Source organism: Narcine bancroftii, chromosome 3 (assembly GCF_036971445.1).
Source record: "Narcine bancroftii isolate sNarBan1 chromosome 3, sNarBan1.hap1, whole genome shotgun sequence".
NCBI lineage: Eukaryota > Metazoa > Chordata > Chondrichthyes > Torpediniformes > Narcinidae > Narcine > Narcine bancroftii.
Genome location: NC_091471.1, coordinates 269,419,774 through 269,552,421, shown reverse-complemented (window position 1 = coordinate 269,552,421; position 132,648 = coordinate 269,419,774). Strand labels below are relative to the sequence as shown.

Below are 132,648 nucleotides of genomic sequence, written 5' to 3'. Positions count from 1 at the left end.
TAGCATAGCAGTTAGCGCAATGCTGTCATAGTGGCAGCAACCAGGGGTTTGAATCTTATACTGTCTGTAGGGAGTTTGCACGTTCTCCCCGTGCCTGTGTGGGTTTCCTCCAGGTGCTCCAGTTTCCTCCCACCCTCCAAAACGCATTGGGGGTTGTAGGTCATTTAGGTGTAATTGAGCAGCATGGGCTTGTGGGCCGAATGGACCTGTTACCATACTGTATGTCTATATTTATTTTTAAATATTTAGACTGCAGATGGTTGTGAATATGGCTCAGATCATCACATATAAGTCCCCCCACCCCTCCCCTCAACAACTCATGCTGGCTTGGAAAAGCAGCCAGTAAAGCAGTCTCATCCCATCTGAACCACATTCTATTCAAACCCCTCCCCCCTGAAGTCAAGGAAAATATTCTTGTTCACACACTAAAACCTTTGAGAGTAGTTTCTTTCCAGCCATTATCTGAATCCTGAATGCAACTCAAATTAGTAAAATTATGCTGCCTTTGCTTCATACAACATTACCTCTCTCTGTAACCTACACTTTATACTGTGCCTTGGTATACTATGTATGAGATGTCCTATTGGCCTTTTCACAAAACATCCTCTCTCACTGCATCATGGTATAGGTGTGTAGTGCTCGTCGAAAGAACCAAAGACTTGTTGATCCAAACCAAGGCTTTTATTAGCAAAAGACAGGAGCTCTTCACAGATGGCCGACCAGTCCGGAATGATCCGACCTGGCTAGGGACACAACCCTTTAAGGCCCAGACAGTAGGCGTGGCTTAGCTCTCAGCTAATCGCTGTAAGCACAGTCTAGATACTGTAACTATATACACTATATAGATTGGTGATAGATCTGTACTATGACAAGGTGGTAATAAACTTGAATGAAGTTGCAGAGAAGAGGGAGGTGAGGAAGGGAACTTTTGAGAAAGGGTAGCGATCAAGAGAGACTGAATCCCATAACTGCTGATGGTGCTGGCTGAGGGAATGGTGAAGGCTTTGTTCATTACAATTGATCTGTCTGGTTGAGGTGAAGTAACAGAAGAAGATAAGGAGAAAGTAAAATGGTCCTGGAATCCTGAAACTAAAACAAAACTTCAGATGTTGGATATCTGAAATAAAATCATGAATGTGGCAAACATGGAGTTAACCCTTTGGAATTTGGCCATTTTTAAACCTTTCATAATATACTGTATACATGGACTGGGTCCATGGATAAACTACAGTACGAACACCTGTACGAACCTGCATAAAACCTGCATAAAACCAGTCCCAGAAAATGGGAGAATATGCACCTGTTGGTAGTCCTTAAAAACAGGGACACGGAGTCCAAAGGGTTAAAGATGGAACCTGAGCAAACATTGAAAAGTTGGAGGGACACAGCTGGCCAGTCAGTATCTATGGAGCGAAATGGACAGCCAGGGTCTGAGATTGCAACCTTTTTTTGAAACATGGTTCTCATTGTTTGCTCAAACATAGAGTTCAAATTACAGACAGAAGACTTTTCATCAAAATCAGCTTGTTCTGATACAAAATGGAAAAGCTGTTTATCTTCAACTGTTGAACTCAATGTTGACTCTTGAGAATGTAGCAAGATGGAAGACAAAATGTATAAAATGAGCTTATGTTGGGTTTTCTTGGACAAGTCAGGGACCAAAGGTAGGGTTGTCAAAATGGGAGCGAGATGGTGACTGGCAATGGGAGGCTCAAGACCATCAATCATTTGGAGAGGGACTAGTTCCACAGATTAGCCACCCAATCTATGTTTCATTTCTTCTTTGCCTTAGAGATCAAGTGATGATTGCTGATCCAGTCTGAGTAAATTTGCAGTTTCACTTTGAAATATATATATATTTAAGTCCTTAAATGGTGAGAAAGGAAGAGGTAGGAAAAGCAAGCATTGGAACTCTTGTGGTTTCATGGGAAGTACCTTGAGAATCGATGAATGAGGTGTTTGTGACGATGACAGAGTGAACTAGTGAATGGAGCTCAGAATCTAATGCAAACTTCCCTCCCAGCCATGGACTTCATCTATATCACCCACTGCCTAACATACTGAAGGACCTATTAGGGAGAAGGCTGAAGGTTATGAAAACTTGCACTGACGGGATCCTTAATGAACCCCATAACAGTGACCTTGGTTGGACCTTTTCTTTCCATTGCAATACTATGCTCTGTAAATTGTACTCTTTTCTTGGCTGCCTGAATGTTTGAGGGAACCTGTAAGATGAGCCCTTCTCACTGCAGAAGAACCGTTCTCACTGTATGAAGTATTTTGTGAAAAATAAACTTAATTATTGGTTAATCACTGAAACCGGACATCATGGAGAGAAAGGGAATGACAAGGAAATATCATCAGGGGTTGTGCAATCTGAATATAGGGGTCTGCCTCTGGAAATCGTAACCTTTGCTAGTTGAAGGGGTCAGTCCAGATATTGAGCCTTTGGTCTGGAAAAGAAGGCATAGGGGGCTTCATCAGGAGGCCATAATGATGAAGATCGCTGGCAAATTCATAGTGATGGACCCAGGAAATGCTGGTAAGAATATAGAAAATTATGGAAGATCAATTTTCCTACCATAAGGTGGGAATCTACCCCAGATTGCAATAACATCTGTAATTCCTGAGACGACTGAAGCAGGCAAGGCTACCAACTGCCATTAAGTCAACATTCTTAAGAAGCTCCATCAAGAGCATCTGGGCCGGCTGCATCCCACTGTGTTATGGTTACTACAGAGAAATGGATTGGAGGTCAATCCACAGGACCATAAGAGTGGCAGAGATGATTACTCAGCCAATCGCTGTAAGCACAGTCCTCCCCATTGATGTAATCTACCGGGATTGACGTCTGAAGAGGGCACACAAGTTCATTGAGGACCTCTTCCATCCTGCACAGCATCTTACAGCTGCTCCCATCAGGAAATTAATACAGGAGTATCAGAGCCAGCACCACCAGGCTGAGGAACAGCTTCTTCAAAACAGGCAGTTTTGAATAACCAAAGAAACTGCTCACACTGACCATCTGAGAATCCCATATTCATGAAACAAAATCTATTTATTTATTTGTATAGATGAAATTCTTGTCCTGCATATGTATTGTTTGTTTGTATGTGTGTTATGTCTGGTTGTATTTTGCATTGAGAATTGGAGAACGCGATTTCAGGTTGTACTTGAGCAATCAGATGACAAAAAAATTGACTTGACTTGAGCTGCTTCAGAGACAGCAGATGTGGACATCATGGTGTGCAGATAATTTGTGACTGGAAGTACCAAGTCAAATTTCTAATAGGTGTAAGTTGACCCAAAAATCACCATCTCATCTGGTAAGATGAGAATGTCTTCAGATCTATAGCACTGCAAGAACAAAACAGAACTAGGCAATTACATTTCTGAGCGAATGGTTTCAATAGCTTATTTTGTGGTAAATAAATGACTAAACATGTTGGGCCAAGCTGCTTCACAAACGTGTCATTAAACAAAATGTTGATGCTGAGCTGTAAGTGGAGAAATTGGGGGAGAGAACCATGAGTGTGGTCAAAGAGATAATCTCTAAGGAATATCTCAAAGGAGTTGGAGGGAGGTTTTGAGATTGAATTTTAGAGTAAAGCATCTTGGCATCTGAAGGCATACCCATTATTGTTTGTTCATGTGCCTTGCCATTTGGCGTGGACAATCATGTCTCTCCATCGATCAGGGTCTCTGACCTTCTGAATTGTAATTGTTGCCTCCCCTGCTTCTAACCATGATGTTAATCCATCTATCATTTTCATTCGCTGTTGGCCCCTGCTTATTTTTCCTTCCAGCTTTCCAGTTGTAACTAAGTGTTCTAATTATACCCATTTTAGATTGAATAAAACAAAAAATCTTGGCAGTCTCCAACCAGACAGCATTAATATTGACCTCCAATTTCAGTTAACTCCTTCCCCCAGTCGCTCTCTCTCAATATCCCTGTCTCCTTTCCTGGAGTTCCCACCCCCTTCACTTCCTTCTCCTAACGGAAAGGTACCATTTTTAGTCCTCTGCCCTCTCCCCCTCCCTCCTACTCTTCTACCCTCACATGTATATCAACCTCTTAACTGTTAGCCCATGCTTCGACCCTTACCCCTTCCTTTCCTCTTCTCCTCCCCCTACTCCCCAACCTCTTTATTCCTGATGATGGGCTCAGGCCTGAAACATTCGTTATCTTTTACTTTATATGGATGCTGCATGACCTACTGAGTTTCTCCAGCCTATTGAGCATTGTTATTATACATAGTGATTGATGTTGGGATAAGCAAAGAATCCAAAAACAGAAGTGATATCTCAGTAGGTTATATGGCTATAAAAGGTAGAGGGGTAATGTCAGAAAACAATTTAGAAACTTAAATGAGAATTTTAAAACAAAGTGTTATATTGTAAGGAATAGTTTATTGAGGTCTAGTTTTGGACCAAGGGTTGATCGGTATCACTGGACAACAAAGATTTTCTTCCTGAACATTTTTGGGTGTATTTTATGGATTTTAGGCTGCTGATCATGAGAATCGCCTTGAAATGATCCTATCATGTGCTGTGTTTTTTAGATAGAACCTATTTTTGTGATTTCCTGTCTTATTTGTAGTCTACTAGTATATTGCCCACCACACAAGCTGTTTTGGTCATCCAAGCATGCCTGGTCATGCACTCAGTGCAGGCACTTTGCAAATGTTGTCTTAGGCCTTGGCATACTACAGAGCAGCAAACTACATCCAGCTGATTGACCACATGCTTCAAGCATCTAAAACCATGAAGTGGAATATGCCATTGAAAATTCATTGCACTTGCACTTGGACTTCTTCCCTGCTGATCTTGATAAGGTCAGTGATGAACATGGTAGAATGTTTCAACAGGTCATTGTGACCATGGAAAATGGTCCATGGTCACAACGACCATATCAGGGCAACTAGAATCCATCAATGCTGGCCAACTCTTGTTGGATACTGACACGAGAGACATCAGATGCTGAGAGCAAATGAAAATTAGCAGCAAAATATTTTTAGGTCAGTAGAACTAACACGATGTGTCAGCATCTTTATGCAATTAAGCATGTTAATTTAAATAAGTTAATTTAATGTTTCTCCAACTTCCTACCTGATATTGCAAATCTGTAATGATCTTTGTGTTCAGCTTGAGAGTGTCTATCATAATCCCCATTTTTTTCCAGGAAGCAAAGCTTTTGAAAAAAAAAAAATTGTCCTGTGTAATTACAAGTCATTTTGCTCTATGTGGCACCATTCAAACCTCTTGTGCAAAATCTACCTACCATTTTATGCTTCAAATCATTTCTTAAACATGTATTCCCTTTTCAGGATGACATACCTCAGTGATTCCCTACGGTAGCTAGTTCTACATTTTCCTTAATCTGCCGGGTTTGTCCCAGATTCCCTGCATCATATCTTGGATAAGCTGTTTGGCTAACCTACATAACATCCTGCAAAGGATTGTGAGTAAATTATGAACTCTATTTTCCACTCCATTGCAATCGATAGGGGTCTGAAATCTTTTCTTCCCAAATAAAATTGATAACTTATATGAATGGCTACTGATTTGGCTCTTTCCTGTAAATGGAAAAACTCTCTGTGTCTGTTTTTCATAATATTAAAGATTGCTTCCCTTCCACCATTATCAACTTGGAGCTCACCCGCATATCCGCCATAACTTGCACATCTACCTTGGCCCCCCTCTGCCCTCATGTGCTACAAGGACAGGATTCTCCTTGTCCTCACCTACCACCCCACCAGCCTCTGCATCCAATGTATCATCCTCCGCCATTTCCGCCACACAATATGTGATCCCACCACTAAACACATCTCTTTTCCTCCCCTCCAACCTTCTACAAGGACCACTCCCTCCCTGATTCCCACATCCACTCATTCCTTCCCACCAATCCCCCCCTTGGCGCCTACCCTCTGTGACTGCTGGAGGTGCTCTATGTGCACCAATACCTCCTCCATCACCTCCATTTGGAGTTCTAAACAGTTCTTCCAAGTGAATCAACACTTCACGTGAATATGGAGGGGTCGTCTACTGCATCAGATGCTCCTGTTGTGATCTCCTCTATATTGGAGAAACTAGACGCAGAATAGGAAATCACTTTGATGAGCACCTTGGCTATGTCCACTGGAATAGCATGGATCTCCCAGTGGCCACCCATTTCTATTCCCTATTCCATTCCCTTGCCGACATGTCTGTCCATGGGATCATGTACTGAGACCAGCCGCAAATTGGAGGAACAACACCTTGTATTCCATTTGACCGCCCTCTAACCGGATAACATTAACATCTGCTTCTCCGGTTTCTATTAGCTGCCCTCCCCTATCTATCCCTCCATCATTTTCCCTCAGCTCTACCTCTCTACCCTTTCCCCTCTGCTTCCTTTCCTGTCTCCTCTGCATTCAAAGCCAAACCCCCTCTCAGTTCTCACCTTTCCTCTCTCCTGTCTTCCTATCCATATCCCATTAACAGTTTTTGTCTATTGTTCAGTACTCTGCCCCTGCCTTTTCTTCCCTTCTCCCCAGACTTTTAATTCAGATGGCTGCCTGCTTTTTACTCATACCTTCAAGAAACGCTCATGCCAAAAATCTCAGTTATATATCTTTACGTCCTATGAATGAATTTCTCCACCATTTCTGTATTTTTATTACTTCTAACCACTCTCACTGAATCACTCTTGCTTACAAAGACAATAAGTACTGCCAAAAGGTGCTATTGTTAATGAGGATGACCAGTATTAAATGCAGTGGTTCTCAACCTTTTTCTTTCCACTCACATCTGTGATGAGGAAGAGGTTGCTTAAGGTAGGATGTGGGTAGGAAGAATAAGTTAGAAAACCAATGTTTTAATCGTACCTGATTCACTCGTTATGTGCACGGTTTCATAACTCCAAAGGAAATGGGCCATTGACAATTTTTCTCAAGTAAAATATTTCAGTAACAATTGGATCTAGAGCAGTGATTGTCAACCTTCCCTTCCCATTCACATCGCACCTTAAGCAATCCCTTACTAATGACAGAACACCAATGGCAGAGGGATTAATTAAAGTGATATGTGAGTGGAAAGAAAAAGATTGAGAACCACTTGTTAATGTCATACATAAGTACAATGTAAGCACTGACATTCTTACTTACAGCAGTCAAATCAGGTAAAAAATAGTCTAAATTGAATTACCACAATGTGCCAAGATAGAAAAAGAGAAAATAAATATTAAAGGATAGATAAATAAATATTCACATTTGCAGATAATGCAAGAAAATAAAAGTGGGATTTCGGTAGTTCCAACAGGTATCAGAGACACAAAGGAGATGGCAGATGCCGGTATCTGAAGCTAAACACAATCTGCTTGGGGAACTCAGTGGGTCAAGCAACATCTGTGGAAGAAAAGCAATGGTTGATGTTTTGGGCTGGAACCTTTCATGAAGACTGAGAATGTAGAAGAGAGAAAACAAAGAGGAGAGGGTGGGAAGAGTATGACATGATCCCATCTCCCTACATAGACAGAAAACTGAGGTCCTCCATCAGCCAGCTCCCCACCATGACTACCAGCCCCCCCATATCTCCATCGGGCACACAAAACTCAAAACGGTCAACCAGTTTACCTATCTCGGCTGCACCATTTCATCAGATGCAAGGATCGACAACGAGTTAGACAACAGACTCGCCAAGGCAAATAGTGCCTTTGGAAGACTACACAAAAGAGTCTGGAAAAACAACCAACTGAAAAACCTCACAAACATTAGCATATACAAAGCCATTGTCATACCCACACTCCTGTTCGGCTCCGAATCATGGGTCCTCTACCGGCATCACCTACGGCTCCTAGAACGCTTCCACCAGCGTTGTCTCCGCTCCATCCTCAACATTCATTGGAGCGACTTCATCACCAGCATCGAAGTACTCGAGATGGCAGAGGCCGACAGCATCGAATCCGCGCTGCTGAAGATCCAACTGTGCTGGGTAGGTCACGTCTCCAGAATGGAGGACCATCGCCTTCCCAAGATCGTGTTATATGGCGAGCTCTCCACTGGCCACCAAAACAGAGGTGCACCAAAGAAGAAGTACAAGGATTGCCTAAAGAAATCTCTTCATGCCTGCACATTGACCACCGCCAGTGGGCTGATATCGCCTCAAACCGTGCATCTTACCGCCTCACAGTTCGGCGGGCAGCAACCTCCTTTGAAGAAGACCGCAGAGCTCACCTCACTGACAAAAGACAAAGGAGGAAAAACCCAACACCCAACCCCAACCCACCAATTTTCCCTTGCTACCGTTGCAACCGTGTCTGCCTGTCCCGCATTGGACTTGTCAGCCACAAATGAGCCTGGACATGGACATTACCCCTCCATTAATCTTCGTCCGCGAAGCCAAGCCAAAGAAAGAAACATAGACGGACATTAAACATCCCACTTTTCAAAGAAAAATAGGGAAGTCATTCCTGAAGTTCTGGCCAATAGTTATCCCCCACTTTAACATCACCAAAAGGTTATCTGGATATCTCCTGGTTTATTTTTGTGTTTGCAGTTTGCAATTTGCAGCTGCATTTTCTACATTACCATAGTGATGGTGCATCAGTGGTAGTTTGTAGCTGTAGGACAATGAGGAGTGTGAATGGTGCAATGAAAAAGCAAGATTTTCATTAACCGTTACTGCACATCCCTGGATGTAAGGCGTGAATTTTAAAATAATAAATAAATTACAGCTGAATGACAATTAATGTTTATTCACTGCTAAAGCTCTCTTCTTCTTTCTCTTTGGCTTGGCTTCGCGGACGAAGATTTATGGAGGGGGTAAAAAGTCCACGTCAGCTGCAGGCTCGTTTGTGGCTGACAAGTCCGATGCGGGACAGGCACTGCTCGGCACTTGCAGCAAATGGTAACCAGGTTCTGTTTATCTTGTCGCTCATTTTGCTTTAAGAATGCAGCAGGTGGCTTTCTAAATGTTCATATGGACAAGTGGCAAATCCTCTCAGCAGACCGCGCAGGTCCGTGGCGTGGCATTGATGGCAGCAAATTTTGATAAGTTAATGTGACTTTGAATATGCAAGCATTTCTATTACCAATGTTTCAGAAGCTGAAAATTGATGGATCTTCTCTGAATGCTTTTGCCCAATGCTAATAAAAGGCAGGAGACCCCCCCCCCCCCCCCCAAAAACAGAACTAAAATATAAACCTATGACGTCTATGGATTTTCCTTAATATCACAAGTTCTGCCCAAATAAAACTTGGTGCAATTAGCCTGTGGACACGGAATATCAATTACTGTGAGATTTTGACCACTGAAATCAATGGTAATTACCTAACAAAACCACTCCTATGAGTCTTGTTCTTCGTTTGAATTTCAGTCATGGGAATCTTTTTTATATATATATATAACCTAATATTGAAAATAAGGAAATAAACTTTATTAATATTTAACAAGTCAACTGTGGTCACTGTTTCTAACTAATATACATGAACTGCATTTGCTGTGATCCATCTGGACCAAACTGCTTCAAACCAGTTGTCTAATTGAAACACTGCCAGACATTGTTAAGGGAACATCTCTAAATATTCTGTTACAACTGATATGCAAAAACACCAGACACATACCAATGATTAACAGAGAAACACAAAAGCTGAAGATGCTAAAATCTTGAGCGAAGGAAGAATTGCACGGTCCAGAAAGCTTGATAAAGGGGTTCTAACTCAACAGGTTGATTACCCCTGGTTGCTAACTGACCCACTGGGTTCCTCCAGCATCCCCTTGTTTATGTTCAATGATTGTTGGTTGGACACTGTAGATACTTTGGTATCATATTCCAAATATAACTTCATATTTTAATATGAATAAGACTGCAGGTTTCTTATTTATTGGCAACACTGCATCAGTAATGAATTGGAGATAAAATAGACATTTGATGAACAGCAAAGACTGCATTGAAAAGCTGATGAGCACAGAAGTGCTCGACGAACTCAGCAGGTCTCGGAGCATCTATAGGAGGTAAAGCTATATAACTGACATTTTGGACCTTCTTACTTATGTTTAAATATTGTATTGATGAAACTGTCATTTATAGCAGTTTTGCACCTAAAATGTACAATACCGCTCCTGTAAAACAACATATTTTCTCTTACATGTTCATGACTATAAACCTGTTTCAAGGTGTAAAGAAGGGCTCAGGCCCAAAACGTCAGATTATATATCTTTACTTCCTATGGACGCTGTCAGACCTGCTGAGTTCCTCCAGCGTTTCTGTTTTAGCTACAATCGCAGTATCTGTAGACTTTTGTGTTTCACTTGAACAGCTGATAAAGTCATTTTAGTTGGGAAACGAGAAAATTAAATCTATTGAATTTTCTTCCAATGAAAGCAGAGTCATTTTTCCTGAAAAAATGTACTCATCGAAGGAAGGTAACCTTATTATTATGTCCACAAAATTCATCAAAGTCATTCACAGCTGCAATAACAGCACACAAAATGCTGGAAGATCTCAGCTAGTCTTGTGGTGTCCATAGGAAGGAAAGATATTTTATCCACGATTCAGGCTTGAGCCCATCCTCAAGGGATAAGTAAAGAGCAGGAAGGCATCAGAATAAAGATAAAAGATTGACCCAGGGGAGGAGTCCAGACCAACAAAAGGTGTTAACTGGATAAGAGGAGAGGTGAGAATTGATTTTGGCTCTGTAAACGGAGGGGAAAGGAAAAAGAGAGAGAGTGCAAAAGAGAGAAGAGAGAGAGAGAGAGAGAGAGAGAGAGAGAGAGAGCTAGGGGAAACGCAACAAAGAAGGGATGGGAGTTTAACAGAAACTGCAAGTCAATGTTAATGCCATCCAGTCAGATGGTGCCCAGATAGAAGATTAGGTGTTGTTCCTTCAATTTGCAGATGGTCTCTGTCTGGCAGTGCAGGAGAACATGGACAAACATGTCAGCAAGGGAATGGGATGGTGAATTGAAATGGATGGCACTGGGAAATCCATGTAATTACAGTGAACAGAGCTGAGGTGCTCCACAAAAAGATCTCCCAGTCTGCATCCCGACTCTGCAACCACAATGGGAGCACCGGATGCAGTAGATGGCTCCTGTAGATTCACTTGGAAGGACTGTTTGGGGCTCCGAATAGTGGTGAGGTAGAACGTGTGGGCCAGTTTTCAATCTTTATTCTGTCGCTTTTCTGTTGTTTGCATATTCAGAAAACAAGAGAGACACCAATGCTGGAAAACTGAAGCAGTGCACAAAATGCTGGAGGAACTCAGTGGATCAGGCAGCATCCACAGAAGGCAATAGACAGTCGCCGTGGCAGGACAAAACCCTTGAATATGACTGGAAAGAAAGAGGGCACAAGCCCAAATAAAAGGGTATGAGCTGACAGGCGATAATTGAATAAAGGTGGGAGGGGGAAGAAGATGGAAGAATTGTGAAAAAGTAAGCTGGGACATGATTGGAGGAAGAGGCAGAAGGCTAAGGAAGAGGCACTCTGATAGGACAGTTATTTGTCGAATGAATGGAAGGTGGTGTGGTAGTGGGGAGCTGGAGGAAAGGCATAGGTGATGGAAGAGGCAGGAGAAGGAGAAAGAGAGAGAAAAGATAAGCAGGAATGCAGCCAGAGGGTCCTGGGAAAGCACTCCTGGGGAGTGGGAGAAATTGATGCTGATCGATTGGAGAATGAAGATAAAGTGTTATTCTTTGAATTTGCATGTCCTCCTACTTTGATGAAGGGCTCAAGCCTGAAACATCAGTTCTGTATCTTTGCCTTTGCCACATAAAGGACACTGTTTGTCCTGTTGAGCTTCTCCAGCATTTTGTGTTTTTACTGGACTCAACTGGCAGTTGACATTTGGGGCCTCAAACAATCTTTCCAAGTGAGGCAATTCTTCACCTGTGAATCTATAGGAGTCATTTATTGCAATTAAAAGTACAATTAATAAGAAAGTTGTGTACAGTGGCCAATCAGATGACCAGGTAATTATCCTGTCAATCAATCTTGCAGCTAGGAATGAAACACGAAAGTCTGCAGACACTGTGATTTTAGTACAAGCACACTGAAATGGTGGTCTTGTAGCATACATAGGAGGTAAAGATATATTACCAATGTTTCAGGCCTGAGCCCTTCTTCAAGGAATATGCAAACAACAGAAAAGCGACAGAATAAAGATTGAAAACTGGCCCACACGTTCTCCCTCACCACCATTCGGAGCCCCAAACAGTCCTTCCAAGTGAATCTACAGGAGCCATCTACTGCATCCGGTGCTCCCATTTCTCTTTCCAGTTATATTCAAGGGTTTTGTCCTGCCACGGCGACTGTCTATTGCCTTCTGTGGAGGCTGCCTGATCCACTGAGTTCCTCCAGCATTTTGCGCCCTGCTTCAGTTTTCCAGCATTGGTGTCTCTCTTGTTTTCTGAAGGAACTCAGCATTCGAGCAGCATCTGTGGATACAAAGGGATAGCTGACGTCTCAGTTCGTATTTGCTCCGGTCCTATCTGATGCTGCTCAACCCACAAATTGTTTTTTTTTGCTTCAGATTCCAGCATCTGCAGATGCTTGTATCCCTGTTATTGATCAGCTCCCTTGGAGACCTGGCATTAAATTCCCATATTATTCCCATATGTCTCTGAGACATGTGAACAATTCCAGTAGGCTGCAGACAATTTTACCTCATTAACTCATTAACCTGAGGAAGTTATTAACTGAAGATATACAGTTCACGTCTTGGCTTTGTGTGCCCAGAGGGATAATGGCTGTCTCATCAGAGAAAGTAAATGATGGGAACATCGAGTGCCTCTATGTACTTGCCTTGAAATTGATGTAGTGAAGATTCACAAGATTGATGCCAGGTTTGAGAGTCTCATCTGCCAAAGTGAGATCAAGTTGAACATCCACTCAGTGGAATTCAGAAAAATGAATGGTGGCCACATTGAATCTTAGATCATGTGAAGGTCCTGCAAAGGTTGACACTCTGTGTAATGAGGCTGGGTAGGCTAGAACTAGGGACATACTTTCAGGTTGAGGGGTCATTCTCTTCAGATGAAGATGCAAAATTTGCAAAGTAAAAGGTTCTGCAGAAACTTGCAAATCATTTGGAATTCTCCATCCAAAGGGCCATGCTTGCTCAACCACTGAGAGTATTCGAGGACAACACAGAAGGATATTTTGAAAATGAATGGATCAGGTGGGAAAGTGGGACTAAGATTTCAGCTACAATCTAACTGAATGGCAGAACAGCCTTGAATGGTCTAAGGTCCACTTCTTCTTTAATTTCATGTATGAGACCTCTCAGCAGGGCCAATGGAAGATTAGTGAATGAGCAAAGGAGCAAGAGAAGGAGGGCTTTGGAGATTTTAAATATGGGAGCAGATCTTGCTCAGTATGTTTTTATTGGTTGCCTTTATCTTTTACAGCTCCTGGTGTTGTTAAAGATTCGCTGGTTCAGGAAGACAGCGGTGACCAGGCCCAAGTACATTTCATGAGGTAATTCAATGTACTCAGATCAAAGAAAACTGCATGGTTATGGCAAAAGAGCAGAGGAGTGGAGCTAATTTGTTGGCTGTTCCAAAACTGAGCAAAGGTTTGGTTTAAATGCCCTCCCCTTCCTTTAATACTTTAAACTCTTGGAGTTCTACATTCACAAGTTTCACTTTGACTTTTTCTTTCTCCTAACCAATTTTGACCTGGAATTCTGGCTTGGCATTGTGTCTTCTGTGTTTTGGAAATGCAAAGTTGTATCTTTATGCCACTTGGGAGATTGAATCTTCTCAATTTTGCCTTGCTAGATGCCTCAATATGAATAGATTTATTTCTGCTGAGTTTCATTGATCTCCTTTTGATATCATGTGGTGAGGTGATTTTTTTTGACCTTCCCCTCAGTTTCATCATTGCGGTTTTGTGAAGGTAAAAAAAAATGACATTGCTCAAGACCTGCTTAAAAGTGGGGGGGGGGGGGGTGTGAAAATAAAACAAAACAAAAAACAATGTTGACTTTCTGTTCACAGCAGTAACTTGCAAAAGTCAGTTATCTTCTTGGTTTCTGATGTACTTGAGGAACCGTTGTTTTATACATTTAAACAAAAAAATATCTGTCTCTAATGACCCTGTAGCATCTGAGAATCAGCTTCTGTCTTTTGTCACCCATCAGTTTTCCAATTTCAGTGCGGTCTGACGGTGGCCCATTAGAAAATGCAGTGAGGATGGGTTGCTTTATCCTCTCTTTCACCTGCGTCAGGGAGATATGGTCTGATCCAGCATGAGGAGTGAGGCCAACCAGCCCTTCAGTTGATGAAGCAGGTTGACTATCTGAAACCTCCTTAGGCACTCCATTATGCCCATTGATCTTGCTGCCCTCTGATAGATACTGATCCCTTGGGTCCATCAATCCCTCTGTGAGCTTTCTGGCCCCACTCTGCTGCTCCTTTCCTTCATCATTTCCAAATCAGATTCAATTCTTCATTTTAAAAATATATTTATTGAGTTTAATTTAAAAAAATACACACATATTTATCTAATACATGGGATGAAATATAAGAAATGATAGATAATTTGTACTTCTCAAATAATATCTTAAACATACATAGTATAAATTGTGTGTACCCCTCTTAATCAAACCCATTTTCAAAACATTTCAAAAGAAAAACAGAGCAAAAAAGAAAAGCTCCCCCCCCCTCGTTAATTGAACCCCTCCCTCTAAACAAGCTTGCATATCTAATATACATAGGAAATGAAAGACAATATTCGGAAACCAGACAACGTTGTTCAGGAGCATCCAAAAGCCCTAATTCGTTAAATTACGATAATATTTCAAGAACAGGCCCCATGTCTTGTAAAAATTCACCTTTACATCTTTAGCATTCTATCTGATTTTTTTTCTAAACTTACGAAGGACATGTTCTCCTGCAACAATTGAGAATGAGTAGGTGGAGCACACCCTTTCCATTTCATCAGAATTTCCCCTCTAGCTATCAGTGAGGTAAAAGCTAAAATTTGCTTCTGAAGTCAATAGTATTTCCTCTTTAGAAAAACCAAATAGAGCAATTAAGGGACAAGGTTCTAATTTGACCGTAAAAATGATTGATAAAGTTTGAAAGTAATTTTTCCAAAAATGTTCTAAACTAGAGCAAGACCAGAACATATATATCAATGAGCCTCAAAAAATTTACATTTATCACATCATGGATCAATACCAGAATAGAAGCGAGATAGTTTAACTTTTGAAATATGTGCTCTCTGCACCACTTTGAATTGCAACAAACGATGTCTTGCACAGAATGAGGATTCATTAATCAAATTCAGAGCAATGACCCAGTCCTCATCTGGGAGTGACAAATCCAAGTCATGCTCCCAATCACTCTTGATCTTAGCTAGCGAAGCTCTACTCAAATCCATCAAATCACTATAAATAATTCCATTCTTTTGAACTTCTGATGGCAATGAGTCAAAGCCTTAAGGAAGATTTGGTCTTTGTACCAACTTGGTAATGGTAATTTGTTGGTTATTTTATCAGACCAATAATGCAGATACTGGACCATTTAACTCCAATGAATCGAGTTCACATTCTGGCATGGCAATTAATTTTGGATTAACAAAAATCTACCATTATTCAAAAATACCTACTGGATTGATGTAAAACTCCATCTGGTTCACTGTCCCTGCAAGGCCAGGTTGATTTTTAACTCCCGAATCATTCCTTTGTAACCCTCATGCCCTTCTGAAATGACATCTTAAGCCACTCATTTAAAGGGCTTTAGAAATGGGGAACCACTGGTGGCTTTGTTGGTGATGTTTACATCCTGTGAATGAATAAAAACGACCATCAAAATGGATCTCTCAATTCCATTCACTCATATGGATCTAGTTTCAAATTTATGTCACTGAGAAGGGCGTGCGTAAACAGACACCCACTACCACCACAGACACTCTACTTCCCCCACTGTAAGTCACTGCCAGCTTTCTACCCAGCTGACGTTCGTTTGTCGGAACCTATCAGGAAATATTCCATCAAAGCCTGACTGCTGCTAATTAGCACTTGCAGTTTGTGAAATGAAAAAACTGATCTTTCATCTCTTGGCACAGGAATTCACACTGTGACACTGTGCATTGGAGAGTAGGTGTGGGTGGGTGGGAATCCACATTAATTCAGTGTTGCAAATGTACCTGATAGGACTTTCCTATCCTTCTCAAGAGCTGTGCATCCTTTGTGATATTATATTCATTTAAGATTCCCTGCTGTGAAAGCTATTAATGAAAAATGTCTTCCTTTCTCCCTTAGAAAGACCAGAACAAGAAGTCTGTGGCTAAGAAGGGAAGGGAGGAAAAGGGGTGAGCTGTAGTGATAGGGCATTCCATAGTTAGGGGAAAGATAAGTGGTTCTGTGGAAAAGATTGAATATGGTATGTTGCCTCTCTGGTGCCAGGGTCAGCAATCTCTCAGATTGAGTTCATGGAGGGAAGGTGAGCAGCCAAATGTTGTGGTCCATGTAGGGACTGATGACGTGGGTCGGAAGGATGAGGAGGTCCTGTATGGAGAGTTCAAGGAGTCAAGGGACAGGACCTCCAGGATTGCGGTCTCAGGATTGCTACCCGTGTCACGTGCTAGTGAGGTTAGAAATAGGAAGATTATGCAGCCTAATATGGTGCAGGAGGAAGGGCTTCAGGTTTCTGGATCACTGGGCTCTCTTCCAGGGAAGATGGGACCTGTTCCAATGGAATGGTTTGCACCTGAACTGGAGGGGGATTAATATCCTTGCGGGAAGTTTTGCTAGTGCAAGGGGAATGGGAACCACAGTATCAGAGGAGATAGGGGAGTGGAGGGGGAAGAAATGAAGTGAAGATTGCATGTAACGTCAAAAGTCAAAGGGTTGCACGTGATGGCAATTTTCTCAGGTGCCTCTGTTTCAATGCAAGAAATATTGTAGGAAAGCCAGATGAGTTTAGAGCATGGATTGGCTCGTGGAATTATGATATTGTGGCCATCAGTGAAACTTGGCTGCAGGAGGGGCAGGTCTGGCAGGTCAATGTTTCGGATTTGCATGGTTTCAGAGTGGGGTGAATGAAAGGGGGAGGAGTGGCATTGCTCATGAGGGTAAATATCACAGCTGTGCCCAGGAAGGACAGATCAGAGGGTTCATCTACTGAGGCTATTTGGGTGGACCTGAGGAATGGGAAAGATATGACCACACTCCTGGGGATGTATTATGGACCACCAAATAGTTAATGAGAATTTAACTTTCCAATTATTGACTGGGACTCCCATACTGTAAAAAGGCTGGATAACTGTGAGTTTGTCAAATATGTTCAGGAAAGTTTTCTAAATCAATATATACGAGGTACCAACTGGAGAGAGTGCAAAACTGGATCTCCTATTAGGACGAGACAGGGCAGGTGACAGAAGTATGTGCAGGGGAACATTTTGGGTCCAGTGGTCATAATGCCATTAGTTTTTAAAAAATGGCGGCACTGCCGGAGCTGCTGTAATGGCAGCATTATCAATGGTACAGACTCTTGGAGAGTGGGGAGTGGAGACACAGAGCTCCCGCGGGGTCCAATCACCAGGTTTGACTGCCACCGTCTCAGTACAAACTTTAAACAGCCCGTTAAAGGAGCTGGTGGCTTTATTTAAAATCCTGAAACCATGTGGACTTGTCCCAAGATGCCTATGATTGGTAGCAGCCATGAGGGGTTGTAGACTCCAGGGCAACAGAGGACTGGCATGGGCACCGAAAACTAGGAAGACCACCTCCTATTGGAGAAGGGGGAACAGTGACCATGGTGGCAGTGAGCAACTCCGCGGCTGAGGAATACACAGGAGGTGGGCTGTTCATGACTTGAGGCGAGGAGCCCACGCAGGCTGCAGACAAAGGATTCACACTAGGCTGCGGACTGCAGGAGACTACCTGGAGACTGGCTGAAGGGGAACCAGGATGCGACAGAGTGCCAAGGGTCCTGAAGGATTCCTTATTGTGTCGGAGGTTTGGATCTGGAGCTAATGATTGGGATTGGAGTGTGCGTGGCTGGAGGCGAATCCATGGACATTTGGTGACTCTGCTGGGGGGGGGGGGGTGGGTACTCTCTTTTGCTTCTGTTTTTCTGACTGTAAAAGGCATTGCCAATTTCTGCTAATGGTGAATCTGTCTGTCTTATGGCAGACTAAAGGAAATTTGTGTAATATTGCTCTGTTTTTATTGCATAACAATAAAAGCAACCTTGAATCTTGAAGCCCCATATGTTCTGAAAAGTGCAAAGAAATTAGAGCACCCAGAGGAAATCCATGCAGACACAGGGAGAGTGTACAAACTCCTTACAGACAGCCATGGATTTGAACCCCATCGATGTGACAAAACATTGCATCATACTGTGTTAATATCTAACTAATATTAGATAATGAATTATCAAATGAAAACACAGAGATGCTAGAGGTAAAGATATATAACCAACATTTCCTTACAGAAGGGCTCAGGGCTGAAACGTCAGTGAGTAGATTTAGGACAGAGATGAAGAAAAATAGTTTTTCCCAGAGAGTAGTGAATGTTTGGAATTCTCTAACCAGGGAAGTGGTTGAGGCTGCTTCATTAAACATATTTAAAATTCGGTTAGATAAATTTTTACATGATAGAGGAATTAGGGGATATGGGGAGAAGGCAGGTAGGTGGAGTTAGGTCATAAATTAGATCAGCCATGATCGTACTGAATGGCGGAGCAGGCTCGATGGGCCATTTTTGGCCTACTCCTGTTCCTACTTCCTATGTTCCTATGATATATCTTAACCTCATGTGAATGCTGAGTTTCTCCAGCATTTCTGTGTACTGCAGAAAACTACTTTCTCCTGATAATTTACCGTGTGTCTGATACATAATCATCTGCACCAACTAAAAATAAATTATTACACTGTGTCAATTCATCCATTTAGTCCCAGAACTCAAAATGTGTCATTCACCAATATATTTGTTGTATCTAGTTACTTGTATAATTGCTTAAATTTATTTGCAGGATGCATTCGATCAATATCTTCTTCAAACATTTGGCTGGAGTGCCATTCGTCTTATATCTGAGACACACAAACCACTGTGTGGCCTTTTCAAAGAGAAGGTTTGTTTTCCCTTCATATTTCTTTCGAGGGCAGAAGGACGTGATTTGCTCCACTGTTTGACGTGAGTTATCCCATTCATAGCCAGAGGATTACTTGATTTGCCATAGTCCATTTCCCATTTTACTCCTATCCCTGGAGTCAGGTGAAAAGCAGGGAGCTTCATCTTCAGTGCTCCTTGTTTTGGACAATGTTTAAAGGTTTTTTTTTTCAAGGTTTTTTTTCAAGGTTTAAAAAAAAAAATTAGACATACTGTACAGTAACAGGCCCTTTTGGCCCACGAGGCTGAGCTGCCCAATTGCACCCAAATGACCTACAACCCCTGTACGTTTTGAAAGGTGGGAGGAAACCAGAGCACCCAGAGAAAACCCATGTAGACATGGAGAGAACATGCGAACTCCTTACAAACCACGCCGGATTCAAACCCCCGCTGACACTGAAACAGCGTTGCGTGAACCACTACACTAATGGTTTCTTGAAACAATGTAGGGGTTGTGAGGTCAAAGAGATTCTCATGGATTGGTCAGCAAAGGCCATTGATGATTTCTCTATGAGGTGAAACATATTAATGGATGGGAAGAAGGTTAAGATTTAACAGCACCAGAAACTATTGGGATTGGTATTGACCTTGTGACTGTCCACAGAGCCAAGTTGAGCTGCATGAAACGAAACTGTTCAGCTTCCCCGCATTTTAAAGTTGGAGTAACAGAGTTCTACAGCATGGAAACAGGCTCTTTGGCCCAACTCATCCACCCTGATTATCTAATCTCATTGACCTCCATTAGGACTAAAACTTTCTAATCCTTTCCCATCTATGGGCTGGTCTAAGTGTCCTTTGAACATATCAATTGTCTCTGACTCTACTACCTGCTCTGACGGCTCCTTCCATATTTCCACCATCCTCAGTGAAAAAGATGCACTTATGAAAAATTTGGCCTCAGCTTAACTCTATGCCCTTATGTTTTAGACTGTTCAACCCTGGAAAAAAAAACAATTACTATTTACATTATCTATGGCCCTCATGAATAATCCTCTGCCTCCTGCCCTCTAAGGAAAAAAGTCCCATCCTACATAACCTGAAATTTAAGCCAAGAGTCCTGGTGATATTTTCCTGAATTTTTTCTGCTCTCCTTCCAGCTTCATCTTTCCTTTTGCGTGACTAATACTGTGCACAATACTTTGTGTGGTCCCATCTATCTCTTGAACAGTTGAACGATAACATCCCTGCTTCTGTACTCCATGCCTTGACCAATGAAGGCAAGCATGACCATTGTTTCTTCGCCACTCTGACCACCTGTGCCACCACCTTCATCGAGCGATTCACTTGTACCCCAAAGTCTTTTTGTTCTACAGCTCTCCACAAGGTTGAACAATCACTGTGCAAGTCTGCTTTAGTTTAACACATTGTTATGAGCCCAGAGGACCCTGAAGCCCAGCAGCAATAGAAATTCACCAAGACAAATAGTTACTGAAATAAAAGTTCCTTTTAATTATCTTTAAACATGAAAACAGGATCAAACTTTAACTTATTACTATTAACTTAACCTAACTTAACCCCTCTCTAATTCTAAGCTCACGTATATGTAATGTGTGTGTAAGTTCAGAAAAGTTCTTTGATTCACAGCCCAATCTCACTTCTCACTCCTTCAAGTTCACTGGTTGCAGGAAATTCTATACTGTGCACAGAATTAACATCTATGAATCTTCACCAGGCTCTGGTGCTTGAAAGGTAAATGGTTACCACTCAGGAAGGTTCTTGTCGGTTTTCAGAGATTTGTTGCTCGTTGGATGCCCACAACTTATTCATTCTGATCAGCCACTTCAGTGTCTTGCTGAAGAAACTTGCCCCATCAGGCTTTCCCAGATGATAACCTTTTCTTTTAGGCACCACAGAGTTCCTTTTTGTTTCTCTTATTTCAAGTGAAACATTATGCAGCCAGCCATCTCCTCTTGTATGGACCATAAAGCTTTTGATCAGGCTGAACTAAGAATTCACAACCCATCTTCAAAATGGGGGTATTCCACAAGCTTTCCAGCTTGTCCTGTTCCAGTCCCACCTGCTGCTGCTGAACTGTAGAACTCAATTTTCTCTCTCTCTCTCTCTCACTCAGAGAAAACCACACGACCCTCTTAGAAGAGCATTCTACACTCAGACAGACTGTGGCACCGGACCTAATCTTCTGAGTTCTTTCATCTGTTGCTTTCCAAAACAATAATCCATTACTCCACAGCATGTCCAATTAACAGCTACTTATGAAGTACTTATAGGCCTTCTTCAAAGTGTTTGGTTTGCAAAGGCACTCGGAGCATGAACTCTTTGGCTTGAGCGGACCTCTGGCATTTCAAATGAGATCTGTTTTGAAGTGTTTGTATATGACCTATACTAAAAAACCTGCCACAATTTATCTCCTTTAAAACATATCTATATACAATATAAAATAACATAATCTGTCACAACATCAAAGTGCAAAACCTTGCACTTGTCCAAGTTAAATTCCTTCTTCCACTCCCTGGCTCATTTTTCCAGATCTAGAACATGTTGTAATGAGTTTGTCATGATCCAGTCCATCTATGGCACCCTAATGGGATGACATGTATGTCAGTTGTTATGGAGATTGGAAGCTTTGAATTCTGAGTCAGCTGAGTAACTTGACAAATACTAATATTGATGAGAAGCAGTTACCAACTGGCTAATGCAGCAGAAATTGATTGGTTTCTGGGTGGTGGACTCATGAGGAAAACTCTTGCTGCCCTCTGTTGGTCAGAGAATAAATAGTCGAGGTGAGACAAAGCTGAAGAGTGTACATGAATTAATAGATCAGTGGTTCTGAACCATTTTCTTTCCACTCACATAGGATGCCACACAGTTCTGCGGTTAGTATGAGTGGAAAGAAAAAGGTTGAGAACCACTGTAATAAATGGAATATCTGCTTGTGCAGGTGACACAAAGATTGGTCGGGATGTGGACTAGGATGTGCAGAGGGCTATCAAAGAATGCTGCAACAGGATATAGATTGTTACAAATATGGGCAGGGAAATGGCAGATGAAGTTTAATGTGGTCATCTGTGAAGTGTTGCACTTCAGGAGGTTACATGCAAGGGGAATATCTAATGGCAAGACTCTTAAAAGCTTTGACATATAGCGGGATCTAGGGCTTCGTGTCCATAGCTCCTTGAAAGGGACACATAAGTTGATTTAGGTGTACAGCATTTTTGCCTTCACTGGGCAGGGGCATGAATACAGGAGGAGGGAAGTTATGTTGCAGCTCTATAAAACCTTTGGAGTATTGTGTGTGATTCTAGTCTCCCCATTACAGGAAGGATTTTAAATGTTTAAAATTAATTTGTCTTTCTTTTTAAAATATTTTTACTGATGTTTACATTTTGCACAATTGAACAGTACAGTTATATATTCAAGAGAATAAAAAGAACCTTATAATTCAGAACCCCTGTCACTAAGCAAGGTTAAAAGCTGAGACGTAGAAATCAACACCCTGGAGATGGACAGTGCAGCACCAAAGCCTCAGAACAACCCCACATCTTTTGAAAGTTAATATTTGATTCTTTAATGGCAGATCTAAATTTTTCTAAACTTAAACAAGATATGATATCCCCTAAGCATTGTTTTTCCATTTAATCAAAATTGCATGTCTGGCCATCAATGAAGTAAAAAATAAAATTTGATTTTGAGTCGGACTCTGTAAAACATCATCATCTTGAAATAATCAGAATTGAGCAATTGCAGGGCAAGGTTCTAATGTGAACTTGAGAATCACCAATAATGTTTGCAAAATTTTTCTAAACTAGGGCAAGTCCAGAACATGTGAACCAAAGAAGCATCACCAATTTTACATTTGTCACATAGAGGAATTATATCTGAATAAAAACAAGACAATTTAACTTTAGACATATGTGCTCTATGGACCACTTTAAATTGCAACAGTGTTGTGCACAAAAGGAGTTTGTATTAGTAGAAAACCCACACAGACACAGGGAGGATGTACAAACTCCTTCCAGACGGCAGGGGATTCAAACCCTGTTTGCTGATGTGGTAAAGGTGTTGTGCTAACCACTTTGGTAATCATGCCGCCCTTTAAATGGCCTGTTAAAGGAGATGAACGTGTTTGTAAGTAAAATCTACCAACCGTGCAATCTGTGCCCTAGAAGGCGGCACCTGTGGTCTGCAGTGACCATGAGGGGTTGCACACCCCAAGAAGCAGCAGGGGAGAATAAGCAGGAGAAGCAGAGGAATCCACCCTACAGGATGGTGATCATGGCCAGTGAGGGGATCAGCAGCTGAGGGACCCACACAGGCTATGACGACCTATGGTCAGAAGACCGACACATACTGTGGGATACTTGAAACTGGCTCATGGGAACCAGGTATTGGAACCGGAATTTGAGAGTGCTTAAGGCAAAAAGGGTTTCCAAAGGGCCTTGGATGTTGGAGGTTTGGATCTGGTGCTCGGGTCCAATGAATCGAACAATAGCCTGAATAGCTGCAGAGGCTGTGGAATCGCTGAAGGTGAATCCATTGACACTCAATGTCTCTGAAGGGACTCTCTTTTGCTTCTCTTTCTTCTGTGGTTAGGGGCTCTGAGCTCATGTCAACTCTTTGTTACAGTTTTAATGCATTACTGCATGACAATAAAAGGAACCTTGAATCTAGAGGTTATGAGTTCATACACCATTCTTGAAAATAAGAATTAAATCTTAATTTGATTGAGTTCCACATTGCCAGTGGCTATCCTTTCAATCATGTTCGAAAGCTCATGTGCTGGACAGAGAGAACCAAAGGATAGATAATACTGCGTGAAGAATAGAAGCCTGGAAATTCTTTCCCAATTTGTAGTGTTCATCAACATGATAGTTTCTGAGTCTAAAATTGAGTTCCAATAAGAGGAAGCGCTGGAGGAACTCAACAGGTCTCGTAGCGTCCATAGGAGGGAAAGAGAAATAGTTGACATTTTTGGCCCTAACATTTCTTTGAGTAAAAAGCAGGCAGGCACCTGAATTAAAAAAACTGGGGGGAAAAAAATGGACATGGGGAGGAGAACAGACCAATAGAAAAAAAGTGTTAATTGGATATGGATGGGACACAGGAGAGAGAGGAAAAGTGAGAATTGACAGTGGGAAGGGGCGGGGGGTTGTTTTTGGCTCTGTGGAAGCAAAGCTGGGGGGAAAGAAGACAGGGAAAAGGGAAGAGAGCGACAGCTAAAGGAAAGGAGACATAGGGAAAAATGGGGTGGGGGGGGAGGAGGGGAGTGTGGCTAATGGAAACCAGGGAAGTCAATGTTAATGCCAATTGGTTGGAGGGTTCCCAGACAGAATATGAGGTGATGTTCCTCTAACTTTCAAGCAGTCTTAGTGCAGACTGTTGGCAAGAGAATGGTGCAGGGAATTGAAATGGGTGGCCACCTGGAGATATTTTGTGTTTCACTTCCAGAGAAGTTTGCAGTTCTCTGTGTGTAGCTTTATATTATCTGTATCATAACTTCTAAAAATAAAGATTATGAAGGAGCCACCTTATTAGTTTTTTATCTTTCAAACAGTAATTTTCATTTTCCAGATAGTGTACCTTGTTACCGAAATACTACTTTAAAAGGTAACTAGTTCTGAAGTGATTTAGAAAGCAACTCATTGAAATTGATAAATACTAATTACACTTGGTAAATTCAGTTTATTACTGAACAATATTTGAAGAAGGACAATTTATGCATCATTATTAAGTTACTGAATCATGTTTAAAACCATGATTCCATTTCGGATCATCCACTGGAAATGGAAAAATTAGTTTACACAGTACTGGAAATGTTGGATAACTTCCCTGCAGTTTCCAAGGTTACTGTTGATATACAGAGAAATTTGTGGAAATTGCATGCGAATGTACTGTAAATGGCAGTAACAGTAAAAGAGTGCTAAATCTCGTAACAATGCAGCCTTCCTATTCACTCAGGATTTATATGAGGCATTTTCGCACTGATACCAACATTGTCACAATTAATTTGATGCCCTTTGTGGGACTGCTCCCCATCTGGCCTACAACAAGGAACAAATATGGGATGGTGTGTTTTTTTAAACCAAAAGGAACCTTGCTAAAGAACTCAGAAAGGCATGGCCTGATGCCGATGTGACCACAAAGGAAAGAGGTGTTATTTAAATTGATAGAAGGGATACAAATAAATGTTTTTATTGGTAAAAACTAAGTATATGCTTCAATGATGTTGTAATGTTCCATGTGCCAATAATGAGGCTACGATAAAAGGGGTGGGTGGGGAGGGGGAAATGATGTACCCCAAAATTATATGCTGGGAATTTTTAAAAATTAAAATTTGTTTTGCAGACTAAGGCAGCATTTATTGTACATCTCTTACTGCCTTTCAGAAAGCTGCGTTCTTTAACCACTGCAAATTTTGAGGTGCGGTTTCATCCACAATGTTATTAGGGAGGGAGTTCGAAGATCTTGACCCAACAGTGGTAGAGGAACCATGAAATATTTCCAAGTCAGGATGGAATGTGGCTTGGATGGTAACCTGCAGGTGATGATATTTACATCCTTTTGTTCCTTGTATCTTTTTAGCTGGTAGAGGAAGGTGCTGTTTAAGGAGCCTTGGTGAGTTTCACATTTAAATTTTTTTTTAGAGATACATTATGGTAAGAGGCCCTTCTGGCCCATGAGTACATGCTTCTTAAATACACCAATGAACACAGATCATGTACATTTTTTGAGGGTGGGAGGAAACAGAGTACCCAGAGGAAACTCACGCACACTTAGAGAGAACATACAATCTCCTTATAAACAGTGTCAGATTCGAACCTGGATTGATGGCGCTGTAATGGCATTGCGCTAACTGCTGTGCTAACCGTGCTACCCCAAAGTTGTTGCCGTGCATCCTGTCGATGGTACAAACTGCTGCTAGTATGTGCCCCAGTGGCAGAATGAGAGAATAGTTGTGGATGAAGTGCCTCTCAATGGGACCTATTAGAACAAGTAAAATCCACAGCAAAGAAAAAACAACTGAAGAATAAAGGCGCTGGAAAGCCACTCAGATCAAGGACAATTAAGGATGGGAAATATGTATTGGGTTTGCCAGTGACCTCTGAACCATGAAAATGGAATTAAAATATAAAGTGAATGGGTAATGTGTAGAAGTCACTCAGGTATGCACTAATTAAATACAGAGATTATGGTGATTCCACCATCCTACTTCTAAAAGGACTTCCATGACTCTCAACAGTTTGGAAATTCTAAAAGACAACATGAAAGTCTACTAATAAATGAAAATATTTTCACAAACCAGTGGTTAAGAAAGGCCAGAGAATATTTAAAACAGTATATTTAACCTATTTAAAGATACATTTTGAACGGGATGGCACAGTTAGTGTAGCAGTTTGCCACCAGGGTTCGAATACGGCACTATAGGGAAGGAGTTCTCCCCGTGTCTGGTTGGATTTTCTCCAAGTGCTCTGGTTTCCTCCCACCCTTCAAAACGACCAGGGATTTTAGGTCAATTGGGTGTAATTAGGCGGCATGGGCTCGTGGGCTGAAAGGGCCTGTTACCGTACTGAATGTCAAAATTAAAACAATTTTAAAAATATATATTATCAAGATAAATCAATAGATTTTAAATGTCAGTTTCTCTCTGATGAATGGAGTTGTAGTGATCTTGTTGGGAAGGGCACAATTACGTTGACAATGAAATTTGTCCTCAGCAGGAGATTTTCAATAGTCATAGAAGAAATGGGAACAGACCCAAGGAGTCAGGGCAACTATCAAACAATCCTGCACTAATCCCATTTTATTTCCCTCCTGTCCTCTTCAAAACCCACAGGTTCACAGAGCAATGGTGAAATCTCTACACAGACAGCAGTGTTCTACCATTGGATTTCTAATCATCTGTTCTGCTCAATCATGGCATTCTCCATGGGGGAGGATATTCTGAATCTAATGTATGTTATGAACCATGAGCACTCTGTGCCATATTGTTCATGATGCATCCAACTGGATTCCCAGTGTATGAAGATTAACAGATGAAGTTCTGTGGTTGAGCTATAAATAGTGGATATTTTCATTTTTATTGATGTTTTCCTTGCCTACTCTGGATCTGGAATCATGTATGGGCCAAAAAGGGTTACAGGAGTTAGGGTTACAGTGTCCATTTAGGGTTACAGGGTCCATTTAGGGTTACAGGAGTCCATTTAGGGTTACAGGGTCCATTTAGGGTTACAGGGTTCATTTAGGGTTACAGGGCCCATTTAGGGTTACAGGGTCCATTTAGGGTTACAGGGTTCATTTAGGGTTACAGGGCCCATTTAGGGTTATAGGAGTCTATTTAGGGTTACAGGAATCCATTTTGGGTTACAGGGTCCATTTAGGGTTACAGGGCCCATTTTGGGTTACAGGAGTCTATTTAGGGTTACAGAGCCCATTTAGGGTTACAGTGTCCATTTTGGGTTACAGTGTCCATTTTGGGTTACAGGAGTCCATTTAGGGTTACAGGAATCCATTTCAGGTTACAGGATCCATTTAGGGTTACAGGGTCCATTTTGGGTTACAGGAGAACATTTAGGGTTACAGGGTCCATTTAGGATTACAGGAGTGAATTTAGGGTTACAGGGTCCATTTAGGGTTAGAGGAGTCCATTTTCCTTTCTGAAGGACATTAATGGACCAGATACACTTCTATGATTATCCAATTGTTCCTTGATCATTATTTCTGATGCCAGGTTTAAAAAAAAATCCTTATTATTCATTTCCAAGATCAAATATTAGATTCAGACAGTTGAATAACCATTTGGAACCCTCAGATTCATTTGGTTACTCATCCAGATTCAAAAACCTCAACCACCCTCCCAGGGGCACCAATGAAGTCCTGAGTAAACTCAAATGCCCAAGGATGATTGAAATTAGTTTCCACTCTTTTCTGTCTGGCTTTGAGTCCAGGATATAAGTATTCACAGGAACAAGGCAGAGGGAATCAGTCTATCTCCTGCTCAGCACATTTTTAGCTTACTGAAGCTAAAGAGAATAATGTGTATTTATCTTGTGCAAGTAGAAACTGTAAAATAGGCAAGCGTTCATTGTGCAGCAAAATACTCTAAAATACTAGGAATAATCATCTTGTTTGGAAGATGAATATTTTATTTACAGCAGATTACTGTCCATCCCAAATTGCCCCTTAGTTGTTAACATAATGAAAAGTCACCCAGATTGGTGACTTTAGCATTACCTACTGCTTGGTCCAAGTTCAAGTTCAGATAATTGCTTTCAGCCCTTCGCATGTTCTCTTCCCCGCGGAACCCGCTGGTCCACCTTCCTGTTCCCATCCACCACCTCAACTAGGTTGGACCAACAGTTAATTTAGGGGAGAGATAGCTTAATCATCTAAGCCAGATGGGACCTGGGGAAGGTAGGCAGCTATTAGAGGGAAAAAATAGTGTCCAATGAGTGTGAGGTGTTCAGAGTGAGAAGGTTCCTGTATGGTTAAGAAGAGGAAATTGAGGCTTTGATCAGGATGCATGCCAGGTTTAAGAAATTGTTATTGTGAATCCTTGAAGGTTTATAGAGGAACTTGGAGTCATCTTAAGAAAGCAGAGTTAAAGGCAAAAAAGGGATATCTTGTGACCTTGTCCAGCAGAATTAAAGAGAATTCTGAAACCTTTTATAAGTTTATTAGAAGAAAGAAGTTAGCAAGGTAGATTTTCCCAGAGACTGAAAGGGAGGTCCTTTTGTTTAGCCAGGAGATAAGTGTGGTGCCCCGAGATGTTGCTTTGTACAACACCTGCTTTCGGTTTTGAGAAGCAATCCTGAGCTTCCTGTTGCTGTCACCTAATTCCCCCCCCACACCACTCCCACTTTGCCCTTTCAGCCTTTTGCCTCCTACCCTGTTACAAGGACACCCAACATAAGCCCGAGGAACAAACATTCCTTTGCCAGTTGGGCATATTGCAGCCTTTTCGACAATATTGAGTTCTACCAATTCAGATAACTTAATTTTTCTCTCTCTGTATCAGTCATTTGGCTGTGACATTGGCCTAGCATTGTTTTTGACCTTTTATTTTATCTGACAGTATCATTCTGCTCTGCATTTCATTCCTTTCTTTTGTCTCTATTCCTACTCTGTAGCTGCTCTGGATGAGGTCTGGGCCTGATGTCCCACTCACCCTGTGAAAGTGCACGTGTAATACATCACCTCTCCTTTCTTGGTGCAGTGATCACTGCGTGGCTACTGTCTGGCTTGCCAGGCAGGAGGTCACTGCAAATGGCCTCTCCTACATTATTGTGTCTGTAGCAACACCTTCTCATTGGTGTCCCTTGTTTTTACTGACTTTGCTACATCATGGTGTAACGGACTGTCCAGCAATATAACTGGATGGGTAGGCTGGGCTCATTAGCCTTGGTTGGCAATCAGCCTAAGAGAAGGAGAACTCTGATTTCAAACCCCGGCAGATAGGGATCGTTAGGCTTGTCAGGCCATCCAACTAGGAGAAGGACCTTCCGACTTAACATGTCGCCATGCCAGTGTGCTGGGCCATGGCAGATAAACCCCGGATGTAAAGGGTAGGGACAGTACTGCACATATTGCGCTCTACCTAAAAAATCCATTGTGCAAGCTCAAAGGACATGCCCATATCTTCAACCATTCTCCCTGATTTTCCCTTAAGATGCTGCAGCCAGGCATTTCTGTCCCACATTGGCCTCATCAGCCACCAGCGAGCCTGCAGCAGACGTGGACAATGCCCTTCCTAAATCTTTGTTTGCGAAGCCAAGCCAGGATGAACTGCTCCCATTCATTCGCTGACAAACAACCTTATTGATCACCATGGTCACTCTGGTTTTACCCTATCAAGAACAGCCCCCTCCCACCAGCCATGCTGCTTAATGAAGTTCTTTTGTCTCCTTCCCAATCCTGACAAATGACCTGAACCATTGACTTTGTTTCTCTTTCTACTGATGTGGCCTGCCCTGTTGAGCATTTTCTTGTGTTTTTTTTTGCTTTTATTTTAGGTTTCCAGCATTGTCAAATGTTGTAAGACTGAAATTACTTTCCCAGAAAGAAATTACAGTAAAAAGTCCAAAAATCCAGATGCCATAGAATCTGGACTTCTCAAAAACTCTCAAACTTTTAAAATTTAGCAGGCTTTTGTGTGAGTGCGTAAGCGCCACAGATGCACAGAAGTTGCAGAAATGAATGAATAAATATTTATTTGTTTTTTTTGTACTTTGTACTTTTATGAAACAATGTTGCATTAATAAACCATCAACATTTATCTCTTCATCTCTTCTTAAATTTCTTTTCCTTAAATTTGAATTTTAAAAGTACTGCCCGGGAATCCAGAAAATTGGAAAATCCGGACCAATCCAATCCCTGAGCAGTCCAAATTTTAGGACTTTTACTGAAGTGAACAAGGTGGACTGTTGAGTAAAATCTGGCAGTGATCATTATGGAGCTAAGAATTTATATTTAAAATTCCAACATTATTTAATTGTTTAAACTTGAATTCCCCAGATATTCATTTCTTTGTCCCAACAATCCAACCCTCCAGTTCAATAATGACACCCTCATGCAAAGTGCATTGAGACAGACAATTGCCTAAGGGTTATACTGTATATTGCCATGTGTATGCCATGATATTTGTAGATTGGCTTTTGTATAATCCATGGTTTGTTGAGGGTGATGACAGCCAGGCTCTGACTGTTTTAACTTTCATTTAAATATCTACATACCCATAGTTTGTTCAGATGTGGTTTTGAGTAGCTTGTGCCTGTCATGAAAGGTTGAAACGAGGAACCAGAATAGGTCCTGATGTGACATTCCTTCAATTCAACACTGAGTATTTCACCAGGGGAGGGCAGGTGTCTCGTGAATATGCTGAAAATACATGACATCAGTGGTCTTACATTCTAGGAAAAACAATGTGATCACTGAAACAAAAGGAATAAAAAGTTTAAAAAAATGTTTATATTAAATCTGTAGCAGGGTAGTACACTTTCAGTGGTGAATAAATTTTGCACCATTAATTTTTCCGTTGGAAATTGGTAATGCCATATTTGCCAGCTGGCAAGAAATACAAATATTTCTATACTTTTCCTTAGTTTTGTTGCTTTTTTTTTCCAACTCTTGTCACTGTTTCCACATCCTGTACGTCTTGGAAAGATCAGCCTTATTGGGAGTTGTTGGTGATTTGGGAAATGTTGATATGCAATTTTTTTTCTGGTCCTGTTCGCTAATATATGAAAAATGTTCCATCATCCCAAAGATTTTGTTAGCTGTTGCCAGAGTCGTTCCAATTTGTGCAGCATTTCTCTCAATTTCTTGAGCGTAGGCTTTTTAGGATATCGTACAGTTTTCCTGGATTTGCAGCATTCTCCCTGTAAACATAGAAATTTTTATAGGTCATAAATTAAAATTTAAAAAATTTTATTTACAGCACGGTGGAAGCCGATTCCGGCCATTTAAATTTGTGCTGCCCAATTACACCCAAATTATCCTGCAGCCCTGAACATTTTTGGAGAATGGGAGAAAACCGGGGCACCCAGGGAAAACCCACACAGACACGGGGAGAATGTGCAAACTCCTTACAGACAGTGGTGGATTCGAACCCGGGTCGCTGGCATTGTAACAGTGTTCCTTACCAAAGGAATCCACAAATCTGTGAACCTGACACTCATCTTCCATATAGAAGAGACAGTACCAAGAAACGGGAAGTGTTTACGGATATCACACCGACACAGACTTCCTGGAGAAAAATTAAGGAAATGCTGAATGGAGGTCAAATATGAGGCAGCCATAAATGACTACTTCAAAGTTTATATGTGCACATTAAAAATCATGAAAAAATTATGACACTGAAGGAGGCCATTTGTCCCATTGTGCCTGTGCCAACTGAAAAAGATCTACCCAACCTAATTCCATTTTCAACCACTGGGTAAATAGCCTGTCTTTAATTTTTCAAACCTTCTCTTTGCTTTCATTATTTCCTTTAATTGTATGTTGACTTCTATGCTCTTCTAGAGCAGTGGTTTTCAACCTTTTTCTTTCCACTCACATCCCACTTTAAGTCATCCCTACGTCATTGGTGCTCTGTGATTGGTAAGGGATTGCTTAAGATGTTATGTGAGCGGGAAGAAAAGTTGAGAATCACTGCTCTAGACTCAATTGTTAGTGAAATATTTTGCTTGAGAAAAATTGTCATTGGCCCATTTCTTTTGGCATTCTGAAATCGTGCACCTAACGATTCAATTAGGGACGATTAAAACAAGTGGTTTTCTGATTCTCTGATGAGTCCATGCCACCCAATTTATACCCTATTAACTTACACCCCTGGTTCATTTCGAATGGTGGGAGGAAAGTGGAGCCCTTGGAGAAAACCCATACAGACATGGGGAGAACGTACAAACTCCTTACAGGCAGCGCTGGATTCAAACTCTGGTCGTGATGGCTGGCGCGTAAAGGCATAGCTCTAACCGCTATGCTAATTGTGCCTAGGCAATTGGATGATAATGAACTTGAACTTTATACTCATGTATAAAGTTTAAATTCACTTTCATCTGTCACCACTTAGACTCTGAATTATAGTTGGAGAGCATGATTCTCTGAGGGGTCTCCTGAATTGCTTGCTTGCTTTTTATTGTCTGTTAGACAATTACCTTCTCTGCCTGCAATCTCTTGAGCTGCAGCTTTATCACTTTCTGAAATGTGCTCCCTCTTACATAAAATTAAAAAAAAATAAGAACACGATGCTGGAGAAACTCAGCAGGGCAAAGAGTTTGTAGCAAAGATAAAGATTTTTTAAAAAGTTTGGGGCTTGAGCCCTTCATCAAGGTTGGTTATGTATCTTTATCTTTATAAATGACACTGTTTGACCTGCTGAGTTTCTCCAGCATTGTGTTTTTAATTCAACCACTTTCTTATTTTACTCCATATTAAATACTCAGCCTGAATGCTTTGCATCAATATCAGCTGTCGCTGCAGTAGCAAAAGCTAGAATTTAAGCTCCCCTGCAGGATATAGGAAATATCCAGGTTCTCCTCCTCCGAATCTCTCTCCTTACCTGTGGTCTCTTTCCTCCCTCTCCTTTCAGAGGTACACCCTCCCCCAACCTCAGCTTTCTCTTCTACCCTCCCACCCATATCCACCTATGCCTGACCTTCCATTCCCCTTCCATTTCTCCCTCCTCTCCTCTCCTTTCCCTCCAGAGTTTTATTCAGGTGTCTGCTTACATTTTGTTTGTACCTTGATGAAAGGATCAGGCCCAAAGGGTTGATTATCATTTGCTTCCTATAGACGCTGTGCGACCTGCTGAATTTATCCAGCACTTTTGTGTATCACACTAATGTACCCAGGCATTCATTCCCGAGATCTGATGTGTGTTGCTTGCTTCTGTTAGATTGTCCCACTAAGGGAGAAATATTGCTCTTTGTCCATTGAACCTGACCGCAAAATCCCAAGTTTCAAACACCCTTGTGGAACTCTTTACTATAGAAAGTTGTTGAGGCCTGTTCATTAATTATATTCAAAAGGGAGTTGGAGTTGTATGGTTAAAGGGATCAAAATGTATGGAGAGAAATCAGGAATCGAGTAATGAAGTTGTATGATCAGCCATGATAGTATTGAATGGTGGAGTAGGCTTGAAGGGCTGCCCCTGTTTTCTGTGTTTCTATAGCAACAGCAATCTGTGGATTTGGACTCCTGACACAAGCCAAAATTTCCTGCAATAAAATCTCACAAACAAGTCCAAACATTAGGTAAATCACCCATGGGTATTAGCCATAATTTGACCCTGCAAGCCAAGGACTGAAGCTTGTTAGAACAGAAATGCAACATCTTTCCTCTGTGTTATACATCCAATTAAATGCTGACCAACTCCCATGAAGCTTTTTAATCTTATCTTTGCACTTACTTGTGAATTTATAAAAATGAATCATCGTGGACCGCACGGTTATCTGTGAGGAGTTTGTAAGTTCTCTCCATGTCTGCGTGGGTTTCCTCTGGGTGCTCTGGTTTCCTCCCATAGTTCAAAATGCATGGGGTTTGTTGGTCAATTGAGCAGCGCAGACTTGTGAGCTGAAAGGGCCTGTTACCATGCTGTATGCCCAAATTAAAAAAAAAATAATTTTTTCCATTTAAAAAAATTTTGGACCTTAAAATGCAGCTTCTATTTGCAGTGCTGAATCAAGTTATGATGTTGTGTCTGTCTCTGAAATTCTTCCCACTGACTTCACTGTGGCTTTTAAGTCTAACCTGGAATGAATTTCTGAATGTTTTTTGAGTCTAAAGTTTCAAGTGGATGACCTCACTGTTGCCTTCTTAGATCTCAAATCTATCACAGTTTTGCCCACTCTATCAATACATCTTTCCATTTACAGCCTAACTTTGAGGTATGGTTCTCTGTTCCTTTACAAACTTAGATAGGGTAAAACTGAAGCTTCACTGTAAATCTCAGAAAATTGTTACTTTCCAGATTCTTCCAATTGGAGGACAATGACGCTCTGATCTCTTTCAGAACCTGTCTTGCCAAGGTAAATGAGTTCTAATTCATGTAAACTATGGGGAACAATCATCAAATAATTTCTGGGAAATCACCTCAAAAATATAAATAGAACCTCCAGCCAACTACATTAGTTAAATCCTAAGAAATATTCACCCATGTTCATTATGCTCAATTTACTCTTTACCTTTCCCACCTAGTTTTCTTTAATTAGCTCATTAACTAGAATGTCATTCCCAATCAGCAATGATAAATACGAAATATAGAAGCTGTAATAAATAGTATTATAATAAATAAGGGATAATAATACGACTATAAATACTTTTATATGAAATTAGGCCCTTTGCGAGTCTGTTTTGTCAAGAGTGCAAACTCTTTTACATGCAGTAGAACACTCTGGGTTTTGGTCATCTCTTGCTGCCAGACCATCTTTGAACAACCAGGGGAAAACTCAATATTTGAAGTTGGTCCTCCATGATTATTCTCTGAGATTGTTAGGATGTTTGTTAAAATATCCGACTCAGATGGATCCAGACCAAAATATCTCTTTTTTCTTCACTGCCTTTGGTATTCCAGTGTGACCTTCAAATAAGCCAGTAAACAGACTTTGGTGCAGCACACTTCAATTTGGTAAGGGGATTAGAAAACTTAATAGTTGTTTAGATAATTGTTCTGTAGAAATGATCTAAACAGAAAATGTTGCAGCTTTGGTTCCTGAGACAAGAAAGATCGATCTTGTTATTCATTTTCCTGCAATTGGACACAAGGCTGTAGCTAACTGAGGATTAATTTGAAAGTAAACTCTGTCCTCTAAGTTTACACAGATAAACAAAAAACATTCACAAAACACAGAACAGAATTAGACAATGAATAATAGGCGAGTTTTAATCTGGATCTATGTCAATCAGCTGGTTAATTAGAATCCTAAACAGCCCCGACAACCAATGTGGGGGAGGAACTGTTTCTAATCGCAATGATTGAGGTGCTTTGCTCTCATGTGACACTGTTTAATGCAAGGTGAATAAAACTGTTCACCCTATTATAGATTGCACTGATGTTAATGGCATTACACATTTGGAGAGAGTCTTGCAATCGATCCTTAATATTCAATGGTATTACCAATACTGAGAGACATTTTTTTGTTGGATCCTGTTGGAGGTGTAAGTAAGAGGAGGTGTCAGAGAGCCTCTTCCTATGGATGCTGCTAGAACATCTGAGTTCCTCCATCACTTTCATGTATGTTTTACCTATACTGAGTTCCTCCAATATCACTATCCTGCAGCTCAGAAACTCAACTGGACCAACCGCATAAGTATTGTAGCCAAATCAGCAAACCGGAACTGGGTATCCTGTGTCAATTGACTCATCTCCTGACACCCCAAATCTTTTTTCACCATCTGCAAGACACAAGTGAGGACTGTAATGGAAAACTCTCCGTTTGCCTGGATGAGTGCATCACCAACAATATTCAAGAAGCTTTATGCTGTTTGGAAAATTGCAGTTTGCCTGATCAATTCCATTTCCACCACCCTAAAGTCCTTTCCTTCCACCACTAATGCACAGTGGTTACAACATGTGCCATTTACAAAATGCATTGAATTTGCTCGCCTCTGGCAAGAGGCATACTCTGGTGCTTCATTGCGATATTATAAGGGGTGCAGGTGCATGAGAAGACTAATTCCTACAGGTTCTTCTCCAGCTGACAGCAGACCTTGACTTCAATATGTATTGCATTTCATTCATTATCATGGTCTGGTATGGGGATACCAATACCCCTCAGTGTAAAGCCCTGCAGAAGGTGGTGGAGGCAACTCATGACATCACAGGCAAAATCCTCCCCACTATTAAGTACGTCTACAGAGTACACTGCCATCAGAGAGCAGCAGCAATCATCAAGGATCCACACCTCCCAGAACATACTCTGTTCTCACTGCTATAATCAGGAAAGAGGTATAGATGCCACAAGACTCGTACCACCAGGTTTAGGAACAGCTGCTACCCCTCCACCAGCAGACTCTTCAACAACAAATTCAGTCAGAGGCTCATTTAAGGATTCTAATTTTTGCAATTTATAGATTTTTTTTCTCCCTTTATTGCAAAGTCAGTTGGTTTACATTTATTTATTTGTTTAACATGTGTGTATTGCATAGCTTTTTTCTTGCTCTACCCTAAGTGGTATTTCTGCCTCTCAGGGCTGTATGTGATGTTGTATATGTATTCTGACAATAAATCTGAAATCTGGATCAAAATCTCAGAACTCTCTGCCCACAGGATTGTAGGAGTAACTTTACCAGAATGGTCACAGTGTTCTTGGTAAGAAGCTAACCGATACATTCTCAAGATGAACCAGAGTTGGAAAATAAATCCTGACTTTGCTGGAGATGGCCACACCCCCCAAAATGAAAAAAAAAACACATATCAAAAGCAGAAAATGCTGGAAAACACCAAGCAGGTCAGCCAGCACCTGTGGAAAGAAACGCAAAGTTAACATTTCAGGTCAAAGACCCTTCTTCAGAGTTGGGAACTTCAACCTGAAAAGTTAATACCATTTTTTTCTCTGTCAACAGATGTTTCCTGACTTGTTGAGTGCTTCCAGCATTAAAAAAAAATTATTTGAGATTTACAGCTTCTGGCATTTATTTTAAATTTCAAAATATTTTATTATTTTCAGTTGCTTCTCAGTAATTGGCTTACATTATTTCTCAACCCACTGGGTATTCTATAATTTCAGAAAAAACATGAAAACTTACATAATACCATTGCATCAAAATTCCTTGGAAATTTATTCCACAGAAGTCAATGCAAGGATGCCAAAGGATTGGTACAACGTGCTGACTCTATTGTATTGCACAAGTAGTATTATTGATAGGGACTGATTTTTTACTTAGGCATATGTTTCTCTAGATCCTCAATCATTCGGTCCCTAACAGCAAATGGTAGTAAACTTCAGCAGTCAAAGTTGGTGATATGCTAAAAGATCCATGCTTTCCTGACTTATCTCTTCTGACTTTCCAAAGTAATGGAGTGAGTTGAGAGGTCAATTCATTGGATGGCAGTAAACTTGGGTTTTTTATGACATAGTCAGCTAAAAGTTCTACCCATCAAAAGTATTCTGAATTAAGTTTTGGAATTATTTTTAAAAAGGTATTGCATGGAGTGGGAGGAAAATATTCAAAAATATAAATAAAACACATTCTCTAGCTCCTTTCATGACCAAGGCTTTGCCAAACTGCTTTTGAAGTGTGGAGCCTGTTATTTTTAAAATTCGGTAGCTAACTTCTGTCAACAACATCCCACAAACAGCAGCAAAATACTGATCAGACAATTAATGCTAATCAGAATCATAGAATGTTATGGCGTTGAAGGGCACCATTTAGCCTGTCGATACCAGTTCCCAGGCAAGCAATTCAGTCAGTCCTACTCCCATCACAGTGATTATCCCATTCCCTTTTGAAAGCCCAGATCGACGCTGCTAAAACTAATCCAGAAGATGGTAAGCTCCAGATTCTTACCATTCTCTGTGTACAAAGTTTTATTGCCATAGCTCTTGGTCAAACATTTATATCTGTGCTTTCACTCGTTCACCTCTGCTCTATCCTCCACTCCCAACCTGCCACCCAGTCCTTAAAGCAGTGACAGATTGAGGAACTCTTGTTCTCTCTTCCACAAATACAGTAAAATCCCTATTATCCAGAATTCAAGCAACTGGCAACCTCAAGCAACCAGCAAAAAAAATTCACAGAAAATAAATAGGTAAAAAATACGGAAGTTTAAAATTGGCATACCTCGCTGTTAGTTCACCAATCACACAACAGGCAATCTGAAGTATCTAGAAAATTCACTTATCTGGCATCCACCAATCCTCAATAGGTGCCAGAAACTCTCAAGATAAAAATGAATTGCATTTGAATAGCACCCTTCATGATGTTGCAAAGCCATTTATAGCCGTCAAATGCACTTTACAGTGTAGTCAGTAAGGTTATGCGGAATCAAAATGATTTCCATTTACAATTTTGCATTAAAAATGGCACAGCTAACAATATACTACACTCACTATTCCACAGAAATGTTAGCCTTGATTATTCTGACTGGAGTCAGTGTTGAAGCCACAATTGACTGACTCTGAGTGCTCCAAGCCCGACAGCAAAATTCCCTCAGGTGCAAGGCTATCAGCTATTTGCATCTTTCCAAAACCATTGCCCTTGGAAAATTTCAGACCAAATACTCTGCCAAAATTAAATTACTTCAGCCAGCTTTGCAATTGGAAAGTATTTTCATTGGAATAATGTCTTTGCAGAAAGCTTTTATATGCCAGACTATAATATACACTTTCCCTAATTTGGAGAACGCAGGCAGACAGAGACCATAATTTGGAGATCAGTCACATCTCAAAAGATTATAAAAAGATATCACATTTCTTGGATTTGAATTTGACAGATCTCCTTTTCATTTAATGGATATACTGAAAGAAAATGACAAATTGATACATTTGCTGCTTCAGCTAGTGTTTCCATGGAGTACTTTGTCAGATTCATTCTCCCTGATCGTTCAAGCACAGTATGTGAATTCCACCCTCTTCACTTTCCTTTCAACATGCTGGTCTTCTGTTGGGTTTCAGTGGGACACTTTCTCTCTAATTGACCTGGCATCTCCATAACTGTCCTTCCTTTTGGAGTCCATGGATTTAATTGTTGACCTGTTACCTGTTAACCATTTGTGGCATCTCTGTTCTGTGAGGGGTCACTATAAATTCTAGCTGTTTGTTTCCATGTTCTATTGCTTGCTGAGAATCGCAGACCTTATTACACCCATCCAAGGCAACACCTTCTACCAGGAGGAAGACTGTCAAAGTGCAGCAGAATATTTGCTTCAACTCAATTGTGGAGATTTAGTACAGGGTCTGAAACAATGTCCCGGGATTGCAAATGAGTGCAATATTATAGGGACATGCAAAGTAACTTCCCAATATTTTCTGCTTATAACAATATATTCCATTGTTGTTTACTATTTCCACACTTATTTGTGATGTAACAATCCATTGTTCGTGATACAATAGGATATCCGCGGCACGGTTGGGATAGCGGTCAGCCTTTACAGCGGACTGGGGTTCAAATCCCATGCTGTCTGTAAGGAGTTTGTATGCTCTCCTCCTGTCTGCATGGGTTTTCCTCGGGGGCTCCGGTTTCTTACTACTGTTCAAAACGTACCAGGGGTGTAGGTTAATTGGGTGTAAATTAGGCGGCACTGACTCATGGGCCGAAACGCCCTGTTACTGTGCTGTATGTCTAAATTTAAAAAAATAATTAATTAATTGCTATTTATGTTAATTCATTACATGGCTGGAATCAGCTGCATTCATCATCATGATTACAGTAAATTTGTGCATTTGTAGTTTCACATGTGATGCACTATCAATAATCACAAAAAAGTGAAATTGTGAAACTGATCGGCTTTTTATTAAAAATCGACTGGAACAGCCATCAACTTCATTGACTGATCAAGGCAGAGTAGAATGGGGAGCATGCACAGGGCTATGGGTAGGATCGGTCTCGGGAGGCATGTCCATCAGGCAGCAACCAATCATAGCATAATAGTGCCTTACCACAACATGGGAGTAAAAAAAAACTGCTATTTTGCAACCTTTCCTTGTAAAGTCAAGGGAAATTAGTTTAATTGTGACATTAAAAATTATTTCTGAACTAGTCTCAAAGAATACAGTGCTTTATTGCCTGGCAGCCGGATGCTTTAATGAACTTATTTTAACATTCTGAAGAAAACTATTATTCTGCCACGTCCTAATGACTTACACTAATAGATCTTAAAATAGTAAAAACATTTTATATTTTGCAGGTTTACTTACAATAATTTTCCTTCTCCCTTAACCGCTTTTTTTTAATGTTCTAGTGTTTTATAATCTCCCTGTAAAGTGCTGAATAAGATAATTGAAATCGTATTTTTTTTCTGGATTCCTGTGCTCGAGAAATTTTGTGATTTGATTCATTGCTCAGAAGGCTACTGGCTGCCAGGTGTCCCACTGAACCTGGAAATGCTAACATGGAGAAGCAGGTCAATGGCACTGAGATTGCTGGGAATTGCACACAGTGGTGAGTGCCATGGTTTCACCTCAGAATCTAGGCCAATAAATTTGCTGAAAGCAAGGACATGTTAATGGAGTTGTAACAAAAGCACAACATGAAACTTTGGTAAAGTTTTCTTCTTCAGAAAGCTCTTCTGCTAGGCCTCTGCTCTGCCTTCTATTTGAGACGAGCAAGGTTTTAAGACAAGGCGCTTGCATACAACATGTGTTTGGATATATTTAGGATTTGGAATTTCCTGTGGAAGGTCTTCTGTTCATCTATTGTAAAAAAACTTTACCATACATGATGAAATGAACCCCAGGGAAATGTAATATCTATCTGGGGCTCATGGAGAGCAAAGAGTAGGAATGATGACAAATGGCTCCATTGTCATTCACTATAATACATCTTGGTGATTCACACTTTACTGCACAATCTTAACATACAAGTCAAATTTGAAATAATGAGCTTTCTTTTAAGTACTTTCTATGGATATTACTGCATTGAGCTATTTCTTAAAGGTTATATTTCCTTAAGTCATCACACTGAGTTAAATCCTGGATTATGCATACGTACCAAGGCAGAGACTGTGTTTATGAGTAAGGCATGCAAACTCCTCTGCAGGTCATTACATTCACAGGTAATGTATAATGATTTTGTTTTCCATAAAATTTCACATACCTTATGAAAAATTAAAAAAAAAACATTGTTAGCTGTAGAATGGAGACATGCATGTTATGATACCTGTAAGGGATCTCAGCACTTGATTAGAAAATGTCCAATACTAAACTATTGTTTCCTATTGATTAAAATCAATGAAGAAAATGATGTTGGTTTGCGGGATGCAATTTCCCAAAATACAGTCTTGACAATTTGAAGTTGGTTTCCTCAACTTGTTTGAATGATTGAGGATTTTGTGTTGTTGAGTAGGATCTGAATTAGCATTCACAACAGATTTCTCAACAACAGGGCCACATATTTGAAAGGCATTAGAATCCTGCAACATATTCCAGGACTCTCAACATTATTATGGGGAAAATACACAACTGAAAAATCACTGGATAAAGTTGGCTTCCATTTTCTCAGTCCAGACCTTCTTTGGAACTTTACAACATAAATGTTTGGCCAAGTCAAAATAAAACCATTGAGGTCAATTACTAAACAAGAATTGGATGCCTGCTTTACAAATCACTGTTTCTGCCTCTCTCCTGCCTGAAGCTGAACCAATCTGAATCCTTAATTTGATCCAGAGAGGACCATGAAGAGAAGCTACTGTAAGGATGCCTATGTTCACCTCTATACTTCTCCAGCTCAACTAATCTGATTTTGAAATCCTCACTCATCTTCTTGTTACTTCCAGACTCAATGTTGCCAATGCACTTGCTGACCAGCAGTTTCTCATGTGCCCAGTTTTAGCTTGAGGTGATTAAAACTCTTGTCATCCATGTTCTAATCATCTCCTAGGTCTCATTGACCTATAACATCTGAACTTGCTGGCCTTTGCAGGTGGGTACTGTTTTGATCTTCAACTTCCTTTTCTCATCTACAATCCCTCTTTGAATTTACTGATTGTATGACTCATTCTTCCACTTCTGAACGCAATTGCTCCATCACTGCCACCTATGTATACCATTACCAAGCTCTGGAATTTCCTCCCTAAACCTCTTCCCAATCACTCTTTTCTACTTGAGGAAACTTTTAATAAAGAAGGAGCATATCCAATAGTACAATAATTTTAGCTTTGTAAACTGCAGGTTTAAACTTTGAAAAAGGGGCAGCATGGACTCATGGGCAGATTTAATCATTTTTAGATAGATTGGTGTCAGATTTTGTTTGATAACATCCTTATAAGGTCCTTTAAATTTCTAAATGAGAGCTGTAAACTTAGGGTATATTGTAACTTCGTAACAGCTTTGTTCCTTGAAAAGAAGGGGAACCATTTTACATGGGCCTGTTGGGTAAAATCATTGTTAAAAAAAATCAATAACTTGATACTTCCAAGCAATATCACTGTGAACCTTCTGAAATAAGTCTTTGCTGTTTTTGTGAGGATGCTTGCCCAATGCTGCAGGTTCCAGGCTAGGGGTGGCCAAACTGTGGCTTGCAAGCCACATGCAGCTCTTTGTCATATTATGTGCAGCCTGTGGAAATACGGTGGCTGAGACAGGAATCGTACCAGCCGGGGCTCACACTGGTAGTTTTATGATCGTGTGATTGTGGTGTGTGTGGCTGTGTTGCGGGCAGTGAAATTGGCAAAGTGTTAGTGCGATACTGGCATCATGTGCAATCCTTAAAAATCAACACCTGACAGAGCTAATTTGTACAACCGTGACAACCTATCAGACGGATTTTGAACAACACACATCAAGGTTGGAGACTCACATTAATCAGTCAGAATTTTGAAAATATTTGGTATGCATATGTGTACTTTTTGAATATAGAAAATAATAAAAGTTGGAAGTTTTAAAATTACATACCTGAATAAATATTATTATGTACATGTATTTCTTCATATTTATGTAAAATTTTTGAAACAAAATGTACATGTGCACGTAAGAGTAAAAATATGGGTGTAATATTTTTTCATGTCTTGTGTCTCTCAAACATCTGAAGTTTATCATTTGCGACTCTTATGTTAAGCAAGTTTGGCCAGCCCCTGCTCTAGACAATGTTGTAGGTAACATGCTGAATCACATTGGCTCCGCTGGCAGTTAGAAAGAGATCTGTCAGCATGTAGCTGCTCCCCGGCAAGTTATCTTTCTGGCCTAAGTCTGGGATGTGCTGAGTAACAGGTGCTGGTCACCTCCCTCTGTTGTCACTCTTTGCAACATGGGTTCCAATGGTGAAGACCCATCATGCAAGCATCTCACAGATGTAGAATCTGCTTCAGAGGTCCTTCACTGGGTCGACCTTGTACAGGGTGGCACGGTTGGCGTAGTGCTTAGTGCAATGCCTTTACAGTGCCGGCGATCGAGTCCAGACTGAGGTTCGAGTTTGTATGTTTTCCCTGTGTCTGCGTGGGTTTTCTCTGGGGCTTTCGGTTTCCTCCCACCATTCAAAATGTACCAGAGATGTAGATTAATGGGGTGTAAGTTGAGCAGCACAGTCTCATCGGTTGAAATGGTCTTTTACCATGCTGTTTGTCTAAATTTAAAAAAAAATGGATTGGCCCCCGCCCCCCATTCATTTGAATTGGGGTATAATCTTGAGATTAGGAGGATAAATGTCTATTACTTTTGATTTTGTTATTTGTTTTTAATGCTTATAATCATTTCCATGTGGTTTAATGTTTTATTGATTTTATATTATTCTTAAACTTAATGTTAAAAATAATTTTATGTTTAAAAATATTGATAGCAGTGTTAACTGTATATAAATGTCTATGGAGATCAAGCATCACAAGCTTTGGCAGGAGAGTTACCTCCTGGCAAAGTATGTTCAGGGTATTGTGGGTGCAAAGGTTCAGGTGCACACTGGCAGAGGTATATTCACCACAGTCCTCACAAAACCTTGCCAGATACCATGTGTGCCAGGAGGGTCAATGCACCTGTTCTGTACATTTGGATCAGGTAAGTGCAGGTAGTCAATTAGTTAGCCCTGTGGTTCCAGACTTAACAGTGGATTGTTCCATGGTGGGTCAGTCTTATGAATGAACTTAGTAAGAGGGATAACAATTTCCACTAGAAATAATATTCCTGGACAATTGCAGACTGACAATTTAGCATTTCAGTATTACCCTGCAAATACTTTAATGGATCTAATTCTCGAAAGAAATATATTATGTTATTATCAGCTGGATTTATTTTAAATTGGCTACTTAATACCTCTATTATAAATAGCAGTCAAATAAATCTTCTATCCTAAGTCATTTAATTCATCAGTTATTTGTGTTACAAGTGCATGGAATAATAATTATTTCCATATGCGAGTATCATTGACTAAGGAAATATTTCCTTCTTGTTTTCTTTACTGAGATGAAAGGAGTGATATTAGTTCTCATAATATTGTTGCGTTTGTCTTAGGAATCCATACTAGAGCTATTCTGACCAATTTCTGGTAGAATGAAGAGCAGTCAAGCAACTTGTTCTCAGGGGGGCAGTCAGTCAGTGAAATATTTTAATGATCCCTGAGCTTCCACTTTAACAAGGTTTCTATTTTAAGGTCTGGATCTGTGAGGCAAGTATCACATCCCTGTCCAGAAAAGCACAAGTGATTTCTCTAGCCAGTTAACCCGATGGTTCCGCTAACCCATGCGTTGTTCCACCACCCCTCCTCTCATCTCTCATGGAATCAGCGCAGAAGAGGAGACCAATCAGCCCATCATTCCCAGAGTGGTCAGAAAAAAACTTTATCTCAATCTCCATTCCCAGGTCTTGATACATAACCCTGCAGGTGATCACTCATCAACTGCTCCTCCAGTTATTTCTTAAACAGAGAGGTGGTTTCTGTTTCCTTTGTGTCAGTGAGGTGCTGACTCCTTACCACTATTCAAATGACCAATTTTTCTTTGCTCCCTTCTCACCCTTATAAATCTGTTCTCTGGCTACTATTCTTTCTGTAAAAGGGAACATGTAATCATTGTTTCTTTTCGCTTGGCCCCTCCTAATATTATGGCATTGAATTTAATCTCCTCCCTGATTTCTAAAGAAAAATGCTCTAACTGAGTTCTCTCTCCTCATTGTTCAGATATTTTAGCTTGGACAACTTGAAATATTTGTCAACATCTGGCAAAAAGAAGACAGTGGAGCCCAATTCTGTGGATTCTTTCAAGAAAGAGTTAGATAGAGCTCTTAAAGATTGCAGAGTCAAGGAATATGGGGAGAAAGCAGGGACGGGGTACTGACTGCGAATGATCAGCCATGATCACAGTGAATGGCAGTGCTGGCTTGAAGGGCTGAATGGCCTACTCCTGCACCTATTATCGTCTAATCACCACCAAGTTCTCCAATGATTACTTCAATCTCCACTCATCCTGCACATTTACCAGCAACCACACAATATCCCCTCCAGCTCCACAGGTTCTCTATGACCTCCATCAACAACGCACCTGACCATTTCTATTGCCTGGATACAGGCCCTTGTGGGAACCAGGTAGCAGGACTGGGATTCAAGAGGGTGCTGAGGGGAAAAAAAAAGGCCCCCAAAGGGACGTTAGATGGTGAAATTTTCCTGACTGTATCAGAACTGGGAGCTTGGGTTCACCAGTGGATCAGACAGGAGGCTGACTTGGTGTCTCTGAAGGGAGTCTACTTCACCTTCTTTTTCTTATTGTTGGGGGTGCCAGGCTTTGTTAATGGCATGTCTCTATGGACCTTTATGGCAGGCAAAAGTACATGAATTTTATGTATAATTACATGGTAATAAAGAAATCAAATCTTGACCTGCTGAGTTCATTCAGCCAACAGCAATGATTCCAGTAGGATAATTGAAGCTTCTTTGCTAATATCCACAACATCATGTGTACAAGATTATGAAAGGCATTAAAAGGGTGGACGGACATCACCTTTTCCCCAGGGCAGCAATGGCCAATGCCAGAGGACATCTGTTTAAGGTGAGTTGATGAAAGTTTAGGGCAAACATCAGAGGTAAGCCCTTTTACACTGAGGATTCAAGCCAGGTATTATCCACTGTTCGAACACTTCACCTAGCCAGGTGAAAGCATCAAAGGAGGGTTGGGGGGGGGTCTAAACTTTCCCAGCTTTAATCTGCCAATGTAGGTAGTGTCAGAGCCAGTCTAAAAGGGTGAGCAATGTTGCCAGCACTGCTATGCTCTTTCAGTTTAGAAAGCCAGCTTGCTGTTTAAAAGGACTCACTGACCCATGTTTTCTTCTCTTCTGTGTGAACAAGCAAGTCGGCTTCCATAGACAGATCATGCATGTGGTAATAACATGGTATTTCAGTGTAAAAGGGGTAAGAGAAAGTGATTGGGGTCTGGAATGGATTTCCGGGGGTAGTGGTGGTGAAGGCTGGAACAATAGGGACATTTAAAAAACTCGTAGACAGGCACATAGATGAAAGAACAAATAGAGGATGCAGGGTTGGGAAGGGTCAGATGGAGCAGGTTTATATAGGCTGGCACAACATTGTGAGTCTGTGCTGTTCGATATTTGCCATACATAGTTTCAGTTGGTTAGAGTTTGACAATTGTGCAATTGGAAACAATTTTGGGGTACAGGGTTAAACAAGGTAGATTCTGGTGTTCGGAGGATTGGTGAAGATTTTGTAAAATCAGAATTACAATATTATGAAGGTGACCATTGTACATAAACTTAATTGGGCTAACCACAGAGGTACTATGGTTACCAACCAGAGCAGATTAGAGTCTGGGTATCATTCAGCAAGTAACTAATCTCCCATCTTTTCAAAGCTTTTCTATCATCTGCAATTCAAAAGTCAGGGTTCTGATGGAATAATTCCTGCTTGCTTGGATGAGTGATGTTTCAACAATAGAAGAGACTCAGTATCATCCAAAATGAACAAGCTCCTTGATTGGCACACAGCCACCATTTTTAACATTTACTCCATCCACCGCTGACACTCCTGGTTGTGATAAGTAGGTTCTACAGGTGAGCTGCAGCAACTCACTGGAGCTTCCTTGACTGCACCTCCTGAGAAAAATGTACAGCCTCCTCCACCAAATTACATATCAACCTGACATGAAAATACGTTGCTATTCTTTTCTTGTTGATGGAATACCATTATGGGCACCAACAGCACGGAGCAATTATGACACAGGTGGATGCCATTCAGCCCATTGAAACTATGCTGGCTCTAATGATCAGGTCAGCCCCATTCCACTGCTCCCTCCCATTGGCCTGTAAGTTATTTCTGTGGCCTCCTTATGCCCTAATTTATAGAAGAAATTATACAGTGAAATATTAACTTTTAAACACATGACATTACATTACAATAATTTCTGAATCTTAATTGTGGGACAATGACAAAAATTGTATTGTTCAACATATTGGGAGCACTGAAATCTCCAAATACCAAAGGCTAAACTTATATTGTGCACTATTGTGCACTAAATGGGAAGTGAGCTGAAGAAAGAATTTTACAGAAGATTCCATCAATTTGAACAGTCTTAGGACAAATTATTCTGATTCTATATGATAGTACATGCATATATGGAGTTTTGATTGTGCTTCCAGATTAAGATTTAATTTTAATTTTTGAATTTTTTATTCAATTTAGAGATACAGCATGATAACAGGCCCTTTTGGCCCACGAGGCCATGCTGCCCAAATTAACCTACAAACCCTGTATGGTTTTGGAGGGTGGGAAGAAACCAGAGGACCCGAGGGAAACCCATGCAGATACGGGGAGAATGTACAAACTCCTTACAATCAGCACCGGATTCAAACCCATGTTGCTGGCGCTGTAATAGTGTTGCGCTGACCACTACACAAACCATGTTGCCCTTTGAGAGAAGAAAATTTTAAAGGGTCCTGGTTATCTTACATACCAAGGATCTGTTGTCATGTGGTGACGTTAAAAATTTGGTCCGTGTGTTGTATCTCACTCTCATATTCTAAAACACAAAAATAAAGTTTTTAAGTTGAAATGCGCATCTTGTAGTGTTGCATTAGATAACTCGACATGAACAGATAGGCTTATTATGATGTGCATCTGCAGATTATAGGGGCCGAAGTTCAAGCTCACATTTCACGGATGAGTTGTGGAATAGATTGATGCACCAACTTGGAAGACACGAAAGCAGCATCCCAGGAATGACAGATTCCCCAGCATTTTCCAGAGGTAACCTGCCCAGGAACACACCTTAGAGGTGGATATCCAATTTTAAAAATTGAGCAGCATTAATTACAATCAAAATGAGAATTTACAGTGAGTAAACTAAAGTTCCTTTCAAAGGCATGTGGAGAGCACTATATGTGAGAACTTCACTCTGCCATTCTTTGAACAGAAGTACTTTCCAATTCCAACTCCAATTTCATTGCCAATTGAAGATACTTTTCAGGTGTTCATATCAATGGTGGATATGCTCTTGGTTATTGGCAATGAGAGGCAATGGTGCATCCATAAAATTTTATTGGGTGAGGAATAATTCTGGGTTCCTCGTCGGAGTGTGATTGGCGATCCACCCAATGATCTTAGTTATGGCTGGTACCCACTGGGAAACCAGAAAGGAGCTGAGGATAAAAAGTACATCTAAAACCACAAACATCATCTCAGTTTTAAAGCCAATGGGATGGGACGTTGGCAAGAACAGAATATCCAGATAAGTTTTAACCTGATAGTTTGGGTCCACCTGAAATTCACAACTCAATTGGGAACTTGCCACAGTAAAATGCAACTTCGTTATGAGTCCTTAACAATATCACGGCAGAAATTATTGCTTATAAGTGAGAAAATGAATTTTTAATTTCCACTCATGACATTCTATTCTATGCTAATTTAATGCTGCTGTTAATCCATTTACTATAAATAGGTTAGCTCCTGACACAGGCACGTCAAGTGAGGCCATTAAGTGTTCCCTACTAATTATTTCAAACAGTACTTTGCTCATTTAAATTTTCTGTCACAGTTATAATACCATTATTTTCAAAAGAAAAAAAATATTTTCCTGTGAGAGTTTTTGCAAAGACAAATGGCATCTTTTGTTTAATATCACCTTGTGCAAGGGAACACAGCACAGTATGGTCTAAGGGGGAAGAGAAGGAAATATGAGGAAATTGTGAGGATTAGGCCAAATGTTGGGCATTTGTCCATCAGAAGGGAGATGATGGGAATTTTCTCAGTAATCAGGCCTAGTAATTATATGTGGACTGGGATTGATTTAATGTTATATGTGACCATTCTCCATCAGTAGCATTTCTTCTGAGAAACTAATTTGTCCTTAATGAGACAAGGCAATGGAACGTGATCGAAACAACAACAGGTTCTCCTAGTAAACCTTCAGGAGATCGGATAGCACGATGCTATTGTAGCGCCAGCAACCCGAGTTCAAGACCTGGCACTGTCTGTATGGAGTATGCTGCGTGGGTTTTCTCTGGGTGCTCCAGATCCCTCCCACCTTCCAAAACATTCAGGGTTGAGGGTTAATTTAGGTGTAATTGGACGGCTGAAGTCGGCTTCTGTGCTGTAAATAAAAAAAAACTTTCTCTTTACTAGGAGAACCTGCTGTAGTTTTCGTCATAAGTTCTGTTGCTTTATCTCATTATATACATTCTAGTTTAGGAATTAGATCGGCTCGTGTCATGTTCAGTATGTTACGTGATTCAAGTTCATGAAAAATCAATTGTAAAAGAAATCTGGGTAAAACACAAAAATCTGCAGACACTGTGGTCGAAGTAAGATCACAAAGCTGGAGAAACTCAGCAGGTCAAACTGTGTACTTTAAATAGCAAAAAAAGGATACCTAATCAATATTTTTGTCTTGATCCTTATATCAAGATGCTGTCTGAGCAAAATGTAGGCAGGTGCCCAAACAAATTGGGGGTGGGGGGAGGGGCAGAGAGAGGAGCACAGTCCCAAAGGGAGGAGGTAATAGATGGATAAAGGAGGGAGGGCACAGCAGCAAGCAGGGGAAGGGGGCTGGCTCTGTGATTGGAGAGGGAAGGAGGTGGAGAGCTGGAAGAAAGAAGACAAAGGGAAAGGGAAGGGAGGGAGAATGGAGAGCGGGCTAGCAGAAACCGGAGAAGTCAATGTTAATGCCATTCTGGTGAATTGAAGGAGAAACACTTAATTTTCCGGCTGCGCCCTCTCCAACCGGATGGCATTAACATCAACGTCTGATTTTTGCTAGCCCACTCTCTATTCTCCCTCACTTCACTTTCCCTTTGTCTTCTTTCCTCCAGATCTCCACCCACCCTTCCCTCTCCATTCACAGAGCCATCCCCCTCCCCCTTCTTGATGTTGTGCCCTCCCTCCCTTATCCACCCATTACCTCCTTCCTTTGGGACTGTGTTCCTACCCCTGCCCCTTGTCCCCCACTACTTTGTTCAGGCACCTCCCTACACTTTTTCATACCTTGATGAAGGGTTAAAGCCTGAAACATTGGTTATATATTGTTATCTTTGCTATATAAAGTACACTGTTTGACCTGCTGAGTTTCTCCCGCATTGTGGTTTTATTTATGTGAAAAACATCTGTGGGCTTTACCATGACTTTTATGAAGTATGTAACTTTCCTTATGGACTTTCTGTGATTCATCTTCACTAAAGAGACAATGTGGACATTGGGAACCCTCCTCAGATAGGTCCCCAACTTAGCTGCTGCAACAACCTTCTATTGGAGCTTCCAAACATCCCCTCACCTGTTACTTGTCCTCTCCAATATACTGTATCTCTAACCTCCTGAACCATGGGTTGATCCACATCAACCACCCCATTAACTGGCAGGGTGAATTTCCCTCGTCATCCTTCTGATCAAACCTCTCCAGATACTCCAACAGTCATATGTGGCAGCCCTCGGTCTCACCCAGGTCTCAGATCACAACTGATACTGTTATCACCATGTTCCTCCCACCCGGGGTCTCCCTGGATTCCTCATTCCCATGAACCTGACCCACTTCCACTACACATTTCAGAATACTGAAGTGTGGGAGGTAAAGGCCTTTGAGGGTACAATGTATGCCAAATCCATTTTGCAGCCAGGGATGCTTTTTGTGTCCTCATGGGCCTCATGCACAATAGCACTGGGCAGCATGGTTAGTGTGAATCTGGTGCTGTCTATAAGGAATTTGTATGTTCTCCCCATGTCTGCATGGGTTTTCATCCCAGTGCTCTGGTCCTCCCACCCTCCAAAACGTATGAGGTTGTTGGTTAATTTAGGTGTATTGGTCAGCATCGGTTAAAATGGCTGGAATTAGCTACCACCGTGTTGTGAATAAATAATAAAAAAAACCTTTCCCAAATCACAGATTTGTTGAAGCCTGTCCATTCCATACTGACAGGAATCAAGCAGGTTGTGTTCTAGTGCCCTCTACCCCTGCATATCCTTTCATTCCCAATGTCTACCCAGCATCTCCTTGAGTGAAGCATCTGAATCTGACTCCACTTTTACCTCAGAGAATTCATTCCTGACCTTAACCATCCACTATGTAAAACAAAAATCCAATGCCTATCATTTTATATATGTGGATAAAGTTTAAAGCTCCCAACAGACTCTGGGTCAAAATACCTTCTTAATAATTTCCTTCAATCTTCTAATAATCATCCTAATCACTCTTGATTAGTCACTTTGTTTTCATGGAATTAGGTCCAGAAATTAAATTGAAGAGGTCACGCAAAATCATTGAGGACCCCTTCCACCCTGCTTCCATCAGGAAAGAGAATACAGGAGGATCAGAGACAGTACCACCAGGATGAGGAACAACTTTTTCCCAAGGGCAGTGAGAATGCAGAATGCGTAAAGGAACTGTTCACATTAACCATCCAAGACTCTCTTATTTACAAAATAATATTTATTTATTTGTATATAAGCATATTTGTGCTGCATATGTATTGTTGGTCTGTTTGTGTGTTAAGTCAGGCTTTTTGTCTGTGTGGTTTGCATCATGGACTGGAGAATGCTGTTTTGTTGGGTTGTACTTTGTAATCAGATGATAATAAATAACTTGATTCTTTTTCTTTGGTGAAAGTGAATGTGCTATAAAAATTCTTTTAGTTATTTGGTACAGATGCCACTACATAGCTTGCAGGTGAAGTTTCTTCCCATCCACCTCATCTGAACCCTCATAATTTTAGATACCTAATTTAGCCTCAACTGCTTCAACTCCATCATCTTCTCATATAGATAGTGATCCAGACCTGATGACTCCCTTGTAACTCATCTGTATCCTAGCTTGTGCCAAATGTCCAGATTTCACATGGATAGAGACATTTAGTTCTTACATTATATATTTCTATCTATTTATCTATCTATCGATAAATCCATCTATATATATATATATATATATAGATGGATTTATATATAGATGGATTTATATATATATATATATATATATATATAGAGAGAGAGAGAGAGAGAGAGAGAGAGAGTGAGAGAGGATGATGGTCTTTGTTCCTATGGGTTCATGAGTGGCTTATGAATCTAATCTTGGAAAGTGGCCCACCGAGTGAAGATACCTGTGCGTGTATTTGTTTAACATGTACTTGATGTTGCACTCCAAGAAGGACACAATATTTCACTATTCAACCATCTAGTTCCAATGGAATGAAAATCATGGTTGATTGGAGCTGATGGATTTGTTGCAGTTGAGTTCGAGGTAACTTCATCTGCCTGTTCCACTGTTGAGGTCTTCGTTGGATTGTTCTTTGTCAGAGACCTCACCCTCGACCTTTTTTTTTTCTGCATATCTGGATTTATTTCAGTTTAAGATTTTCATTTCCCAAGTTTATGACTATCAAAGAAAATATTACATTGTAATATTCCCTGGAATATTCCTTACAGTTTGTTTCAGAATTAACCATGTCCTATTACTCAAGTCAAGATTTAAATCAGCTCTCCTTGGTTAATTCTTTTTTTTAAATTTTTAAATTTTTTATTTTTCACACCATAAATCACATTAGCCATGATATACACTTTTTCTTTTTCACACATATACAGTGACTTTTTCTCCCCCCCCCCTCCCTCCTCCCAAGCCACCCCCCCACCCCCCCCCTCATCCATTTTAGGTATACAATCTAGGTTGCATTAAACCAGTCAGACAATGTTGTCATTCAACAAAAATACACCAGAAATTCTACTGAATCCATTCTTTTCTTTCCTTCTCCTTCCATCAACTTAGGTAATGTTTGTCCCCGGTAGGTTTTCGCTATTGTAAGGCTCCCATATTTGTTCGAATATTTCAATATTATTTCTTAAACTATATGTTATTTTTTCTAATGGAATACATTTATTCATTTCTATATACCATTGTTGTATTTTCAAATTATCTTCCAATTTCCAGGTTGACATAATACATTTTTTTGCTACGGCTAGGGCTATCTTAACAAATCTTTTTTGTGCATCCTCCAAATCAATTCCAAATTCTTTGTTTTTTATGTTACTTAGGAGAAAGATCTCTGGATTCTTTGATATATTGTTTTCTGTTATTTTATTTAATATCTGATTGAGATCATCCCAAAATTTTTCTACTCTCTCACATGTCCAGATTGCATGAATTGTTGTTCCCATTTCTTTTTTACATCGAAAACATCTATCAGATACTGTTGGGTCCCATTTATTTAACTTTTGTGGTATAATGTATAGTCTGTGTAACCAATTATATTGTATCATACGTAGCCTCGTATTTATTGTATTTCTCATCGTTCCAGAACATAATTTCTCCCATGTTTCCTTTTTTATCTTTATATTTAAATCTTGTTCCCATTTTTGTTTAGTTTTACCATTTGTTTCCTCATTCTCCTTTTCTTGCAGTTTAATATACATATTTGTTATAAATCTTTTGATTAACATTGTATCTGTAATCACATATTCAAGGTTACTTCCCTCTGGTAAACTCAAATTGCTTCCTAATTTATCCTTCAAGTAGGATCTCAGTTGGTAATTTGTTCAAAGGATAAGAATCTACTTCCTGAAAAACAATTTTCTATTCTTTTAATCCCTTTTTTTCCCCATTCTCTAAAGGAAAGGTTATCTATTGTAAAAGGGAGTAGCTTATTTTGCGTCAATATTAGTTTTGGTAATTGATAATTTGTTTTATTTCTTTCTACATGAATCTTCTTCCAAATATTGAGGAGATGATGTAATAATGGAAAAGTTGTATGTTGTACCAATTTTTCATCCCATTTATATAATATGTGTTCAGGTATCTTTTCCCCTATTTTATCTAATTCTAATCTCGTCCAGTCTGGTTTTTCCCTTGTTTGATAAAAATCTGATAGGTATCTTAATTGTGCGGCTCTATAATAATTTTTAAAGTTTGGCAATTGTAAGCCTCCTTGTTTATACCATTCTGTTAATTTATCTAGTGCTATCCTCGGTTTCCCCCCTCTCCATAAAAATTTCCTTATTATTTTCTTTAACTCTTTGAAGAATTTTTCTGTCAGTTGTATTGGCAATGCCTGAAATAAGTATAATATCCTTGGAAAAATGTTCATTTTAATACAGTTTATCCTTCCTATCAGTGTTAGTGGTAGATCTTTCCAATGCTCTAATTCGTCCTGTAATTTTTTCGTTAGTGGATTATAATTGAATTTATATAATTGGCCTAGATTTTTGTTTATTTGTACACCTATGTATCTTATTGCCTGCATTTGCCATCTGAATGGAGATTCCTTCTTAAATTTTGAGAAATCCGCATTATTCATAGGCATTGCTTCACTTTTATTTACGTTTATCTTGTAACCCGACACTTCTCCATATTCCTTCAATTTCTCATATAATTCTTTTATTGATAGTTCTGGTTCTGTTAAGTACACAATAACATCATCCGCAATAGACTGATTTTATATTCCCTGTCTTTTATTTTTATTCCTTTTATATTATTATCTATTCTTATCAATTCTGCTAGTGGTTCTATAGCTAGCGCAAACAATAAAGGTGATAGTGGGCATCCCTGCCGCGTTGACCTGCTTAAGTTAAATTGCTTTGATACATGTCCATTTACTGTCACTTTCGCTAACGGTCCCTTATATAATGCTTTAATCCAATTAATATACTTCTCCGGTAAACTGAATTTTTGCAATACTTTGAACAAATAATTCCATTCTACTCTGTCGAAGGCCTTCTCTGCGTCTAAAGCAACTGCTACTGCAGGTGCTTTATTTCCTTCTACTGCATGAATTCAGTTAATAAATTTACAAATATTGTCTGCTGTGCGTCTTTTTTTGATAAATCCAGTTTGGTCTAAATTTACCATTTTCGGTACCTGTTCTGCTAATCTGTTTGCTAATAGTTTAGCTATTATCTTATAATCTGTGTTTAGCAAAGATATTGGTCTATATGACGCTGGTGAGAGTGGATCTTTCCCTTGTTTTAGTATTACTGTAATTATTGCTGTTTTACATGAATCTGGTAAGCTTTGTGTTTCATCAATCTGGTTGATTACATCCAGGAGGGGCGGAATTAATAAGTCTTTAAATGTTTTGTACCACCATTGGAAATCCATCCTCTCCTGGTGTCTTATTATTTGGTAATTTTTTTATTATCTCTTGTATTTCTACTGTTCCAAATGGTTCTGTTAATTTATTTTGTTCCTCTATTTGTAGTTTTGGTAGTTCAATTTTAGTCAAAAATTCATCTATTTTCCCTTCTTTCCCTTCGTTTTCAGTTCGGTATAATTGTTCATAGAATTCTCTAAAGTTTTCCTTAATTTCTTTTGGATTATATGTAATTTGTTTGTCTTTTTTCCTTGATGCCAATACCATTTTCTTAGCTTGTTTTGTCTTAAGCTGCCATGCTAGGATTTTGTGCGTTTTTTCACCTAGTTCATAATATTTCTGTTTTGTCTTCATTATATTCTTCTCTACCTTATATGTTTGTAATGTTTCATATTTTATTTTTTTATCCACCAATTCTCTTCTTTTAGTTGTATCTTCATTCATTGCTAATTTTTTTTCTATGTTGACTATTTCCCTTTCCAACTGCTCTGTTTCCTGATTATAGTCCTTCTTCATCTTGGTTACATAACTTATTATTTGCCCTCTAATGAATGCTTTCATTGCATCCCATAGTATAAACTTATCTTCCACTGATTCCGTATTTACTACAAAATACATTTTTAATTGTTTTTCAATAAATTGTCTAAAATCCTGTCTTTTAAGTAGCATGGGGTTTAATCTCCATCTATACATTCTTGGAGGGATGTCCTCTAGCTTTACTGTCAATATTAAGGATGAATGGTCCGATAGTATTCTCGCTTTATATTCTGTTTTTCTTACTCTATCCTGCATACTAGCTGATAACAAAAATAGGTCTATTCTTGAGTATGTTTTATGTCTAGCCGAGTAGTATGAGTATTCCTTTTCTTTTGGGTTTTGTTTCCTCCATATATCCAAAAGTTTCATTTCTTGCATTGATTTAATTATAAATTTGGTTACTTTGTTCTTTCTGTTAATTTTTTTCCCCGTTTTATCCATATTTGGATCCAAATTCAGGTTGAAATCCCCTCCTATTAGTATGTTCCCTTGCGTATTAGCTACCTTCAAAAAGATATCTTGCATAAACTTTTGATCTTCTTCGTTAGGTGAATATACATTAAGTAGATTCCAAAACTCCGAATATATCTGACATTTTATCATTTTATCATTTTATCATAATCATATCATATAGATCCCTGCTGGATCTATTATTTCCTCTTCTATTTTAAATGGCACATTTTTACTAATTAATATAGCCACTCCTCTTGCTTTTGAATTATACGATGCTGCTGTTACATGTCCTACCCAATCTCTCTTTAATTTCTTGTGCTCCAATTCAGTTAAGTGTGTTTCTTGGACAAATGCTATATCAATTTTTTCCTTTTTCAGTAAATTTAGTAGTTTCTTCCTTTTAATGTGGTTATGTATTCCATTAATATTTAAAGTCATATAGTTCAGCGTAGCCATTTTATACTTTGTTTATCTTCTCTTTCCGTTTTTCCATCATTACCTTTCCTCCTTTTCCATTTCTGTTTTCTTATTTTCAACTCTTTATAAGACAACATTCCTACAACATCCCACATTTTCCTTATTCTCCTATTTGTATCTTCTTTATCCCCAATCTCCCTTTCCCCTCCTGAGTTGTCCTTTATCCCTTGTCGGACAACCACATCTCCCCTCTCCATTTGGGTTTGCGAATCCACTCGCAAGCGTCAACTGATTTTGCAGTGACCGCTATTTCCCCCCACCCAGCACCCCCCAGAAAAGATTTCACTTTTCATATGTAACAAAGGACACTCTTTTAATTCCCTCCTTATTCTCTCTATTCCATTACCTTCCCTTATTAATTCTTGTCTATACTATCTATATTTTCCTCTAAGTACAGATACATTCACGTATGCACATTGTATCTATTCACTCTTATACCTCTTTACCCACATACATATCAATCGTGATCATTTTTACTCTCATTACCCGTCTTCATCCCTCAGTCTATTTTTGTAATTGTTCTGCAAATTTTCGTGCTTCTTCTGGGTCCGAGAATAGTCCGTTTTGTTGTCCTGGAATAAATATTTTCAATACCGCTGGATGCTTTAGTATAAATTTATACCCTTTCTTCCATAAAATCGCCTTTGCTGTATTGAACTCCTTTCTCTTCTTTAGGAGTTCAAAACTTATATCTGGATAAATGAAGATTTTTTGCCCTTTTTACTCCAGTGGTTTGTTGCCCTCTCTTACTTTTTCCCTTGTCTTCTCCAGTACCTTTTCTCTTGTAGTATATCTTAGGAATTTTACTAAAATAGATCTTGGTTTTTGTTGTGGTTGTGGTTTAGAGGCCATTGCTCTATGTGCCCTTTCTATTTCCATTTCTTGCTGTAGTTCTGGACATCCTAGGGTCTTAGGGATCCAATCTTTTATAAACTCCCTCATATTCTTGCCTTCTTCATCTTCCTTAAGGCCCACTATCTTTATGTTATTTCTTCTGTTATAATTTTCCATTATATCTATTTTTTGAGCTAACAGTTCTTGTGTCTCTATCGCTTTTTTATTAGATTCCTCCAATTTCTTTTTTAAGTCTTCTACCTCTATTTCTGCTGCTACTGCCCGCTCTTCCATCTTGTCCATTTTCTTTCCCATTTCTGTTAAGGTCATCTCTATTTTATTAATTTTCTCTTCTGTGTTGTTTATTCTTTTTCTTAAATCATTAAATTCCTGTGTTTGCCATTCTTTAAATGACTCCATGTATCCTTTAATAAGAGAAAGTACAACCTTTATCTTGCCTTTCTCTTCTTCTTCTATTTCACTGTACTCTTCCTCTTCCTCTTCTTCTTCCTCTGGGTTGGCCATCTGTTGTTTCTTTGTTGCCCTTTTCTTCTCTTCTTTCTTGTTTCCATTGTCTTCTGTGTTCTCTTCTTGCTGCAGGTGTTCTGCAGCTGTCGTTGCCGGCTGTGGAGATCGACTCCCCAGCTGGTCCCCCCTCCCGTCGGTGTGGTTTTTTTCATGCGCATCGCGCATGCGCGGTTGCGCACTTTTACTTGGCTCACCGAGCCATTTTTGTAGTCCACTATCTACCGACCTGAGGGAGCGGGTTTCTCTCTCCACCGCGGGCCTCTTCGAACAGGTAAGGCCTTCTCCTTCTTCCTCCGTTGTCTTCTCTTCCTCTCTTCTTACCGTTGCTTTCGATTTTTCTTTTTTTGTCGCCATCTTCTTTCCACCTTTATACTCACTTTTCTTTAACTTTTATTTCTGTGCCTTTGTGTTTTCCTTTGTTTTTCCCGACTTTTCTGGAGAGGGCTGGAGTTCACCGTCCGGCCACTACTCCATCACGTGACTCCTCCCCCCTCACCCTCGACCTTACCGCCATGGGTGGCTCTACCAGGAGGCGACATCACTCTCAGGAACTCAGGACCACACAAGCTTCTCCGCCACGACAAGATGACAATCCACAGATAAGATGTAATGTGTATTTTTTAAAAAATATATATATCTCATGTAATGTCTCTATCCATGTGAAATCTAGGCATAATGCAAAGCTAAGAAATATATATATAAAGCAGCACAATGATCTTTGAGGTGTGAAATGATGATTTGGAATAGTGTTTCAGGCAGTCTTCAGTGTCGTGTCACAATAGAACAGGTGAGGAGGAAAATGCAACCTACAGAAGCAGCAGTTTAGTGGCCAGAAACATTAATGTTTGAAGAAAAATTATGTGGGAAGAAGCATGCAGTATCCCTGTCAACTGGGATGTAAAAATAGACTTGCATACCCCAGTCTTATTCCGGTGCAAAGATGCATTATTTTTCAGTTGTATAATGATGCGCGCTGTTTCGATCTAAAAATAGAACAAAAACTCAAGTGAATACACTTCTCTGCAGTTTTGGACAAAATCATCTCCAGGAAGCAATTCCAATACTGTACAGCATTGCTATGAAAACATGAGCACATTGTCATATAGAAATTTGGCTCTGCTGTGAGCCCTGAACATGCAGCATGTGGGTGCTGGTTTCTGCTTTGGAAATTAGAGTTTGTTGATTTCAGTGGAAGTGAACTTTAGAAGCAAGAGTTCAATGAATTTACATTAATAACATTTATTACATATTACAACAGATGAACTTTTCCTTTTTAAGAATGTTTGGCTGGACTTCAGATGGAAATACTTAAAGCCTTGATTGTTTCCAATGAAAACAATCTCAACGTGCCTTATCTATCTGTATAACTGTGGCCTATTGATTGAAGAGTCCATTTGGTGATCATAGATCACTCATACCTTGATAGACAGTTATAGCCCATTCCCATTGAAGACCCATCACCCAGCCTTCCTTTGTCACAATCAATCCTGGTCCTAGCCTCAGATTTGTTGATTTTATCCATGTACTCTCCACTCATCTTAGGTTTCTTTATACTTGCATTGGAAAGAGGCTGAGGTATGAGAAAAGCATTCACTGACTCATCACCTTGTGACAGTTTAACCTTCCAGGAAATTACTAAGAAAAAATCTGTCTTAATTAAAAAAAGGAACCCCCTGACGATCCATAAATTACTTTTGCTGCAACATTTAGTCTTTCATAAATAATGTTTATTTACATACAGATAATTGACAATCCAATCAGATTATTGGGCAGGTTTGAAGACCTGCCAGAGTGAAAGAGGCCTATCGTAAACTAAAGGAACGACACCTCATATTCTGCCTGGGTAGTTCGCAGAACAATGGTAATTTCAGGTAACATGTCCTTTCTCTCTTCTTCTGTACCACTTCTTCTCCTCACAGTGTCTCCTCCAAATTTTCTCTGCTATTTTATCCTTCCACCATTCCCCCCCCCCCCCCACCCCACTTATTCACCTCCCATCTCCTCTTTGGTTCCATCTGCTTGCATCCACAAATCCCCCTGGATCCTTCCACTTTCTCTCCCCCCCCCCCACCCCTTCCCCTGAATCCCCTTTGGTTCCATTTGCTCTTTCATTGTCCCACCATTTCTACCTTCTCCTTTCTTAAATTTAATTAAAAAAATTATACATACAGCAATGTAACAGGCCAATTCAGCCTTACAAGTCCTTTCCACCCAGTAACCTACACCCCGGTACGTTTTGAATGGTGGGAGGAAACCGGTGCCCCTGGGGAAAACCCATGCAGACACAGGGAGAACATACAAACTTCTTACAGACAGCATGGGATTCAAACCCCGGATCCGACCGCTGGTGCCGTAAAGGCGTTGCACTAACTGCTACGCCAGCAATGCCGCCTTTCTTCTTATCAGATTCCTGACCCACTCTGTCCTGTGTGACTCATCTTCCTCCAACTCAACCCTTTGATATTCTTTCTCTCTCTTTGCCTGGCATCTGCCAGCTTAACACCTCTGGGCATCATGTTTCACATTTCCTTGGACCACCAGTCTCTGGTTCTCTCCCTCCCATCCTGTCCTCTTCATTCTAATGCTCGTCTCTCTATTATCAGTCTTGGTGAAAGATTCGGGCCCAAAATATCAACCTTTTTTTCTCCCACTGATGCTGCTCGGCCTGTTGAGTTCCTCCAGCAGCTTGCATATAGCTTCTGATTCCAGCGTCTGCAATCTCCTGTGTGTCTCCAAGTTCAGTGAAGTTGGCTGAAGGACACTGTCAGTCAAAATAGTGAGATTTGTTGCTCATCTTCAAGTAGTGCCTTGGTATCTTTTACATGATTGCTCAAGGAACATTCTTTGCCACTGAGTAGCATTAATAGGAAGGAAGAGTTGATTCCGGAGAATCTGCTTCACAGAAGCAGAAACTGAGGGACAGGGCCCTCCATAATGTTTGGGACAAAAGCACATTTTTTTCCCCTTTATTTGCCCCTGTGCTCCACAGTTTCGAATTTGTAATCAAACAATTCAAATGCGATTAAAGTGCACATTCTAGATTTTATTCAAGGTTATTTGTAGACATTTTAGTTTGACCATATAGAAATCACAGCACTTTTTATAGATGGGGTTCCCTCATTTCAGGGCTCTATAATGTTTGGGACATTTGACTTCACAGATGTTTGTGATTACTCAGGCATGTTTAATTGGTGCAAGTATAAGAGAGCTAGGCTTGCTTCAAAGCTTTTGATCATCTTTGGAGTCTATAGCTCCCATTTTTCAACATGAGGGTCGTGCCAATGAAAGACAAAGAAGCCATTGTGAATAAAACAGTAAGACACATCATGCAAGCCTTAGCATTAGCAACTGTTTGGAACACCATTTATAAAAGACAGCGTACTGGTGATCGCAAAGAGACTGGAGGCCAAGGAAGATCTCCATTGCTGATGACAGAAAAATCCCCAAATCGCCTGTCTGACAGACTAGAACACATCTTCAGGAGAAACTTAAGGGGACAAGCCCCCAAAAGAAGCAGGAGCTGCAGTAGAGGCCTGGGAGATACTCAGAGGCCAGAGAAGATACTCAACCCCTGGTGATGTCTATGATCACAGACTTCAAGAAGTCATTACATGCAACAAAGTACTAAACATGACCACTGCTGTTGCTATTCTGTTGTCATGAAATGAAGGGACTATGTATTAAAAACTTCTTCACACAGACCATAGTAGGGGTGTAAAACAAGGTTCCAGCTGAAATGGTGAATGTGGGATCAATTTTAACATTTAAGAGGAATTTGGACAAGTACATGATTGGAAGAGGTAGAGAGGGCTATGGCCGGGGTGCAGATCAGTGAGACTAGGCAAAAAAAAATGGTTCAGCACAGACTCCAATGGCTGAAGATGCGTGTTTCTAGGCTGTAATGTTGTTTGGTTCTAACACTGGGCTGAAGATGTTCTGTTTAAATTCATTCGATGTACGAAACAAGATAGATGAGCTTAAAGAGCAGTTAGAAATTGGCAGGCACATTGTGGACATAATGGAGACGTGGCTGAAGGAGGATCACAGATGAGAGGTAAACATCCAAGGATACATATCCTATCAAAAGGACAGGCATGTGGGCAGAGTGAATGGAGTAGGGAGCTCTGTTAGTAAAAAATTAGGAATTTTGTCGGATGCTATGAGATGTCTTTCAAGAGCAGCTTGTGGTTTAGCCCACTAGGTAATAGGCAATTCTAGATTTGGTGCTATGTAATGAACCAAATTAGGTTAGGGAGTGGAAGAGAAAGGAACCATTAGGAGACAGTGATCACGATATGATCAAATTCTTTCTGTCGCTCGAAGGAGAAGCTAAAATCAGATGTGTCATTATTACAGTTGAGTAAAGAAAATTAAAGATGAACTGACTAAAGATGAATGAAAGAGAAGCCCAACAGGGAAAACAGTACAGAACATACAGTATTGCAAGAATTAGCAGAAAGCCATAGGATTGGATAGTTTTTCAAAAAGAAAAGAAGCCAGTTACATCATCAATAAGGGGAGAAAGAATGAAATATGAAGGTAAGGAAACAATAGTATAAAAATGTAAATCAGGAGTAAAAGAGAGGCAAGATTGGTTATCGGGCTGCTGGATAAAGACACTAGGGAAGTGATAATGTGAACAAAGAGAGGAGCTGAATAGGTATTTTGTGTTAGTCTTCACTGTGAAGACACCAGGAAATAGCCAGAAATTCAAGAGAGACTGGAGGCAGAAGTGAATGTTATTACCGTTATTACTCAGGAGAAGGTGCTTGGGAGGCTGAAGGGGCTGAAGGTGGATTGGATAAGTCACATGCACTGGACGAACTACACCCCAGGGCTCTGAAAGAGGTAGCGGAAGAGTTTGTGAACTCATTAGTCATGATCCTTCAAGTGTTGTTACAGTTGGGAATATTTTCAGAGGATTGGAACATTGAACTCTTTAAGAATGGAGGAAAGCAAAATTCCGGTAATTATTGGCTGGTTAGCCTAACTTCAATGGTTGGTGAGAATCTGGCATCTATTATTAACGATTTATAGGTTTCAGGGTACTTGAGAACACAAGATAAGATAGGCCGAAGTCAACACGATTTCCTTCTGGGGAGATACTGCATGACAAATCTGTTGAAATTCTTTGAAGAAGTAACAAACAGAACAGACAAAGGAGTCAGTAGATGTTACTGAGTTGGATTTTCGGAAAGCCTTTAATAAGTTGTCACACACGAGGCAGCTAAAGAGGATAGGCTCCAGTAGTATGAGTGGAAAGATACTGGTGTGGATAGAAGATTGGCTGATTGGCAGAAGACAAAGAGTGGGAATAAAGGGGGCCTGTTCTGACAGGCTGTTGGTGAATAATGGGTCAGTGTAAGGCCTGCTACTTTTCATGCTGTATGCAAATGATTTAGATGATGGAATTGCTGGCTTTGTGTGATAGTACAGATCTATCACCAATGTATATAGTGTATATAGTTACAGTATCTAGACTGTGCTTACAGCGATTGGCTGAGAGCTAAGCCACGCCTACTGTCTGGGCCTTAAAGGGTTGTGTCCCTAGCCAGGTCGGATCATTCCGGACTGGTCGGCCACCTGTGAAGAGCTCCTGTCTTTTGCTAATAAAAGCCTTGGTTTGGATCAACAAGTCTTTGATTCTTTCGACGAGCTCTACACTTTGTGACCAAATTTTCAGGTGATACAAAGTTAGGTGGAGGGGCAGGTAGAGATGGAAGCAGGAAGTCTGCAGAGGGACTTGGGAGAATTGGCAAACAAGTGGTAAATGGAATAGAGTATGGCCATGCATTTTGGTAGAAGGAATAAACACACAGACTATTTTCTGAATAGGGAGAGAATTCAGAAAGTAGAGGTCCAAAGGTACTTGGGACTCTTAGTGCAGGATTCCTGAAAGTTTAACTTGAAGGTAGAGTTAGCAGTAAAGAAGGCAAATGAAATGTTAGGATTCATTTCCAGAAGATTAATATGTAAAAGCAAAAACGTAATTTTGAGGCTTGATAAAGCATTGATCAGAGCAGATTTGGAGTATTGTGAGAAGTTTTGGGCCCCATATCCAAGGATGTGATGGGATTGGAGAGGGTCTAGAAGAGGTTTATGGGAATGAACCAGAGGGTTAATGTACGAGGAGCACTTGATGGCTCTGGCTGTGTACTCACTGGAGTTTAGAAGGATGAGAGGGAATCGCATCGATACATACTGAATATTGAAAGGGCTAGATATGGAGAAGATGTTTCCAGTAGTGGGACAGCCTAGGTCCAGAAGGCACAGCCTCAGAATAAAAGGAGGTTCCTTTAGAAAGAGACGAGGAGAAATTGCTTCAACCCGAGCGTAGTGAAATTTGGTGCTACAGATGGTTGTGGAGGCTGTCATTGGGTATATTTAAAGTGGAGTTTGATAGTTTCTTGATTAGTAAGGTTTTCAAAGGTTGTGCAAAGATAGGAGAATGGGGTTGAAATTAAAAAAAAACATCAGCCATGATTGAATGCAGTTTTTACGTGCCAAATGGCCATATTTCGCCCTTAAGTCTCATGATCTTCTGATCTTACATTCTCATTAATATTCTCCAAATTCTTCCACTTACATGCACACTAGGGGCAACATACAATCGCCAATTCACCTGCCAATTTGCAAGTCTATGAAATGTGGGAGGAAACTGGTGCACTCAAGCGGAACTGGTGTAATGCAGAGAACTGCAAACTCCATACAGAGAACATGCAGATCAGGAATGAACCCAGGTCACCAGAGCTCATGTAGGTGTGTCACCATGATACCCAATCAACCACTGACAAATTTATATGCATTTATATATTGACCTTCAATCAAATCCTTCCTTGTGCTTCTCTCAAGGATTCTATACTCAGTTAAATCATCCTCGTTCTGCCTTTTTTTCAAAAAAGCTTTGTCCAATCCTTCCTCGTAATTGTAATTATCCAGCCCATGCAAACATGCTCATGTAATGTCCTCTGAAATAATTATCTGGTTGAATATAGAGTCAACTTGAACCTAAATCCATGTATTGGTTAAACCCCACATCTGGCCAGAGGACTGGATCAGTCCGTCAGTTCAAATAAATTGCACAATAATTGAAACTCAGCCTTAAGTTACCCAGGACTAGAACTAGGGGACATAGCCTCAACATTTGAGAGTAGGCTGAGGATGGAGATGAAAAGGGTCTGCTTTTCTCAGATTAGTTAACTTGTGCAATTGTCTGCTCAAGGAAGCAGTGAAAGCTGCCTCAACGAATGTACTTAAAACACAGATAGATTTTTGCCTAGTAGGGGAATTAAGAGTGATGAGGTAAAGGCAGGGAGGTGGAGCTGAGTCCACGCCAGATCAGCCATGTTCTTACTCAGTGCCAGAGCAGGCTTGACGGGCTGAAATTCCTCCTCCTATGCTTTTATGTTTCCACGGCAATGCTGACTCTCCTTGTGACGTTTGTGGATAAGAACAGTCTGAACTTAGTGAAAGGTCAAAAATGCAGAAATTGAGCAAGGAATAGCTTTCCCTTGATTTTTCATGCCAGCAATTTTTTGTGTGCTGCTTATTCATTATAAAATAAATCATATTTTTGTACACATTTATTTAAGCTAACTGTACAACTGTAGATTCTAAAGCAGCCTTCCCTGTGAAGCAGTCAAGTTTTGGTTTCTTCTGTACTTCTCTCCTACCGACTACATAAGAAACAAAAAAAATTCACAAGGTGAAAATGAAACAAGGCTTTAACTTAAATATGCTGTGGCTCCCATTGAGAATGGCTGCCCAAGAGTGTATTGCACTGAACTGTAGTCCTGCATTTAGTGTGACTGTCTCACAGCTCCGGGGACCAGGATTCAGTCCTGTTCTGTTTGACCTGTGAAATTCAGTTCTATTCAATTTCTAGTCCATTGCCTTTAGTGGGTGTAACCTAAATTACATTTCAGCTTCATACATACCAAGTAAATTGAACTCACCGTTTCATTCAGTAGAACAGAAATCACATTTCGATAGTGAGCTGCCAAAGTTGTTACCGTGCACTCTTCATCTGCTGGGCTGGACTGTACTATGATCATCAATGTAATAAAAACCGTGGACCTGTGAAACACTGACAGTGAGAAAATGTCATTAGACAGTACCAAATAAAGCCAGGTATGGTGGTAAAAAGGTAACCCATCGAGTTTACCTTTCATTGTTGATAATTGGTCAGTTAAATGCCAAAACAATGCAGTATCTGAAAACTATAATAAAAATGAAAATAACTAATTTGTTTTCAGTGAAACAGTAAGTGCGGGTGTAACTATGAGCTTCCGTTAATGAACCCTCCTTCATTTTATGTTAAATTTAGTGGTTCCAGGCAAAACAGGATGCCCATTCTCTTTAATCCCTGACCCTTTTCTTAGAAAGGAGAAACGGGAATCAGAGGAAGTCCAGGAAATATCACAGCTACAGAGATAGCATCGCTGCTTTCTGAACAGTACCCAGAGGCATGAGGGCGGGTCATGCAATGGAATAATGAGAAGTGAAAAGTATTTGCTGTTCAATGTGTTTATTGGTGCGATGATATGATGCAAAATAGCTTGAGTAGGGGATGCCACATTGTGGGATGAATCCCATATATATAAAAAACTAGGCTGTTAGATCGATGAAACAGTTTCCTTTTGTAACTCCTTAAAGATTGAGTTTTTGGATTATATTTTAATGGAAGCAGTTGGCTACTACAAAGTTAACACTCCATACTTTCTCCTTTAAATACAGCTAAATGAAATAAATATCAGATTTCTGATATTGATTAATACAAACAATCCTTCTTGGATGACCAAAGGAGAGATAGGCTCATTGTCATAAAGAAAGTGCCGACCTTTTCTCAAGAGTAGCCAAAGGGCTTCTCACAAGCAGTGATTTTTAAGTTCAGCCCAATTGTTCTTTTGGAAATGGAACATTAATTCTGTTCACCCCTCGTGGAGTTTGCCAATTTTGATTGCAAGAATAGTTCCAGAAACATGACAAAATTTAAAGTGATGTAGTGTCATGATGTACAATTTTGGAATGGTTATCTCACTAACTCTGTGGATCGATGGGCCAAGGGTGGAATGTCATAATATTTGTGAAGGCAGTTATGTTAAGATTGTTGATCTAGTTACATAATTCTAATCTTGGACGGCTATGCGCATATAAAATGTTAAAGGAAATCTGAAGTTACTTCTTTTGTAAAAATTGGATTGTTGTCTGAATCAGGTTTTTTAAAAAATATTGCAATGTCCAGATTGAATTGTTGATCTGGAGACGGTGGGAACAAAAATTTGAATTCTGCCATGGGAGTTGGGAAATTAAAAGTTAGCACAATTAAATAATGTGGAATTTTAAAAAAAGAGCAATTAGTGATTATGAAAATATCAGGTTGTCATAAAAAATCCAACAGAATGTTGGAGTTAAGGGAAGATTTTAGAAATGCTGACAGGCAAGGAACAACATAGAGTAGAACTATATTGAAAGAGGGATAACTTCAAAGGGATCAGAAGGGATTCAGGCTGGCAAAATGGAACCAATGATTTACAAGAGCAATTTGAGCTTATGTTTTGGTCTTTGACTAGGTGCATTGCCACAAGAGAGAAAGGTGCGGGAATTGAAGACAGAGCTTCTTGGATGATGAAGTAAAATGAGAATTGTGTGAAAAAGAAATGCAATATGTTCGTTTGATGAATTTGTTCATGAATATTTGGCTAAATAGGTTGTGTGGGGAAATGAAGAGGGTAATACAGTTAGCAAAGAGCAATTAAAAGAAAATCAGAACTCCTTTACCAGCATGAAAAGAACTAAGCAGTTTGAAGACATGATGTGGGACTTATTAAAAACAAGGAAGGTGATTGTGCTTAGAGACTAAGAACAGGGGTAGACTACTTAATTACAATAAAACCCCTGGCATCCAGCACATATGGGGATTGGTAGGTGCTGGGTAAGTGTATTTTCCGGTTGTTTGAGATTGTGTGTTGCGCAATTGTCGAACTAATGGCAAGGCATACGAATTCTGTATTTTTACCTATTTATTTTCCACATTTTTTTTTTGCTGGTTGCTTGAATTCTCGATAACAAGGGTTTTATTGTATTTTGTATTTATGTTTTCCAAGTAGTGACAGATATCAGAGGATTCGAGTTCAGGAGCAGAGAGGTATTGATGCAGTTGTCTAGGGCCTTGGTGAGACCTCACCTGGAGTATTGTGTTCAGTTTTGGTCTCCTTATCTGAGGAAGGACATCATTGCCATGGCGAGAATGCAGAAAAGGTTTACCAGATTGATACCAGGGATGGCGGGACTTACATATGAAGAAAGGCTAGAACGACTGGGCTTGTACTCACTGGAGTTTAGACGATTAAGAGGAGATTTAATAGAAACGTTCGGGCTAAATGCAGGAAAATTGTTCCCAATGTTGAGCAAGTCTAGAACCAGGGGTCACAGTTTAAGGAAAGGGGAAGTCCTTTAGGACTGAGATGAGGAAGAATTTTTCAATTCTCTGCCACTGGAAGTGATTGAGGCCAGTTCCATAGCTATATTTAAGAGAGAGTTAGATTTAGTACTTGTGACTAGGGGGATCAGGGGGTATGGAGAGAGAGCTGGAAGAGGGTACTGAGTGGATGATCAGCCATGGTCAAAATGAATGGCAGTGTAGGCTTGAAGGGCCAAATGGCCTACTCCTACACCTATTTTCTATGTTTCGATGAAATGCAGGTGGTGGAAATAATGGACTGGGAGGATATACTAGAGAGGATGGCTCTGCTAAGAATAGATAAATTACTTCATCTGGATAGCATTGCCTCCCAGATTGATGGGAAGGGGGGTGGGTGGTGGTGGGGTGAGATGAAGATGAAGATGGCAAAAAGATTTGCTCAATATTGCATCTTCCCCAGATTTGGGGAATGTGCCTAAGGTTTGAGAAGTGGCAAACGTATCATCCTTTTCAAAGAAAGGAGATAAAGACATTCTGAGTGACTACACTTAGGTTTAAATCCAATGATGGGTGTGGATTTAAAAATAGCAGGCATGGAAGAAATTAACAGGCACATAGGGAGGTTTGAGTTAATTACGAAGAGCCCCTAAGGATCTATCTAAGGCAAATCAGGTTTGAACAAATTAATTGCATTTTTTGAAAATGTGAGGAGAACGATGAAGGAAGAACAGTGAGTGAAGTCTTTCTGGGATGTAAATGAAAAATTTGAGAAAAGATCACATTAAAGATGTTGAATAAAATGGAAGCTCTTGAAGTAGGAGCCTTAGTAAGCCTGGACAAAATGATAAAATATTGGCTTGGAGACAGAAAGAATCATGGTTAACGATTGTTTTACAAACCAGAGGGTGACGGATAGCGATATTTCCCAAGGTTCAATTTACGAGAGAGAGGTGAAGATTTGAAAGGAAATTGGTTTGGAAATTGAGGAAAATAATCTTACAATGCTTTAGGTATGGAGTTAGCGATCGAGATCGATTGAGAGGACTAGAATGGCCATAAAAGGCTTGCCAACCTTTGTCAATGCAATAATGACTTTATTACTTGTCATAACTTGTCCATTTCTCAAGGAGTGCAATCTTCCACACGACTTGAGTCTTAACAATGAGATTGTCTGTTAACCACCCTTTCAATAAGAGAGCAGCTAAGAGCTGACAATCACTATTATGTGAATGATTAGCATCAACATCCTGAATATCTACCTAAGATGGAATTGATGGAGGGGGATTGGTTTGCATGATGGCTTGAATTGTGTCCACACTACTGTAGCTTCTTGTGGACTTTGGCAGAGCTTTCCAGGTGGTGATGTATCTGGACAGGATACTTTCAATAGTGCATCTGTAAAAGTTGGTATGGGACAATGGAGACCTGCTAAATCTCTTCAAGCTTCTGAGGAAGTAGATGCATTTGGTGCGCTTTCTTGGCCATTGCATCAGTGTGGGTGGACCATGTGGTTGCGGGCCATGTGAGCCCAAATTTTAATTCCTAGGAATCACTATCTCTGAGGATCTTTCCTGGAGCCAACACACGAGTGTCATACTGAAGAAAATAAGTCAACACCTCTACTTCCTCAGGAGTCTACAGAGGTTTGGTATTGCATCGCAAACCTTGGCAAGTGTGCTGACCAGCTGCATCATGGGCTGGTACAGGGGTGCCAATTCCTCTTCACAAGGTAGTGGACACAGCCAATATATCACAGGCAAACTCTCCCCTGCATCAAGAAAACCTACATGGAATTTTGCCATCAAAGAGCAACAGTCTTCATCAGGGTTTCAAACCTGCTCTGTTTTCACAGTTACAATCAGAAAAGAGATTTAGGTGCTGCAAGACTCATATTACGAGGTTCAGGAACAGCTGCTCCCCCTCCACCATCAGACTCCTCAACAACAAACTTAATCAAAGACTCTGACTTTGGACATTATTTATTATTGAATACTTATTTTCTGTGTTGCACATATTGTTTACATTTCTCTCTTTTGTATGCATATCTTTTCTTGAGTACAGATTTTTGCACTACTGATGAGTAGAAATTCTGCCTGGCCTGTAGGAAAAAGAACCTCAGGGCAGTATGTGATGTCTTGTATGTACTCTGACAATAAATCTAAAGTTTGAACTTGGAACCAGGACAGGCTTTTGGTTACATTTACTTCTAAAACCTTGAAGCTCTCCACTATCTTCACGTCAGTATAATTAATTTAAAAAAAAATTAAATTTTGACATCCAGCGCTATAACAGGCTATTTCAGCCCACAGGCCTGCTGCCCAATTGACACCCAATTCACCTACACCCCTGGTAGATTTTGAATTGAGGGAGGAAGCTGGAGCCCCCAGGGCAAACCCACACAGACACAAGGAGAATGTACAATCTCCTTACAGACAGCGTGGATTTGAAGCCCGGTCTGATCCCGATCACTGGCACGGTAAAGGCATTGCGCTAACTGCTATGTCAATTACGAGCTCCTGTTGTAGTAAAATGGGATTATCACTATAAGGGATAGTATACAGGAGGAAGTGAATGGTCACAGTTAGCATTTAACATTTCACAAAAGCACCATCACAAGTCCAAGCCCAGTGACAGTGCGATACATTGGAAGACTTGTCACAGTCTGTTCCAGATTTGATACATTTGCAAGACATGGTGATTTTGCAAGGGAGAACCATTCTGACGGCTGAAGAGAAAACAGCTTTTTGAAGCAGTTCTTGTGGTCAGCCATTTTTGTGGAATTCCGAGCAAGGCATAGTCTGTGAATGACTGGGCCTTTTTGATGGATTGACCTGTGCCAGAAAGGTCTTTGGGGAAGCAAGGTGCTTCATTTTCATTGTGACTAACAGTGAAGTTACTTGGAGAGACCGATGCCAGGGTCTTGGTACATTTGTGGAGGCCGCTCAGTTTGAGTCTTGCCTACAAAAGGACTGTAGAGCTCGTCGAAAGAACCAAAGACTTGTTGATCCAAACCAAGGCTTTTATTAGCAAAAGACCGGAGCTCTTCACAGGTGGCCGACCAGTCCGGAATGATCCGACCTGGCTAGGGACACAACCCTTTAAGGCCCAAACAATAGGTGTGGCTTAGCTCTCAGCCAATCGCTGTAAGCACAGTCTAGATACAGTAACTATATACACTATGTACATTGGTGATAGATCTGTACTATCACAAGGACTAGGAGTGTTATGACCATGGTTTGTATGGATGGACATTTCTTCAAAGGCCACACAAGGAGAAGTTGTGAGTCTTAGCAGCCACAATTCCAGTCTTCCCATCAATTTGACATTAATTCTGGGTATCAAATTGCAAAGGCCTACGCTTCAACACACATACACACGTACACGCGCGCGTGCGCGCACACAGAGTTGGCGATAGATTTAGTATAAAGGAGAGTTAAGACTATAGTTTAAGAGTAAGAAATAAAATAAGCGTTTTAAAATGAAACACTGTCTAGTTTACTGTCTATTGCTGCTCGCAACCCGCAGTTTGTAACAATAACCAGTTCTTTCATTTTTCTGACATTGAGGGAAAGGTTACTATCCCAACAACGTGCCACAGGAGTTTCTCTCTCTGCTTCCTGTAATCTGTCTTGCCAATACTGAGATCCATCCTGTAATGGTGGTGTCACCTGCAAACTAATATCCAAAGCGACTGTGGGTTTCTAGAGACATTGTTAAGTGTGAAGGACCTTTGACCTGCACCTCATAATTGGAACATATATTCATTCTATCGGAAGGAGCAGTATATATTGAATTATGCAATTCATTTTGTTTGTCTGCCTTGAATAGCCATATTGCTGGCATGGAAGAAATTAACCAGCAGGGGGAGGCAGGAGACAGAAAAATAAAGAAACTTGCATTCAAATGAACTGCACACATTTTTCATTCTATTAACTATTATGAAAATTATTATGGGTATAAATAGTGTGGCGTATGGGTGGGGCATCCAATGAAATGGATGCACCTCACTGAGGTTTTTGTGTTTGACTTCATTGCTTTAAGCGATATAATGTGAGATGTAATGATTAGGAATCACGATGAAGGGTTTGCTTTATCAAACTGGACAAATGCCATTCAGCAAATATGTCCTTATATGGCACTAACCTGAATTTGGATGGACTCAAGAAGAAGGCAACCCATTCAACACAATTGTTTTAACTAGCAATATGTTTGTATCTTCACTACTGCAAACTAAATTTATATAGAACTGTTCATAGCCTTGGGACACCTTAAGAATTTCTAGAACAATTAAGTAATTTAGAAGTGGTGTCTCTTGCAATGCATGTGTCAGAGTAATTATGATATAAAGGGTTATACTCCTCCTAAAAATTGTGGTCACAACTTTCTTTATAAGAACCTATGAGGAGTCTGTCATGAGATTACCAGCTGAAATTTGTGAATTGTAACAAGATTTCCACAGCACTGCAAAGATTCTTATCAAGTCAGGACAAGTTTATTATCATCTGATTGCACAAGTACAACTTGATTCTCCGGTCCTCGGTGCAAAACAATACATATGCAGGACAAGTACTGCCCTCAGACAGCTCCAAGAAAAGTGCAGAGAACAAAACAAAGGACTCTACATCACCTTTGTTGACCTCACCAAAGCCTTCGACACCGTGAGCAGGAAAGGGCTTTGGCAAATAATAGAGCGCCTCGGATGCCCCCCAGAGTTCCTCAACATGGTTATCCAACTGCACGAAAACCAATAAGGTAGGGTCAGATACACCAAGGAGCTCTCCGAACCCTTCTCCATTGACAACGGCGTGAAGCAAGGCTGCGTCCTCGCACCAACCCTCTTCTTCAGCATGATGCTGAAACAAGCCATGAAAGACCTCAACAATGAAGACGCTGTTTACATCCGATACAGCACGGATGGCAGTCTCTTCAATATGAGGCGCCTGCAAGCTCACACCAAGACACAAGAGCAACTTGTCCATGAACTACTCTTTGCAGATGATGCCGCTTTAGTTGCCCATTCAGAGCCAGCTCTTCAGCGCTTGACATCCTGTTTTGCGGAAACTGCCAAAATGTTTGGCCTGGAAGTCAGCCCGAAGAAAACGGAGGTCCTCCATCAGCCAGCTCCCCACCATGACCACCAGCCCCCCCACATCTCCATCGGGCACACAGAACTCAAAACGGTCAACCAGTTTACCTACCTCGGCTGCACCATTTCATCTGATGCAAGGATCGACAAAGAGATAGACAACAGACTCGCCAAGGCAAATAGCGTCTTTGGAAGACTACACAAAAGAGTCTGGAAAAACAACCACCTGAAGAAACACACAAAGATCAGCGTGTACAGAGCCGTTGTCATACCCACACTCCTGTTCAGCTCCGAATCATGGGTCCTCTACCGGCATCACCTACGGCTCCTAGAACGCTTCCATCAGCGCTGACTCCGCTCCATCCTCAACATTTATTGGAATGACTTCATCACTAACATCGAAGTACTTGAGCTGGCAGAGTCCGCAAGCATCGGATCCATGCTGCTGAAGACCCAACTGCGCTGGGTGGGTCACGTCTCCAGAATGGAGGACCATCGCCTTCCCAAGATCGTGTTATATGACGAGCTCTCCACTGGCCACCGAGACAGAGGTGCACCAAAGAAGAGGTACAAGGACTGCTTAAAGAAATCTCTTGGTGCCTGCCACATTGACCACCGCCAGTGGGCTGATATCGCCTCCAACCGTGCATCTTGGCGCCTCACAGTTCGGCGGGCAGCAACCTCCTTTGAAGAAGACCGCAGAGCCCACTTCACTGACAAAAGACAAAGGAGGAAAAACCCAACACCCAACCCCAACCAATCAATTTTCCCTTGCAACCGCTGCAACCGTGCCTGCCTGTCCCGCATTGGATTTGTCAGTCACCAATGAGCCTGCAGCAGACATGGACATACCCCTCCATAAATCATCGTCCGCGAAGCTAAGCCAAAGATTCATGTATACAAATGAATAAATAAATATTGTTTCATAAATATGAGAGTCTCAGTGGTTAGTGTGAACAGTTCCTTTGGTTGTTCAGCATTCTCACTGCCTGTGAAGAAGCTGATTCTCAGCCAGGTGGTGCTGACTTTGATACTCCTGTATCTCTTTCAGGTTTAAGATGCTGTGTACAGGGTGGAAAGTAATTAATCTGAATTTAAAAGAAAAAATGTTCACTCATCCTGAATATTGACCACAAATCTACAACTTGTTGTAAACGTTGACTTGGTTGACAAGCATCCATTGGAGGAGTACATCAGCCATTCTCACCATGTCTGCACTTTGTATGTCTCCACACATACTGCATGCAGTTCTGTTCTCCTTACTTGAGGAAGGATATACTTGTCTTGGTGGCAGTGCAGAGGTGGTTCATGAGATTAATTCCAGAAATGGGGGCGGATTAGCCCATGAGGAGAGATTGAATCGTCTGGGACCGTACTCACTGGAATTCAGAAGAATGAGAGGTGTCCTATAGAAATGTATAAAATTATGAAAGGAATAGATAAGGTAGAGGTAGGTAAGGTTTTTCCATTGTTAGATGAGATAAGAACTAGGGAGGATAGCCTCAAGTTTCAGGGTAGTGGATTTAGGACAGAGATTAGGAAGAAAATGAGGGTGGTGAATCTATCTGCCCAAGTGAGGTGAAAAGAAAACAAGGCTTTTACTTACATGAGCTGTGGCCCCAAGGGGATGGGGGTGGGGGTGGGGGGAAGGCACTGAGGGGCCCTGTTTAGAATGGCTGCTCTATTCAATTTGAGCATGACCTCCCTGCATTTGAGGTCTATATTTTTTGCTAATAAAGACAATGATCTTTTATGTCTTCTCTAATATTACAAAATTATTCTTTAATTTATAATGAGCTTGCATTTCAAATTTAGTTGAGTCTGACCTCCCTTGTTCCAATTAGCTTCTTCCTTCAATCAGCTTTTAGCTGCTGCCTCGTGTCTATTTAATTCTAACTGCTGCCGCACTATTAGCTTTATTTTCATACTATTTTAGATTGTATGCGGTATAGAAGAATTAGTTTAAATCCACTTATGTGGAATGTGTTGTATGAGCTAAGCAGTTTTTATTTGCCATTTTGAGACTATAACTACACAATTAAGTTGAGTAAAGCTTGGAAAGCAACCACCAGGTTTTTCATTCTCACACCACCTTCTAATCTCATTCTTTCAGGCATCTGTGGACATGAATTCCAAAGTGCCTTATTCCCTCTAAACATCTTAGATTTCTACCATTTATCATGCATTCCCTCATTTTGTAGGCCCTGTCAAAATATATTGCTTCCCACTTCTGTGGACCAATCCAGTGATATCTTCCTGAAGCTTAGATCTTTCTTCTTCAATATCAAACAGCACTGCCAATTTTGATTAACCAACTCTTTAGTCATAGGGTCTACACATTTTAAATCATGAAAAGAATTAAACAAGAAGGTCTGATGATGCTGGAGCCGAGTGCAATGCTGTGTGACCTGCTGAGTTTATCCAGCACTTTTGTGTATTACTCAAGTCATAAAGAACATGGATAACAGTGGAACCTCACCTGGAACCTGCTCTCTAAATGATGGTGATGGGAAATTTGGGAAGTGGCTTCTACTGCATGAGAGACACTCAGTTGTGGTCCCAGCAGAAAACATTGTTTGAGCCTCTAGATGAGCAATGAAATAGCAGAACGTTTGCCAATTCCCATTATTCAGAAAACTGTCAGGAATGTCACCTTGCAGGAGAAACAGGAATGAAAAAAATTCCTCTGTCAGAGGGGCTGATTGCTAAGAGATATAGACTGAGCAACACAGAAAATATTTGAGGGCAGTCATGGAATTTTTTTCACTTGAAGTGGGGCAAAGGCTGTAATCCTTTTTAAAAGGCAAGCTCTCAAAGGACCATAATCTATAGTATGGGTTTGGAGCATGGAAATGTGAGTCATCTATTGTTGGTCAGGAAGGCCCACATAGGTTGTGCTATAAATACCCCTCATCGTTTCCCTACAAAGACAGAAATCCTGATGAAAAGCCAGGGTGAGTGTGACAATAGTAGCTTTGACTATATGCGGTGTAGAGAAAATATCATGGTTTATAAATCTGGTGAAAATCGATGCTTGGAAATTAATCCTTTTATTTTATCTTTCCACTATTGACTACAATATTTTCTTTTGCCTTGCAAGTATAGTCACTCATGTTTTGTAATCCTCTTTTGCATCAACAAGATTACTCAGAACACTCCTTCAATGGTATAATATTATTTTGATCCAATTAATTAGCCTGAGACATGCTCTGGAGCACATAAGTGTTCAAAAACAAGTAACAACCAAATATAATTAATTTGTTTTTTGTGTCTTCACTGGAGTTAATTGCCATGTCATAACCCAACAATCAGAGTGGAATAGGACAAAACACGGCAGCAGTTCATCTGCTCCATATAGTCTTCAATTGGGCATCTAAAAAGAGAATCATTTACCATGTTAAAGGGTTATTGGTTAGTGTCACAATAAATCTAGAAATTAATATGTGGTCAATTAGCATAAGGACACCATGTGATTCCAACTACAGGACATCTCATAAATATCTACCCAATTTTCCAAAGACATTTTAACCAAATCAGTATTTGAATTTTGTCAAAAGGGTTTAAGTTCAAGTTTTTTTTAATTTCAATCTGTCAAGTACAATCTGACGAAACAGCATTCTCCGGTCCTGCAGTGTGTCTGCAGAGAAAAACATGCAGACACACAACCAGACATAATGCACATACGAACAAACAATACATATGCAGGACAAGTATTTCATCCATCCAAATAAATAAATAAATATTTTTTCATGACGATGAGAGTCTTGGATGGTTAGGGTGAACAGTTATTTTGGTCGATCAGCATTCTTTCTGGGGTTGGATCTTACTGTGAAATGCTGGCATCTCTGTGTTGAAATGTCAGTGTTTACTTATGACAGAAAGTTCAGGACTTCTGGCTGAATGTTGATATTGCACATTGATTGACAGCGATCAGTCTTTGAGCTCAGCTGCAGAGCATGAACTTGTTGGAATTCTCCAACAGTTACACTGAGAATTCTGTCACTCAACCTGCACCAGGTTGGATTTCGAGCAGAAACAGCATATTCAGAAAGAGAGAAACAGCTGTGACAGGAAAGGGTAAATATAAAGTAACCTAGATTACATTATTAATTTACTTTATTTTCTCACCATTTAAATGTGTTTAATTGACATTGTTATAAACACTGATCCTTTTATCTGAATTTTAATAGTTTTTAAATGCTTCCGATAGTCCAGGTCATTCTTAAATATTCTAAGTCCTTGAGACCTTTGAAACCTGGCAAAGTCAGGGTGCATGCTTTTGCCAGCTATCTAACGTGAAGAGTAACGACCTGTGCTTCTCACAGCTCATTTTAGCATCAGACATTTTTCATTTGTTTGATGTGTGGAGCCTGTTGTGAATCAACTGCATGATAACATTACACTACATAATACCCTGTTACCACGCAGAGCAAAGGAATGGCACTTATCAGTAAATTACAACAGACAATGAAGATTTTGCTCTTGAACACTTTGGGGTGTATTTTATGGATTTTGAGCTGCTGATCACGAAAATCACCTTAAAATGTCTTATCATGTACTGATTCTTTTAGATATAAACTATTTTTGTGAATTCCTGTCATATTTTAAGTCTGGTAGCACATTACTCAAAGCAAGTTGTTTTGATCAATCCAAGACTGCCTGGACATGCAATCAGAGCAGGTGCTAGGCAAATGTTGTCTTAGGCCTGGGCATGCTTAGTCAGGATAGATGAAAACAGACTATAAAGAAGCTCACATATACAGATTCTATGTATTGCATTGATATAGATAGAACACATGTTGTGCACATGTTCTTTGGTCAATAGCCTAATGAATGTACTTAACAATAGCATTTTTGTCTTCAGGAAGATTCAATACAGCGAGATGTCTCGTCAATGTTCAACAGCTGTGATACATTCTGTTACATTTGTGGCAAGTATACACTTAAGGCTCAAAGATGCAACATGACTACATTTATTAAGAAAGCCTATGAGCTCTACTTCAGTTGTAAAATTGGTGACCAAGACAAACCCTGGGTTTCCTCACATTTGTGGTGCAATATGTGCGGTCAACCTGAGAGCTTGGCTCACAGGTACTCGGAAGTCAATGCCATTTGCAGTTCCAATGACATGGCAAGAACAAAAGGATCACATGACAGACTGTTACTTCTGTATCTGGCTTCTCTGCTAAAAGAAAGGAAGACCCCAATCTGCCTTCAGCCATGAGACCAGTGCCACACGACAATTCCAAAGCCATAAGAGACATGGAGCCTAAATGAGGCAGATGAAGATGCTACAATACACAAACCAGATGTGAAAAATGACACTGATCTACATGTTTAACCATTTATGCTTGGTTATCCTCATCTGATAACATAGCCAGAATTAAATGACCTGGTCAGGTATTTAGGTTTGTCAAAAGGAAAAGCAGAAGTATTTGGTTCAAGACTGCTAACAGGTTCAAGACTGCTAACAGGTTCAAGGATGGGGTTTGCTATCACCAGGTGCAAACATTTCTGCCTTTTGAAACTGTCAAGACCATTTTACAAACTCCTTTACACAGACTGACAACCTCTTTTGCTCCACTGACAATGACGAATTGTTCATGGCTTTGGGTTGTGTGCACGACCCACAACAATGAGATCTTTTTATAGATTCATCAAGGTTAAGCCTAAAAGCTGACCTGCTACACAATGGCTATGTCCACCCATTGACTATGCAGTACACATGAAAGAAACCTATGATAACATGGCACTGTTGTCGAAACACATACAGGTACAACTGGAAGATCTCTGGTGATCTAAAAGTATTGGCACTGCTGGAAGGAATGCAGCTTGGATAATTATCAGCTGCAGATTCCATATCAATAATAGACATGTTAATGGGATAATGTTCTGGCCCGGGGAATTTGTTGAGGCAGTAAATCAATGAGCATTAAAAAAAGTAAAATAGTTATCTACTTTTGATATTCAAAGCCCTTTTTTTTTTGTTTTCAGCAATCTGTTCCAAAGAAGGTAACAGGACATTAGGCAAGGTGATCAAGAAGGCATGTGGGGTACATTTCTATAATATGCATAGTTGGTTACTAATTGGGGGCGATCGTTCCAGATTTCTTTGACCTACTGTGTGCAGGTGTTACTCAACTTTACTCCTGAAAGCCTAATTTTTAGACTCTGCTCTCTGCACCTAAATTTCCTTCAAGTACTGGAAGTAGGGTTTCTTTCTACTCAACAGCTCCCTGTAAGGAATAGCAAAAATATCAAATGAAATCACTAAATGTTAAAGAGTCTGTGTTGGAACAGGAACACCTAGGGCATGACACTGAACTCACAAGCCAGAGTTGAAATGACACCTCAAATGATTGTGGAAGAAAAACCAACTGCAAAATTGTTGTACTGTTACAAAACACTGAAGGGAATTGGACAGGCACTTGAAGCAGAACTTACAGGGCTATAGGAAATAGGACTGACTGGATTTCACCACAGATTGCATTGATGCCCAACTATTGTTGGACACTGACACAAGAGGCATCAAATGTTGATTACAAATGAAAATCAATGGCAAAGCATTTTTAGATCAGTTGAACTAACAGAATGTACCAGCATCATTGTGCGATTAAACATGCTAAATTCAATAGAAGTTCATTTAATGTTTCTCCAAGTTTCAATGTGATACAGCAAACCTGAAATGATCTTGATGTTCATCTTGAAGTTGTCTTTCATAATCCCCATTTTTTTTTTCAGGAAGCAAATCTTTTGAAAAAATTTGTTATTCAGTTCAAAAACACATTAATTTTAAAATGTTCATATTGAAAAGGTGATATATGGTTTGCCAAAAAATGTTTTGTTTCAATGTCTGCAAATGCAAAATTCATCAGTGCACTGGCCAAAAGACTTGAGCACTGAGATTAGATGCTTACAAAGAAGTTGAATTCACTTGGAAGGTTAGTTATCCCCAGACCAATTTTGCACATCTTCACAGTCATTCTATTAATATTTATATTGATTAAAATACCTGCCATTCCAAATGACAGATCAATAACATGTTTCATCGCCATTCATATGAGAGGGCCATTTAATGGGAGCCAATTTGTGTTCTTGATGATAATTGGAAATTTTTAAAAAGTTTTTATTCTCATTTGCTGGATCTGAGCATTGCCGAATTGCCTTAGATTAAGTATGATGTCATGTGCATGATGTATGGATATGTGGAGGGAATCATGCTCTCTCGCCTTTCTATGGTGTAAATGGCACATGCTTGAAAGTCATAAATAAAAATGAACTTTGCAACAAAACCACACTGAACCCACTGAATGGAATTGTCCTTAGAATGAGAGCAAAGGAGCACGTTCCCGCCATTCTTGATACCTTCGTAACCATAAACTTTATAATTGTTCTACAGCATTCCAGGGAGCAGAAGAGTTGCTCATGAACATTGTTCTCACAGCTTCTTTAGTTGATCCAGGATGCACTGATGTATGTGCCTTCCTGACTGTGGTCAGCGTTCACTTTGTGATGAGCGACTCTGTCACAACAGGGCCAAATACAGCTAGAACCCAAGATGGGCAAATAATGAAGGAGCCTGTGACAAAGGCTTAGATTGAGGGCCATCCTATGAATGAGAGATTGTATGTGAGAATCAGTGAATGGAGATGGAAGCTGATTGACAATGACAATATGAAGAAAGACCTTCCTCTGAAAATATGGTGGAAGTAGATTTGATGGTGCTTTTTAAAATGGGTTCAGGCTTGCCCCTGCGAGGGTTAATATTTGGTGGACTCCAAATAAAGGAGCAAGAAAATAACTGATTGGTTCTCTTCTTGTAAAATGGATCAAGCAGCCTTTGTGTTGTGTAATGATTTTATTCAACAACATCCTGTGCACATCCAGTTGAAAACATGGATGTGGCCAACCTGGTGTCTAAAAGGTGGTACCCTTTAAAATGTAAAAGGAGCCACAGCAATTTTGGAGGTCATTGTAAGTCAATGGATATCAAGTCAATTTATTGCACAAATACAACCCGATGAAACAGTGTTCTCTGGTTCTAGGTGCAAAACATGCAGACACATAACCAGACATTACACACAAACAAACAATATATATACAGGACAAGTATTCATTTATACAAATATATAAATTATTATAGTTTTGCGAATATGAGTCTCGGAGGGTCAGTGTGAGCAGTTCCTTTGGTCGTTCCACATTCTCACTGCCGGTGGGAAGGTGCTGTTCCTCAGCCTGGTGGTGCTGGCTCTGATACTCCTGTATCTTTTTCCCAAAGGGAGCAACTGAAAGATGCTGTGTGCTGAATGGTAGGGGTCCTCAATGATTTTGCGCTCCCTCTTCATACAATGATCCTGGTAGATCACATTGATCCTCCCTCCCATTATTATGGTCCTGTGGATTGCCCTCCGATCAATTTCTCTGTCGGAGCTGTAGTGCATTGTCATGCTGCCAGCCAAGATGCTTTCAATCGAACTCTAACAGACAGACGACATGATGGTGGCTGGTAGCCTTGTCTGCTTCAGTCTTCTCTGGAAGTGGAGTCGCTGTTGCACCTTCCTGACCAGTGAGGAGATGTCGTGTGTCCGTGATAGGTCACTGGTTAAAAGAACGCCACGGAACTTGATGCTCTCCACTCTCTCCACTACAGAGTTATTTATGTATCAATGGTATCACTTTCCTCCTCTGCCCAAGTATGTGATATTGTATCATAAATGCAGGATGAAGGAAGTCTTGGTGAAGATGTTCAGGACTGCAGTGATGCATCATCTGGATTACATTGGTGGAGGAAACATAGAGCTATTTAGTATGTAACAGGCCCTTCAGCCCATGATGACCAACTGGGCTAGTCCCACTTGCCATTTGGTCCATATTTTTTCTTAATACTTTCTATCTGTCTTAACACTGTCCAAATGAACATAATCATTTCTGTAGCTGGCAGGTCATTCCTGATATGGCTACCTTCTGAATGCAATTTCCTCTCAGGTCCTTCTTAAATCTCTTCCCTCTCATCACTATATCTAGAATTGCCTACTCTGTAAAAATAGACAGTGAACCTTCACTTTATCCATGAATTTGTGAATCTCATTTACGATTCAGCCCTTAGCCTCCTCTGGTTCAGGGATTAAACATCTAGATATCAATCTTTTCCTATAATGCAAGCCATCCAGTCCCAGTAACATCACATTTGGTGAACCTCCTCAGCACCTCTTCCAATTTATTGATGTCCTTCCTCTGGCTGGGTGATCAGAAATTCCAGGTCTGGTCTCATCAATGTTTTGCACAGCTGTATCATGAGGTACAAACATTTGGACTCAATGCCCCATTGAAGGCAAGCAAGCCAAACACATTCCTCACCACTCTGCCCATCTGAGTTAACAGGTGAAGTGGACAGGATTATTAGTAGAGACCGATCTCAGAGGTCTTGGCTATTATTCATTAGCTATGTATCTGAGTCTGCATTGGGGACAACACTACCATCTTGGCTGACGTCCCCAGGACCAGGAAACTGCCAAAATGTTTGGCCTGGAAGTCAGCCTGAAGAAAACTGAGGTCCTCCATCAGCCAGCTCCCCACCATGACTACCAGCTCCCCCCCACATCTCCATCGGGCACACAAAACTCAAAACGGTCAACCAGTTTACCTATCTCAGCTGCATCATTTCATCGGATGCAAGGATCGACAACGAGATAGACAACAGACTCGCCTAGGCAAATAGCGCCTTTGGAAGACTACACAAAAGAGTCTGGAAAAACAAACAACTGAAAAACCTCACAAAGATCAGCGTGTACAGAGCCGTTGTCATACCCACACTCCTGTTCGGCTCCGAATCATGGGTCCTCTACCGGCATCACCTATGGCTCCTAGAACGCTTCCATCAGCGCTGTCTCCGCTCCATCCTCAACGTTCATTGGAGCGACTTCATCCCTAACATCGAAGTACTCAAGATGGCAGAGGCCGACAGCATCAAATCCACGCTGCTGAAGATCCAACTGCGCTGGGTAGGTCACGTCTCCAGAATGGAGGACCATGGCCTTCCCAAGATCGTGTTATATGAAGAGCTCTCCACTGGCCACCGTGACAGAGGCACACCAAAGAAAAGGTACAAGGACTGCCTAAAGAAATCTCCTGGTGCCTGCCCCATTGACTACCACCAGTGGGCTGATCTCGCCTCCAACCGTGCATCTTGGCGCCTCACAGTTCGGCGGGCAGCAACCTCCTTTGAAGAAGACCGCAGAGCCCACCTCACTGACAAAAGACAAAGGAGGAAAAACCCAACACCCAACCCCAACCCACCAATTTTCCTTTGCAACCGCCGCAACCGTGTCTGCCTGTCCCGCATCGGACTTGTCAGCCACAAGCGAGCCTGCAGCTGACGTGGACATTACCCCTCCATAAATCTTCGTCCGCGAAGCCAAGCCAAAGAAGATGTATCTGAGTCCTGTCAGAGAAATGACTTGTGTAGATTTGGAATTAAAGAAACTGACATCAGTAAAATGTAAGATAGATTTCTACCTTTAGAATCTTGCATTGCAGAAAGAGTTTATTTTGCTGTTCCATTGTTTAATTGTTGCTGGTTCATCTATAGATTAGAGAGCAAGGAAAGAATTTTTGGGGAATGGGGTTTATATTTCTCATGGGGAACCATGAAACATCTGCTTGGCACTTTAGAAAAATGCAAAGTTAAGGTCTAGAAAGATAGCAGGCAAGTTTAGTCAGATTGCCACTGGAGCAGGTTTGGAACAGAATAGTTTTTATAAAACGAATACATGAATTCCAGTTAGGAGGAAAAGTTATTCTAATATCAAGATAGGAAATTGTTGCTAGGTTGACAATAAAAGGATGAAAAAAACAAAAGGTATGCCTTTTGACCTCTTAACCATTCAGAAATACCCCTCAATTTTTCTGCCTAATTTTACATCCTTGGATTCCCTTGCATTTCAAAAATCTATCATCTGGCCTTGAACGATGTCACTTTTTGAACATTTAAACTGTGTGAGGCTGAACATTTGAGAAGATCTACAACTTCACTGATCTCTAAATCTTTGATGGCTGACTCTTAAGACTGTGGACCCTGGTTAAGGGAACCAACCTCTCCACATCTATTACATCTATCAAGGTGCTTTAGAAAAATAAACAGATTTTCTTCTGCCTGATCTCATTATGTTTCATATGGTAACATCACTGGACACAATTAGGCGGAATTTACATACATGAATTTTTAACAGTGTGTCACATTGCTCCGCATTTAAATTTGTAGACATGCATCTCGATAATTCCAACGGAATGTGGAAATATCTGAGCTCAGAATATAATTGCTTATATTGACCAATAAGTCTATCTTCCAAAGTATATCAGGGGCATTCTTAACCATGTTAAGGGAGAAAGAAAAGTTGCCTGTTTCGAGTAAGTTGCCAATGAATGGTGGTGAAGAAGCAGGAACTGATGTTCTGCCTTCTCTTGATTAACTGAGGAAACTGAGATATTCTGGGATGACTTTTAAAGATCATCGAGCACGGGCTTAACCCAACGGAGGACTAATTTGCTTAGAAAGGATTTGGACTTTTTGTTGATAGTTACTGGTTGATTCCTATCATTCAGTACTCTACAGCAGTAATGATTTAATCGTTGGATTCTTGAAGAAGCAGAGACAAAGGAAGATGATTTAGTTTCTGAAAAATGAAACTTTTGCTCCTGCAAAAGTGATATTTGTGAAGAGAGGATTCAAATTATGTGTGGTATGCAGCTGATGAATACAATTGTTCTGCACTGCAATCTATAAGATGGCTGCAAGAAAACAAACCAAAAGACTAAAGAGATAGTGGGTTAAATTTCCTCAGGACTTTATTCAGGATTTCATATTAAACTGGGCTGATAAGATGTTACGTTGGTTAAATGCAGAGAGTATGGACAGGTTCAGTCTGTTCCTCTTGGATTCAATCATCCATATTGGGACCTAAATTGGCACTGACACTAATGCCCTTATTAGTTTAATCACGGGAAAGTGAAAAATTTTCGGTAGTGCATTAGGGAAGGTTCAAAGATTTTGGTTAAGATGGATCCTTTAGTCCAAGTTTTAAACTAAGAGGATGAAAAGGAACTTACTATTTGGTTATTTTGTAAAATGTATTAGTGGGAAGAATGAAGCAAGGTGAAGGGAAAGGTAAATAATTGTGCTCTCATTGCCAAGTTAATTCCAACAGTTATCTTCTGACACTAATGCATTTGATAAGCTTGGTCTGGTGTTACCATGTGCCTTTTAGATGAGAGAGTTGTGTGATTGAATGAGCAAGCCTGACAAATAATTGATTTAGTTCCAATTGTGCCATGGATACCAGTGAATATAAATTTATGTTATTACATAGATCACAAAATCAAGGAACAGAAGTAGGCCATTTGTCCCATTAAGTCTGCTCCGCAACTCCATCCTGAGCTAAACTGTTCTCACATCTAGTTCCAAATTCCAGCCTTTTCCCTATATCCCTTGATACCCTGACTAATTAGATGCCTATCAATCTCCTCCTCAAACACCCCCAATGATTGCGCCACTGCAGCTGTATGTGGCAACGAATTGCAGAAATCCACGACCCTCTGGCTAAAGAAATTTCTTCTCATCTCTGTTTTAAATGGGTACCTTCTCATTCTAATTCTGTGTCCTCTTGTCCTGGATTCACCTACCAAGGGAAATATCTTATTTACATCCTTTCAGCATTCAAAATGTTTCTATGAGATCCCCTCTCATTCTTCTATATTCCAATGAATAGAGTCCAAGAGCCACTAAACATTCCTCATGTGTTCGCCCTTGCATTGCAGGAATCATCCTGGTAAATCTTCTCGGTACTCTCTCCAAAATGGTGTGGTTAGTGATGAATATTAAATATTTGGATTGTTGTAAAACCATATCTTGAAAGTCCTACAGTGATGGAAATTTGACATTATTATCTGCTCTGGTCTTTGTGTGCCTGCAGATCTTTTGATCTTACACTGAAATGCACTGTGGCAATTAGGGAATGGGCAACAATGGTTGGTCTTGCCAGCAATACATTGTTAGGAATGAATTTTAAAAAAAAATGTTGAATCTACTTCTGGTTCAATCCTATTATTGTGTGGTTAAGATTGCCAGCATTCACATAATTTCTTGTGAACAAAAATGTAATTTGAAAAATACAAATTCGAAAAATAACATTAAAAATATGCTGAAGTCAGAACTAGCATGGCATACATAGTGTGAAATATAACCGGTATCTGGTTAAAAATATGGCACTACTTTGGTTTCAGCTGTGAAACCATGGCCCTATATGGAAGTTACAGTCACATGAAGGTCAAAATTGCAACTTGCATAACACAACTTACTTTTTAGAAGAATGTGAGAAGTAAAGTTGGGTGATCAGTTTCTGAGAACTTAAAGCCTGTGTGTGTGTGTGTGTGTGTGTGTGTGTGTCTGTGTGTGTGTGTGTGTGTGTGTGTCTGTGTGTGTGTGTGTGTGTGTGTGTGTGTGTGTGTGTGTGTGTGTGTGTGTGTGTGTGTGTGTGTATAGCATGCACATGAATGTATTTGTGTATATTGGCACCAGAATTAATTTCCAGTTAACTTCTTGGTTAATATTTACTGATTTTGTGGAATCACATTGAAGATAATAGCATAGCTCATTAACCCTGATGGCAAAAAGACAGGTAACAGGGACTCTGTAATATGCATGTTAATAGACTTCTTACCATACATTTTGGGTATCCTGCTGGCAGATGAAAATTCCATAATCTGCATTCCATACTACTTGGTAGAGATCCTGTTTTCCTTCTCTTTACCCATGCCACAAATAGATTCAATCATATTGGTTGAAGTAAACAGACTTCCCCACCATATCTGACTAAGCAAAGTTGGATCTGATCATTTTCAGGAAATCATTTGCAAGTCTTTCAAGGAAACAACAATTTACGTCGTCCGATTAGGCCCAATCTAATTGAATTGGAGAGCATAAAACAATGTTTTATCAGTGGTGATCAGTCATAGACCATGAGCAGGTTAGCGATTCAACTGTGTGTTCAGCTGTCTCACAACGTTTGGCTGGGTGAACCCTCCCAGTCAACCCTCCTCCCCTCTCTGCGAGATGATTAGTAAAACAAATAGAATCTCAAAGTGAACAGAAAGAGGAAGTAAGCAAAGAAACTAGAATGGATATCAGAAGAGAAACACAAGGACTGTAGATGCTGGAATCTTGAGCAACAAAGAACTGATGGTGGAATTCAGGGAGTCAGACAGCGTCCACGGGTAGAAATGATCAGTCAACGTTTCATGTCAGGATTCTTTAAGATTCAAAAGGATATTTAAATGATTGCTTCTAAAAGCTACAACAACAAACAGAATGGCTGAAGAACTCAGAGTCAAGCAGCATCTGTGAAGATATAAGGTGCACGTTGACGTTTTGGGTCAAGACCCTGCATCAAGACTCGGAGGGAATAGGAAATATTGCCAGAATACAGCAGTATGAATGGGGGTGGGATAGAAGCTGACAGGTAATAGGTGGAATGGGGAGGAGTTGATGGGCAGATGGAACCAAATTGGGGGTGGGTGGTGCAGAGATTGATAGGTATTGGGGATGGGTAGGGAATGATGAGCAGATGGAATGAGGTGGATGGAAGGTGAAGTATTCCTTACTTTTATACTCAGTGCCTCTTGCAATTAAAGCCATGAGCTATCCTAATCACAGATTAGCTGAGGTCCCCACTGTACTCAGATGAAGGCATGTCTAGGCTTTGCCCAATAAACTGAGTAGTGATGACAGCTGGCAAATTACCATCATGCCACTCAGGAGTCTGGCAAAGATCCCCTCAATGATTTCTCCTTAGCATGTAATACTATTTCTATTTGCTGCATTCCTCAAAGCAATCTCTTGGGGGGGGGGGGGGGGTCTCTATTGATCTGAAAATGGCCTTGATCAGCCACTTTGTTATTATGTTCTACTGTAAACATCATAGGTTCTGACTTTGCAGTGACTTTCTGTACAAATTTGTGGAGGTGGTCTACCATTTAATTTTCCATGTGTTGCTTCAAAGATGAGCCATTAATTGATTCACCACATAGGACCTCACTGCTTTGCTTTCTCCATCAACTACGCTTAATGTTCACTGCTGTTCAACTTGCCTGCAGTTTGTAGCATCTACAAAATGGAATGAGAAAACTCATCAGTGCTTCTCTACCAGCGCCAGGTCCACCACTGAGGATGAGGAGGGTAGTTACAAGTACTCTACCACCAGCAACGTCTCATGCCAGCCTAACTCAGCACTGTGTAAAAAAGTAAAAACACAATGCTAGAGAAACTCAGCAGTTATAACAGTGACCTTTATATAGCAAAAGTACAAATAAATAACCAACGTTTCAGGCTTGAGCCCTTCATCAAGATATGGAAAAATGTCGGCAGGCATCCAGACAAAAGTGTAGGGGGGAGGCGCGTCGCAAATGTAGGAAGTAATAGGTAGAGAAAGGAGGGAGTGACAGTAGCAAGAAAGGGGTGGAGGGATGGCTGGGTGAGTAGAGAGGGAAGGGGAGGAGAGCTGGAAGGGAAGGAAAGGGAGGAAGGGGGAGAGGACAGCAGGTTGACAGAAACTGGAATGGTCATCACAGGGGCTATATGCCCCTGTGATGTCTATTCACAACGTTAAAGCTCCCCTCTCATAAACAACAACAGCATTCTTTAACTTTAAGTATTGGATTTGCATGTATATCTTACAATAGGAGAGGTGAAGAAGTGAAGACTTCAGTGAGATGATCAGAGCCCTTCAAAGCTACAGGAATGGAAGGAGAGGAACAGGGAGAGTGTGACTACAGAGGGATCTAAATTCAGGATTCATATTTTAAAATTGATGGACCGAGAGCAAATGCAGATCAGCAAGCATGGGAGAGGGAGGAAATAGGTGAACAGGATGGTGTGAAACAGGATTTAGAATCTGGAAGTCAGATACAAGTCATATTTTAGACATACACAATATAGCTTGACAATTTTGTGTGATATTGAGAGAATGGTGAAAAGAGATAATTTTTGGAAGAGCCCCTGCCTGCCTTCTGAGGCACATTAAAATGACCCAGTGTAATCTTGAAAGAAGATAAATTAAGCATCCAGGCCTCCCAGGTTTGCAGTTAATTACGAGCTTCAACCATTATCTGATCCTGATGGCAGGATCGAGCTGTGTGCGTTCCCTATATTACTATAGTGTTGGACTTCAGAAGAGTTCTATTAGATATGAAGTATTCTGAGATGTCCTGACCTTACAGAAAACACAAGATATACAAGAGTAAGTCTTTCTTTCTTTCCTTCAGAAATAGCAATGGTCTCTGTGGAAAACTCAGGGATGTGAGTAAAGTATGAAAGAGATTACTGAACAAGAGTATTTTAATATATATTAAATTAATTGAACCTGGCACTGTAATATTATTAGAATAAACTGGATGGAGGAAATGTTGATTGACTTTCAGATTATTTATATTAGGGATTTTTTTTAACAATTTAAAATTGTGTAGCAGATACATCAAAATTGCTCACTTTATTGAGTTGAAGGCCATTAACTTGAAAAAAGAAATTGACTAAATCATAACAGTGAATTGATTCATACGAGTTCAGAACTAGAAAGTTATATACTGGTACGGTGAACTATTAAGATTTAAATGAAATGTTTGAATTTTCTGTTACTGATTAAGACATTAATGAACTTGCAATCAATGTGAATGATTGCCCATGAGTATGAAATATTGCACATGGAATTTAATAAAATAAATTCTGGAGATTTTTGCATATAAAACCTCAAAGGAAATATATAATTTCAGTACAGTCTCCCCAGAGCGCACTTTTATGTTGCATTATAAATTGAAAATGGTAATTCCTTGATTGTTAATTGCAGGTTTGACTTATATTTTTCATTCCTGCTTTTGAATAAGTTAATGCCAAACATCAATATGGATCCAGTAGCCTTAAGTGAAATTGTGACTAAATTTGTCTGTAACAAGCACTGATTTTGTCTTTCAGTTTATTATGTTTTTTCACAATTTTAGTGAGAGTTGAGCAAACACTTTGTTGTAGGCACTTAGTGGGTCAGGCAGCGTCCATGGATAGAAATAATTGGTCAATGTTTCTGACTACCCTTTATCAATACTTAGTGAAACTTCTGTTGGCTGCTATGCTGAGAAAGCTGCCTCATGGGAAATGCTTTTACTTGCCAAAAACATGCAGAATTTACAGATCATCACATCAAATAATCAAAATATTATTCAATGGTCAATGAATATGTTTAATGGTGATGAAATGGTTCAAACATTCAGTGAATGGGGAGATCAAACTTTCAGTAGCGGATGGGAACTAAATCATCAATATCCCATCTCTAAGACCTAATCAATTTAATGGGCTAACTGTTAAGTGAAGTAAAGAGAGAATTTCTGGAAATACTCAACAGTCCAGGCAGCACTCTGCAATGACCAAGTTGTCTGTGTAGGGATTGGAATCACTTGTATAACCAGGGGTGCCAATAATGGAGCAGTCTGCAGTTTGGTTTGCATTCCTTAGCCTATGTGAGACCAAGATCTTTCTGAGATAAGACAGCCAGTTTTGAATTGTTCTTTATTCTGAGGAGAGGTAGAGTCTAGAGTTTTAGACCTGAAAACTCTATTGATGCATCAATCACGTTTTAAGAAATGCATCAAGCATTATGTTAATCATGCATCAAAGATGACAAGTAATAACTCTCATAATGTATAATACTGTTGAAAAAACTCTAGTCAACTTTGTCATTAATCTTTTAAAAAGAGCAAGTCATACATAAAGGGATTCCATACTCAACAGGCGACTATAAAGGAAGATAGTCGCTACATTTGTAAAAAGGAAGATTGATATAGCTAGGCTTGCCTCCAGGAGCAACACACAAGATGTTGGAGAAACTCAGTTGGTCAGGCAGCATGCAAGGAAGGCAAAAGGAGGCTTGTATTTATTAGAGTTTGGAGGAGTGAGAAGAATCTTTACAGGGAAGATATTTCATATTTCACGGGAATCGAGAATAAGGAATCTCTCTTTAAAAATAAAGTCACCTACTTAAGGCAGAGATGAGGTGGAATTTTTTTTTCTATCAGAGTACTGTGTTTGGAACTCTTTCTCAAAGTTTGGGGGTGGGGTGGTGGTACTTAGCTCCTGTGCCAAGTTAAACTAAACGTCTGAGTCTGTTTTATTGAAATAGCAACACTACTTTTGTTAGTAATGACGGCAAGCTGGAATATCTGATCCGAGATTTTGAAATTATCTGTAGCCTAGGCACCATAGTTAGCATACTGAGAGGCAAGGTTATCGTTGCGGTTAGCTCAATGCTATTACAGTGCCAGTGATCTGGGTTCAAATCCAACGCGGTCTGTAAGGATTTTGTATGTTCTCTACATAGCTTTCCTCTGGGCACTCTGGTTTCCTCCCACCCTTCAAATCCTTCAGAGGTTTTAGGTGAATTCAGGTATTTTGGCGGCATGGGCTCATCTGCCAGAAGAGCCTGTTACTGTGCTATATTTATGTGTATGTAAGTGACCAAGACATTTAATTAAAACCCTTTGCTTATGAAAGTGTGTAAAAAGCACTAAAGTTCAGATTATGAAGTTTGAGTTGGACTCTGGTCTTGGAGAACAAGTTGGGAGGTGAAACAGAAGCTCCAAGGGCTTCCCAGGACTGAGCAACATTTCTGCCCAGCAACCATTGCATGAGCTTCCAGAGCTCAGCAGTTCAACGTCACAATGTTGATTGGTTAGGAAGATGGGTTGTTTTTTTTTGAATGGTCCAATTGGGTGAGGCTCGAATGCTGTAAAAATGTGATGCACATGTCCTCCCTCAGTAACTTCACTGGATCCTGATGCCCGTCTTTTAACAATTGATTGGGCCACACAAGCATAGGACCTTTCTCACAATTAGTCAGGGGGAAATGAATGCTTTGGAAGACATTGAGGTCTTTATTAATGTGGGGAGGAGCGCCAGATAAAGTGGGGAAAAAGTGGAGGAGAACAGGGAGAACATATAGAATGTTAAAATGAAAGTACGATGGGGACAATGAGGTCAAAAAATTAAGGAATTGAACAGCAAGCTCCATGAATGCATGACAATAGGTTAAGGGGTGGATGGAAGATAATAATGATAAAGAGCTTCAAAATATTCAGATGGAAAATAATCGCTTTATTAAAGTCAGAGTTGAAAGTATTTAATTTGTAAAGAAAAACTACAGAGTAAAATATTTCAACTTGAGGAAGCATTGCATCAGCAGACATTTCATTTTAATTAACTTATGGGCCAACAATGTAAATTCTCATGACTATCCTTTGCCTGGCTAAATGTATCCCATAAAATGCAGCAAGATTCAGGAACTGTCATCGAGCTAAGCTATGAAGTGAATTCATTATTGGTCAAGGTTTTTCAGTGTGCCAGAAATGGGAATATTTGTGAAAGATTGTTCATTAACAGCATGTGAAATTGGGTGGCCTGTTGAAGTTTTGAACTTTCAAAATACCATTTTGTATCAAATGGTTGCTTGGTGCTCTGTGTTAAATCTGGGGAATGACATTTTACATCAGTTGGAAGATGCAGCAAAAAAGAATTTTGCCTGTCTTTACTTAGGTAGAAAAATATAAATAGCCAGACTATTTTTTTAAATGGGGAGAAAATTGAAAATTCCTAGATGCAAAGGGACTGAGGAGTCCTCGTGCAGAGAAATCTGAAGGTAAAGTTGCAGGTTGAGTCGTGAAGAAGGCAAATACAATGCTGGCATTTATTTCAAGAGGAATAGAGTATAAGAGCAGGGAAGTGATGATGATGGCTCGAATCCATACTTTCAATTTTGATATGAGGATATGAGAGTGAAATTGATGACCCTGACACTTCAGCATCCTCACCATCCAGCAATTCATTTTAGTTCAGTGTTTCAAACATTCTTCATGCCTAGTGTCCTTTCAGGTGTGTACCTTAAAGTTTTTTTCAGTGTGGAATAAAGGTATTCAAAATATAATTATAAAAATAGTAGATATAGCATTCCTCTTCACCCATTGTGCACCTATATTCAACATTTTTGACTATTAAGAAAATCAGGATATGTGGGAATCTTGTGGATAAATGGATTTGAGGCACAGAATGGACACAATGAGCTATAGGCCTACTTCTGCTTCCGTTGACAATGTTTTTGGTCTAATTGCCCCCCACCTGCCTCCCCCCCAGAATCCTATTTTATTCATCCCTATTTGCATACCATTCAACTCCCTTCCCCTTCACTTTCTCATCCAGTGTTCGTTTAAGATACCCTTGCTATTTATCATATCCATATCATATTAGAAACAAATCTAATATTCTCACCAAGCTCAGAAGAATGAAGTTTATGATGAATTACTTTATCAGCCGGTGCAACTATAATTCACGGACCCTATCTTTAGACTTCAACAAATTCCCACTCCAATGAGCAAAGTCCATCAACTCTTTATGTACACTGGGATATATTGAAAAATACAAAAGAAAACGGATAACTATAAACAAGCATTTTCATCAGTTTTGTTTCACCAGATTTAGTTTCAAATTCCTTGTAAAAATTATTAATCTATTTGGAAACATGATTCAAAAATTTTTAAAAATCAGCAAATGCTGAAAATTTCATTCATTAAATAATTCCCGATGGAAGGTCATTGACCTGAAACACTACTTCTGTTTCTCTTCTCGATTGATACAAGCTTATTTCATCTGCTCAAGTGTTGGAACCTGTTCAGATCAATGCATCTAATCTTGTGTCAAGGACTAATGTGTGCATTATACACACTTATTGGTGATTTAAAACCAGTTTTATAGTCACTACAAAATATTATTTTTAAAAATTATTTAAAAGCTCTGCTTGGCATCAGCATCATTGAAGTTTTGTTGAATTATTTTGCAATTTCCGGTTCCAATTTCACCACAGCCTCAAGAAACATGCATTTTTAAAAAATGTAATTCAAGTTGAAAGCTCCCCTGATTTTCTTTACCTTTTCATGTTTCATAATTTCTAATGGATTAGAACCCACCGTTCCTCTTCTGGCTCTCAGAACAAACTAATTTCCTTGAAATCTATTCTCATCCACATGCACATCAATTCTATCCTGATTCCCCTGCCACCCTTTCATACCAGTGGTAGTTTACAGTCAAGTACAGTACAAGTACAACCCGATGAAACAGCGTTCTCCAGTCCTCGGTGCAAAACCACTCAGACACACAACCAGACATAACACACAGAGACAAACAATACATATGCAGGACAAGTATTTCACTGATGCAAATAAATAAATAAATATTGCTTTGTACATATGAGAGTCTTGGCGGGTCAGTGTGAGCAGTTCCTTTGGTTGTTCAGCATTCTCACTGCCCGTGGGAAAAAGCTGTTTTCCAACTAGGTGATACTGGCTCTGATACTCCTGTATCTCTTTCCCGATGGGAGCAGCTGAAAAACACGGGGTGCTTCACTATCTTTTGTGGAATAAAGTGATGGTGATGATGAGAGTTTATTGTCATATACATAATTGAAATCTACAGACCAACAATGAAATTTATGTTTGTTGCAGCTATTGACATATGCAAACATACTAACTAATACTTTATATACTCGTGTAATAGTCAAACCAGTGCAATAGTCGGCCCCTTCCACCTTTTTTTGGCCCAAAATCACATGTTTTCCATATGACCCATGTAAAACTCAACCCCCCTATTTTTGGCCCTGGCTGCCTTTCCATCCAGGCTTCTGACGCCCTGACCATGAACCTTTGCCTTGGCCATCTGCCCATCCAAGCTCCCGATGCCCTGGCCGCCCACCCATCCAAGCTCCTGACTCCCTGACCGCCCAGCCTTCTGAACTCCCAATGCCGGACCGTGGATCCTCACCTATTTAGACCCATATCCATCCTTTCTGCAGACTTGCTTTGTGCACATTGCAAACCATATTTACATTTGAATTGTGCCTTCAATTCAAAATAAAAAAAATTGGAATAGCCTGTGAGAAGTATTGTCTGAAAATGCAAGTCTTTCCTTTACAAAATGTGATCCTTGTCTCATAATTTCCTCCTCTCAATCATTTATCAGCATCCTTGCTCCCTGAAGTTGTTGAATTATGGTAGGACATTGGCACAGCTCTTGTGTTTCTCACTAACTTAGCAATGCCTGAGGTTCTATTCATTGAATACATCCAGAGGGCATAAATTCAATAGTGAATTTGCACTCATTTGCAAAGGGCAAAAGAGCGAAGCTTTTTATTTCATGTCCTGTACAAAACGAATCCAGCTGACACTTGCCATGTTACTGCTGTAGTGTGGAAGGTTATGTAACCTCTCTAGTGGGAACCGGTCAAAAGCCACCACAGCTATCAGTCGAGGTCAAGACCCACCTGAGGACCCACTTTGACATCGGCCCCTTTAAAAGCACACACATATTGCCATGGATGCTGCCCTAGTTTGGGCATACCTGGGCTGGCCTCACTGGTTTGGTTGGGGGTGGGGGGGAGGGTATAAAGCTCAACACATGGAGCAACTGGGTCTCTTTTCCCTGAGGAACAAACTTAAGCTCCACACTGGCTCGTGAGCCAGAGATGACAGTGGAGAATCAGTCCCAAGTTGTGTGCCAGTAATGGTTGTAATGCACAATAACAAAGCATTGTTATAATGTATTTCCCATCTTACAATTAATCTTAGTGCTGCACCTTCACCAAGTCCAGTGGTGGTGGGTACTGGTTCATCTGTGCATTTAACCATGGGAACTGTGAGTGATAGCAATCTGTCGGTTGTAGCGAATATTGATTGTTTAGTTGCATCTGATGTGACTGTATCACTTGTGCATTGTGTGGATGTGTGTGACATCCCTGCGGCGACTTTTCCTCAAAGGTCTTTTTATCGTAATCAATCCATGTCCGGACTCATTGAAGTGCTCTGGGATAACTTCAACACACCACTACTGTCCTATTATTTCTTCCACTTGAACAAGCCCAAAGTACTCAGTCTTCTATACTTCCACTGAAAGTCTTTTTCAGCCTTTTATTTACACTGTGGGAGGAAATGCTTCTGTACATGAGTCAAAAATTTAGTGCTTGGAAAGTTTGAACTTGTGTCCCATGGCCCAGTTTTCAATTTATCTGAAGTATATTTCTCTGGGTTTATCTTGCTTACGCTATTTAATATCCTATCTTTTCGCAGTTGCCATCCTGTCAAAACTGGAGATTCCAGTTTCTCTAATCTATTCTCTATGCACGAGCCTCTAATCTGGAAATATACAGCCTCAGGACACGTAGTTTAACTGTATCTGTGTGTTGAATCTTTCTCTTTTATCTCAATGACCAAAATTAGACACAGTTCAGTGAGGGGAAAGAGGAATGTACTATTTTAACATGACCCATGTTGTATCAGCAATATGGTTTGGCATGGTGTTTGAATTGTACTGTATTACTAATCATGCATTTAATTTAAAGGTGGCCCAATGAGCCTACACTACCTGTTAATAGATTTCTGCCACCAGTTCCAATTGCATTGGGAAGGGTTGTGGCTGTCGTGACAGCACTGCTCCCTACCTAGTCAGAGGACACACCAGCTGTCAATCAAGGTTTGGTTCTGCCCTACCCATTAGAGCATATCTTGCCGTTGACCCCATGACTGGACTCTCCAGCCTGCCTGATCTCTCACTATTTCTGTTGGGTTGTTCATCAAAACAAAACTTTGAGCAGATTCCACATCATCACATTTTAGATCCTTGGGCTGTTGTAATTGGATTAACTCACCTGGCATCAAGCCATTGGTTTCTGCTAATGACCTGGGCTGGCCTTTCCAGCACTATATAAATGCCATGTGTTGTTTGTTGTCCCTCTTTGCCAGTTTGGGATCACTCTGCTTCACACCAGGCCTAGAAATATGGAATGGCACTGGAGAAACTGTTGGTAAGATGTGCACTGTTAAAAGGGTTGGGAGTGTATAATTAATGTCCCTCGTAGCATAGAGCTGTGCGTGCACTGAGTCACGGGGTGGTGGGACATCGTAGTGATCTTTCCTTGATCATTGTGTGTGTATGTATATTTTGTTCCTTTCTCCATGGTCAATATTAATTGTCCACTGTTACTTTCCCATGTCTGCTGTAAAACTGTGTGTGTGTGCTGCATCTGTTACCATTTCCCACACTTGCCTCCTGTAAATAAAATCCTTCTCTACCAAAATTGTGTGGCCAGAGTGCTTGCCTTTGAGACCCACCAAACCTGTTTCCTCATTCACAACACCAATCCACCGCTCTGGTTACATTATCTGCTCAAGTTTCTCTCTAATTCCCTGTTCAAATCTCTGAAAGCTTAGCTGATTATATTTTCAACAACTTTCCAAGCAGTGAATTTAAGATCGTGCTTAAATTCCATCACAAACCAATCCCAAAATTTTACTTGTTTGTCCTCTTGATACTTGGCCAGTGGGAACACCACCTTATTACAGCCAGATCTCTCACTATTTCTGTTGGGTTGTTCATCAAAACAAAACTTTGAGCAGATTCCACCTCATCACATTTTAGATCCAGGGTGGCAGTGGGATGTGGTAAAGGAAGTGGTTCAAAGGACATGACAAGTGGAGTACATGGTAGGGGTCAGACTTACTGTAGAACTGTGAAGGCCACATTCATCATAATACTCAATGACATCACTTGTGGTAGATTATAGTCTTCCTTTCTGAAATATAATCATAATATTGTGGTAGAATTTGATAAATGTTTTTTGATCTCCTCTCAATTGGGATAATTCATACAAAATCATTACATTTTTAAATTTAGACATACAGCACAGCAACAATCCCTTTTGGCTCTTGAACTTGTTACACCCCATTAATCTATGACCTTTTGAAGGGTGGGAGGAAACCGGAGCGCCCAGTGGAAACTCATGCAGACACGGGGAGAGCATATGAACTCGATACCGAGAGTGTGGGATTCAAACCCTGGCTGCTGGCTTTGTAACAGAGTTGTGCTTAACTGTTATGCTAACCTGCCACCCTATTCCTGATTATAATTCACTTTGATCTATGTTAGGATTATGCACAATCGATTTACTGGTATCATATATCCATCCTATATTGGAGTAAAAAATTGTAGAAATGCAAGCCAGATATATCAAGGTGGTTTCCAGTGATCTTCTCTAATTTGATAGAAATCCGTCCAGTTTATTGCCAGCACAGGGCACAAGGGGCTGCTGTGTTCTGTACAGCTATTCAATTTGTGGGGTGCTTGGAGTCTGTGAGACCACAAGCAAGTACCTGCATGTGCTACTTCTGTGCAGTAGATTCTGGTCTCCAATTGTCTCTGATCTCATTACCACTGGGCCAAGAACTCCATTAGGACTGTGGCTGTGGATGAGCCCACATAAAAACAATTTGTGCACTGGCACATTCTACTCACGAGAATGAGAATGAAAGCAAGTTGGTCTCCAGCTAAAGGGATTGCCCCAGAGGAAGAACAAACTCATCATGACATAGGAGTTGTTTTAAAACCAGAGAACCATTGAATACTACAGCACAGAAACACAAAAGCCATCTAGTCCATGCCAAATTATTATTTTGCCCAGTCCTACTGATCTACACCTGGCCCATAGCCCTCCCGTCCATGTATCTTAAATTTTTCTTAAATGTCAAAATTGAACCCTCATTCATCACTTCAGCTGGCTGCTTGTTCCACACTCTCACCTCTCTCTGTGTTTCGCCCCCCTGAATGTCTGCATCTCACCTTTCATCCTTAACCTCTGTCCTCTGATTCTTATCTCACCTAACCTTGGTGGAAAAAAAAGCCTGCTTGCATTTACCCTATCTATACCCCTCATCATTTTGGACACCACCTCCATCAAATCTCCCCTAATTCTCTGATGCTTCAGGGAATAAAGTCTAAACCTATTTAACCTTTCCCTGTAACTCAGTTCCTTAAGTCCTGGCCACATCCTGATTAATTTTAGCTGCACTCTTTCCTATAGTTAGGTGACCAAAAATGAGATATGTTTTGAGAAATGTGAAGCATAAGAAACTTATCAAATTCTGATGATCCCTATTGAAATTCATCCAAGTGCCATATGATAAATATTATGAAAGTTTGTTCTCATTAAATATCATGGTACTTCCTGGATGACGTCCCTGGGTGAAACTAAATTTACTCAAAGTTTTGTGTGTGATTTGTAAACGCTGCCCTTGTTTTAACTTGCTGTTAACTTACTGTTTGGTCTCTGGAGTTCATTTGAAACATGGAGCCTTGCAGGTATATTTTGCAACCTTAGTTCAGGGAAATACTAATTATGCTTGCTTGGAATATTTAGTTAGCCATGGGAATTGTGCAGTGGTTGTCATCTCTGACTTGGTTCAGGCATTCTTAGTTAAGCATGCTATTGTTAGGCATTTATTGAGCAGGCAGGTTTATACTCAATTCATATTTATTCATAGTGTTCTATTTGTTCAAAGGGAGAGACTTGACCTTGCCACACAGAGTCCCTGCTTTCAGGTCTGTCTTCCATTTTTAGTCTGTGCCTACAGGCCTGTTTACATCTGCACCCCAAGTGATTCCAATGCACTTCAACCAGCAGGGTTTACAGTTGCTTGGCAACAAAGACACTTAAATGGTTGTGTCAACAGCATATGACATTCCCCCTGTCGGAATGGTTTGCCTCCTCTGCATCTCAAAATTATACTGACAGTTACACACCTATGTCTGTACCACTGCCAATATGAACATTTATATTCACAGGACACTTTATTATCTTGGAGAAAGCTTTGAAGAGAAGGAGGGGTAAAATGCACCATGTCGAATGTTTGCCAATAGCACACTTAGCACCAGGGAGTTGAAGATTAATATTACTGCAATCTTGTAGGCATTTTATACCTGATTGCTCTTTGCATTTTATATAGAGATGCATTAAGTCCAATCAAGGTAGGTTAAAGGACATATTTAGTGAAAGTTAGTTCCACTGGCTGTCAGGCTCCCAAGGTTTGGAATTGGGCTGACTGTATGTGTTCCACAAAGGACCAATATTTACACTAATTTTGTTAAAATTAGAGTGTGGCATTGATCATGGTTACCAAAGAATGTTTAATGGACTTGAATTGTAGTTCTCGGCTACTTTCACAACAATATCATCTGTACCCTCAGAGAAATGTCTCCTCTGAGGGTAGCAATGCTCAGAAATAGCAATTAGTTTATTGATTATTTGTTTAAGCAATCAGTTGTTAAAAGTTCAGGAATTCCTTCCTTACACCCTCCATCTGTTACCATTTCTCCTTAAAATCCAATCTCTTTACCCAAGTTTTTGGTTTTTATTGGTTGGAATCTATTTTTGTTTGATAATTCTCCTGTGAAGCTCCAGTTATTTTGCTTGATATAAGATATTAGATAAATGAGCACAGAATTGGTCATTTTTATTGCAACTCCTTTGAAAGATGAGATTTTGGGTTGTGTTCAGCTTGTATTTGAATGGGATAGCGGAGATTTCAAACCAAATTCTGCCTTGCATGCTTCTGGTTTCTTTGAGAAACAATGTGGGGTTGGTTTGAAAGATAAACTTCCTGCAACTTCTTTCCATTTCCCAAAGGATGGGGGGGTAGTGAGAAAATTTATGCCAAGTTTTTTTTTACAGTGTGCATTGTCTGGTTGGGCATGTACTTGGTTCTGAGATAGTTTTTCATTAGTTCAATTGACAGCAACAATTTAAGGTTTTATTGTCACATAATAATACATTAAAAATATAATACTTTAACTTTTGCCTGTCGTAAGACAGACAGTCAACATTGGTCGCTGAGAAAGAGAAGCCAAAGAGAGTGCCTTCAGGGTCACTGACTGTCTTGTAGATTCACCTCCCGCAGCCTCTGTAGCCGCAGAGCCTTCAGTTCAATCCATCAGCAACCTGAGCTCCAGATCCAAAGCTCTGGCATGATCAGGAAGCCTTCTGCGCCCAAGGCTCTTCGGGAGCCCTTCTTTCCCTCAGCACCCTTTTGAATCCTGGCTCCGATACCTGGTTCCCATGAGCCAGTATCCAGCATGCCCTGCCTGTACAGGTCCCCCGATGGCAAACCACCAACAGCCTGCAGCCTGCTGAGTCCCTCTGCTGCTGTGGTCACCATCCTGTAGGGTTGTCTCCCATACTTCTCCTTCTCAATGGTGGTGTTCTCCCTTTTTCTGGTGCCCTGTGGCATTCTGCTGCTGTCTGCAACCCCTCATGGCCTGCTCCTGAATATAGGCACCTCCATCTTGTCCACAGACCCATGGTTGCAGGATTTTGCGACAGTCACAGTTGGCTCCTTCAACAAGCCTCTGGCATTAGGACTGGGCATTTGAAAGCTTCGGAGCAGTGCTGTCTCTGCTCTCTGGGGTTGGCACCAGTGGTAGTGCTACTGTTACAGCAGCTTCGGCAATACTGCCATTTGTTAATTAATTAAAAAGTATTTAATCCACAAAATCATGTACAGAAGTGACAAGCTTTAGTAATGAATATTAAAGACTTGACCCAATAATTTGAAAATGAACTGGAGTGTACATGTTACGAAAGTAATGTCGAATAAACTGTTTATATTTGCCATAATTAATTTCCGTGAAATTAATGGAAACGCCAGGAAAGATCTCATCCAAACAATGAAATTAAAAGCAGGAGTATATTGGGTAATCCCTCAAGTTAGCCCTGTGATAAAAGATGGATAAGATAGAGGCAAGAAAGTGGTTTCCACTGGTACGTGACAGCCTCAAGATTTGAAGAAGTGAATTAAGGATGGAGGTAAGGAAGAAGTGGAATTGTTTTTGCCAGAGACTATTGAACCTGTAGAATTCTCTGCCCAAGGAAACAGTTGCAGCTACCTCATTAAACTTATTTAAGACACAGTTGATAGATATTTGCTTAGTTTGGGAAGTAAGAGTGATGGGGAAAAGGCAAGTAGGTGGAGTGGAGTCTATGGTGAGATCAGCCATAATCTTTTTGAATGGTTTGATGGACCAGATGGCCTACTCCTCTAATTTTATTCACTAAGATCATGGCTGATCCCATTCTAACCTCAACTCTGTATTCATGCCTACCCTGGTAACCTTGCACTCCCTTGATTGCCAAGAATTTTGTCTCACCTTTTCTTGAAAACTTTTCCAAGTCACTGCTTATCAACCTTTGAGGATGTTCAAAGACTCTCAACCCTCTGAGAGAAATGTTTTCCTGAATGTGCAAAATCATATTTTTCAACACTGATGCCCCCCCTCCCCCACCAATTTCTAGACTCTGACAAGGTAGCGTGAGATTTTCTACTATCCACAGGGTTAAACTGGGAGATCCAGAGGTTATAGTTATTAATACACTGCTCCTCCACAGGAAGCACTCTTTTGCAACTTCGTCCTGAATAAACTTCAAAAATCTGTACTGTGGAGAGATTATTAATTCTTTAAAAACAATTCACACTGTAAAAAGACTGAAATTTTTATACCTGCTTCCATGAAATGCAAATGAAGTTTTTTAAATTCGAAGCAACCAGATTAAAGAGCCTTAAAAAAGATAATTTGTGTGGATTGTAAATTCCTCAAATAAATGATGAATATGCAAAAGATATAAAAAAAAGCTCATTATGCGCTTAAAAAATGTTGTGCCTTCCCTCCCTTATCCTATTACCTCTTGACTGTGGTCCTGTACTCCTCCCCTTCAACATTTTGTTCAGGCACCACATTTTGCACATATTTTGATGAAGGGCTGAAATGTTGGTTATTTTTGCTACTTTTTGGCCTGCTGAGTTTCTCCAGCATTGTTTTTACTTGAATCACTGTGCCTTCAGACTCCTCTCCACTTTAAAAATGTCTTGGCTTTTTCCTAGTTAAGGGCTACACACTGGAGTCCCTAATATGGCCACTGCCTCACGGCATCAGAGACCCAGGTTCAATCCTGATCTTGGGTGCTGTTCTGGAGTTTGTAACCTCATGGGTTTCCCACAGGTGCTCCAGTTCCTTCTCATTAGCCCAACGATGTGTGGATTAGTTCATTGGTTGGCCACTGTAAATTGACCCTAGTGTGTAGGTGAAGAGTTGAAATGGGAAACAGTCCTTGAAAATGTAGGGAGAATAAAACAAGGATAGAAATAATGACAAGAGTGTTTGATGTGGGCTGACAGACTTGCATACCTCTCAATGACTCGATAAAACTGGGCAGAAGTTTGGGATGCCCAAGTTGAGGCTAAAGTCAAGCCTTCAGGCATGTGCTGGCCTCAGAAAACCAATGACATGCTGGTGGACTCTTCATCGATGGTCCAGGCTGGGATATCTGTCCACTGAACCTGAGCCAGGGCAACTGGCAGAAGTCCAGCAAGCCCATTGGAATCAATGAAAAGGAACAGCTCTCCACAGAATGGTAAGAGGAAGCTAATGTACTTTTACATTTCATTTAATTTGGCCAATTTAGATTTACTTAATTGTTTTTAAATGTGTGCGTGGGCTTGTTGTTTCAATTATTTTCATTTATTTTCAATAATTTGAACATTCTTAATAGCATTTTTATAGATGTGTTTAAACCCCACCATAACAGCCAGAACATTTAAATTAAATTTATAAATTTAGATACACAGCACAGTAACAGGCCCTTTTGGCCCACGAGCACGTTCCGCTTGTTTACACTAAATTGACCTACATCTCTGACTCTGAGAGCAGTCAACAACCAGCTGTAGGGCTGATGACCAGTATTCCATGACCAGCTCTGCCTCCAGCCAAATTGCAGCAATCAGATACATTGCTGCAATCCATCCAACCATGTGGACAATTGCTCAGGTATGTTTTGTTCTCAAAAGAGCAAGATCAATTCAGCCCTCAGTCGTCAGCACCAATGACGGAAGTTGTTATCAACAATAGTCCCCAAAAATCTGCTCATTGTTGCCCAATTTGAATTTTGCAAAAACCTCTTGGTCCTAAAATGGACGAAGAAGCTGAAATCTGGCAGTGAGGTGAAGTGCAGTCAAATGGTGATATCCTGCATGGTGCAGCTGAATGATGTCAAACTAACATGGTGTGGCCAGAATGTTTGTGCAGACAGAGCAGTGAGCTTCATTTCTGATGTTCTTAGTACCTTTTGAGAAGGTTACTCTAGCAGAAATGTAAGGTTTTGCACATCATGAAGAAAGCATGCCAGTGCCTCTACTTCCTCAGGAGTTTGCAGAGGTTTGGTATGACTCCAGAAACCCAGGCAGATTTCTACAGAGGTGTGGTAGAAAGTGTGCTGACTGCCTTTCCTGAGGAAAGAGGTAGTGGACACAGCACAGGACATCATGGGTAAAATCCTCCCCATCATTTAAATTTTTTTTCATTTTTCACACTATGAACCATATTATTCAAAATACACACAAACATTTCTCTCTTGAATATACACAGTCATTTTCTCCCCTTTTTCCCCCCTCCCTCCTTCCCACCCCCCTCCAAACCCATTAAATGTTCAACATATACAATACAATAAACCTATTAAACAATGTCATCACACAATGAAGATAATAACAAGAAAATTGTGTCATCTACTTTTACCCACTGGGTCAGTTCATTTCGTCTTCTCATTCTATCATTTTAGGGGGTGGAGTTCCAAGGCAAGCCCTCTCTGTTATGTTCCATGTACGGTTCCCAAATTTGTTCAAATAATGTGACTTTATTTTTTAAATTATATGTTATTTTTTTCCCAATGGAATACATTTATTCATTTCCATGTACCATTGCTGTACTCTCAGGCTCTCTTCTGATTTCCAAGTTGACATTATACATTTTTTTGCTACTGCTAAGGCTATCATAATAAATCTTTTTTGCGTTTCATCCAGTTTAAGGCCTAATGCTTCACTTCTTATATTACTTAGAAGAAAGATCTCTGGATTTTTGGTATGTTGCTTTTTGTGATTTTATTTATTACCTGATTTAGATCTTCCCAAAACTTTTTCACTTTCTCACATGCCCAAATTGCATGTACTGTTGTTCCTGTTTCCTTCTTACAGCGAAAACATCTATCTGATAATGTTGGATCCCATTTATTTAATTTTTTGGACGTGATATATAGCCTGTGTAACCAATTATATTGTATCATGCATAACCTCGTAATTATTATATTTCTCATAGTTTTGGAGCATAACTTTTTCCATATTTCATTTTAAAAATCTTTATGTTTAAATCTTTTTCCCACTTTTGTTTAGCTTTATAGCTTATTTCATCATTTTCTTTCTCTTGCAGCTTGATGTACATGTTTGTTATAAATCTTTTAATTATCATTGTGTCTGTAATCACATATTCAAAGCTGCTTCCTTCTGGTAATCTCAGTCTGCTTCCCAGTTTGTCCTTTAAGTAGGTTTTCAGTTGGTGGTATGCAAATATTGTACCATGAGTTATACCATATTTGTACTTCATTTGTTCAAATGACAATAAATTATTTCCCAAAAAACAATTTTCTATTCTTTTAATTCCTTTTCTCTCCCATTCTCTAAAGGAGAGGATATCTATTGTGAAAGGGATTAGTTGATTTTGCGTCAATAATAATTTTGGTAGTTGGTAATTTGTTTTTTTCCTTTTCTACATGAATCTTCTTCCAAATGTTGAGTAGATGGTGCAGTACTGGTGAACTTCTATATTGCACCAGTTTTTCATCCCACTTATAAAGTATATCTCTTCTTTGGCTTGGCTTCGCGGACGAAGATTTATGGAGGGGGTAAATGTCCACGTCAGCTGCAGGCTCGTTTGTGGCTGACAAGTCCGATGCGGGACAGGCAGACACGGTTGCAGCGGTTGCAGGGGAAAATTGGTTGGTTGGGGTTGGGTGTTGGGTACCTTCTCCCCTATTTTATTTAGCTCTATCTTGATCCAATCTGGTTTTTCCCTTGTTTGATAAAAATCTGATAGGTATCTTAATTGTGCTGCTCTATAATAACTCTTAAAGTTTGGTAGCTGCAAACCACCTTGTTTGTACCATTCTGTTAATTTATCTAGCACGATCCTCAGTTTCCCCCCTTTCCATAAGAATTTCCTTATTATTCTCTTTAGTTCATTGAAGAATTTCTCTGTTAAGGGAATTGGTAACAATTGAAATAGATATTGTATCCTTGGGAAAATATTCATTTTAATGCAATTTACCCTTCCTATCAGTGTTGATGGTAAATCTTTCCAATGTTCTAAGTCATCTTGTAATTTCTTCATTAATGGCTGATAATTTAATTTGTATAGATGGACTGGATTATTATCTAATCTAATACCTAGGTATCGGATTGCTTGTGTTTGCCATTTAAATGGTGATTCTTTTCTAAACTCGGTGTAATCTGCATTATTCATTGGCATCGCTTCACTTTTGTTTGCGTTGATCTTGTACCCTGATATTTCTCCATAATTCCTTCAATTTCTTATGTAATTCTTTTATTGATAATTCTGGTTCTGTTAAGTATACTATGATGTCATCTGCAAATAAACTGATTTTATATTCCTTCTCTTTTATTTTTATCCCTTTTATTTTATTTTCTGTTCTTATCAGTTCTGCCAATGGTTCTATTGCTACAGTGAACAGTGAGGGAGATAGTGGAGATCCATGCCTTGTTGATCTGCTTAATTTAAATTGGTTCGATATATATCCATTTACTGTCACCTTCGCCATTGATCCCTTATATAATGCTTTAATCCAATTAATATATTTCTCTGGTAGGTTGAACCTCTGTAATACTTTGAATGAATAATTCCATTCTACCCTGTCAAAGGCTTTCTCTGTGTCTAAAGCAACAGCCACTGTTGGTGTCTTATTTCCGTGTTCTGCATGGATTAAGTTAATGAACTTACAGACATTGACCGTTGTTCGTCTTTTCTTAATAAATCCAGTTGGATCTAGTTTTACTATTTTTGGTACACAGTCGGCCAATCTGTTTGCTAATAGTTTTGCTATTATCTTATAATCTTAGTTAAGTAGAGATATTCATCTATACCATGCTGGCGTTAGTGGATCTTTCCCAGTCTTTGGTATTACTATAATTACTGCTGTTTTACATGAATCTGGCAAGTTTTGTGTTTCTTCTATCTGGTTCATTACTTCCAGGAGAGGAGGAATTAATAACTCTTTAAATGTTTTATAGAATTCTATTGGGAGTCCGTCCTCTCCAGGTGTTTTATTGTTCGGTAGCTTTTATAATATATCCTATATTTCCTCTATTTCAAATGGTTTTATCAATTTGTTTTGCTCCTCTTCTTGCAATTTCGGTAGTTCAATTTTAGCTAAAAACTCATCTATTTTGTCTTCTTTCCCTTCGTTCTCAGTTCGGTATAATTGCTCGTAGAATTCCTTGAAGTTTTCATTGGTCTCTGTTGGGTTATATGTAATTTATTTGTCCTTTTTCCTTGATGCCAATACTGTTCTTTTAGCTTGTTCTGTTTTAAGCTGCCAGGCTAGCATTTTGTGCGTTTTTTTTCTCCTAGCTCGTAATACTTCTGATTTATTTTCATTATGTTCTTCTCCACCTTATACGTTTGTAGTGCTTCATTTTTTTTGTCTGCCAATTCTCTTCCTTTTGTTGTATCTTCCCTTGTTGCTATTTCTTTTTCTGTACATGCTATTTCCCTTTCCAGCTGTTCTATTTCACAATTGTAGTCCTTTTTCACCTTAGTTACATAACTTATTATCTGCCCTCTGATGAAGGCTTTCATTGCATCCCATAATAAATTCTTGTCTTTTAAATAGCATGGAGTTTAATCTCCATCTATATGTTCTTGGTGGGATGTCCTCTAGTTCTATTGCTAAGTGAGTGATCAGATAACAATCTAGCTTTATATTCTGTTTTTCTAACTCTGTCTTGAATGTGTGCTGACAACAGGAACAGGTCTATCGTTGAGTATGTTTTATGTCTACCCGAATAATATGAGTATTCCTTCTCCTATGGGTGTTGTCTCCTCCATATATTCAAAAGTTGCATTTCCTGCATTGATTTAACCATAAATTTGGATACTTTCTTCTTATTGCTAGTGTTTTGTCCAGTTTTATCCATCTTTGAATCCAAATTAAGGTTAAAGTCCCCTCCTATCAATATATTCCCCTCAGTATCTACAATCTTAAAAAAAATCTTGCATAAACTTTTGATCCTCTTCATTAGGTGCATATATATTGACCAAATTCCAGAGTTCTGAATATATCTGACACTTTATCATTACATATCTCCCTTCTGGATCTATTATTTCCTCCTCCATTGATTAATATAGCTACACCTCTAGCTTTTGAGTTACATGATGCTGCCATTACGTGCCCTACCCAGTCTCTCTTCAATTTATTGTGTTCCACTTCAGTTAGATGCGTTTCCTGCACAAATGGTATATCTATTTTTTTTCCAGTAAATTTAATAGCCTCTTCCTTTTGATTTGGTTATGTATTCCATTAATATTTATAGTCATATAGTTCAGCATGTCCATCTCATACTCTGTTTACATCTCATTTCCACTTCCTCACCACCACCTTTTCCCCATTTTCATTTCTCAGTTTTCCTTTTTTGAACTCAATGTATTGCAACACTTTTAAAACATAAAATACTTCAACCACTCCCACATCTAAAATTCCCTTAACCCCAAGTGTCTCCCCCCCCCCCTCTCTGAGTCGCCCCTTGTCCCTTGCCGGGCAACCACAACTCCCCTTTCCATTCGAACTGTGAATCCGTTTGCAAGTGTCAACTGATTTAATCCTCCCCATCATTGAGAACATCTACAGGGAATGCTGTTGGAGGTCAGCAGCAGACATCAAGGATTCACACCACCCTGCACACGCTCTGTTCTCGCTGCTACCATCAGGAAAGAGGTGTAAGTGTCACAAGACTCACACCACCAGGTTCAGGAACATCTGCTTCTCCTCCACCATCAGACTCCTCAACAACAAGCTCAATCAGGGACTCATTTAAGGACTCTTTTTTGCATTTTATTGATTTTTTCTCTCTGTATTGCAGTTTGTTTAATTTTTTTAATCTACATGTGTACGTTGAATCAGTTTCTTTTTCACTGCCTATAAGTGGTAACTCTGTCTTGCCCACGGGGAAAAAAATCTGTTGTATGCGATGTCATATATGTACTCGGACAATAAATTTGAATCTGATCAATACAGTATATTTGATGTGAAGTGGTGAGGAAGAACATTTTTTATGCTATGAGTGGTAATTGTCTAGAATGGTGGTGGACTTGGAGAAAATCAACCATTTCGAAAACCTTTAGTGAGGCAGCACTTGGAGTATTAATTTAATTTTAATTTGGACATCTAGCATGGTAACAGGCCCATGAGGTCGTGTTGCCCAACTACACCCAATTGACCTATAACCCTGGAATGTTTAGAACAGTGGGAGGAAACCAGAGCCCCCGGGGAAAACCCATACAGACACGAGGTGAACATACAAACTCCTGTACCGATTAGTGGCATTGTAACAGTGTTGTGCTAACTGTGCCATCCTAACCACGTGCTCCATTACAGGAATGATATGAGGGCTTTGTCCAACTGAGATTAATTTTGATAGTTTTTAAAAATCTTTGGCACTTGAGACTGGAGAAAGGGGAGACCAGGACTTGATGCAAGTTAAGACTTACCAGTACTTCAGTTTAACAGTCAACAAGATCCGAGTCTGGCAGTGGCCTGAACCAATCACACAACAATACCTTCTGCACTTCACTGAAAGAAAGTTCTGTATTGATGGAGCACCTTTTACAATATCTTTGCAGGAAAGATAGTTTTATTTTATATGAAAAGTGCAGTATATTAATTCCAAAACACTTTTCAGCCCAATGAAATGTTTATTTATAGTTAGGCCATTATTTTTAATGCAGGAAATCCAGCTAGCATGTTGGAGAAAAATGTGATTTGCTATGGTGATGTCAAATATGATTTAATTTATTGGTAAGGATATTGGGGAGAGAGTAGAGCAATGGGGAAATCTTATCGATATTTATGAGGGACGTAGATGGGATAGATAGTTACAGTCCTTTTACAAGGGTAGGGGAATCTAAACTTTCAAATTTAAATGTAGACATACAGCATGGTAACAGGCTCTTTTGACCCATGAGCCTGTGTCGCCAAATTACACCCAATTTTCCTTCAACCCCCGTATTTATTTTAAGGGTGGGTGGAAACTAGACATTGGTTTAAGATGAGAGGGGAAAGACTTAAAGAAAATCTAAGGAAAATTTTTCACATTAAAAGTGGTGGGTATGGAGCTTCAAGGTAAGGGAAGTATATTTAAGAAAGAGATAAGAGGGAACTGCTTCTCTCGGAGAGTGGTGAATACGTGAAATTCTCTGCCCATCGAAGGAGAAGAGGCTTTTTCATTGGATGCATTTAAGACATAGACATTAAGGGGACAAGATGGGAACACGTGTCTGGTGGTGGGATCATGAAGTAGTTGTTTTCCCTGCAGAAGGCAGAGAGGGTCCATGGTCAGATCACCAAGCAGGGTTGATGGCCAACTCCTGCTCCTATTTCTTCTGTATGTGCAACAAGCTGTTAACAAGCAGCAGACAGGACAACCCCTAAAAGATGGCAGCCACAATAGTGGGCCTGTCCCATAGTGCTGCCCTGCAGGATCAGCCTAGATGCTTGTGTTGAAGTTTCAAGTAGAAGTTCAACTCAGCATTTTCTGGCTGAGACAGAGTGCTCTCTCAGGCCCACAGCCCCTGAATGAAAATGCTATTCATTTGCTTTTTGATTTCTTCAACCATGTCAGGGCTTACCCTCCTGACAGTGCTGGACCAAGGCTGGGATTGAGTCACTGTACAAAAATAACTCTACACTGTACTTGAGCCATTGGATACACATGAGGGTTCTTAAAAACCCTTTTAACTGCAGGGTATTGACAATTTGCTCCTTTCTCCTGCAAATGATTGATTGCAGCTCTTTTCTCAAGAACAGGTTTCCCTTGTGTGATATGAACCTTAACTACAGCAGAGAAGTAAGTGTTCACAGTAAAATTATTCTGCCACTAGATGGCAGGACCACACAGGACTTCCCCCCCTTGCTATGAAACTGGCTTCAAGACTCAAGATTCAATTTATTGGCATGGTAATAAAACAGTGTCATATTACATGAAATTTCTTTTGCCTGCTGTAAGGCAGACAGATTTGCCATTGGCAGAAATTGCCTGAAGTGCCTCTTACAGCCAAAGAGAGAGAATCAAAAGAGATTCCCTCCAGAGTCACCGTGTCTCTAGTTTCACCTCCAGCACTTCCACAGTTTCTGCAACCACGCAGAGCCCAGTCCAAGCCATCGCTGGCAGCCTGAGCTTCAGATCCGAACCTCCGACACAGTCAGGACCCCTTCATCGCCTTTGGCACCCCCTCACATCCTGGTTCCAATACCCTTCAGGCAGTTTCAAGCTGGTCTGCAGGCCAGCATGAGTCTCTTGACATCAGTCTCCAGCAGCCCACAGCCTCCATGGATTCCTTACCTCAAGTCACCAGCAGCCCGCCTCTTGCATTGGTCTTTCAGCCGCAGAGCCTCTCACTGTCCCTTGGGTTGTCTCCTCTGCTTCTCAGACGGAGGTTGGTCTCCCTGCTTTTCTGGTGCCCTGAACCAGTCCTCCACTTCCCTAGAGTCTACAACCCCCTGTGGCTGCTGCCGACCACAGATGCTGCAATCTTGGGTGCAGACCCCGTGGCCACGAGAGTTTAAATAAACTGCAGTTGGCTCCTTTAACAGGCCCTTCAAAGCCTGTGTTGAGCTGACGGCAGTAACTGGGTGGTTGTACCCCATGAAAGCGTATCTCTGCTCCTCGCTAACCATGGGTCCACACCAGCAGCAATGTGCCGTTACATTGGTTCTGGCAATGCCGCCATTCTGATATTCCTAAACCGTTGTAAAATTCTTGCATTCTTGAAACCTTACCTCTCCTCCCATCTCACACTCCCTCCTCCATGACAAGCTGCACGCAGGGATTGGTGTTCAGTTTAATTTCCTCGGGACTATTAGCCACACGGTCATACAGCATTGAAACAGGCCCTGAGGCTCAACTTGTCCAAGCTGAGAGATGCCATACCAATTTAATCCCATTTTTAACCATGAGGTTAATATTCTTCTGTCCCCTTCCTATTTATCTATCTGTCCGAATGCCTTTTAAACGCTAAAATGCACCAGTCCCTGCCACCTCCTCTGGTAGCTTCTTCCATTGACCTGCCACTTGCTGTGTTACAAAGTGGGCACTTAGATCTCCTTTAAATCTTTCCCCTCTCATCTTAAACCAATGTACCTGGCTTTTTAGGCTTCCCTACCCTGGGAGAAAAGATCGTGACTACCTGTTCTATCAAAGCCCCTCCTCATTTTGTAAACCTCAATAAGATCACCACTTAACCTCCTGCGTTCCAGTGAGAATAAGCCCTGCTGATCCAATCTCTTCTTGTAACTAAAGGTCTCCAGTTGCAGGCATCATCCTGGTAATTCTCTTCTGCACTCTTTCTAGTCTACTGCATCCTTTCTAAAGTATGGTATACAAAATGACAGCTCTTCCGGAGCTGCTGTAAAGGCAGGACTGCCGCTGGTGCTGGCCAGAGGAGAGCTGGGAGTGGAGACACAGTGACCCCTGTTGGGTCATACCACCTAGTTCAATGACCAATAGCTTGGTACAGGCTTTAAATGGCCTTTTAAAGGAGCTGACGGTGTTTTATTTTATACCCTGTGACCGCAAGATCTGGGCCCAAGATGGCAGCACCCACATTCGGCAGCAGGCTCGAGGGGCTGCAAACTCTGGCAGAGCAGCTGATTGTTACAGCAACCCCCCCACCTGCACCCCCTCCACACTGTTGAGAAGGAAAAGCACAGGAGATGATCTTAAGGGCAGTGACCATGGAGGTGGACCAGGAATGGACACCTACAAACAGCGGCCTTTTGGTAATTTACAGGAGTGGAACTTACACAGGCTTTGGGCTGCTGGGGACTGGTGCATGAGAATGAGGTATTGGAACAGGGATTCAAGAGGCTGCTCAGGACAAGGAGGGCTCCTCAAGGGCACAGGGTGCTGAAGACCTCCTCGTCAGAAGTGTGGATCCTGGCCCTGTTGCTGGTGGCTTGAATTGAATTGAGTCTTGTGCGGCTGTGGGAATGCAGGAGGTGAATGTACGGACACTCAGCGACTCTGGGGGACTCTCTTTTGCTTCTCTTTCTCTGACTGTAATGGGCGCTGGGCAACGATAATGCTAATGGTGAATCTGTGCCTGCCTTATGGCGGACCAAAGGGAAATTTGTGTAATATTACATATAACAGTAAAGAGCTTCTGACTTGATCTGATCAGATCAGAATATGTCAAATATAACCTAAACCATGTAATGTACAGCTGCAACATAATGTCAAAACTCAAACTCTAGACCCCTGCCTACAAAAGCAACAAGCTAAAATCCTTCTTCAAAAACCCATTCACCTGTGTGGTCATTTTCAGGGAGGTGTGTTATAAGGGTTCTAATAGTTCAATGGATTGAGCACTGGTCTTGTAAACCAGGGGTTGTGAGTTTGATCCTTGCTGGGCTTCATTTTTGTGTTGTCCTTTTCAGAGTTGTGACACCCCAATGTTTCATTTTACATCAATGCTTTCAAGCTCTCTGCCACATGCTGTATATGTCCTGCCAGTAATGACCCAAAACATCATACTTGAATTAAATTCCATTTGTTGCTGTTCCATCCAACCTTCCAGCTGATCTAGGCTCCAATAACTCAGTAGTTATAGCACTGGTCTTGTAAACCAAGGGTCGCAAGTTTGTCCCTCGCTGGGGCCTCATTTTATGTATGTTACATTCTAAAATATAGTATTACATGACAATAATGGAACCTTTACCTTTATCTTCAGAGAACCATCCTCAGTATCTGCCACTCCAACAAGCTTTGTGTTGTTCTCATCCCCATCTATATATATATATATATATATATATATATTTAAAAAAATGTTCCAGCACCGATCCTTATGGTACTCTAGAATAAAATATGAAAATCTGCACGTGCTATTGTTACAATGCAGACCAGCAGCAATATAAATTCACCAAGGCAATGTTATTGTTTTTCTTTCAAAACAATATATTTATTAATAACTACTAATAATATATCACATTAGTTAAATTAACTCCAATTATGTGTGTGTGTGTGTGTGTGTGTGTGTGTGTGTGTGTGTGTGTGTGTGTGTGTGAAACTATTACAGCTTAGGCACAATTCTGGAAAATCATTCAAAAGTTCAGTCTTGAGTGTTCATAGTTGAAACACAGACTTTTAAACTGATGCACAGATGTAATCATGAAGGGAGATGGGAGAGAGTGAGTAACTGGATGGCTGAAAACTCACAAATCCTTATCAAGTTTCTTGCTAAGAAATATCCTTTAGGACGAACAGTTGTCAAGGCTCCCCTTTTCCATGCGTAGAGGAAACTAAATGAGTGACTTACACTTTGCTTCCAAAAGCCAGAACAAAATGACCATTACAATGGTCACGATCCGATGCAGCTATTCTCCTGCTTCCTTTACCCAGGTGCAGGCTGATCAAAGTAGCTTTTCCTTTGGTCACAGTGAGGTTCAATAATTCTGACAGGGAGAATCAGCTGCTTTGGCCATTTCACACAGTCACTTCACCTCAGTGCTCATGAGATGGCTGATGTTCAGTGTTCCACTCATATGACTCTCTGTGTCCCTGGTTAAAGCAACAAATGTTCTTTATCTACCTCGAGAATATCAACTTTGGGTACATTCTATTCTAGATGTTGTCACCCAGTCTTTCTACAGCTATAAATGGCTGCAGCCTGTACTAGCCCTTGAAGTGATACTCGCACTAAAAGAAACGTGAGCTCATAATACTATGATGGAAGTACAAACGCGATGCTGGAGAAACTCAGCAGATCAAACAGTGTACTTTATATAGCAGAGATAACGACGTTTCAGGGATCAGCCCTTCATCAAGGCATGAACCAAATGTAGGGAGGTGCCCAAACAAAATGGTGGAGGGGGGAGGAGCACAGGCCCAAAAGCAGGAGGTAATAAGTGAATAAGGGAGGGAGGAAACACCAGCAAACAGAGGGAGGAGGGAAGGCTCTGGCTGGAGAGCAAAGGGGGTGGAGAGCAAGAGAAAAAGAGGTAGGGGAAGAGAAGGAGAAAGGGGAGTGGACTGGTGGAAACTGGAGGTCGATGTTGATGCCATCTGGTTGGTGTGCCCAGATGGAAAATTAGGTGTTGCTCCTCCACGTATGATGCTCTACTGGTTATAAACTTTTTATGAACAACCCTACCCTCTGTCTCCTATCACCAAGTCGGTTTTGGAACCACTTTGCCTAAACATTTGGTCCCTTGTGTCCAAACTTTCTGGGTCAGCCTACCATGTGGAACCTTGTCAAAAACATTTCCATTGAATTCAATAGTCTTCTGTCATGTGCACAAGACACAGCTAAAAACTTTGCATGCTATCCAGGTAACTCAACTCATATTTAAATCCAATTGAATAAAATACAATAAAATAAAAATGGTGCAGAGAATAGTGTTACAGAGAAAAAGTTCTATTAAAACAATGCAAGGACAACATCATTTCACTAATGAAAGGTCCGCACAATAATCTGTTAAGAGTGGGAAGAAGTTGCCCTTGAATCTGATGGTGCATGTTTTCAGATTTATGTATCCCCTGTTTGACAGGAGAGAGGAGAAGAGAATGATCAGGATGGGATGGGTCTATTAATATATTGACAACATTGCCTTGCTGGTTTGTCTGATCTTCTGTCAAGGCTATTATGGAAAATTGGTGAAACCAGTCTATGTCCCACCTCCCCACTAATCTCCATTCCCCCCAACCACCCCCCACCCTTATGAAATAGAAAACACATTTGTCTTTCGGGCTCATAGCTTTGATAATTTTATAGTTTTAAAATTTAAATTTAAAATGTTTAAAAATAAAAATTAGACATGCAACATGCATATGGATCCTTCTTTCATAATCATTAAGACCACCCATTATGAGTATCAATGGAGCTGAATTCCCCCCCCCCCACCAACACTTTCTAATGTAACACTTCTTGACTCTTCACTTCCATTTTCATAGATAATCCAATTGTTAAATATTCTATGAGAATTTGGGCACAATTTAGAAAATATTTTGCATTTCATAATTTTTCTTTTCCAAATCCTATCGTATCCAATCACTTTTTAACTCTATATGATGATATTTTTCAGAGATGGTATTTGAAGCTTTAAGGATCTGTTTATTGATGGATATTTTTCATTATTTGAACAGATTACTGATAAATTTAACACTCAAATCTCAATTCTTTAAATACTTGCAAGTCTGGCATTTTTGTGAATCACAATTCTAATTTTCCAAGAGAATCTGAATCAAATTTTGTTGATGAATTTTAGTTTCATGGCTTTTTGTAAAGATTTAATATCTATTATTTATGAGAAATTGTTATGTTTAAATCAGATTTTTTTAGTTAAAATCAAAAATGCTTGGGAACAGGATTTAAATTTGACCATATCAAATGTGGATTGGGACACAATTCTTAAATTGGGTAATAGTTCATTATGTGCTCGACGTTGCCTATTACAATGTCGAGTGGTACATAGAGCACATTTGTCTAAGGCTAAATTGTCTTGCTTTTATTCCGATATGACTCCCTGGTGACAGGTGTAAGAGCGGAGAAGCATCATTAATTCATACGTTCTGGACTTGTCCTAGTCTAGAAAATACTGGAGGGAAGTTTTCCAAACTCTATCAAAAAATTTCAATATAAATTTAACAATGAACCCTTTGGTGGCCCTCTGGTACAATTGGAGGGAATGATTCTTTATCTCTGGTTTAGAGTCGTGTTATCTCTTTTGCCTCTCTTTTGATGAGGCGCATGATTTTACTTAAATGGAAGAACGCTCCCCTGCCTACTCATGATCAGACTTTGCATGACATCATGTCCTATTTGAACATGGAAAAGAATTGTTATTCAATTAATAACTCAGATGCAAGATTCCAGAAGTTATGGGGTCATTTATAATTCACTATTTAATTTTACTTCAATGTAATTAAATTGTCTGACTTGTATCTTTTCCACGTTCCTTATATTAATTTTTTACCTTTGTTTTTCTTTTAGTACCAGTCATTTATAGCATCTGGCAACGTAGTGGGGTAAGGTGTTTTAGCTTTTCTCCTTTACTATTTTTTTCTTTCCTTTCCTTTTTTTTGCATTTTTTCCTAAAAAATGTATATACTATTTAGAATATGCATTATGGATATGATTAACAAGTTATGTATGTTAATGATATACAGAATATCTTATTTATTTTGTGTAACTGTCCATACGATCTTATTGTACTTTTTAGTTTGTACAAGTTTTTAACTAAAATCAATAGAAGTGTTTTAAAAAGAAAGACCTACAGAATGGTAACAGGCCCTTTTGACCCACGAGTCCGTTGCACCCATTTACACCTGATTGACCTACATCTCTGCTACATTTTAAAGAGTGGGATGAAACCTGAGCCCCCGGGGAAAGCCCACGCAGACACGGAAAGAGCATACCAATTCATTACAGACAGCGCTGGATTCGAAGCCTGGTCTTGATTGCTGGCGCTGTAACAGCGTTGCGCTAACCTCTACACTAAACATGCCACCATTACTGGGCATTATCAAACAGCAAGAAGAAAAAGTGGGAAAGTAAATGAAACAGTGGTCAATCATGGTCTCACAAAGAAAGAAGCAAGAGTTGGATTTACAGTGCCTTCTATTTTTCTCCTCCCCATCAGCTTACATTACATGAAGTACTTTAAATGTTGTGACTGTTGTATTGTGAGAAAAAAATGACCAGGGATCATATCTTATATTTCTTGTTTTATATGGTCACATTTTAGAAATGCTGGTAGACCAAGGGTCAAGGGAAACCTCTTTGAATAGCGACATAGGGACATGAAAGTGAAGGCAGAGCAACTCATCCATTTGACATTGCATTTCTCTGTCAGTTGTACTTCTGGAGTCTGGATTATTTTTTAAGCTAAATGGAGAAGCAAGTGAGAGGAGTTGAAAAGCCTCCTGTGTAGCCGCCCTGCATTCAGGTGCACAAACACTGACTCGAGTTTGAGTCTGGCTGTGATTTCTTCTTCCCTGTAAAAAGTTAATTATGCTGACAATGCTCAATGCTCATTGATGAATAAAGCCCAATTTTCTGGAGATCATCTGGGATTTAAGAAACCAGAAATGAAAGGGGAGAAGGAACATCATTGTGAGCAAGTGAAACATGGAACTATGCAGATGCTGGGAATGTAGTAAAAACACAGAGATCCTGGAGGAACTCAGCAGGTCTCGCAGCATCCACAGAAGGGCTCAGGCCTACAACATTGGTTCTACAGGTAGATCTTTACTTTAAATGGACACTGAGACCTGCTGACCTATGGACGCTAAGAGACGTGCTGAGTTCCTCCAGCATTTGTGTGTTTTTTTTTCTCAATGATTATGAACAAAATCAGAGCATATTCAGAACACTTGCAAGTGCTTCTGGGAATGCGATAAACTGAATGGACCTCACTCATTATATTATTAATTTATGGTTCATATGTTCTCCAAGTTGAAGTCAAGTAATGCCTCTTGAAGATCATAAAACTACTTTAAATTACATTTAATATCCTGAATAGAAGAGTTGGTTAAAGAGTCTGGGGAGTGAAATGGGAAATAGAATTAGATAAGGTGGCTTAGATGAAGGCAAACATTATCACTAATTTAACAGGCTGAATAACACAACATTGGCCTGACCATTCTTTGATCCTCCAGGCAGGGTATACTTACTTATTCCAGCTATTCAGTCCAATAATAATATATAGCTTATATTTTTCAATTATTTTTTTCCAGGGTAAGGGACTCAAAAATGAAAGGGAAGAGATTTCAAGTGAGGCAAAAAGATTAAAGGAGACTGGAAGGGCACCTTTATTTACACAGAAGTGGGTATGTTTCCAGATATGGTAGCAGAAGAGGGTACAATTGTAATATTTAAGGGACAAGAAAGGGTTGGAAGGATATGGGCTAAACACGGGCAAATGGGAACTGCTTGGATAGGCAACTTGGTCAGCACAGATAAGTTGGGCTGAAGGGCCTGTTTCTGTGCTGTAAAACTCTGAGTGTGGTATCCTTCTTAGAACGCGGATGGCCAAGCGCCACATTTTTGTCTGTCATTCAATTCAATTCCAGTGAAAAGTAAAAGGAAGATTGCAAAGTTTCGTGATCTGTGATTTTTTTTCATGTTGCCCAGCAAATAAGAAGCAACGTAAAAACAAGATGCCCGGAAAAACTTGGCATGTACAATGACCTTGATGCACAGCTAAATGCTGCTTCCTGGACATTCATTGACTCAGGTGTGACCTGCACATTCATGACAAGTATGTGCTCCATGAAACCTGCTTCAGCGCTACTTAAAGGGAACCTGCAGCTACTTAAAGGGAATCTGCAGCTACTTAAAGGGAACCTGCAGCTACTTAAAGGGAACCTGCAGCTACTTAAAAGGAACCTGCAGCTACTTAAAGGGAACGCAGCTACTTAAAGGGAACGCAGCTACTTAAAGGGAACGCAGCTACTTAAAGGGAACGCAGCTACTTAAAGGGAACGCAGCTACTTAAAGGGAACGCAGCTACTTAAAGGGAACGCAGCTACTTAAAGGGAACGCAGCTACTTAAAGGGAACGTAGCTCCAGCTCATGAACGATATCACTGGAAGCTTAACTCAGTCAGGTAAGTGTCCTTCAAGTGATGTCATTGGCCCAAACTCCCTCCCTCAGCACCTTTCAGGGCCCCAAACAGTCCTTACTTGTGAATCTGCAGAAGTCATCTACTGCATCCATTGCTCTGGTTGTGGTCTCCTCTCTATCAGGGAGGTTGGACACAGACTGTCTCTGTTGAGGCTCCAGTTTTTGAGTCTAATGGTGGAGGTAGCAACTGTTTCCAAACCTGGTGGTGTGAGTCTTGTGGTATCTATATCTCTTTCTGGTGGCAGCAGTGAGTATGGAGCATGTCTTGGATGGTGTGGATACTTGATAATTGAGACATGAATGTCTGCAGACACTGTGATTGTAGTAAAATCACACAGAAATGCTGGAGGAACTCTGCTGGTCTCGCAGCATCCATAGGAGGTAAAGATATATTATCAACCCTTCTTCAAGGAAGAAGCAAACAACAGGAAGGCATTAGAATAAATACTGGAGACTGGCAGGGGAAGGAGACCAGACCAACAAAAGGTGCTAGTCCTTCCAAATGAAGCAACATTTAACTTGTGAATCTGCAGGGGTCATCTATTGCCTCTGGTGCTCCCGTTGTGGTTTCTTCTACATGGGAGAGACCTGATGCAGACTAGGAGATCCTTTGTAAAGCACTTCAGCTCTGTCTTGCGCAATAGCATTAATCTCCCAGTGGCCACCCATTTCAATTCCCCATCTGATTCTCTTGCTGACATGTCTCATACACTGCCAGACCTACTAATTGTAGGAAGAACACCTCATCTTCGGTCTGGGCACCCTCTAACCCAATGGCATTATATAGATTTCTTCGGTTTTCATGAAACCCACCCCCTCAATTTCTTCTCCCGTCTTTTTTTCTTTCTCTCACTCTCTCTCTCTCCTCTAACAAAGCCAAAATTAATTCTCACCTTTCCTCTTATCACATCCAATTCAACCTTTTGTCTGTTAGTCCATATTCCTCCCCCCCATTCATCCCCCTTTCTCTCCCCAGCCTTCAATTCAGATGCCTGTGTTCTTTTTGCTTATACCTTGCAGAAGGGCTCAGGCCTGAAATGTCGGTAATATATATTTACCTTCTATGGAGATTGTGAGATTGGCTGAGTTTCTCTCGCATTTCTGTGGTTTGACTACAATCATGGAGTTTTGTGTTTTTCTTTATTTAGCCTTCCCTCCCTCAGAACCCATACACTTCCCACTCTGATTGTGAGCTCCATCTTCCCTCACAACCCTTGCCAGTAGCTTCTCACTTTCTGGTTATTGCAGAATTGAGCCCACTTCATTATTATCACACCTTCTGGCTTCTTTTCTGACACCCTGCTATTCACCCCTGCACTCTAACCTGAGTCCTTTCCCAACCTCCATTCTGAACCTCTTTACCATTTCCAATCTTGACCTTTCCTGAACAGCCAACACCTTTTCATTCATCTTCGAATCCCTTCCAATCCCTCATTGCTTGGTGACCTGGATCAGGAATCCAGTCTCCGCTGATTTCCTTTGCAAAGGTAAGACCTTTTTCAATGCCACGCAGAATATTTTGAACTGTGTTCCCTGAAGTCGCCTCCCTTGGGGCTTGGAACTCTCCAGGTATAATGTCCTCTATATCACTGCACATCAGTTCCTAAAGATAGGCCAGGTTTAGATGGGCAGCATCAAGGTGCTGAAGTAAAAGGAGTTAATATTGTCAACATTCACTACAAAATATGTTCTCTAACTGAGTTGCAGAAGGACCCCTGACTGCAAGCTTGTTACATATTAAGGAAAAAAAAACATAGAAGCATAGAAGATAGGAGCAGGAGTAGGTCATTCAGCCCTTCGAGCCTGCTCCGCCATTCAATGAGATCATGGCTGATCTTAAAGTTCAGTACCCCGTCCCCGCCTTCTCTCCGTAACCCCTAATTCCCTTATAGTGAAGAAATATATCTAATTCCCTCTTAAATATATTCAATGAACCTGCCTCTACTGCCCTCTGTGGCAATGAATTCCACAGATTCACCACCCTCTGGGTAAAGAAATTCTTCCTCATCTCGGTTCTAAATGGTTTGCCTATTATCCTCGAACCATGGCCCCGGGTTCTGCACATCCATTCTGTCCAGTCCTGCCAGAATTTTATATGTCTCTATGAGATCCCCTCTCAATCTTCTAAACTCCGCGAGTACAATCCCAATTTGCGCAATCTTTCCTCATAAGTCATTCCTGCCATTCCAGGTATCAGCCTGGTGAATCGCCTCTGCACTCCCTCCAATGCAAGAACATCCTTCCTTAGATAAGGCGACCAAAACTGCACACAATACTCCAGGTGTGGTCTCACCAAGGCTCTGTGCAGCTGCAGTAAGGTATCCTTATTCCTATACTCAAACCCTCTTGATATGAAGGCCAACATACCATTTGCCTTTTTAACCACCTGATGTACCTGCATGCTTGCCTTCAGTGACTGGTGTACAAGAACCCCTAGGTCTCTCTGCACTTCCCCATCTCTCAATCTATTGCCGTTCAAATAGTAATCTGCCCTTCGGTTTGTATTACCAAAGTGGATAACCTCACATTTATCCACATTGTAATGAATTTGCCATGTATCTGCCCAGTCTCCCAATTTATCCAAATCACACTGGAGCTTCCTGACCCCCTCTTCAGTGCACACAACCCCTCTTAGCTTAGTGTCATCTGCAAATTTGGAGATATTACATCCAATCACCTCATCTAGATCATTAATGTAAATTGTGAACTGCTGGGGTCCCAGTACAGATCCCTGTGGCACCTCACTGGTCACCGCCTGCCACTCAGAAAACGAGCCGTTTATCCCAACTCTCTGTCTTCTATCTGCCAGGGAGGAAGGAAAATATTCAAGACTCAAGTTATTGTCACGTAATAGTGCAGAACATGTAACATTACATACAATTGCCTTCAACCTGCTGTAAGGCAGAAAAAGAGTCATCATTAATGTTTTCCGGTGCCCCGTAAAGAAAGAGAGTCACTGAGAGTCCGTGGATTCACCTGTAGAGCCACTTGTATGCACTCCCCCAAATTGGGATGATGTCTCCTCTGTTGAGGAGAATGAATGATAAGGTGACATATGGGGACAGGAATTTGTAAGGAAGTAGATTATAAAGTGCACCTTAAAAAGGTTTAAAAAAAAAATCTTACAATGAAAAAATGGCACTAAAGTATGAGCTACAGTGTTCAAAGAATGTCAGTTGTTACTGAGCAGTTTTACCTATGGTTGGTTGTAGGGAATGAGGGAATGTGGATCACGTGCAGGCAGAAGGGATTTACTTCAATTTAGCCTTATTTTTGGTGCATACATAGTGAACTGAAGCGTCCCTTTGCTTTACTGCTCTATGTTCTACAATGTTCTATCGTTTGACACAGGGGGTCAGAAGAGAGCTTTTGGATTCATCATTCATAAAGGCAATTACAGCAATATTTCGATGCAGAAAAAAATCCAGTATTCTTATAGATTCTTTTAAGTCTGTTTCAGTAAGTCCCAAAGTGATTTGAGGAAAAAGTGGCTCTGTTGTAAAACCGAGTGCTGCAGCTAATTTATGTACAGCGTGCTCCCATGAGCAGTAACGTGATGATGACCAGAAAATCTCTTAGAAATGCTCATTAAAAGATTGGCCAGGACACCAGGAAACCCTCCCTGTCCTTTGAGACATTGCCATGGGACCATTTAGTTCCCCCTGAGAGGACTGAGGGGGCCTTGTTTTACCATCTCATCCGAAAGACAGTGCAACAGTCCCTCTCTAAGGCACTGCTGAGGCATTTGTTGCACAAGAAGGGGTTTGTGTGACACTGCACGCCAGAAATACTCAGACAGTTTTTAAGAAGTGACTTGGTATGCCATGTAGGTGGTTGTGCTTGACATCAATTATCTGGTTGTCTCCTCCATCTCTTGCATAGTTATAAGGTGTATCGTGCAACACATGACAGGAGTAAGAACTGTCATTTCTGTCAATATTTCCCCACTGAAGGACATGCAACCAAGCATTGCAAAACCTTTGTAACTTACCAAAAGAGAAAAAAAAAACATATTCTAACGTGGAATTGTTAATCAAAAAAGTTTGCACATGAATCCTCAACGTGTTCCAGCTATTTTCTCTTTTGCACTGCTTTAATGTTGGCATTGACCTGTAAAAACAACAATCAGGTACAATAAACACTAACAGTGAGAACAGGGCAGAGAATCTGGATGATGGGTGAGTCGACCAATGACATAAATTTCCTCCTGAGTGAATTATTTTCTGATACATGTATCATAGGATTCCCCCAAAAATCAAAAATAAATTGGTAGCTGTTTTCCAAAAAGACAAATTAATGAAATGTTTAATGAAATGTTAGAGGTACACTGCATTGATTTTATAGCTTTGTGTTTTACTCTTGGAAGTAAAATAAATCTGAATTTAGTCTTGTTTCTGAAACTTAGCAGCTGATTTTTGTGTTTTCCTCTTGCGGAAACCCCCTCCTGGTGTGAAATTTGGCCCCTTCATTCTGCAGGAAATATGTACTGTCCCTGGTTGGTATATATTGCATGGTAATAGCATGACTTTACAAAAGGATGGATAAAAGGATTTGGGCCAGATTGAGAAGGGGTTCATTGAAGAGAAGTTTGGATCTGGGGAGATGGGTGGAGATTGAGATTTCAATTAGCAGGTCAGATCTGAAGCAAAGCGGTGGTTGGTGGTTAGAGCTTGGGCTGATTGTGGGTGAGATGTATACAGGGTAATGGGCCCGAAGTTAGGATGGCATGGTTAGTGTAGTGGTTAGCACAATGCTATTACAGAACCAATGACCCAGGTTCGAATCTGGCGATGTCTGTAAGGAGTTTGTATGCTGTCCCCGTGTCTGCGTGGTTTTCTTCCAGGTGCTCCAGTTTCCTCCCACTGTTCAAAATGTACTAGGGTTGGTTAATTATGGTATTGGCTGGCACAAGTTTGTGGGCCAGAAGGGCCTGTTACCATGCTGTATCTCTAATTTTTAAAAAAAGTTTCAGACTCAGTAGGATCTTTGACTGGGACAGAGCAATGAAAACACAGTTACCTACAAATGTACAGTGATTATTCCTATCACAGCAATACCACAAAATATCCATTTCAATCATGTCTTCTGAAATAAACAGTGTTATAGCAACTGAAATTTTTGTCCTCCCTTGATATTAAATTTTGTTTCCAAATTCTAGCTGTATTCCTGTATCGATTTTGTCAAAATTAACCTTTTTGATATCTACATTTTCATTCCAGCTTATCCAATCATTTCTCTCCCTCAAACAATTTGTTTAAAAAAAATTTGATTGTGCCACTGGCCACGAGGTAAACGAAACAATGAAGAAATCAAGAATTCTAACTAAATGACAATGGATACCGCCGTCATGCCCAAGACCTCAAGAAACTGCAGAGGTGTGAATATATCAGGGAAACCAGTGTCCCTTCCATTGACCTCTTCACTGCCTTGGGAAAGCTGCCAATATATTAATGCACCCACCCTGCTTACACTCTCTTCTCACACCTTCCCATGGACAGAAGGTCATGAGCTTGAAAACAAGAATTTCCAGATTCAAGGGCAATTTCATTCCTGCTGATGTCAGACTCTTAAATGGACCTCTCATTAATAAATGAAGCACTTCTCTGTTCCACTGGACTTCCCTGCATTTTGTCCCAGTAACATTATTACTTGCTCTCTTTTACTTGATTATGACACCATATCCTGGGCTTTTGTTTTATTAGGTGGCACAGTTAGTTTAGTGGTTAGCGCCACTCTACTGCAGCACAAGGTGACCAAGGTTCAAATCTGGCGCTGTCTGTAAGGAGTTTGTACATCCTCCCCTTGTTCACGTGGGTTTCCTTCTGATGCTCCTGTTTTTCCAGTTTCCTCCCACTAAAAACATGGGGTTTATAGGTTAATTGGTGTATTTTGGAAAGCACAAGTTCATGGGCTGGAAGGCATGTTACTGAGCTGTATCTCCAAATTAAAAATGTTTTTTTTGCCCTACCTGCTCTACTTACTTTTGAGCTGACCTGCCTGAATAGCAGACAAAACAAAGCTTTACACTGTATCCTGGTGTACATGACAAGAAAACAATTCAAATGTTATCTTGTTTCTTTACAAGTTGGCTCAGTGGTGCAACTAGTAGAGCATCAGCCTCCCTATTCTAGTGACCATGGTTCAATCCAAAACTCGGGTGCAATCCTTTAGCACAGTTTCCCACAAATGCTACGGTTTTCTCCCACATTTCAAAGATGTGGTGGTTGGTGGTTTAGGTGGCCATGGTAGAATCTGGGGAAAGTTGATGGAATGTGCCTTAAATAAAATTAGTGGTTGTGAGAGTAGTGGACTTGGTGGATTGAAGGCCTGTTATGGCGTTCTAATACTCTGTGACCAGACATGACACTGTTGCACAACATCCAGTGCCCTCAGCTTGCTGGGGAATTTCAGGGAGTAATTAAAAAATATTTCACTCATGGAGTCAAGTGCAGGCCATACCAGCTATAGGTGGCAAACTTTATTCCTTAAAGGACATGTATAAACCAAATGAGTTTTACAACAGTCCAGCATATGGTCAACATATGAAACTGCATTTAAGGAAATAGTAATCTGGAATTTATTGAATTATCAGATGTTAAATTCCTGATGTGCCATGATGCAATTTTACCTCATTTATCTATTTCTCTAACCTAGTTATTCAACGTTGCACTCCCCTACCAGGCAAATCAGATGCTACTGATTTCAGGCTGTTGATACTGAAATAACCTGTTAGCTTCATTTACAGAGAGTTATTGAAGGGTTACACAAACATGAATATCAGAATTTATTGTCAAGGTCAAGTCACAAAATTCAGTGTTTTGCGACAGCATCGCAGAGCAAACTTTCATATTATGAACCATATCTTACAACAATATATATTTTTAAAAAAGTGCACAAAAAGTGAGGCAGTGTCTTTGGTTCATTGATTATTCAGGAATCTGATAGCAGTGGGGAAGAATCTGTCCTTGTACTGCTGTGTGCTTGTCTTTAAACTCCTGTACTTTTTTTCTGATGGTAGAAGAGTGAAGAGGGCATGGCCTGGGTGGTGAGGGGTCTTTGAGGATAGAGGCTGCTTTTTTAAAACACTGCCTCTTGTAGATGTCCTCGATGGAGCTTGTGATGTTGCAGGCTGAGTTAACAGCCCTCTGGAGTTTTTCCTTGTCCTGAGATTTGGCACCTCCATACCAGGGTTTGATGCAACCAGCCAGAATGCTCTCCATGGTACACCTGCAGAAGTTTTCAAGAGTCTTCGATGACATTCTGAATCTCCTCAAACACTTCACAAAGTATAGCCTCCTTTGTGATTTCAAAACAGGGCTCTGGAGACTACTAATTTCTCCTTTACCTATTAATACTGATCTCATTTTTATTCTGCCTGGATTATATCACCAGTTGTATGAACAGATCCTCCAAAATCCTTACTTGTGGCAGCCACACAGGGTAGGTAAGATAAACTAACTACAATAGTACAAATTTAACTTTGCACAAATGCAAGACAAAAAGATAATAAATATCAGAGGATTGATCAGTATTCACAGTTGCATTTAGTGGAAGGACATAAAGTGATGTTTTAGTTGTGTAGACAGATTGCTTGGTGGTCCTGGGGTAGTTCATGGTTAGGGTTAGAGCATACAGGGAGGTTCAAGAGTTTAATAGCACATGGAAAAAAATGTTCTTGAACCTGGAAGGACATACCTTCTGGCTGGAGGGAGTATTGGGAAGAGTTTGTGACCAGGGTAATGGGGATCCTTTATGATGCTGCCTGTCTTCTAGAGGCAGATGTGATGATTTCAATGGATGGGAAGCTGGTGCGTGGACTTGGCTAGGTTAGTCATTTTATTGCAGCCTTCTGTGTTCCTGGGCACTCGAGATGCCTAACCAAGCTGTGAATCTACTTGACAGTATACGTTCCACAGTACACTTGTAGAAGTGTGATAGAGTAATCGATGATATTTCAAATGTCTTCAAACCTTTTAGAAACCGGTTAAGGGAACTTGCATTGCTCAATGATCCTATAACCTAGATATCTTTGGGATAGGCTAGGAAAACAAATCGCCTGGAGAAATCCCACACGGACACAGGAGAATATTCAGATTCCACACAGAGCTTTGGAGGTCAGGATTGAAACCAGTTCATTTGGTACTTCAGTTTATTTGAACTTTCTATTTTTGGCAAATTAAATTTCAATGATTTTGGTCATTACTTATTACCGTCGTTCCCACCAGCACTCCTGACATTAATCAGCAAAAATACTGGTGTGAATTCAGTTTGCTTGTTATTTTTCTCTAAATACAGAGACTATTTGTAATTTTAGAGGAAATACAGCCCTTAATGCCTTTCTTCCCCAACTTTAATCATATTATTGGAATGTTTATTTTCCATTTTTTTTTACCTGCCATGTTGATATTTTCTTTTTTTGTGACATTTCATACCGAAAAAAAAGTCATTATGATTGTGTTACTGCTTGGAGAGGCCAGAGAAATGTTCAAACAATCTGCTTGAGCAACTCAGCAGGTTGAGCAGTGCCAATGAGAGAAAAAGAATGGTTGCTATTTTGGCTGGAACCCTTCATCGAGTCTTGGTGAAAGATTCCGGCCTGAACCATTGACCATTTTTGTTCTCCCACTGATGCTGTTCAACCTGCTGAGATCCTCCAGCGGGTTATTTGTTGCTCTGAACTTCGGCATCCGCAGTCTCCAGTGTGACTGCAGAAATATTATCCACTGATGCAAGGAGAAAGTGCATCATCAAATATTTAATGGAGATGTACAGTATTGCTTCAGGTAAGGCATAAGGTATGTCATTTGCTGCATGTGGGAACTCCATAGACTTAAAATCTCGTCCGAAAGATGGGGCCTTTGGCTGTCCTGGGCTCAAGTATCGAATGCAATTTCATCTTGAATCGGGCAGCAGGAAGAATGGAGTTAAACATGAAAGTCTCCAAATGCTGTGATTGCAATATAAACACAAAATGCCAGTCTTGCAGCTGTGGTGGTGCACCACTGGCCTACTGCAGGGGGCAACCTCTGTATCTGCAGGAGTGTAAGGGGACAGGACAACACCTGGCCGGCTGTCAATCAGTCGGCCTGAATGGATCAAGCCCCACCCGGTTGGGTGTCAATCACCCTCTGGGATACAAGCCTGTGCCGGCCTCCCGAGGCCTCACTCAGAGTGGCTGCAGCCACAGCCAACCTGGCTCTGTGGAAGTCTTTGTGGACTGTTGTTCAGTCTTTACCTTTGTGTGTGTCTGATTCTGGCTAACAGTGCACCACAGCCGTGTCTGTAGGAGGTTAAGATATATTACTGACATTTTGGGCCTGAGTTCTTCCTCAAAGTATGAGTAAAGAAAAGAGACAGGCATCTTTATTCGAAGGTGAGGAAAAATGGGTAAGAATGGGAGAGGGAGGAGTCCAAACCAACAGACAAAAGATGATCGTTGGATATGATAAGAGGAAAGATGAGAATTGATTTTGGCTCTATGAAAGGAGACTGAGGGAAAGGGGACAGACAGGCAGGGAGAGCTATTGGGACTAAATGGCTTCCCCTATTCCTATTGTTACTTAGTTTAATATCCACTGATTATTATTTGGAGTAGTTTTGTGGCTATGAGAGGTAGATTTCTACCGTACATTGTTTCCAAGGATATGAGTTTGCATTAGAGATGGTACATGGAACATTTGTGAGGATACTACCTCAAGAATGTTAATTTTGAGGAAAGATTGGCTGACTGAGGTTGTTTAGTTTGGAACTGGGAACTCTCATGGACATTTAACCAACATAAAAAAAATATGAATTTTCCTTAGCCGTTACTAATTACTTGGAGTGGTGGTTGTCTGGATGTAGTAGCCTTAAAGGGTTTTAATGAGGGAAACCTCTAAGTTTTAAAAAAATTATCTGGATGGCCATCTAATGTTCCATAATCTACAAAGCTACAGACTGAAAAATAATGGCAATGGAAATAATGAAACCATGGAACAAAATGGCTGTAAATTCCTTTAATTCTAGATTCTGCAAAACATTTCCCTGATTTATTTTCCCTTGGTAAGTAGGCGATTGGAAGAACTTCCAACAACTTCTTGTCCCATCCACATTCTGAACTGAGATTTAGAGGTGCGATCAGCTGAGGCAGTCACACAGGCCACTCTCACTCCACTGACACACCCCCGCATGGGGGTTTGCGATGAATTGTTGGAACTGATTAAATTAAACTTTCTTGCTCACCCGTTCAACCCTGGATATTGAGTTTTTGGTCGCTGTGGGAAGAAAACGCAGGCTGATCCAACATTTTTGTGCATCAGTGTATCAGGCATACTGGACATAAACAAGGCCACCACACCTGTACCAATCTACTTGTCCCTGTTCTAATTATTGGTGTCCTCATCCAACAACATTGATCAGAGTTTGTCTTTACCAGATTCACAAGATAAAGGAGCAGAAGTACACCCATTGGCCCATCGAGCCAGCTCCGCTATTCTAATCATGAGCTTATTCATCCTCCAAGTGATCCCCATTCACCGGCTTTCTCCCACAATCTTTGATGCCCTGATTAATCAAATACTTGTCAATCTCTGCCTTAAATACAACCAATGACATAGTTTCCACAGCCGCCTGTGCCAATCAGTTCCACAGACTCACAACTTTCTAACTAAAAAATATTTTCTGCATCTCTGTTTTCAATTGACACCTTTTTATCCTGAAGTTATGTCTTGTCTGAGAATCCCATACCATGGGATTCTTTGTCACATCTACATTGTCCAGGCCTTTCAGCATCGAAATACCTCTGAAGTTCCCTCTCATCAGTCTTTACTCTAATGGGTGCAGTCCAAGAGTCAACAATTATTCCGCAAATGCTCTCCCTTTTATTTCCTGGTGACATTCTTGTAAATCTTCTCTGAACTCTCTCCAACACCAGCATGTCTTTTCTCAAATAAGGTGCCCAAAACTATACACTGTACCACAAGTAAAGTCTCAACCAGTGTTTTATAGAGCTTCAACATTATATCCCTGCTCTTATTCCTCTAGAAATGATTGTCAACATTGCATTTATCTTCTTCACCACCACCTGGAGGTTAACCTTTAGGGAATCCTGGGTGAGGACTCCTAAGTCCCTTTGCACCTTGGAATTTTGAAATTTCTCTGCACTAAACAGTAGTCTGCCTGTCTATTTCTTCTATGACGTACACTTTCCAACATTGTATTTCAACATTGAATTCCTCATCTCTCCAAGTCTCCATGCAGTCTTTCCGTATCCTGAGCACCACCCGACCTACCACCTATTTTAGTATCATTTGCAAATTTAGTCACAAAGCAATCTATTCATAATCCAAATCCTTCACACACAACGTAAAAAGTGGCCCCAACCTGCGGACAACCGCTGGTAACCGGTAAAATCTCAATTCCTCCAATGTCAACAACTTTTTGAATTTCCTGATTTCTCTTCTGATTGGCCTATCTCAATTTTTAAAATTATTTAATTAAATCTAAGGCCAGAGGGTTGGGGAGGCACCTTCTGAATCGACTGCAGTGCTGCTGGTGAAGGTACAATGCTGGTGGGAGGGAGCTGCAGGATTTAAACTCACTAATGAGGAAGAATGAGGGTTATATTTGCTGGTCAGGATCAAAGGGGTCTTGGAAGCTGTCCTTGCCCACTCTGATGAGGACCTTCATCTTCCTTCCACATTTCAATGGCCACAGATCAGGATGAGAAGGTGGAAATGATTGGTCTGAGAGATGTTGTTGCATTAGCTGATGCAAGCAACTTTATTTTGTTAATGGTTCACGTTACTGGCATGGTGCAACAGTAGAAGTAAATGTTTGGAGTGGCTACCTTTAAGATTATGGACTTGCTGACCAGAGAAGATAAATATAATTCATTTAAGCCACCTCTCATTTTAATTCTGTATTTCATTATTTATTGGAATCTG

At 40.4% G+C, this 132,648-nt stretch overlaps 1 long non-coding RNA gene across 1 annotated transcript; it reads left to right on the top strand.

The window, feature by feature from the left end:
• The first annotated feature begins 11,190 nt into the window (after positions 1-11,190).
• Positions 11,191-126,479, top strand: LOC138758750 (uncharacterized). Its single transcript, XR_011354415.1, has 4 exons — positions 11,191-11,348; positions 13,390-13,459; positions 118,091-118,125; positions 125,944-126,479. It is a non-coding gene; the product is annotated as an uncharacterized lncRNA (long non-coding RNA).
• The last annotated feature ends 6,169 nt before the right edge of the window (positions 126,480-132,648 follow it).